The sequence below is a fragment of the Harmonia axyridis genome, chromosome 4 (assembly GCF_914767665.1).
Source record: "Harmonia axyridis chromosome 4, icHarAxyr1.1, whole genome shotgun sequence".
Taxonomy (NCBI): domain Eukaryota; kingdom Metazoa; phylum Arthropoda; class Insecta; order Coleoptera; family Coccinellidae; genus Harmonia; species Harmonia axyridis.
This window is the reverse complement of record NC_059504.1, coordinates 22,311,732-22,455,910: the sequence shown is the minus strand read 5'-3', so window position 1 is coordinate 22,455,910 and position 144,179 is coordinate 22,311,732. Positions and strand designations below refer to the sequence as shown.

The 144,179-nt window shown below is 33.6% G+C and overlaps 3 protein-coding genes across 5 annotated transcripts; 1 reads left to right on the top strand and 2 right to left on the bottom strand.

The window, feature by feature from the left end:
• Positions 1-47,058: 47,058 nt before the first annotated feature.
• LOC123678031 (zinc finger protein 64-like) lies at positions 47,059-59,912 on the bottom strand. 3 transcript variants are annotated; one of them, XM_045614802.1, is made up of 2 exons: positions 59,709-59,895; positions 47,059-47,959 (listed from the first exon to the last, which is right to left on the bottom strand). In XM_045614802.1, the coding sequence occupies exons 1-2, from the start codon at positions 59,774-59,776 to the stop codon at positions 47,101-47,103; spliced, it is 927 nt and encodes a 308-aa protein (XP_045470758.1). In that variant the 5' UTR covers positions 59,777-59,895; the 3' UTR covers positions 47,059-47,100. The 3 variants fall into 3 exon arrangements, with proteins under 3 accessions (XP_045470758.1, XP_045470757.1, XP_045470756.1); XM_045614801.1 differs by lacking the exon at positions 59,709-59,895 and adding an exon at positions 48,154-48,321; XM_045614800.1 differs by lacking the exon at positions 47,059-47,959 and adding an exon at positions 57,655-59,513 and having other exon boundaries at positions 59,709-59,912.
• A 29,051-nt stretch (positions 59,913-88,963) lies between these two features.
• On the top strand, positions 88,964-91,185 carry LOC123677567 (protein Cep78 homolog). Its single transcript, XM_045614165.1, has one exon. It carries the CDS (start codon positions 89,242-89,244, stop codon positions 91,087-91,089), a length of 1,848 nt encoding a protein of 615 aa, XP_045470121.1. The 5' UTR covers positions 88,964-89,241; the 3' UTR covers positions 91,090-91,185.
• Positions 91,186-92,606: 1,421 nt separating this feature from the next.
• On the bottom strand, positions 92,607-143,873 carry LOC123677956 (cAMP-dependent protein kinase catalytic subunit 3). The gene is made up of 6 exons (XM_045614709.1): positions 143,502-143,873; positions 108,355-108,523; positions 107,627-107,982; positions 103,035-103,216; positions 95,168-95,245; positions 92,607-93,183 (listed from the first exon to the last, which is right to left on the bottom strand). Exons 1-6 carry the CDS (start codon positions 143,629-143,631, stop codon positions 93,058-93,060), a joined length of 1,041 nt encoding a protein of 346 aa, XP_045470665.1. The 5' UTR covers positions 143,632-143,873; the 3' UTR covers positions 92,607-93,057.
• Positions 143,874-144,179: the final 306 nt, after the last annotated feature.

Genomic DNA, 144,179 nt, shown 5'->3' with positions numbered 1-144,179 from the left:
CGAATGGATTGAACGAAATGTCGAATCTGCTATTATACAGGGTGTTCCTAAATTGGACGTATAAACGAAAATGACAAATTCCTCGGATTATTTCAGGAGAAAAAGTCTCAGAAACATGGGCACGCAAACGCTTGTTTGCGAGGTACAGGGTGCTTAAGTTTCATTTTTTTCTAGTTTTTTTTCATAGCACCTATCCTTCACAAGATATTCAACTTAAATTAGGCATAGATATTCCGATTTGAAGTTTTCATCATGTGAAATGCTGATTTCGAATGCAAATCTAGAGCGTGATATTTTTTCTGGAACAGTGTCCGCTTCTTTCCTCCAGAACTTTTTTGGTGAACTAGTGGTAGTTTAGTAGAATTAAAAAAAAACTTTGGTACAGTGATACACTTTTGGGTTTCTTGTAGTTTTGTCGTATTTGCAGGGCCGTTGCTACAGGGAGGGAAGATAGGCGGTCTCTTAGATCGGCAAAATTCAAAGGCGGCATTTCAAGCTTGATCAGCACATGTGTGGAAATTCAAAGTACCGAATGAGATTTAATTCGGTCAGCAACAACAAGAAGGAATACCGACAATATATTTTTCTTTTCAATTCTCCGATCAGAATATTTATTCCTCAGAATGAAATGTAAAATATACGAGAAACGATTCCATTTCACTATTTCCCACTTATCCTTTCTAGGAAATATAAGAAGTTTTATTATTTCATACCACATAAGAGTCAGAGAAAAAAAATCTTTGAGGATCCGGATCTTCTGACGATTCTTTCTTATAGTTCTCGAGATGCTTTCAGTGAGCATCGAAATTGGACACCCTCTACATGTATCACTCTTGAAGTTGATCATGACTATGGATAAAGGAACTTAAAAGAAGTAATGATAATAAATTCATTTCAGAAATCTTGTACGTGGAATCTGGTACATAGAAAAGAAATACGTCAGTTAAAGTCAACAAAATCAAATATTCTTACAAAAAAATCGAATTCTCTCGTAGAATAGGGTTCACATTCAATAATAAGTGATTGAATCTCTTTTTTGAATAATTTAGGTTCCATATTATGAAATTTTCTAGGTAACCAATTAAACAATTTCAAACATATATAAGGTACCTACATTTGACCCCGTTATACTCAGATGATGAGAAGGGTATAGGAAATGTGAGTTTTGTCTAGTTCTATTGATGTTTTTTGAATTCACAAAATAACTTGGATTCTTACATACAAATAATAAACATCTATATATATATATATATATATATATATATATATATATATATATATATATATATATATATATATATATATATATGGATACCTCTAACAGTCATCATTTTGTTCAATCTGAAGACACCTCAACAAGATTCTCTGAAAGATAGGCTGAACATTATTCTTAAAGCTTTTTTCTGTAAAACAAATAATTCTTGAAGGCCATTGGTATCTCCCCAAATAATTATTCCATAATTTATTATGGATATGAAGTTCGAAAAATACACATTTTTTAATATAGAGATATCAACCTGAGATTTCAATGCTCTCAACGTGTAATTGACCATATTCACCGTCGCCATATTGTTGTGCCACAATACCAACTACCCAGTGTTCCCAACGGAGAAATATTGAGTTCACTAGAAAAATACCACTAATATCAAAAATACTATCAGCCATAGAGATTTTTCTTTCACTGACTATTTCCAAAAATGGAGCGAAGCCTTCATTTATAAACTCGGCCACAGTTAATTTGTTCATAAAACCACCTTTCACTAATGTTTTTATTTCCAAAAGGTGAAATTTTTGCGAAATATTGTCCCAAACAAGCCTATCTGGCGTAGCAGCGAGAAAAGGTACACATAAACTTCACTTATAAACTTTATATTGTGGAATTTTTCTAGTAAACTCAATATTTCTTCGTTGGGAACAATGGGTAGTTGGTATTGTCGCACAACAATATGGCGACGGTGAATATGGTCAATTAGCAGATCTTAGACGATATGAGTATTTTTACTGGTAAGGCCCGGGATTTATCGAGTGAAGTGTATGAGGTGAGTCTCTCTAGTCTTACTCTATAATGATGAGATATCATTTAGGATGTCCTTAGTCGAACATTCGAATCCATCAGTCCCGTAGGATATGCTATAACTTATTATCCCCTGCAGATCCCCATTCCACTTCCAAGTGCTTTACTCTAGCAATGCGCCAAGAAGCCCTCGTTTACATAACCAATATAGCACAACAGGACCATCGTCACACGCCATACATAGCTATAATTCCAATACGATGCGTACCTACCGGTTGTCATGGCTACCGGGAATACAACTGCAGCTGATTATTCCCTACTAAGTAATGATGACGGTGGAATCAGTGATGATTGAAATTTAAATCGAGAAATGTGATCTGCTCGAATGCGGTGTCACTGTGTAGTCGTACAGTTTGGACGGCCGGACCTTGAATAACGACATAGATGAAGAAGATTGATGGAAAATCGATTGTCGTTCGATGCATATTTTGTGAAGTTTGAAGTCTGTTGCATAATTGATATGACAGAATGCAACGAATTGATGCTATTTATACCTACATTTCGAAATGAATTGGATTTACCAATATGTTTCGAAATGTGATCAAATATACAGGGTGAATCTTCGACTTGTATTTATATTTCAACAGGGGATGTCTGTGATCAAAAGAAACCCTTTTTTCGACATTTTTTCTGATTCAGCCCGACTGAAAAGATACTGGCTGTTGAAAATCCACATAAAAATTTGTTTTATAGTTATTTCTCGCAAATTATTCTATCGAACAAAATCATTTTCGAAATATGGTTTTTCATTGATGCGGTGAATTTTCTCCGAACACAAAATTCCATCCACATCTTTCAGTCTCTTCATTATGACCATTACATTTCATTAAAATACCAGAAAATCGAAGAACTTAACTCTAAGAGTAAGTTGAACGATCATCGTTGAATTTTTGATGATTTTAAAAAATAAGAATATTCCTCTTATTCTCTCGCATAATGCGACGTCTTTAAGCTATTAGTTCTTGAAAAAAATTTTCTGTGGAATTAAAAAAATTAAGTACTTCGGTTGAATTCAACTAGGTTGAAAAAAACAATACAAATTAATAATTATTATATTGTCATGTTTCAAAATTGAGAATTGAAGCAAGAGCCGACTTAATTTGAAAACCTACCATTTGATTACAAATCACTGAGCATTGGTACAGCTCTGATAATATGAAAATACTTCATTAGAGTAAACATTCTATTTTGAAGAATTCAGATCACTCTCAAACCCCATTTTTCACAGTTTTCACATTGGAAGTAATCATGGATGATAAGTAGATACGACGCGACATCTGAGTGATCTTTGTCTCCTCATTTCTTGCCATAAACAATCTCATAGTTTCTCTCACCTTGTCTAAAGAGATTTTTCAATGCTCATATATTAACAAATAACATAACCTCTCTAACCTTCTCAAATGTGACGTGTTGAACCACTCTGATACACATCCAAAAAGAAGGCTTGCTAAGAAGAAGCCATTGGCAGAAATTAGGAATGATAAGTGAATGCGATGTCTGAGTGATCTATGTCTCAGAGTTTCTATCTCCTTGTCACTTGTCAGTAGAGATTTTTCAATACTCATATATCATCAAATGAAATAACAATATAAAATAACCTCTCTGACCTTCCTAAATATGGCATGTTGAGCAACAGTGATACACATCCTAAAAGAAGGCTTGCTAAGAAGAAGCCATTGGCAGAAATTAGGAATGATAAGTGAATGCGATGTCTGAGTGATCTATGTCTCAGAGTTTCTATCGCCTTGTCAGTAGAGATTTTTCAATACTCATATATTATCAAATGAAATAACAATATAAAATAACCTCTCTGACCTTCCTAAATATGGCATGTTGAACAACAGTGATACACATCCTAAAAGAAGGCTTGCTAAGAAGAATCCATTGACAGAAATAAGGGATGATAAGTGAATGCGACGTCTGAGTGATCTATGTCTCAGAGTTTCTATCGCCTTGTCAAAAGAGATTTTTCAATGCTCAGATATTAACAAATAACATAACCTCTCTAACCTTTCCAAATGTGACGTGTTGAACAACTCTGATACACATCCTAAAAGAAGGCTTGCTAAGAAGAAGCCATTGGCAGAAATTAGGAATGATAAGTGAATGCGATGTCTGAGTGATCTATGTCTCAGAGTTTCTTTCGCCTTGTCAAAAGAGATTTTTCAATACCCATCTATTGGCAGAAATTAAGGATGATAAGGAAAAGCGACGTCTGAGTGATCTTTGTCTCCTCACTTCTTGCCATAAACAATCTCAGAGTTTCTATCACCTTGTCAAAAGAGATTTTTCAATACCCATATATTGTCAAATAAAATAACCTCTCTGACCTTCCCAAATGTGACGTGTTGAACAACTGTGATACACATCCGAAAAGAAGGCTTGCTAAGAAGAAGCCATTGGCAGAAATTAGGGATGATAAGGAAATGCGTGACGTCTGGGGGATCGATGTCTCCTGCGATAACGCAGAAGGGCCACACACAGGTCGCTCATTCGAATTCTGGAGGCGTCGGTTGCGAGAGCGAGTCGCAGATGCGATGCCCAATAACAAGACGGAGACGCCAGCGTCGCTTTTCGTCATGCATTCTTATTCCCCCGAATGTTTTAAGAAGGAGTAAGGTATTAAGGAACCGGTCGACAAAGCTGAAAAGAATAATGATTCTTAATTTTCATTTCGTTCCTATACTCGGCTACGTGACTGGAAAGCGAAAGGAAATATGTCCCGGAATTTTTTCAGACAACTTTCCCAAGTTCGGCTATTTGTTAGAAAATTCAATAATGCTGTACCGAGTTGTCATCCGGGTGCACATCATCGTTCATTGTGAAATATGGCATTATTGGAACGGTTCTCGGCGCCCTTCCTATAAATTTGCTGTCCGTTCATGTCAAGTTATTCGCTTCTTTCGTGTGTGGAGATCACGTTGTGAGGAAATCGAGGCTTAAGCTGGGAAATATTGGTGTGGAGACACTTCGTTGATCGTTACTCAATCTTTTTCGTAGCAATTTGTTGGCTCTATATAGAAAATACAAATAAGTTCAACAAACACGATTAGATGTAACCTAAAAAAAAATCGAGGAAATACACTGACTTGATGTAATGAATTTTTCCTTGAGATGTAGTCTTTATATGAGATATGGTTTATGGTTTTTCGGTTGAATCTTATGTATCGATTTTTTTTCTTTATGAAGTAATTGCTGCAGAGAATAAGCGTACCATATATCATGAAAATGTTGGTTCGAAAGTAATGGGTAGTTGAATAAATTGACAAAATCAATAAAACACTCTGTATCTTTATTATATAGAGAGATAGCCCTTCAAATAAAGGTCATTCTGACTCGCCTCAGTATCCTCTCTCCACTTTGCTTTCGTCCATATAACAATAAATCCCCCTGTATAGAAGTAAAGTTGTTTAACCCTAATTTTAAAACATCCTATAGAATAATGTTCGTGGTCAAATTCTTTCAAATTACTCATTCTCATTAAGAATCAATCTTTTCCAACATTTTGTTTTTTGGTTTATGTCTTAAAGTTCATTTTTGAGAGAGAAATGAACTTTTCAAACACAATTCACTTCAAGCAATGTAATTTCTTTATTTAGAAGTCACGTACAGGCTCACGCCTCTATGATTATATGTTTATACCCTGTAGCTTACAGAATAAACCATTTTTAATGTAATTCTTTAAAGATGTGGCTTATATACTCGTTCTTGCCTTCATTTCAGTTCGACGTTGAGAGACCTAAAAGAACTCCAACCACGGTTTCAACGTGGTTTAACAAAGAGCATTTTTAAGGCTGTCTTAGCTATAATAGGATATATGGTATTAGCTTTTCTACATAATATGCTGAGATCATCATTTTCAAATATTATTCTTCATCTTCAATGATGTTCTCATCAGAAGTTTTTATTTTTTAGCTGGGTTTACTGTATTACTTCTAAAGGTTCTTCCTTGCCACCACTGAATAGCTTATATACCCTAATACCCCCATGAGGGTAATTATACTAAGGTTTGGTACCCAGGACCTAGATGAATGGTATAATGAATAATAATCTCATAAAATCCAATTTTGAAGTGTTGAGTATGATCAACTTCATAATGAATAATTTCATATTTAATATATACAGGGTGTTTCATTGGTAAATGTAGGTATATACGTTAACCTGAGGTAGAGCTGCCCTAGACGAGTCCAAAAAACCTATATATGATAGGATAACTTTTGACCCTCACAGTATATTTGATTGATATATGGAACGAACAATTTACCGCATTAGGTCCTTCGATTAATATTTCAACTAATTGAAAAAATCAGGTCCGTATTAGAAAAATATGGGACTTTTCACAAGCTTAGATTCAACATCCTGTATAGTGGAATATTGGAATTTAATGGAAATATTCGGAAAGAACAGATATTTTTCAATGGGGATAGATAGATTTCAATATGCCGCACGTAATTCAAGTCATAAAAAATTTCGACCAAAATTTAGTTCAATAGTGGAATTTCACTAACTTCTCAGAAAAATCGTACGTTGAGATTAAAATGGAAAATGTTCTTGTTCGCTGATTGAATACATAACTTCAGTTGTATATGCTGATATCCTGTCAATTATTTTTCATTAAATGATAAAATTTTCAGAAATTATTTTCTGTCAAATCGAGTAGGCTATAAAAATTATCGATTACTTTCGTGAAAATGGCCAGTTTCCAACATCAAAATTGAATGATTCTCAAGAAAGTAGGCACCTAAATATCAATGAAGACATTCTTGAAGTGATAAAGATATGTCCAGAAAATATGATAGCTCATGCTCTGAATGTACGGCATGTGACTGTATGGCGTAGATTGAAGAGAAATACCCTTTTCATCTCCAGAAAATACGATTGGAGTCGATGGATTTATAGAAATGAAAAAATAATGAATAGAATTTTATTTACTGATGAAGAGCCATTTTCACGAAGCATGGCGTCTTCAATCTGAAGAATTCGGATATGTGGGCTGAAGAAAATCCTCATGAAATCAGGTAAACCAAATACCAACACAAATTTTCAAAGTACGTATGGTGTGGAGTCTATAAGACCCAATTTATTGGTACACACATCCTACCAAGACGGCTTCAGGTGGTCATTATTTAGATTTCCTCCAAAATCATCTACCTTCATTACTCAAAGATATGGACATTGCAGGGATGTATTTTCAGCATGATGGGAATCCACTCGAACTTTCCAAATTATGTGAATAGGCAAAGGTGGACCCCATACATGGCCCGCTAGATCACCAGATTTCAATCCTGTCGATTATTCCGTTTGAGGATATTTGAAATTCCTAGTGTATTCGTTTGAAATATGAAGTGAGGAAATTCTCTTACAACGTATCGAAGTTGCATGCAATAAGATCCGTAATAATCCAGACATGATAAAAAAGGATATTGGCATTATTTAAAAAGGGCAAGAATGTGTATCGAGCAAAACAATTGGCCTTTCGAACAACATCTGTGATTCTTTCAAAAAGTTTTTGTTGTTCATTTTTTGCTAACTCGTCACCACACAAGTCATGATTTTCTGGAAAATACTTGTGAAAATTTGTCAGAATATCAAGAAATACAAATATTCAATCAGCGAAACAAGAAAATTTTCTAATTTAATCTCAATGTACGATTTTTCTGAGAAGTTAGTGAAATTCTACTAATGAACTAAATTTTTGTCCGAAATTTTCGATTACTTGAATGACGTGCAGGACATTAAAATCTACTGATCCCCATTGAAAAATTTCTGCTCTTCACGAATATTTCCATCAAATTCCAATATTTCACTATACAGGGTGTTGAATCTAAGCTTGTGAAAAGTCCCATATTTTCTCTGATACGGACCTCATTTTTTCAATTAGGTTAAAGATTAATGAAAGGACCTAATGGAGTAAATTGTCCGTTCCAAATATATTGGGTGGTTCAAAAGTTATAAGGAATTGAAAATATTGGTGAATTTATAAATCACCCTGTATCTCGACTATGGGGAAGATTAGACCAATCATATATCGGGTGTCCCAAGGTGAGTGGCCTATTAGATTATCATGGAAACTATTGATGGAAAAGATTTCAAATTTTGTGAATAGATATTTGGCCATGTAAGGTACATTTTTAAAATAATTTCACATTTCCAGTGTTGCCGGATGTACGACAATTTGGCAACAACTTTGTTATTTTGAATGGGACATCCGGTATTTCTATTTTTTTATGATACTCCATAAAATATTAAATCTATTCACTCTTACTCTTCCATCCCTATCTTTAACGGTTTTTGAGTTATTAATTATTTTTCGAAATTTTAGATCAAATTGGCGTATTACGAAAATGACTCTAGTTCGGTCAATATTTGTGATTTAAGTCAGAAATTTTGCAAGTCGTTAGATATTGGTCTGTTCTGTGTCACTGCTTTTGAATTATGGTCGTCAATAATACAGGACGGACCAAAAAAAATCATCATTTGCCAAGTTACAAAATTGTAAAAAAGTCTATTTTTTCAAATTAGACACCTAGTATATTTTTCAATTTTTGGAATCATTACAACACACTCTACAATTTTTCTATTCACGTCCCTATATCTATCTCAACTGGATTCCGAGTTATATGCGTTATATGTGTATATCTTTCTTGAGCCATTATTTATAGAAAAACCTCGGAACAAAACACCTGTTAGGCAATAATTATTTATTTTGACATTTATGGATTGAACTGATTCATTGATATATCGATCTATGAACGACATAGAGAAAATAACAATACAAAAGAAATTAACGCTTATTGAATCAATGTGAAATCTAATAAACGCATATAACTCGGAATCCAGTTGAGATAGGTATAGGGACGTAAGTAGAAAAATTGTAGAGTGTGTTGTACTGATTCCAAAAATTGAAAAATATACTAGGTGTCTAATTTGAAAAAATAGACTTTTTTACAATTTTGTAACTTGGTAAATGATGATTTTTTTTGGTCCGTCCTGTATTATTGACGACCATAATTCAAAAGCAGTGACACAGATCAGATCAATATCTAACGACTTGCAAAATTTCTGACTTAAATCACAAATATTGACCGAACTAGAGTCATTTTCGTAATACGCCAATTTGATCTAAAATTTCGAAAAATAATTAATAACTCAAAAACCGTTAAAGATAGGGATGGAAGAGTAAGAGTGAATAGATTTAATATTTTATGGAGTATCATAAAAAAATAGAAATACCGGATGTCCCATTCCAAATAACAAAGTTGTTGCCAAATTGTCGTACATCCGGCAACACTGGAAATGTGAAAATATTTTAAAAATGTACCTTACATGGCCAAATATCCATCCACAAAATTTGAAATCTTTACCATCAATAGTTTCCATAATAATCTAATAGGCCACTCACCTTGGGACACCCGATATAGGTTTTTTCGACTCGTCTAGGGCAGCTCTACCTCAGGTTAACCTATGTACATTTACCAATGAAACACCCTGTATAAGATTTATTCTGCGGAATATTGATGCCCCAATCGAAATGTAAACAAAATAAGTGCTAAGTAGTTAGATTATCCTCATAATGTCCAATGAAACCACTATAAATACCAACTAATCCCATCAACTTATTAGCAGAAACCAACAGCAGTTGACAAAGTCTAGAAAGATCGATTCGCCGTATCGTGGATGTCATTGGCAATTCCATTGTGCTCAAAATCTCTCCACGTCTCAGGAGAGGAGGCTCCAGAATCCAATCTGAGCATGTCGACATCATCGCCATATCTTAAATTAATTCATTCGCAGCATAGAGAGTTTGTAATTCCACAGAGAACTCCTTTTGTTGGTCGAGAAAGGAAAGATAACTTCTACTTATTAGGAAACTTCAATTTATAGTTCAAGTTTGCAGAAGTTCGGCACTTTATCGAAAGTTTTTACTTCTTAATGCCTTTTCGGGTGAAAAGGACATATATTGAAATGGAAGGTTCGCTTGAGGTATTTCTCGATTTTTTCAAATTCAACACTTTTTGACATTATTTCCTTCGTGGATTCGGAACAAAGTGGTTGTAGGGGGGTGAATACATTTTTTCAAGGAGAGAATAATACAGAGTCAATTGTAAAGTTTATTCATAACAATAAAATGGGGAGCATCAACTGAGAGGCTGTCAAATATCACTGAAAATATTTGAATTAGAATGGATCAGTCATCAGTCAATTCATTCACAAAATCGATTTCCAAAAGCCAACTGCAAAATCTCGATATTTTTATCAAAAATATTATAGCAATTAAAATAATATGGACCATCTCAAAGCAGATGTGAGAAAGTGTAGAAAATCGAGTACTCGGAAAACTCGATCTTTTGAAACTGGAAGATTGTATCGCATCAATAATACGAAAGTATTTTCCTATGAAAACTGTTTCATCTAATTTGTTTTTGCAAGTGTTTATGGTCAGAGATTAAATTAATTGAATATCCATTTGGTTATTATTTGAATTTTTCAGACTTCATCTATTATTAATAATAATACGCAAGTATTTTCCTATGAAAACTGTTTCATCTAATTTGTTTTTGCAAGTGTTTATGGTCAGAGATTAAATTAATTGAATATCCATTTGGTTATTATTTGAATTTTTCAGACTTCATCTATTATTAATCATTGACTTTTGAAACCCTTTACCTAATACAACTACGAGTATTACCTAATCTTGGTGAAATGCCAAGGGAAATGAGGTTGGCGTTACCAAGCTCAAAACAAATTTTAAACCCACTTACTTTATAATTGGAGTATTTCTTCGAGAATAGTAATTTACGTAACAAGTCCGGAAAATAGGGTTTTTTTGGACGAATAGACAAAATGGAAGTCTGTGAGTCCAAAAAAACCATTTTCGGGCGTGTTGCGTACAATATTTTTTCGGCAACCATGTAAAATAACACTATCGCTGCTGCTTTCCATATTTTATTGCGATTTCGATCAAAAAACATGCAAATTTTTGACAACTAATTTCATATGAACTGTCAGCCGTTATCTCGGTTGCTATGGATTCTATGATTCTATGGAAGTACGTACTTTCTGGACTAGGCCGGGAAATGCTACTTTCTCAGAGAAAAAGCGTCCAGGAAGTGAGCACTTTCCGGACGGTTGCCGAAAATAGTAATTTACGTAACAAGTCCGGAAAATAGGGTTTTTTTGGACGAATAGACAAAATTCCAGGACGAGCGTAAGCGAGTCCTGGAAGTCTGTGAGTCCAAAAAAACCATTTTCGGGCGTGTTGCGTACAATATTTTTTCGGCAACCATGTAAAATAATACTATCGCTGCTGCTTTCCATATTTTATTGCAATTGCGATAAAAAAACATGCATATGGATTCTATGATGCTTTTCCGGCCTAGTCCGGGAAGTACGTACTTTCCGGACTAGGCCGGGAAATGCTACTTTCTCAGAGAAAAAGCGTCCCGGAAGTGAGCACTTCCCGGACGGTTGCCGAAAAAATATTTTTCTGAATGAGTTGTGCTTGTGTTGAAGCTGACTACAAAGATTGTCACAAGAACTGATTGGTCTCTTCTCTAAAAACAAAATTCATAATTCTTTTATTTTTCAGTTTTCTCTGTAGGACTGTTCAGAAACTCAGAACGTTACTTATGTAAGTTTGTTCCGGTTATATTTCGTAACTGTATTACATCGCAAATTCAGTCACAGTAGGTACTGTTCATTGTATGATTGTTTCTCTAATTCTGTGGTTATTCCGTTCATTCTTCCACATCTTGTAGAACAAAATCGTGCGAGAATATATCAGAAACGCACAGTTTTCATGGTTATATTTTATTATTCTATGTTGGTTCTCTGAACTTTCCGCCACGGCTTTATCTGTCAATTCATCAATTTGCCTTAAAGAAATCAGTTCTGCCAACCAACATTTTTCAATACAAAAATCACTCAATTATATTTATGGAAATATTTCATTAATTTCAATGAAAATGCAATGAATTAGAGAAAATAATGTATAATACTGGTACAGAAGGCTCATTCTATCACTCGTTCATTCCAAAACTCGCCACTTCGTGGCTCGTTTTTGAATTTTGAACTCGTGGAAGAATATCAATGCCTTCTGCACTTGTATTATAAATAACTATTATCAAACAGGCAAATTATTGGAGGCTATGGAAGGACGTTGCATTACCAGAGTTGACGCTCGGGGGGTTTACCCCCACTTTGAAAAAGAAAAATCTTTCAATTTTTCATTTTTTTTATTATTACTTACAATTTTTTTATTTCTTTTAATAAATTGGGAGGTTATGTTCTTCTCTCGATACACCAATGATGGAAGGTAACAGTAATCCTACAATTGGAAGAATCAAAGGCGCAATCTACTTTGATATTGATGATGGTTCTACTCAACATAGAGTGAGTGAAGCTTTTACTACGCTAGAAAATACTGGATCAACCAATAGACCCTAATCTAGTAGTGTCAAGGCTGTCGAATTTCTTCTACAAACAGCAAAAGTACGAAACTAATGAAACAAAAATACTCACATCTAAAGAGCTTCATCAGCTTGTTCTTAAAGAGCTGTATCCAACAACTAGAGTTCAAAGAGAATACAGAATACTGAAAAAAAGTTGGAGAGGAGGAAGAAGGTAATTTTCCACAATATGTGAAACATTCACCAAATTTGTTATGTTAGGTACTTATTGTGATAAACGCTATTTTTAGTGTTTAATCTCTCAGTTCCACAACAACCTCTATTGCTACAACTGATCACTACACGACTGTCAGCTAGTAACTACACTTAAAATTATTGAAGATTGTCCTCTTTATTTTGAGTAAAAAGAAAACGTTTATGAATAACCAAATACTTTTCGTGACTTTTTATTCATTCTGAATACGAGATGGATTTCCTTCATTTTCTGATAGTATAGGCATACTTTTTTTATGAATATGGCTCACTATGAAAGCAAGATTGCAAGCTGAAGGATTTCTTTAATTTTCGGCAAGTATAAAAATAATCTTTTTTATTAAAACAGCTTATCGGATTATTTCGTGAGGACCAACCAATGACAAGATGTCCAACGAATAAAAATCTGAAGCGCCGTGTATTCAAGAGGAAAAATAATTAAGACACAAGTGATCTAACTGAATAATTCTTCACACGTTGTGAAATGAAACATTTTGCACTGCGTTCAAGAGAAAGAAACATTACTCCTTCAAATAAAAAGAAATCGTTCTGAATTATTTCCGTAATGTTATGATGGACGACTCATCTATCATCGAAATGAGAATTTACAGCGTGCCAAAAAAATAACGTAATAATTCCTGTACGGAGAATTATTAAGGAAAATCCTCGCACCCTTCGATTCTTCATTTCAAAAGCAAATAATCCTTAAAATTTTTGAATTTGATATTTATCACCGCCTACGCCTCGCACCCCTCTTTTTAATTTTTTAAAATTGGAATATACGGATTGTGACACATCAAATGGAAGGTAATTTGATTACCTATTCAGCGATGTGAGCAGAAAGTAGAATTGTTTGTGCCGTTTTTCATAAAAAAATTGGGAAATAATTTAAAATTGGTGATTGGAGAGTAACTGCAATCAGACCATTATTCTTTTACTAATTATTATTAAGGAAATCCACGAATCCATGGATATTTAATTTCAAAAGCAGGTCTCCCTATGCTTTTTTGAATTTACGCTCCACATCTCTCTGATTGTGATATAGAAATGAAAGGACATTCGATTGCACATTGAGCGGTGTGACTGAAAAAAGGATTTGTTGATCTATTTTTTTATTACAAAATTAACAATTTTTGATTGGTCTCAGGTTCTTATTCGTGAAATAATAAAAAATTGAAAATTGATTGATATTTTCGAAGTTTGAGAAATGCATGCAGTTTTAAATTTGGGGCCTTATACCCTCAACATTTTATTTTATTGCAAAAATAATGCATATGAATTGTGATATATAGCATCAAAGGTCATTCGAAAACCAATTCCGTTATGTGAACGAAAATGAAATTTTGCCTTAAAATTCTTGCAATAAAAATGTTACGATGAAAAGAAAAATTTATACACGAGTTAAAAACAGCTACGAATTAATGTATTAGATCGCAAATAAAACAATAAACAGATAAGCATTGTGGTGTCGGTCCCATATACATGTAGGTCTTCTCGAAACAAAGTTATCAACCGTAACCAATTCATTATTTCCTAATGTTTCAATGAAAAAAAAACGGCGCAACCAATCTTCCTTTCATTCGCACCATTGAATAGGTAATCAAATTACCTTCCATTTGATGTAGATATAACAATGCATATTCCCATTTGAAGGAATTAAGTAGAGGGCTGCGAGGCGTAGGTGAAAAATATCGGCGTAGGTGAAAAATATCAGCCTAGGTGAGAAATATCAAATTTAAAAAAGCATACGATAATTTGCTTTTGAAATTAAAAATTGACGGGTGCGAGGATTTTCCTTAATAATTCTTCGTACAAGAATTATTGACGAGTTAGGTTATTTTTTTGGCACCCTGTATATCTTGCTTTTACTCAATCAGATAATGTCTGGTTCATCAAAGATTGCAACAAGAGATTTCAAATTCCATTTGTCTTCGGCCTTCGCTACTGCAACCTCACAAGTCTGCTGATGTAACTTCCTAAAGGTACAACGAAGTAAGGACAAAGACACAAATAACAAAACAACAGCAACCACATCCTCATCAGGGAATCATCGAATCAAAACAATTCCACCTTGAGCAGAACAATCGGAGAGATTGAATTAGCCTGTTTGTGCAAGAGAATGCCCCCACAATATTGATACGGCTTACTTTTCCAGGGAATCGATTGTGTGACATCTTGTCTTTATGAGGCCCATAACGTGGTTTTGGGACAGAATCCCGGCCGTATCCTTGCAATATTGCAGATGTTTCCCTCATCTCAAAGACTCCTTTTATTTTTACTATCCATTTCTCTGAGTCCACCTTACGTCTTGATTAGGACGAGATTCTTGCGCTGGCCTCCGGTTCAAGGCAATTCGCCAGGCCAGATGTGTGACTTAATGCGGTTTATACGACCGCATGAAAAGTGCAATTTCCCTTGGTTTTGATGCGATTGGGTCGGCCCGAAGAACAAGCGTCATATCGTTCAAGGATGTGTCGTGATTTATTTACTGTATTGCACAAGGTTTTACAAGGTTTCATTGTTACTGTCGTTGGAGGTTGGAGGTTGAAGGCAAAGAGTTTATGAGGATGTGTCGATCCATGTTTTTTTGAAGAATGAAGGGGAAAACAACAAGTATTAGGCCATTTTAAAAGTCCCCGGTCTGATGCACAGATGGGGGAGCTCACAATTGATCAAAAGCAACAACGTGTTAATGATTCTGAGCAATGTTTGCTGTTCAAGTTCAAGTAAAATAAACCTGAATTTTGGCGTCGATATGTTACAATGGATGAAACATGGCTCCATAATTTCATTCCGGAGGCCAATCGGTAGTCGGCTGAGTGGACTGCACACGATGAACCGAATCCAAAGCGATGAAAAACACAATAGTCAGCTGGCAAGGTTATAGCATCAGTATTCAGGGATGCGCAAGGTATAATATAGATTGATTACTTTCAAAAGGGTCAGACCATCAACAGCTATTATTATATAGCGTTATTAGATCGTTTGAAAGATGAAATCGTTAAAAACGGCCCCATTTGAAGAGAAAATGGTGCTGTTTCTTCAAGAAAACGCGACGTGTCACAAATCAATGAAAAAAATGCCAAAATTGCATGAATTGGGCTTCGAATTGCTTTTGCGTCCACCGTATTCGCCAGATCTGGCCCTCAGTGACTTATTCCTGTTCTCAGACCTCGAAGAAATGCTCGCTGGAATGGAATTCAGCGCCAATGAAGAAGTAATCGCCGAAACTGAGGCCTATTCTGACTTAAGAAAATTGACAGATTTCGGAATTTGAATTTTAAATCATACGTTTCCAATTTTGATATAATTTATAATTACGCATTAAATTCGTGAATTATATCTGACGAAATCGATTTAACACCACCAGAATTAAAAAAAAATTGAGAATAATGTTGCAAATTATTTCACCATATCTGAATTATAGTATATTGACCATTGACGTGTTTTGAAATTTGATAGGATCGGAAGTCAGTGTAGACAACCACATATGAATAGTTATTTATAATACAAGTGCAGAAGGCATTGGTATTCTTCCACGAGTTCAAAATTCAAAAACGAGCCACGAAGTGGCGAGTTTTGGAATGAACGAGTGGTAGAATGAGCCTTCTGTACGAGTATTATACATTATTTTCTCTAATTCATTGCATTTTCATTGAAATTAATGAAATATTTCCATAAATATAATTTAGTGATTTTTGCATTGAAAAATGTTGGTTGGCAGAACTGATTTCTTTAAGGCAAATTGATGAATTGACAGATAAAGCCGTGGCGGAAAGTTCGGAGTACCAACATAGAATAATAAAATATAACCATGAAAACTGTGCGTTTCTGATATATTCTCGCACGATTTTGTTCTACAAGATGTGGAAGAATGAACGGAATAACCACAGAATTGGAGAAAAATATAACTGAAAACAATGCTGTAATGAGTTCATTACAGCACTGTTTTTTTAGTACGGTAATGATGTAATGCATGTTTATTTTTTCAACAGGACAGGTTTTATCATAGAGATTGAAAATAATATAATGTATAATTATTTAATATTAATGGATCTAATTTCTTTTCTCATAAACTTTTCAATGAGATACCTGATGAGGTGAAAAAACTGAGTCCCAAAAATTTTAGGCAAATTATTGGTGAATTTTTGCGGCAGTGTGCGTTCTGGAGTGTCCAAGAATTCCTGTCCAGTAATTTGAATTTTTAATCTCTTTTAAATTAATTTATTTTTTGTGTTTTAATGTTGTAATGAGGAATGGTATTTTATATCATTCATAGTCGTATTATTTTATTGAGTAATACATTTATTTTTATATTTCGACAATGATACTCTGTATCATTTAAAAATTGTATAATTTTATTGAGTATTATTTTTATATTCTGAAATTATGAGAAATGCTTTATACCATTTCAAAGTTGTTATATTTTTTATTGAATCCTGTGACGTGTGCAATACAATGCATTTTGTAAAGAAGCATCAATAAATTATCTCATCTTATCTTATCCTAATTTGAGTTATCGAAGATTTCGAGTTAACGAGGTTCGAGTTAATGAATTTCGAGTTCACGAGAGTCGACTGTATATAAAGGGTGTTTTTTTAGAGCTATAGAACTTCAAATAGCAATAAAACAACGATGGATTATTCGATTGACATGAATTTTATTAATCCGCAAGATAATCTTGTGACATTACATTTCAAATATGATTTCTGGCATATGACCGCCACGGTAGTAGTAGTCTAGCGGTGTTAAATCACAAGATCTTGGAGGCCAATTCACAGGTCCAAAACATGAAATTAGGCGGTCACCAAACGTGTCTTTCAATAAATCGATTGTGGCACGAGCTGTGTGATATGTTGCGCCGTCTTGTTGGAACCACAGCTCCTTGACATCATGGTTGCTCAATTCAGGAATGAAATGAATGGCTCTATACCGATCACCATTGACTGTAACGTTCTGGCCATCATCGTTTTTGAAGAAGTACGGACCAATGATTTCACCAGCCCATAAAGCGCACCAAACAGTCAGTTTTTCTGGATGTAACGGTGTTTCGACATACACTTGAGGATTAGCTTCACTCCAAATGCGGCAGTTTTGTTTGTTGACGTAGCCATTCAACCAGAAGTGCGCTTCATCGCTAATGGACGTAGTGGGCGATACGTATTCCGCACAGAACCATTATTTTCGAAATAAAATTGCACTATTTGCAAGCGTTGGTTAGGCGTAAGTTTATTCATGCTGAATTGCCAAACCAAACTGAGAATAAATCACTTGACTGCTGTTAAATCGGTCGTCATCTTGAACAGTAATGCCAACTTAAAGTTGTATACCTCTAAAAAAAACACCCTATACTTGTATGGTAGTACTGTCTTGCTGCGGTGTAACACGCCATTTATTCATACCAAGGTCTAAGGAAGAAGAGGAGCGAATAAGGAGAAAATGATTGTCCTTATCCAGATTCCAGATACCGACGCCTTCGTTATCGTGTTCAATTTGGAGCCAGAATGGCTCACTCTCCCTTCTTCCTCCTGTTTAAGACTCGACTCACCTGCATCGGCATATTCGGGAGGGAAATATGCTCCCGACGAGCCAAACCCGCGTTCGGGCGAAAGTAATATATTTAAGGGAGGAAGGCAGATAAAAATATGAAACTTGGGAATTCGTGTAGGTGAGCTCCGACCTGAACGCTTGTTGGGGTTCATTCAATTTGTTCAGAGGATATACAGGAATATTTTCGAGCTACCATATGAATACAAGAGAATTTCAGTGACACATATATAGTTTTTTCATATTTTGGAGCTTTACGATTCATGAAATATTTCTTCTTTTTCTGTAGCTCTATACTCCTGGGTGGGTTTTGGCTCACTACACTACCGCCTTCCACGGAAATATTTACGATTATTATTGTTTGAAATCTGTTCACTATGAATTGATTCGATACCGTTGAGCTTTTATTGGAAATTTTAAATACGAGCTATGCATGGAATCACTGTGAATTCAACTTGAATATGATAGCCAGGTTCAGAATCGATAGCATGGTATGGATTTTTTTTTAGGAAACGTGATATAGTGAGGAATAAGATGTTCGAAATTTATGAAACGGTGAATAACAATAGTTTAACCTAACCATAGGTAGATTACTAGCTCAACATTTTTAAATAATTCTGAATTTGATCTCAGATAGGTATGTTAAACATTATACATACAAGGAGAAGAGAATCATTATTATGTGTGAATTCCTTAACAAACCTTTCAAAAACTATAAAAATCAAGATTTTTCTGATGAAATATAATATCTCTGACAAAAAAAATTTGTTAGAATAAAAACTAAGGAAATGTGTTTATTCTAACAAAAAAAAAATGATTGTTGAATTCAATCACAATAAAAAAACAAAGAGATTAAAACATTTGAGATCATTTAATCCAGTCATCTTAGTCAAAATTATTATTTTAACATGCCTAAAGTCACAAATTTTTTGCATATGTTTTGCAAATATCTCGTTTCCTATGAGTTTTTGCTATTTGAATCGCTTATTAATATTGTACAGGATTCGATTCCCTAGAACTGTTACAGAAGTTTTTTTTTCGTTTAATCGTTTTTGAGATAGAAGGCGTAAAGCATGCGGCTAAGGCACCATTTTAGAGGAAACAGCACCACGTGGATGCTCAGTTCAAAACGAAATTAGAGATATTTCTCTTTGAAAATCACCCATTTTTATGGGCTTTTCACATAATCTCCGTAAACAATAACCTACATTGTGGAAAGTGAATATTTTCAATTTGCGAATAAAAAAAAATTTTGTAACTTCTCGTTTTTCTCAAAAGAATTGATGATGATGCTTTCTGAAAGCATCTCGATAGACTAGAGAAAAAATCTTCAATGACTCCGATCTCTTTTAACGAGATAATCAATCATATGGTTTTCGAGTTGTTTTCAGAGTAATCGAATTTGAGATACATTGTACAATGTGAAAAGCACTAATATATTTTCAAAATGTTCGTATCAAAATCTCAACAAATGAATAAACGACCATCGTACAGTGCTGCCCTCTACTTATTTGGTTCCAAAAGAAAAAGAAGATGAAGTTCATCACAGGAATTCTTTTTCATATTAATGTTTATATTGAAATTCGAGCATTTTCCAATTTTGATGGGATTCAATTTGCTTGAACTGCTTGGTATATTTGAGAGCTTTTTGTTAAAGACAACGAGATAAAGTTTCCGTTACATATTGATTGTTTTCATCTGATCATTTTTGAATAATTTTTGCAATTTTAATTTTTTTTGTGAGCGATTTGTCTACAAATCCTTCAATGACTTTGGAGAACTTCCAGCCATTATGTCCCTTCAAATTCACTTCAGATTACGGCAATAAAAGAGAAGTATACGGATAGAGTTATTACTGATTATCGGATCATTGCTGAGGAGTTTTCTGATCATTTTGCTCTATTTTTAATCCTTTCAAATTCGCTCAGAAATATCAAAATGTAGAATGTTATTGCATACCTCCTGAAGCTGTTTTGAACAAATTAAAGATCTGCCAAATAAACCTGCAGGAGCGGATAATCTGCCAACGTGCTTACTGAAGAATTGCGCTACTGCTTTCGTTGATCCTCTTCACAGGCTGTTCAATAAGTCTCTGAGTGAAGGTTGCTTTCCGACAATCTGGAAGACAGCTTTAATTGTACCAATTCATAAATCGGTAAATAAACAACTTTAAGAGAATTATAGGCCAATATCTGAATTGTGTATCATAGCTAAAATCTTCGAATCACTCATATGAGACCATCTATATAGCGAAGTTAAGAACATCATTAACGTCGAGCAGCAAGGGTTTTTGAGGGGACGTTCTGTTGAGACCAACTTATTTCTATACACAAATTTCCTTCTTGAACGGATGAACGCTGGTTTTCAGGTTGATGCTATCTATGCTGATTTCAGCAAGGCCTTTGACAAAATTGATCATGGCATTTTAATTAGAAGGCTTGCTGAGGTTGGTGTACATGGTAGTCTGCTGAGATGGATAACTTCTAATGTTAACAACAGACGTCAATCAGTGGTAATCGGTGATTATTACTCCTCTTACAGGAATCTTACTTCTGGAGTACCACAAGGGTCTCATTTGGGACCTTTGCTCTTCAATATTTATATCAACAATATTGTGCAGTGCTTCAAATTTACTAGGTTTCTAATGTATGCTGACGACCTGAAGATTTTTTGTGTCATATCTAGTCAGATGTCAGATGTCAGATTCTGCCAAGCTTCAGGAAGATTTGAATAGACTCTTCAAATATTGCCATGAAAACTCTCTTCTTCTCAATTTCAGTAAGTGCCATTTCATAACATTTTCACGCAAAAAAATATCATCAGTGCCCAGTATGAGATAAACCACAATAAGTTGAATAGAGTCTTTGTAATAAAAAATTTGGGCATTCTATATGACTCTAAGGTCATTTTCGATCACCACTTCAATTACATTTCCAAAAAAGCTCATAAGATGCTAGGCTTCATAATAAGAGTTTGTAAGAATTTTCGTCAATGCCAGTCTATCCGAGCTCTGTATATAGCATATGTGCAAAGTTTTCTAACCTTTGGATCAGTTATTCGGAACCTGTGCTATAATGTTTATATCAATTGGTTGGAAAATGTTCAGAATGAGCTCATTAGGTATAAAAATAAGAAATTTCATCAAAATAGCATTAATTACAAGGTAAAAATTATGAAGAATTTGAAATTGTTAAGCCTTACAGATCAACGAATGATAAGAGATGTGAAGTTCATATACAAAATTTTAGATGTAACTGACTGTAGCGAGCTTGTAGATATGCTCACCTTCAACGTCCCATCATATAACACGCGAAATGAATTTTTATTTCATATAAGTCAAATTTCCACAAATTATCACCTGAATTCACCTCTGATTAGATGCCTCAGGTCATTCAATTCGATATCCAGTCTTGTAAATGTGGATCCTTTTTCACAATCGTTCGGGGTTTTTTCTGAAATTTAGAAGCGATTCTTTATTGATGACATTTCTCTTTGTAATATGTAGAATTGTTTTTTTTTCTCCTTATGTATCGATGTATATTGCGAATGCATTGTTACAATTTTTCTTCTCTTTGTATTTTTCTTAATCTTTAAGCAGCACTGCAACTATTAGTGGGTACATATTTTTGGGTTTGTCCTGCCATGTACTCCATTTGAATAAATAAAAAATTGGTGATGATCATTATCAGCAAATATCATGGCTGAAGTTCGACGATTGGCCTTTATGATTTTTGGGTTGGGTAAATTTAAAATTCTGCGATTTTGAATCCGAGATTTCCAAAATTGTGGACCAGCAGGCCTAATCTAGCATCACCCTTTTTTATAATTCACAAATATAATATGTGGAGTATGGGATTGCCGTAAAGATAAAGATTGCATATACAAGGGCAGGTTTTCTTGCCCAATAATATCAAAAGTTCTCCCAATATGTGTTTTAGAATCCGATATTTTCACAACCAACATATCATCCTTATCGTTTATTAGATCAATTGATATTATTGTCAGTTCTTCCCGTCCACCGTACCGGCTATACCAATAATTGTTGCTACCTGAAAATAAAGCAAATTAAGTTGATATTTTAATATCCTGAAATAGTAATATTTGGTTGAAACTACGTTTGAAATTAAATATGTTTCATTATCTGCGTTTCTAATGAATTTGTTGATTTGGTCGTTGCTGAAGACACATTTCTTTACTCTATAACCAACAGTCCGTTTAAGAAATGCGATAACCTTTGGTAAGGTGGCTATGTTAACATTTTTCTTCACTAAAATGGCACTTTTTAATATACAAGGTGTGTCAAAAATGTGTACTGACCTTTTTGGGGGTGTTGATAGTACACAGTTGATAGTCAATTTTCACATGAAAAATTCTTGTCAAAGACTGAAAATGTGTTTTCACTAAAATTAAAAACAGAGACGTAAAAACGTATTTTGAATTCATGCATGTGGTAGAAAAGAATTGTAAATCAGAGGAACGTTTGAGATTGCTTCACTCATTCTGAAAAGTGAAGGAATCTCAAAAACGCTGAGGAGAGATTAGTAGTTTAACTTTAGCAGATCACTAGAATGTCAGGTGGTATAAACCCCTCTTAATTGTATTGTTTTCTAAGTAATTCGGAGCCTTCAAATCTTGCTCCCGGCTCTGTCGACCCAGAAATTCCAGCGTCCCTGAAGCGATACACCCAAAAAAAGTCACCTTTATTCCCGAATTCTATCTGTTTAAAATAAACTCCCAACATCTGACATGTCACATCACGGATTCTCGGGTGACGTTTCCCGCATATCAAACAGAAAATAAATCTTTCATCCCGTCCTTCGTACAAAGGGGCTCTTAACCCCTGATCCAATCCTGCTCTGGGGCGCCCTCAGCCCTCTGGATCCGCAGAGCGGAGAGACTCGATGGCATCCCCATAAATTCGGACTTTCTTACGGCCCTTCCAGCCTCTAATTTCTCCCATGTGACGCACATGGTGTGCTTTATGTGTTTGTGTGAGTGCCTCGCTCTGTATGTGTCCGCAATTGATTCCACCGCATTATGCGCCCTTCAAACCTTCAAAGATACCTTCATTCGACTCGTCCCGGAAACCGCATCTTGCTGATGGAGATTCCGCATTTCCTCCTCGCTCAGCGAAAGGAACAGTCGTTAGAGAAAGGTGTCTCCATGATGGCCTGTAGAGGCGATTTCGATATCGATATGATTCGATTGATATTCATACTGATGCGTATGCAAAAACCTGGTGTTTAGGTAGGATAACATCAGTTAGAAAGGGTACGACATCATAACGCAACCTCTTTTACAGAATGGATCCCATTTTTTGAAAGAAGTATACTAGTAAATTATGTAATCCGTGTTTCGAAGGTAGGCTACGCCATCCGTAAAATAAACAAACTTGTAAATGGGTTAAATCAGCTGATCTTCATATAAATACAGAATAATTCGTAAATAATATCGAAAAATAACGTGGATCATAACGAAACAAAATTTCATTATTTAAATCATTATTTCAAATATTTAAATTCTCATCCAAATAGAAAAAACTTATCAGAAGACAAGTTAAAATAAAACTCTAAATCTTTTCCATCAATTCCTAACATTCTAGGACAGGCAGTCTTCAACGCTGGTCACATAATCATGTATGGAAATTTATAAAAAAGTAAACATTTTTGAATTATTCAGTTAATGTCCGGAAACGTCGGACCTCACAGCAGATCCACATGAGATAAAGGAAAGGAATGAAAAATTTTAATAGATAAAATTCATTATAATAATATCATAATTATTTCAAAATAAAAGTACCTATACTTACTGAAAACTTATTTTTTTTTACATCACAGTTTATGCCTTAAGTGCAAATTACCTTAGGGGGAATATAGACATTTTCCTGATTTCTTTAGTTCTTTAGTTGATCCTGTAAGTCCAGTTCAGATAGGAAATGGAGAAATATTTGTAGTACTAAGAGTCAAACTCTACTAGGGTTAATGTTTCTGAACGATCATGAGATTTTCCCCTTTGATAAAAAGATTCAGGCAATATGTTTCTGAATTAATAATCCAAAAAAAAATGGAAAAATGCCAGTTGATCAAAATTATACTTTTATATATAAGATTATAAAATTATTGCTTCAAAGCATTTTAAAGATAATTATTCAAATTTTGAATCCTTAAATCATGTATATAAAATTTTTTTTTGTTCAATTTATTTGATAAATAGAATTGTTGTGTTACGTTCCGATGGTTATTTATCATAAATATTTCCTTAATGATTTAATTTATTATTGGTAGTATTAAGTTAACACTTCAATGATTTTAGAGGATTACAATTCAGTTAAGATGTAATGTAATATTTATTTATAATTAATATATTTGTCTACTATGGTCCTCGAACAAAACCAAAATTTTACATTCAGACACGATCTTTCAGCACAGAACAACAAACATAAGATCATAGTTATCAATAGATACAAGTGCTAAAGGCATTGATATTCTTCTACCAGTTCAAAATTCAAAAACTGGTCATATCGTGGCTCGTTTTTGAATGAAGGAGTGATATAATGAGAAAATATTATACTCCTTCTATCACTCCTTCACTAAATTTTATTGAATATTTCCTAAATATCGTGACTTTTACTTTGAAAAACGTTTTCTATATCACAAATTGAATACATAATAGAAAAATCCGAGTAGAGTTTCGAATACGAACAAATAATAATAAAATAAAACCATAAAGTCTGAGTGAATCTGAGATATTCTTGCACAATTTTGTTCTACAAGGTATGATAGAATGAATGGATTTAATACAGAATTAGAGAACAGTTTCTCCTACTTCAGGAACCAAACTCCATAAAAGAGTGTTAGAAAGAGTGTTACAAAGAATTTTAAAAGTTTGTATCATGCTATAAAACCTTAACTCATGCCCTAGCGGTTCTACTTCTTCCGCCTGGATTTTCTACTTCTCTGTGTTCTTGTTTTTTTTTCACATAAGTGTTAGACAAATGAATTATATTTCATTTCTAAAACATATCTCCTCGATCAAATAATCTTTGTTCATCAAGATAATCTTCTTTGCCTTCATGCTGAAAAGATTTGTCTGTCAGATGCTCGCTCCCTATAGACTTCACTGTAAAAGTTCATCAAACCTGCAGGTTATTTCTGCTGCAGAAGTCACTGCAATCATGAATTCTATTTTGTTATTCCCTTTATAGTGAGAAATTTTAGATGAGGTTTGTTGGAAATTTTATAATTCATATACTGAGAAATTTGGATGATGACTTGAATATCTGATATACTAATTGAAAATAATGAAAATTCCTATTTTTTTTTGTTAATTTATGAACAATGGCCATAGCTGATGACTAATGAATTCTTTAATGGAATGAAAAATATTTTCCATACCTCATAAACCTTCTGAAGATTGATGAAAGCTTTTTTTTTAATTTTTATAGCATGAAACATGAAGGTATGTGTTCTGCCTTTTCCCAAAGGGATTTATGGGAGTTATGATTTTATTTCTCGTTCTAGTGAACTGATCATGATTATTTGTGTGTTTTTGTAGTGATTCTTTCTTTCTGTAGATATAGCATGCAGCAGCATGCATTCAATCAGTCAATTAAGTTACCACTGATCTACATCCTGAGCAAGAAATACTTTTCAAATGATTGGCGCTTGGTTGTGAACATTAGCTTTCGAATCTTTCACGATTTATTTTCAAATTGTTATGGTTGAAGCATTAAATGACATCTTTGATGGATGCTACAGCCTTTTCGGAAAAAGTTCTTTATTTTGTGATATACTTAAAAAGTACGTTTCATCTCTAAATATTGTATTTCAAACACCGTAATGTTACTCACTATATCGTAGATATAAATCAAAAATAATATCGGACCAATTACAGAACCTTGAGATACACTAGTCGTAATTATTATTTATTTTTATTATTATTATTATTATATATGCAAATCTCAGAAGTTCTAATGCTGAGCTTCTGGTACCAATATAAGTCATGTTTGGAGAGTATCTTTTTATGGTTAACACAATCTAATGCATTCATGAAGTCTATGAAAGTAAGTATTGCCTCGTCTAATGACTGCAAAATAAACTCTGCAACAGTGCTGTAGTGGTAGACATACACCTATTGGAGCCATGACGATGTATACCTTCAGCAGCAAATTGCACTCCAAGAACGACACCAATCTAGAGGCTCAAAAATCTTAGATATGCGTGGTAGAACTTATATAGGTTTGTAGTTGTGGTACCCTTTTTTATACACTGGTGTAAATCTTGCCAGTTTCAACTCTGAAACTGGCAAGATTTACACCAGTGTATAAAAAATACACTTATACTACATTTATTAATACTGACAGTGGATCTACCAAAAAGTCAATAATTTCCTTGAGTAACCATAAATATCTCTTGATGATTGATTGTCTCCTCATGACCATGCTCGAGAATAGTCGGACTAAGACTAAACATTTCCTGATCTCATGTCAATGCTTTTTATATATACCTAACCTATGTAGTTTTTCTCAGGAATAACTTAGAGGCTTAGACTTAGACTTAGAGACCTAAGTTAATTTTGGGTGTAACTGTGAAAATGGCTATTTTTTTCTCATTCAAATATCCCCGCAAGAGATATTCGGCACCCAAGGCAATCCATTAGCACCCATCGAACGAACAGGGGCTGTGTTCCGGAGTGAAAAATTCAGCCGGCCATTAGGTCCATTTAAAATTCAGCGTGGCGAGTTTTATTCAGAACGCAGTTCCGAAACTCATTATTATATTACTTATCGCATTAAATGGAATGAAAACGTGTTTTGTATTTAAAGCACTCTTTCGGCGAATTGTCCCGGAATTACTGCAACACTTAGTTACAGATCGAGGCCGTTAAGCGAGATGGTGAAAACTTGTTAGCTGCCTGAAGATCCCAACGACTCACTCGGATTCTGTGGGTGGGGGTTGGCCAAGCCGAATTTCATGGCCGTCGGAACAATGAAATAATTGGTTTCCATTGGGGTGGGAGATGTTTGAAATTGTTGATTGCGTTTCTTTGTGTTCGACAAATCGAGTAGTTTTTGAAGAGAAGAGGAAAACTCGACTACTTGGATACTGGGTAAGTACCTACAGAATTCTCTTCAATTGAAGTAACTTCAGTTCAATCCAAGACTGCAGTAATGATCAATTACGAGTGCTATTCCTGATTTTTGAGATTCGCTGCATAATAACCCATCCGATAAAACTGATTTATGAATCGGTGAAATCCAAGGGCGTAGAAATGGGGAGGGGGTTCTTGGGGCAAGTTTGCAATATCTAAAGATACCAATTTCCTTGGAATTGTAATAGACCAAAAACTCAATTGGAAGGCACATAATAAAAGCCTCCAAGTAAAACTGGGGACATCAATTTATGCACTTTCAGTTAGGAATATCTGAGTCCAAAAATATTAAAAACCATCTAATACAGCATAATTAAATCAAAAATAAGATTTGGCATAACATTCTATGAGTCTGGAAACATAACAACAATATTCATCTTACAGAAGAAAATAATTCGAATCCTCAACCAACTGAAATGCGGACTGTCCAGCAGGGGGTTTCTCAGAAGAAATAGCATTTTAACAGTCTACAGTGGCGTACCCAGACATAAGCCTTGGTAGGGGATAAAGAAAAAAAATTTGAAATTTTCCTTCTTTTGAAGAAGTTTTCCAAAGTAGTTTGCTTACTCATAATGAGATTGTGATATATAAGGTAGTTACATATAATGGATATCCCTCCTGGGGGGGGGGATATATCCCCCTTAACACCACCCCCTTGGGTACGCCACTGACAGTCTATGCCATATATGTGCAGGAATGCTTGCTTTTCCTTCATAAAAATAAATATAAGTCGATCAATTATAAAGTTGTCATTCGTAAACTACAAGAAATCGAAACTACAATTATCCTAAATGCAACCTGGCAACAAATCAACAACAGCTAGAGTACCCCAAAGTATTACGAACATGACATACACGAGAATTTTTAAAAGGCACATATTATAAGAATGAAAGAACTTATTACATATATAGGGAACTACTGGATTTACAAACATATTCGATGGACGAAATTGAGAGGAACTTTTCTATCTTTTATTTTTGGACACTGTTTCATTTCATGTAACTATTTGTTAAACACACTGTAAGAAATGATTTGAAATAAGGTAAAGTAAAAGTAAAGTAATTACCCCCAAAGATTTCCAAAATATAAAATTTCAAAATTCTCTCAAAGACGACGAACGAAATTGTTTCCATAAAATTAACCAATAATCGTTTCACTTTTCTTTAAAATCGACACAGCACCAAAAAATCGGACCCTTTTACAGTTTATGAGTTTATTATCGCTTTCAAGATTATTACTTTTATTGCACTATGATCAGGTCTATGTCCGAGGTTAATTATTTTCCTTTAACCACCCGTTTTGTCGGCGTCCCCCTTGTTTTTCCATCTGTGATTTTTATATTCGTCATCGCCCATCGGTATACACTTACCGGTTGTTTTCGGTTTTTGTATAATTTTCGTTACGAAATTTTAAAACTGCAGTTATTAAAGAACTAACTGAATGATTCGCTTCGAAAAATTGTCAGTGCTGTGTTTTACAATTTAATATATTCCATTCAAAGTGTAATTTATTTGTGAAGACGTCAGTTTTGAATTGACAATATAGGATGTTCCTTAATTGGGGGTACAAATGAAAATTAGAGATTTCTCGGATCATTTTAAGGAATAAAGCCCTATAACATGGGTTCCGCCAACGATTTGTTTTCGAGATAGAGATTTTAAAGTTTATGTTTTTTTCTCATGGCACTTTGCTTCAACTTAAATTGGGCATAGATATTCCAATTTGAAGTTTTCATCATGTGATATGCTAGTTTTGAATACAAATCTACAGGGTGATTTTTTTTTTCTGGAAGAGTGTCCGCTTCTTTTAACCAGAACTTCTTTTTGCGAACCACTGGTAGTTAAAAAAATGTAAAAGGAAACTCTGGTCCAGTACTCCACTTTTTGCTTTCTTGTCGGATCTTGTCTAACAATTCTTCAGTAATTCTCAGGGAAATTCAAATTATTGATCCAGTAAGCTGTGATGAATATTTCAATTCTAAGTTTTGCTACTTATCTACCCAATCTGTAGAGAAGATTAATAAAGATTCGATAAACTGTTGTAAGCATCACAAAAAAGTAGGACTACAAAAAACACCCTGTATTTCGAAAACAAAGCGTTTGCAAGCGCTTGTATAGGACATACTATTCACGGAAATTCTCTTTTTTTTTCATACCAATTTAGGAACACCGTGTATAAAGTGAGAACTATCGAATAGGTAATCAAAAAGGGCTAAAATTTCGAGTAATTTTTGCTTCAAACTTCGTTATCAAACCTTTCTTCCTCACATTACAGATATGAGTAAACGTTGTCGTCTTTGGAGTTCCTCAGGGTTCAATCTTGGGACCCATATTGTTCATAATTTTGCTACTTTTTGGTAACATATTGAGTAACTGACATTAGGGACAGTTGTGACAGTGATTTTGGGACGAAATTTAAATTTCAAATATAGTAATAATGGAAACCGAAACATATACATTTATTAACATTGTGAAATGTTACTCTGAATAATTGATATATTGAAGAAGAAAATAGTAATAATACTGTAAGCAAACTTGAAAATAAAAATCGATATTATAACAGAAAATTGTCTTTTATTATAACGTAACCTCAAGAAGGACTCACAGAACCTATTGATGTCAAAAAAGGAGCAACCCATCTGGGAGAGAATACTATCGTTACCAAACTTATACCTATCAGTAGCGGAGCTACTCACGCTACCGATCTTTCTGCTGAACGCGCCCATTAATATATCTTTATGATACCTATATTTGGCTTATTTTTGTCTTGGAAAAAGGACAGACGTATGTTTCGGAATTTTTGTATTTAATAATACAATTTTTCCTTATAAGTGCCTCATAGTTTTACCAACACTTCACTTGTGTATCTACTTAACAAAAATTGCAATTGGGGAACTTCAAACTAACTAAACGTAACTGTTTCTCTAGTAAGGATTCACAGAGAAAGCAATTACTTCAGGTAGTCATAGATTTCTTTCTTGTTATTCTCATGAAATACATATACAAATCGACATTCACAATTGGAAAAACAATTTTAGAAATTTCAAATTTAGCCTTTGGTTGGTAATGAATCTTAATCAATAAATCATTACTTCAAATTATGAAGGTTTAATGGATCCACTTGATGAAGTATATTCAATATAAATATCAAAAAATTGACACAATAATATATCTGTATGACATATTTGATTTATTTTTGTCTTGAAATATAATTCCAATTCTAAAAATAACAAAATTAATAACCAACCAAAAGAAAATTCAAAATAACTAAAACTGTTGAAATTTAGTAAACGGTTAACAAATTGAATAACTAAATCAACATAAAGACAAAATAAACTGAATATATCATAAAGATTTATTATTATGGAGGAATAGACACAAAGTTGTCAATTTTTTGATATTTATATTGAATATCCTTCATCAAGTAGACTCATGAAACCCAAGGGCGTAGATCTTTTTTATTTCTTGGGGGGGGGTAATCGAAAAAAAAAATTTGACGACATTGTTTACTCATATCTATAATGTGAGAAAAAGAGGTTTGTTAACGAAATTTGAAAAATTATTTCGAGTATTAACTCGAAATAGTTTTATTACCAATTCGATAGTTCTCTTCTTATAATGGGTGATTCTGAATTGGAGTTCCGAAGAAAAATGAGAGATTCCTTGGATAATTTTAAAAATAATATGGTCCATAAACATGAGCTCGCAAATGCTTTGTTTTTGATATACAGGGTGTTTCTTGTAGTCCTACTTTTTTGTGATGCTTAACCAGTTTAACGAATCTTTATTAATCTTCGCTACAGAGTTGGTAAATAAGTACCAAAACTTGGATTTGGATTTTCCTGAGGATTACTATAGAGAGCTGTTTGAATTTTTATTCGAAATCGATAACAGATACGACAAAACTTCAACAAACCAAAAAGTGGGGTACTGAACCAGAGTTTCTTTGGAATATGTATACAAATTTGAGTTAAACATCTTGTGAAGGGAAGGTGCCATGAGAGAAAGACATTGCAGACTCATGTTTTAGGACTTCTTTTCTTCAAATGATCCTAGAAATCTGTCATTTTCATTTATATCTCTAATTTAGGAACTCCCTGCAGATAAAGTCAATTCAAATCTTATGTCCTTACGAATAAATTGCAATTTGAATGAAACACAATAAATTGTACAACATAGCCCAGACAATTTTTCGATGCGAATTACTCAGTTCGGTTCTTTGATGAGTACAGTATTGAAATTTTGTGACGGGAATGATACAAAAAACCGAAAACAACGGGTAAGTATATATCGATGACGAATACAAAATTCACAGAAGGCAATAAGGGGCGATGCCAAAAAGCGGATAGATAAAGGAAAATAATAAACCTCAGACAAAGACGAGCTCATAGTGCAATAAAAGTAATCATCTTGAAAGCGATAATAAACTCATAAACTGTAAAGGGGTCCGATTTTTTACTGACTTGTCGCTTTCAAAGGAAAGTAAAATGATTATTATTAGTTCATTTTATGGAGAAATTTTCGTTCTTCGTCTTTGCGAGATTTATAAAATTTATATCTCGAAAATCTTGGGGGGTAATTACCCCCAGTCATTTCTACTCCCTTGATTAAACCTTTTTTGTTGTCCCTTCAATATCTCAATTATGCAATAATAGATTTGAATAGAAAATATAATTAACCAATATGATATCCTCAATCCTCATTAGTTTTCAGTTCAACCACCGGTCTATATTCAATCTTCACGGTATCGACAACTTCAGTAATCCTTTGAAAATTAATCAGTAGGCAAACCTTGTCGATACCGAAACCCCATCTGAAGTCGGTCCGATGAACTTCAATCGGATCTGATCCGAGTTTCTGTGCATAAATATTCGAGGATGCTACATCAAGAAACCGATGAGAAAATATCAGAACTGACGCTGTGGCTGTGAGAGGCTGATCTAAGATTTCCTACACAGCATCCATTTAGTATGCATAAGACATTCCCCCCGCCTCAATCATCAGTATGCATAGCGAGAATGTCCCTACATTCGCGCCTTTTCCATTATGTAACGTTATCAAACTAAAAAAGCTCAAATAATTTTTCTCTGGAAATTCCCGTTGATCTCTGATATTTATGGTATCTTACGATGTACTTATTCCACCCGGCTGGGAGATTTTTTCTCCTCTGATATTCACGGGATGAACTTTAAGCAGAGTTGGAATATATTTCAAGGAAAGATCTTCACAGAACATTTCGAAATCTTGGCTGTGAAATCATCGTTTGGAATTCAAATATACAAGGTTATTTCAGTATCGTAATGAGTTCATTACAGTTCTAAAAACAGTGCTGTAATGAACTCATTACGGCATTGTTTTCAATAATATTTTTCGTTTTGTGGTTGTCTACACAGACTTCCAATCCTATCAAAATTCAACACACGTCAAGTGTCAATGAAATATAATTTGGATTTAGTGAAATGAATTGCGACATTATTCGCAATTTCTCTTAATTCTTTTAATGTTAAATCGATTTCGTCAGACATAATTCACGAATTTAATGCGTAATTATAAATTATTCTGAAATTCCAAACGTATGATTCAAATTCAAATTAGGTAATCTGTTAATTTTCGTAACAGTCACACCAACTGCCAAGATACAATACAAATGTCACTAGGATGTATAATCTGAATTTTTCATTGAATTTTGACAATATTTCACAAAACTCGACTGAAATAGAAAAATTATCGTCTAATAGGTGCTCGTTGCAGAAGGCAAATCCAACACTCATGCGTTCGGAAACTCGCTCGTTTTCGAATTTCGCATTCGTGTTGGAAAACTAATCAAAATTTTCAGCTGAAAATTTGCATATTGGGGTTTGAGACAATGATCTTTCCCCTAAAATATTTTCAGATCTCTGCAACTTACGGTTATACCGGAAATAGACTACTACTTATTTATTCCAAATGGCACAACCAGTAGGTATATTATTGCATCATTAGATAGCTTTTTTACCAATATGCTATCCTTGTGTAAAAACCCAACAGTTCATGAGTTAATGGTATTCTTATAAAAAAAATGGTGGCGTCGGGGTTTCACATTTTTTTGAATATTTCTGAAGATAAATTTTTTTCGAAAAAAACTTTTTCATTTTCGATAATATTATAAAACTGTTTGCGGTATATACCAAAAATGTAAAGGGTGCTTATAGGATGATCATGAACTTGGACAACTCAAATTCATCAAAACTCAAGATTTTCAAAGCAGAACCTATAATTTTTATTATTTCAGTCGATTCTACGTACAAAAATAGTGGGGGTTACAAAGGCAATCCCTTTACCTAAAATGAATACTCTATGAGTTATCGAGGAAGAACTTTAAATGAGGAAAAACCACAATTTATAGCTGTGTGGGGTTGCCTGTGACTTCCGGAAAACACAGAAAGAAACTAAAACTTTTTTCGGAAAAAGCTTTTTCTGCCGAAAAATTCAAAAAATCTCAATCCTCATCGTCACCATTTTTTTCATAAGAATCCCATCAAGTTTCTACTCAAGGTATGGCATATTTCCAAAATTGTAGTCAAAAAAGCTATCTAATGATGCAATACTTTACTGGGTGTTCTATTTGAAATGAGAAAGTAGTCCGTTTCCGGTATAACCGAAAATTGTAGAGTTCTGAAAATATTTCAGGAAGAAAGATCATCGTCTCAAACCCCAATATGCAAATTTTCAGCTCAAAATTATGATTAGTTTTCCATAAAGGCATTACAGGCCATCTCGGTGAATCACCATGTATATTCTCGATGGTTGTCGCCCCAAAATTGTAATTTACGTAACAAGTCCAAAAAAATAGTATTTTTTTGGACGAATAGAGCAAATTCTAGGACGTAGCGTACTGGAAGTCTGCATGTAAAAAAAAAAGTTTTTGGTCAGACTGAGAGAAATATTTATTTTATATTATCGAAAATGCATTATAATTAATGAATCAATTATTGGACATACGGACAAATAAATAATGATTTAATGGAAATAAATAATGTATGTGAATTTCCATCAATAATCATCATTCAAGATAACACTATATTTATTTTCAAATAATTTCATTCAATAATTCTGATTATACAGGGTGTAACATGAGTGACTGGCCTTAGCCTAGTGGTGAATTAAGGACATTCACGCCTTTCAGAAGTGTAGCTTGTTTAGTATCCTAAGACTGTTAGTTTCAGAGATACAGGGTGACATGCAAATTGGCCTAAATTTCTGATCTCCATAATTTGGGAATCAGCAGTCCGATTTTGTTCAAATTTTGTGGGTTTATTAACTTCATGCGGCCCTTTGAAATCATTGATGTAATTTCAATATTTTCAGGGCAGTACTCAAATTATTGATTTTTTTCCTTCAGACTTCGAAATCTATATGTTTTACAAGTTTTAGAGAAATATCGTTATTGGCATGAAAAAAAAAATACATAATACGAGTATAATTTTTGGTAAAATATAATCGTGAAGGTGAGCAGATTTCCATCTAGAGTTCTCTCTTTTTTTTATTCCATTTTTGTAGAATTCGGAACCGATTATCGCTTCCGCTGGAGATTTCCAAATTTTCGCAAGTAAACATAACGAATTATCGGCGAATTGAATATGTTGTTTATTCTTCGTTGGTGAGTTGATTTCCATTTCACAAAATCAGATAACAAACATCTGAATTCTTGCGATTTTAATCGACCTGAAAACAAAAGGAGACCACACATTTCGCGATATTATGGCTTCAACAGGAAATTGCCCTATCTGTTATGACAACTTCATCGTCAATAACAAATCCATACAGTGTAATTTGTGTTCACTCCACATTCATGTACAGGGTGGGCAAATTTTGATGTTTTAGCACTACAACTTTTAAACCAGAGGAGATAGACAAAATCTGATACCCCATTCTCGGTCTCTTTTTCTGAGAAACTAACAAGGGTAGTATTCATTTTTGGCCACCTTCTTTTGTTTTCGAGTTATAAACGAAAATTGGAAAAATATCGATATCGAAAAACATTTATATCTCCGCTAATACTGATGATAGAGCTCTGAAATTAGAACATTATACAGGCACTTTTTTACGTAGAATCCAGTAGCGTGCTCGTATTTTCGAAAGGGTTTTTAATTACGAAGCTATGACCCAAAATTATGTTTTTTTAAATGGGAATACTAAATTTCTGTGCCATTTTCTGAAAGCTTAATTTTTCCTGATTTCAAAAATATATAACATCGTATGGTTTGTATTGAAATAAATAATAGAAAATGGCCATAAACTTTTTTTTACCTAAGAGTCCCAATATTTCTATGGTTCCAACTGTTGATGAGCACAGAAAAAGTGAGCTTTCTATAACAAGAGCAGTGTCCTTCCGTCAATCTGATTATTTCTATGCTTTTCACTAATTTCTACAATATCCGAATCAAGATATGTTTTATGAATTTCTCTTCTAAAAATTGATTTGGAAATAACGAGAAGATCCACAAGGTCGAATGTTTCGATCGGAAGTGTTGTATTGGGATCGATGTATCAGGAGATTATTTACATAGGTCTCCAGAATGAATACGCACAAGTACCAATCCATTCTGAATAGCATATAAAACAACGCATATACGATTGAACTCAACAATTTAATTACGAAGGGAACAAACAAGAAATAATATTCAACCTAATAATGACAACAATTTCACAATGCACAGTCGACACTTCTTCTCGATATTTCGCACCGAATTCAATGGATGAATATTTGAAACTGTGTTCATGGTACCCAGGAAATTTTTTCCGAGATCATTTATATTTTTCGAAACTATTTTTATAAAATGAATCTAGATTCGAATTTTGTTGGAATTAGTAAAAAGCATATAAATAATCAGATTAATGGAAGGACAATACTCTTGTTATAGAAAGCTCAATTTTTCTGTGCTCATCAATAGTTGAAACCATAGAAATATTGAGACTCTTAGGTGTAAAAAGGTTTTTGACCATTTTCTGTTATTTATTTCAATACAAACCATACGATGTTATATATTTTTGAAATCAGGAAAAATTAAGCTTTCAGAAAATGGCACAGAAATCTAGTGTTCCCATTTGGAAAAACATAACTTTGGTTCATAGCGTCGTAATTGAAAACCCTTTTGAAAATACGAGCACGCCACTGGATTTGACGTAAAAAAGTGCCTGTATAATGTTTTAATTTCAGAGCTCTATCATCAATATTAGCGGAGATATAAATGTTTTTCGATATCGCCATTTTTCCAATTTTCGCTTATAACTCGAAAACAAGAGAGGGTGGCCAAAAATGAATACTACCCTTGTTAGTTTCTCAGAAAAAGAGACCGAGAATGGGGTATCAGATTTTGTCTATCTCCTCTGGTTTGAAAGTTGTAGTGCTAAAACATCGAAATTTGCCCACCCTGTACAGTGTCTACGAATGAGAGATCTCAGTATGAAAGCGTTGATTGAATCAAAAAATCTTCGATTCTACTGTGATAAATTCATTCCGGCTGTAGACTTAAAGCTAACAAATTTGCCAATTTCTGATCCAGTAGCAAATAGCGATCAGATTAAATCATCGGATTTCATCGAACAGATAGTATTTAAAAAAACGGAGCAAGTCATATGTGAGATGGTGGAAAAATTCTCTGAATTTAGAACGGAAACTGTAGCGTTTATATTCTGAAAGAAAGTAACGTCGATTTAGTTAAGTTGCTTACTTCGCACGAGGAGTATCCAACATCAGATTCAACTAAGAAAATCGCGAGTCCATATAATTCGAAGGTTTGGTCTGTGAAGACGGTGAGGCAGAACAGCTCCAAATCAGTTCGCGTTGGTTCCTCAGTTAAAAAAGACACCCACAGAAATACGAAGCCTCAACAAAGGTCCGAAGATAGTGCTCCAAAACCACTTAGGGAAGCTACAACTGAAGTGGGAGGCTCATCAAGAACTATTAGATGACAGATGAATCAAATGCATTGATTCAGCTGACTCCCAAAGGTAGAAATTGGATTTGGTTGGGGGGACTTGCTAAAACAGTTGAAAATATTGTGTCATATACCAAGGAAATGTGGCCACAGAACGACATATTATGTTTTTACCTCAAATCAAAACGCTCAAAAATGTCATTCGAGATGGGAAGTAAAGATTTAAGCCAGGAAGAACTGCTTCAAGCCGAGCACTGGCCGGAGGAAATGCTTCTTAGACCATTTCGGACCGAAGGACCGGAATTTTCCTCCTAGACTGCGATTCCATACTAGCCATTTGGATAAACCCAAGTTCAATTGTTACTATTAAAATGTATGGGCTTTGAGAACAAAACTAGTTGAACTCGCTAACTCAATCTTAGGCGTAAATTTTTATGTTATTTTGCTTACAGAAACTTCTGATTTTAATAATGCTGAATAAGGTCTCACAAGTTATTGTATCATATATATAGAAAAAAATTGAGATTCCACTACCAGTGATAAACAGAGAGGTGGAGGAGTTTTAATAGCTGTTAAAAAATGTTTATCATCCCGTCTATCATTTATTGTTTTTTTTCATGTCCTGGTTTCCACGAAAGGATATATCCTGTAATGTTCAGAGAACATCGTGAGAACCAAGGGAAAGAAGGTAGGAATTGGTGTTCTTTTTGAATTTATGAAGGTTATATGCCTCGGGGAACACCTCCCTAGGCAATGTGTTCCAGAGCCTTGCTGTTCGTTGGATGAACGAGTCTTTGAAAATAGATGTTCTGCAAGTCTCCAACGCGACCACAAAGGAGTGTGAAGACTGAACTTGACGGGTTAACCTCGAAGAGACTGTCAAAGGAGGAACGATTGTTAATATTTCAGAAGAGCATCGCCCATGAAAATATCTATAAAATAGAGACAGATCGCTAACTTTTCTACGGTGTTTCAAAGTGGTGAGCGAGTTTGTAAGCGAGGCATCACCGACGAGACGAATTGCCTTTTTTTGGACAGAATCCAGCAGTTTCAGAATATGCTTAGGTGCCGCACTCCAAACATGGGAACAGTATTCCAGGACAGGTCGGATCTGTGCCTTATAAATCATAAGTAGCTGACTGGAAGTGAAATAGCTCCTAGCACGAAACAGAAAACCAAGTTTTTGGGAAGCATTTTTGGCAATTGATCTCACGTGATTTTCCTAAGAAAGGTTATTGCTGATAGTAATACTGGATGACTTCAAAGATATAGTTACTCCTGACAAGCTTATGTTGGGCATACTGAGATCGGCCTTTCTAGAGAAAATTCATGCTTGTGTTTTGTCTACATTGGAATCCACCAAGTTTTTGGATCCCCATTCAAGAATTATTGCTCCAACATCGAACGATTGTTTGTCACGGTTAGTGTGGGGTCAAAAACTTTATTATTTTCAAACGTTTATATCCCACCGAACTCCACATCAGTAAGGTATGAGACTCACTGTGATGATCTTGAAAATATAATGGATCAGTATTCTTCCGCAGAGCTCTGTTGCGGAGATTATAATATACCTGGAGTAAGTTGGGGAAACGATGCATCATTAAGCATGGGTAAGAATAAAGGCAATCATTCTCTCATAGCTGCCATAATGTCAACATTGTGTTTAGATCAGCTGAATCGGATAAAAATTTGTAATGACGTCACGTTGGATCTTATTTTCGCTCAACATTCTAAGTTAAAAGTTGAATTGGCTCATGAGTTTCTTTTGACATGTGACTTACATCATCCACCTTTATATTTCTCTGTTTTTAGTGAAGAGATTCCAGTTCTTGAAAAATTTATTCGTTCCATGACTTCAAAAACGCTGATTTTGACGGACTAATGATATATTTGGATGGTATCGACTGGTCACCAATACTGAGTGGTAAAGTAGTGGAAAGCTGTACCGATGTCTTTTATGATGTTATTTTGAACGGTATAAAGTTATTTGTTCCCGAAAAGGTTGAAAAAAATACAATTTTTCATGTTGGATTTCGAACGAGCTGAAGAAAATGATAAACGAGAAAAAAAGGTTCATAAAACAGGGTGGTGATGCCGAAGACTATTTGTTGTTCAAAAGCTCATAGATAGATGCAGAGTAGAGACTGATTCATGCTATAGAAAATACATAGAATCAGACGAAGTTGAAATCTTTAGGAACCCTAAGTATTTTTAGAAGTTCATTGATGACCGTAAGACAGAAGAACTACCGAAAACCACGTTCTTCAAAGAGAAAACTGCAAACAATAACATCAGTACTGCAGAACTTTTCAGAGAATATTTTTCAGGTATATTCAAGTAACCGAATGGTAAACTATGATCAAACAATTGATATTCCTTGAAATTCTGCAGTCATTACCTGATAAAAGAGATTTTGACTTGACAAGGTTTTATTATAGAAAAGGTGCAGTTCAATTTTGTCGAAACCCTTATGTTTCCTAATTGTTGTCTTCCTAGAACACCTCAATAACATAGAGGAATCCATAAAATTCACGGTGGAAATTGAGGAAAATAACCAACTCCCATTCCTGGATGTGCTCGTACACAAACAGGAAGGAATTCCTCGAACCACGATTTACAGGAAGCCAACAAACACAGGTCAGTATCTCCACTTCGAGTCTAACCATAACCTCAATACCAAATTGGGAGTAGCCAGATGCCTCTATGACAGAGCAACTCAAGTATGCTCTAGTCTGAACGATAAGAAAGAAGAATTCGATAAGATCACAGAAATTCTTGAGAAGAACGGCTACCCCAAGATGATATTAGAAATCGCAAGAACACCAAGGGATGACACAGAACCTCGACCAGAAACACGAACCGAATCAATAGAAACCATAACCACAGTTATTCCATATTTGAAAGGGTTATCAGAAAAACTGAGAAGAATTGGTAATGGATACGGCGTGAGAACTGCATTCCAAACTAAGAACACTGTCAGGGCGAACCTAACCAAGGTGAAACCTAACAACGAAAATCAAAGAACCAAAAATTGCATATACGAAATACTATGCGAGTGCGGTAGAACTTAAATTGGAGAGACCAAACGCCCCCTGGACACAAGAGTCAAAGAGCACCAAAAACTAGCTCGACTGGGAGAAACAAAAATCCAGGCTAGTCCAACATGCTTGGGATGAGGAACATAGGATCAAATGGGATGAAGCTTCCATAATATCAACGGAAGAAAGATCGAAACGGAGGAAACTCAAAGAAGCAGCCTTCATGGCCATCACTCCGAATCCCATAAGCATGCCGTTTCTGGAGATCAAGGGAGTCTGGGCACCAATCATAAGATCTGATCTGAGGAAATTGAACCCGGTCTAGGTCGGAAGCATATCGAAACCACCAAATTAAAAAAATGAATCGGAATTCGGACGGATAACTGCGCACACCATCTGCGCAACCCGAATATTCGACTACTGTGCATCCCAACTACGCATACATGTGTAACTTATATTAAGCTTAATGCGTATATATTACTACCTGCTTCTGTAGACTAGTGGTGAGAGTGAAAGGATTGCAACCGATACGACTAAGGTTCAAACCCCGATACCTTCATACGAAATCGAAAAAAGTATGGTTCCAGACAGACCAAGTTTGGCAAACGGCTATTCTCAGAACCAACCAATCGGTCCTTCTCAGGACCACCACCCTGAAGACGACAGGCGAATGCTTGTCGAAACGTCGGAAACAACCAACCGCACAGATGATGGAAACAGACCAAATAACTATATAACCTTATGTTTCCTGTTTAAATTATCTGTAGCACGAGTAAATACCAAAATCGTTAGGCCCAGTTTCACCAAACAGCACTTGATCCCAGATTGATTAAACTCCGCTTGTTACTAAAGCAGGCTTAACAGTGTTTTCTGTTTCACCATGCATCAACCCGTCCGAAGATGATCGCGATTAACCAAATCGCGATTAAATAGTCAAACCATTTGGCAACGTTGTGAACAAAGAGTTATATAGTGTTCTGTATTCGTATTAGCAGTGATGACCACCATTGACGCTAGGTGTCAGGTGTCATTCATTCATAACTCATAACATTTGTCATCTTGTAAACAAAAAACAAAGTTAATTTTTGCCGAAAATGTCGAGTGATGTGCTTCGAAATGTCGGATACTTGCAGAAGTTAAAAAGAAATTATCCCATTTCACAAAACCACACATTCTGGAAAAAAAACTATATAAGTAATTTTATTAACTTATTTATTTTTATTAACAAGTTTAACTGCTTCTTAAATAATATTTCAATCAAACATATCAATAAATTATTCTTTGCAATAAATTTCATAAAACACAAAAACAAAGTTTACGTGCATTTTAAATGGGAAATATTGAGCCTATACATATAGTCATATATTTTGATAAAATTGACCCAAAAATTAGAAATTTCCGGAAAAATAATTACATAGACAAGAGTTCCATACTGATAAATAATTATTAATCTCAACTTGAAAGGTTGTAATCCTCCAAAAATGGCCGATTAGTGCTAAATCGCGATTGGTCGATTAAATGGCGCTTTGGAGTGTGGTGAAACGCTACATTACATTAATCGTGATCTAAGGCCTCACTTAAGAGCTAAGTCAAGATTAAAGCATTTGGTGAAACTGGGCCTTAGAAATCTAGCTATATCGCTTCAGCAAAGAGATCTTATAAACCAAAAATTCTCGATACAATCATCACGAATAAGATAACACCCATTCTCAGACGAATTTTTATAAAAGAACAACATGGATTTATTGCTGGTAGATCAGTGTCAACGAATCTATTATGCTATAAATATATAATTCTATCTGCAATGGAAGACAAATTACAGATTGATGCGAATTACACTGACTTCTCGAAGGCCTTAGATAGGGTTCCTCACTGGCTGCTGATCATCAGGCTCAGGGCACTGGGCATTGGATCACCACTGCTGGATTGGATCACGATCGTCTGAGAGGAGTGCAATACGTTCGAATTTTGGACGTTTGTTCTAAAGGTATTGATATAAGTTCGGGAATTCCACACGGTTCACCGATATCACCGCTTTTATTTTTATGTTTTATTAATTATATCAGAGCTGTCATAATAACTGTTTTTTTTTATTATTCGCGGATTATCTTAAGTTGTTTAGTGTTATCGTATCCTTGCAGGATTGTCTGTTATTACAGAAGAATCTAATCTTAATTTGAACTTCATTGAACATGTAGGGGAGAGAGGGGCTGGAAGTTCTCGGGGTAGTCATTCCGATGGAAATAACTTTTTAAGGAAAAAAGGTAGCAAGACATGCAAAATATGCTTCTAAGGCACCAAGAGGAGCGCCAATTTGGCAGTAATTTTTATTACTGGTAGTCTGGTGACGGTGGTTGAGTGGCTGTGTGCACGTGCTCTCGAAACGTCACGTAAGTGTAAGTTTTAATGTTTGAACTATTTGGTCTATCTTTGTCAATTATAAACCTATTTATTCGTAAATTTCCCACATTGTAGTTACATAAGTGAGGAATCGTATTGCTTGAGTATTGTTTCAATTGATTTTATTAGTTTGCCGTTATGTCAGTCTTCGCATATAAAACTAATTTGGGGTCATAAGTTCCTTTCTGGAGGGGCTGGTTGTTCCTCGAAACAACTAACCCCAATTGACTTTAAATCGTATCTAAAATTCTTATGACATAGGTATTTTTATTTTAAGGATCTGAAACTACAAGCGAAAGACAGAGAGGTAAGATCTCCGAGAAAATTGTTACATAAAGCTGCTTCTGATGTTATCAACGACGGAAAACCTGTTAAAACTGTCGCAAGAGAAATTGAAATTTCCGCATGACCTTACATCAACTTCTAGAAAACGACGATTACGAAAAACTGCTATTTCACGAGATTCTCCAGAAAAAATTTATTGGCTGAAAAATAGGCAAAAAAAACGACAAAACAGATTAAGACATTACAAGGACTGGAACAGAAAAAACCAAGCAAACGAAAGAATTCATGTGTTATGCAACTTTTTTGAAATAAGGTCCTATTTTTATTCCTTTTGTGATAATATTCGATGTGATCCGATAATTATTCAGATTTTATAGCTTTCTGTTCAATTCTCGTTCATTGTTAGCCCTCAGCTCCTACTGATTGTTGTTCTATGCATCTTAGTTTCATTAAACGTACACGTTCGAAAACGTGTGCTCCCAAAAGCCGGCACCATTTTAAAATTTCACATATGAGATGAAATGTCATCAATTCACGTTCCGTCAATCAAAATTGAAGTAAAAAATTCCGAAGAGAAATTAGAACGCCTCTGATATGGGGGTAATTACCCCCGCTGGGGTAAATCAGCTATGCTGAGAGGTTATTATTATTATTATTAACTGGGGTCGTTGTGGCTCCGTAAGCCATCCGGGAACTGCGACCTTGTAGATCTTTTGTTCTCTACGCTACTCATTCATGGAAACCCAAGGAGGTCGTCAAAGGCGTTGGTAAAATTGACAACCTCCTCAAGGGCCTCGGCCTTTACCTCTCGGGTATCCAGGACCGGAACCATATCAATGGTTTTTAGGCCAGCCAGCTCTGGACACTTGCTTCTGATCCACACAGCCTGCAAATCTCATCTGCTGACTTTCCTATAATTTCCACTTCAGCAGTCCCACCATCACCCGAAGCTCTGCTCGTGACAGCTTCAAGAGCTTTCTGACGTTTGTCCAGTGGGTTATTCTGTTATTCAACTCCCATTGCTGGACCGCTGCCTTATATTTCCTAGCCCACAGAGAGCGTCAGGTCCAGCAAATGTTAACCTTGATGCACTTTTTGCAAGTTCATCGGCTTTTTCGTTTCCTTCAACACCACAGTGCCGTGGTACCCAAAGTAGAGTCACTTTATTGCCTCTGGTCAGTTGCCTTATGGTGTTACGGCACTCCCAGGTCAACAGGGACCCCTGGCAGTACGATTCCAGGAATCTCAGCCTGGACGTCTGTGGTGATGTAGACATGCCCCCCTTGAGGTTCATGTTAAGACTCTCCTGAGCGCATACGTAAACAGCCAGTATCTCGGTCTGTAAAATAGAGGGCTCACTAGCCAGGGATTTAGGTCCATATACCCCAATGCCAGTACCTCTCTCTGATTTTGATCCATCGATGAACCATTTGGATGACTTGTTATCCAAATGATTTACGAAACTTATTGCACTAGGACGGTCAGTTTCAAAATCGGAGTTGGTTGGCATAACATCTAATGGTTTTGCCAAGAGGTTTGAATCTAGTTGATTAAATATCCTCATATGTCCAACCCAGTTTCCAGGTAGGAGCTTTCCATTGAGGGAAATTCTTCTTGCTTCCAGCAGGCTACATTTCCTCACATGTATGTTGAGAGGGTAACGAACAACCTCATAAGTAGTATCTAATCGAATGATAAACCCAGCTAAAAAATAAAAATTACCGATGAGAACATCATTGAGGGAAGACCTAAGTAGAATTTTTTGGACTTAGCGAGAATACTACCTACTCACAAAGTAAAATTTCAAAATTATGATCTGAACACATTTTGGCGGAAAGCTAGTGCCGAATATCCTGTTTCAACTGACAGAGTTTTGAAAATACTCTTTCTCTAATTCTGTGGCTAATCCGTACGTTCCATTCTGCCATATCTTGTAGAACAAAATCGTGCGAGAATATCTCAGATTCGCACAGATTTCATGGTTATATTTTATTATTTTATGTTTGTACTATGAACTGCCCTGCTCTATATTATCTGTCAAATTTATGATATAAAAAACTGTTCTGCCAACCCAATGCAAAAATCACTAAACGATATTTATGAAAATATTGTATTAATCTCAATAGAAATTCAGTGAATTGAAGAAAATAATATACAGTGCTCGTCAAAATTATGGAACAAATTAATTTTCTCAGAATAAAAATATTTGGCAACAAAATTCTGAAACAGGTCAATTTTTGTTTCACTTTTACCGAATTTTTATGCATTTTTGTTGCACCTTGTGCTATCTCAACCCTCTAAATTTTTTTAATAGAGAAAGTGGGTCATGTGGTACTTTTTTGGCAAGGTTTTTTCATCTTTTATATACGAGTGCAGAAATTTTTAAGAAAAAAATTTTTGTTCGCAAAATAATTTAGTTCAAAGAGGTTTTTAGTATGTGCGCTTTGTCATGGCTCATTTACTTTGAGACGATGGTACCTGATGAAATTTGTCACCGAATGAAAGTCGACCATTACAGTTTTGTTCATGCACAAATTTCAACGCCCTCACGTGAAAAATTAGAATGTGTGAAACACTGCGCTTCATTCATGATCTTAAGTAGGTAAGTTATTAGTTTGATTCAACTTATCTTGTAATGCACAATGATTCTCCGGGTGGTACTTCAATGCCGAAATGAATTTTCAATGTCACTCCATTTTTTTTCTCCATTGAAGGGTTCGTAGGGGTTGAAAGTTGTGCATGAACAAAACTGTAATGGTCGACTTTCATTCGGTGACAAATTTCATCAGGTACCATCGTCTCAAAGTAAATGATAAAGTGCACATACTGAAAGCCTCTTGAACTAACTAATTTTTCAAAAACAAAATTTTTTCTTGAAAAATTCTGAACGTCTCTAAAAAAGATTCAAAGACCTTGTCAAAAATGTACAACATGACCCTCTTTCCCAATTAAAAAAATTTGAAGGATTGATGGGGACGGCACAGGGTGCAACAAAAATCCTTCAAAAATGCATAAAAATTTTGTAAAAGTGAAACACTAATTGACCTGTTTCAGGATTTTGTTGGCAAATATTGTTCTTCTGAGAAAATAAAATTGTTCCATAATTTTTACGCGCACTGTATAATACTCGTATAGAAGGCTCATTTTATCACTCGTTACCTACTTCGTGGCTCGTTTTTGTATTTTGAACTCATAGATGAATATCAGCCTTTAATCAAACAGTTTAAAAAAAGTACTGAAAATTTCATACATGTGTTTGTTATTTTCCTTTTTATCATAAAATATTGAAGTACATATAGAAAAAACATGAAATAAATATCAATATAAAAAATTATGATAAACATCTGACGGAGGGATTCGAATCCGGGCTCATTAGTTTCGAAACATGAATAAAATGGTCAAAAATTCGTAACTCCGGATCTATGAAGGGTAAGAATTTGCAGCATAGTATTATTATCATTATAGTAACCAATGATCTCAATATCATAATATTATGGCTCCTTTCATCAAAGCTTTCGTTCGATAAAGCGATAAATCTCTTCATGCTTACCTACCTATGACATTTCTCCCGACACTTTTTTGGATCTAAAAATACAATTACAAGCTGCACACGAAGCAGTCATATTTAAAAAATTTTATTAGTTCCTGAATAAGCACAGGAATTACAACAAACACTTAGTAATCGGTAAACACCACAAGAAAACACACACAATCAATTCACGAAACCTTTGCTTTGCCATTACCTATTCTATCATTGCCACAATACACCGAAATCAATGTCTGTAACATCCCATCCATATTATTATACATATATGTCTATAAACAAGGATTGTATAAAAAATAGCCAATACCATCGGTTTTACAAAACAAATTTTAGGTTAGGGTATCCTTTCTAGATAGTCTTTATACAACGCTAATACTGGGCTCTAAAATAAAATATTTCATGAGTTCTTATTACATATTACTTAATGAAACAAAAAATTTGTTACAATGTGAATTTATTAGAACTTTAAAATTCATTTAATGTTATTCAACTTCCGAATGAACAGATTTCAAATGAGATTTTAAATTTATCTTCCGACTACAATTGTACTCGCATAAGTGACATTTGTGTTTCTTCATATTTAAATGAATTGATTCTATATGTCGTTTAAGGTGTTCTTTTCGAACTGCTGCATAGTCACAAAAGTGGCATTTGTATTTTTTTATGTTTAAATGAATAGAGTCTATATGATTTTGAAGGTGTGTTTTTTGAATATATGCATGGTCACATAAGTGGCACTTATGTTTCTTTATATTTAAATGCATTGATTCTATATGCTCTTGGAGATGTCTCTTTTGTACTGATCTATAATCACATAGGTGACATTTATGTTTTTTTAAGTTTAAATGAGCTGAATTCATATGTTGACTTATGTATCCTTTGTATGCTGTGGCATAATCACATTTTTCACATTTATACTTCCTCAAATTCAAATGGACCGCATCTATATGCTTTTTAAGGTTCATATTTTGAGCAGAAGCAAAATTGCACAAGTGACACTTATGTTTCTTCAAATTTAAATGAATAGATTCCACATGAGTTTTTAGAGTGCTCTTTCGAGCTGCTGCGTAATCACATAGATGACACTGATATTGCTTTATGTTCAAGTGAATTGAATCTATATGCTCTTTAAGGTTTTCATTTCTGGCTGAGGCAAAATCACAAAAGTCACAGTTATATATCTTTGGATTGATATCCTTGGGAGATTCATTTAATTTCAAATTTTCACATTTTTGTGGAGTTCTTATTGTCTCAGCAGATTCCTCATTTCCTTCAACAAATTGTTCAACAGCTTCAATATTTGGTTTATAAGTTAATCTTTCATCATCTATGTACTGAGCACTGAAACAAATCAACAAAGTGTAATAACATAATTTCTGATCTCATCATGTTATCAACTTCAATGAAACAAGTAGAAAATCTTTCAAATACCCAAATATCCAGTTTTTAATCTGAAGATTATTTGTAAGTAGTAGGGTGAATATTTTCATATAACTATCTATATTTTCAGAAAATAAAGTGAATAAAATACTTACTTGTAGCTGAATAATGATTCTTTGATCTCATCTTGATCAACTTCTACTTTAAATATTTCCATCTCCATCTTGATCTTAAAGTTTTTCAAGTTAAATGTGAAATTTTTTGAAAATTGCTTGCAATTTGTTGATATGTTTGACTTTGACAGCACAGCAGAGAAGTTTTGAGGATCATAGACAAACTACGGAGTCAGAGAGTAGAGTAATTCATATTTTTATGACAGATATTTCCTTAGAATATTAATAAGTAACCAATCTGGGTACATGCTAAATGCGAACCCATTAAATCACCAATAAGTGATTTGAGAAGAAGAAGAAGAATTAATAATTTCTAAGGATATTTCTATGCTATGAAATATCAATGCTGCTGCCCTTAGCGGAAGAATCATGAACTATTATATGATAGAGCAAACCATAAAATATTTAATCAGTTTTTATTATTGAGGAAACAAAAGCAAACAATTCATCACAATGTGGCTTCATCAAATTTCACATTCCATTTAACATATGTAACCTCAAATATTATGTCGTGCTCATGTTGGCAACCCAGAGGTCCTTGCGAATAACTTTAATCTCTATGTCGCCAGCGTGCATTCGGAATATTCACATAATTCAAATAATATACAGGATGTTTCATGAATGATGTACATGCCTTCAAGACAGATGCAGGACGTTTTGGTGATTCTGAAACATGTCCTAACTATATTAGTTTGAGAGATACAGGCTTTATATATTTTATTAAAAACTCTTTATGTATTTTATCAAAAACTTTCAATCGACATAACTTTTGAACGCCTGCTTGGATCTTCATGAAAATTCGAGGTAATGAGTACAGGCCAATGCCTAATACCTATTTGAGGGAAGTCTGATCAACATTGTCTGGAACAACAAATATTTGTCAAATATACAAGACCTGTGTTAGAACTGTTCCCAAATAGTCAAATATGCATCAGAAACCCGAGCCGAAACATATTCAACAAAAAAACTGATGAGAAGTACCGAAATGAATACGAGGGATACTATTTATGTATTGAGAATTTGCAACACTTATATTGCAAGGTGAAATCTGATATTGACATCGTAAAATTTGACATTTTTTGTGTTATAAGTTTTCATAACGTTTTGACGTACGAGCACAATTTTTGTTGTTTACAGTAAATTCAAAATTTCATCTCCGCCAAAATATGGATTTAACTCGTGAAAATTTTCGAGCTTTGAAATTAAGACTTTCGACGTGGTTTATAACTTAAGAAAAAGGCATCTATTAACTAAATTCAACTTTTTTGGCGATGAAGCCACTGTGTATATCGGTGTAACACTGAATTCAAACGTGGGCGTAGTTCGCTAACAGAGATGTTAAAGAAGGTCGTCAAAAATCAGTCGTTTTGCCGGAAAATATTGAAGCTGTGCGAAAACTAATCGGAAAAGATCGTCATATAACAGATCAGGACATCGAGAGATGTTTTTGCATTAGTAAATATGACTAGCATACATAAGATTTTGCATGAACATTTGTGAGTTCGATAGCTCTGTGCAAGTTGGATTCCACATTTGTTGAATGATGCTCAAAAAATTGCTGCCGGTTGGTGCCGTAAAATGATTTCGAAATACAACTTTGGTGCATCCAAAGCGGTATACAACATCGTCACCTGGTGACGAGTCGTGAATTTATGCATACGACTCAGAAAGAAAAGTCCAGTCGGCATTTTGGGTGTTTAAATGTGAAGCAAGGCCAACAAAAGTTGTTCGTTCTCGAAGCGTTAAGAAACAAATGGTGGCGTCTTTCTTCACGAAAACTGGTCCTGTGGCAATTGTGGCTCATGAAAATCCAAAGATCCCAATTCAGAGTTTTATGAAACCAGGGCCCCCGCAACCGCGCGTGCACCGCACGTGGACGCCACTCTGAAAGGGCGCAAAAACCTCTTATAGACCGAATAAAGAACCGATGGACCAAAGGTTTTCGAAAAAGATTCTTTCAAATTTTTCAACAATTTTTTGTTCCAAACTTCTTTCTTGCAATTTATACAAGTTTCCGAACGTCGCAATCGGCATGAAATAGCCAGATATTGGTTTACAAAAACGCATACTCGATGCTAATCCTAGGGCTTTTTTTGCGCTATTTAAAGCTTAAATTTAACTGAAAATGATGCTGCTAAGGTTTCAAATAAAACAGTGGACCCTTTTGATATTGTAAAAGAACTTTATATATATTTCTCTTCATCCACAAAAAGATTGGAATGTTATAAAAAAGCATGATCCTCAGTTACGTCTAAAATCCCTAAGTGATACTAGATGCTCAAGTAGAATTGATGCTAAAGTTTCATTTTATTCAAATATGTGATAGCCTTTTAGAAATAGCAGAGAAGGATACTTTTAACATGGAAACCAGACATAAAGCAAGTTCTCTTTTATTAAATATTCATTCTTTCAAATTTATTTGAAGTATCATAATTTCTTATGATGTTTCATTCCAGATTAATATTGTAAGCAGCATGATGCAAAGTGTAGCGATTGACATTAAAGTGTGCCAAACCCATTTGAAGAATTTAGTTGATCATTTCAAAATTATAGGGATGATAATGTTCTCGATGAAAAACTTGCGGGAGCTGAAAAACTAGCGGCTGTTCTTGAGATAGATCAAGGTTTTTCTCCATTATATACTGTAAGACGAAAGTATAAACCAAAATTGTTCGATTATGAAAATAATTGATCAAGCACTAAGTTCCTTAAATAGTAGATAACGTTAACGTTTTTTGTTTTATTTGTGATATTCTTAAATTGAATGACAAATATCTATTGAAATGCTGTCATGCTCTTCAACAAAAGCTAACTGATGACAGAAAAAAAAGAGACTGACGTGAAAGAAAATGATTTATTCAACGAGATAAAAGCCCTAAGATTGTTTTCATTATCTGAAGCGAAAATCCTCTTGAAATTCTACAATATATTTTTGAAAATAATCTAACTTCTTCTCTACCGAATCTTAGTATTGCCTCAAGAATCCTTCTCACTTTACCTGTGTCCTGTGTCTGTTGCTTCTGGTGAGAGATCATTTACTGAATTAAAATTTTTAAAAACTATTTGAAGTCTACCATGTCTTAAGAAAGATTTTCTGGATTGGCAATCTTAGATATAGAGCAAGAGATACTCGCTAAAATTGATTGATTGATAATATAAAAGAATTTGCAGCAGCCAAATCTAGAAAAACATCCATTCAATTTCTGGATTGATCCTAATTAAATGTTTATGCCTTTATGAATAATTTATAGAAGAATACAGCTTAAGTTTTGAAACACATTTGAAATGTATTATGTTACAAATAACACCATAAAGTTCTTAAGGCAATGAAGGTTGCTGATAGGTTTTCAACCATTCTACACTAAATTCTCATCAAAACTTCAAAAAAAAAATTTCCGATTATACAGTAGTACTTTTCTCCACCTCCCCCCTTTAAGGGGCGCCAAAATATGTTCCGCACGAGGGCGTTGATGTCCCTTGCGGGGGCCCTGTATGAAACCATTAGTTTGCATGAAGTTTTCGGTAAATTGAGAGAAACAAACCCAAAACGACGAATCATCTTGCTTAATGACAATGCGAGCTCACACACATCAAATGCAATGAATGGACATATAATGGACACACAAAAAATCAAATTGATGGGTCATCCGCTTTACATCCCCGAATGACTTTCTTCCCAGAGATTAAAAATAAACTAAATAAATTTTATTATTTTTTATTATTATTATTACTAGCTGACCCGGCGAACTTCGTACCGCCCTATATAATCAAGAAATACCTGTTACCTTTTTATCTTAATTAAGTTAATTTCTTTATTAAGTATTGCTGTTGGTATATTAATAAATCAAAATTATTCCAAAAACAAAGTGTTTATTATTCTAATGCTTTATGATACACAATATTCTTAGTTTTATTTTCTGGCGTTTAACTTGACCGTTCGAGCAACACAATGCAGGGGCTTCATTTTTAAACTTAAATGCCTTGCAATATTGACAATCAACTTCCATTGGTCCACTAGCAACGATATGCAGTGTACTGTAGTCAATTTCTTTGTTATAATTAAATGCAGCTCTATAGGGGTTAAACGCAACACTTCTATTTTGTTGGTTCCGGTTCTATCGATTCCGTTCAACTTCATTCCGCGTTTCACGTTGCTCATCAGTTTGACTTGCTCTTGTATTTCTTTGACTTGCAGCATTACGGGTTCTGCGACTTAAGTTTGTACGTATAATTGCCGGCATTTTTAGAAACAAAAATTCAACTGAAAATAAAAAAAAACTATAGTCCCTATTCTTTTGTAAAAGTATGAAAATGGTCTATCAAAACTTTCCAACACTATATTAATTTGACTAACCTTGTTGAACAAACACTTCAGAAAAAAACACACACTACAAATTATCCTGTAGAAACCAATGTGAAAAATACACTAAGAAATGGTAAATGAATTATGTAGGTACTTTGTTATTATAACTCCGACCACAGACCAACTCCGACCGATATATTTGCAAAGAGCTTGTAAACTACGTTTCTTTGTTTTAATGTCAACTACGTGAATATTACTGCCAGTGACACATTATTTTATTGAAAAAGTTTACAAAAAGCATGTAATTTACACTTCTTCGTTTTAATATCAACTACGTGAATATTATTATTACTGCCAGTGACACATTATTTTATTAAAAAAGTGAAATGTTCTAGTTTCCTGTGCAACTTTAGTATTATTTTCTTACATAAGAACCTTCTCCTAATAATAACAAATACAACAAAAAAAGAATTAGTGAAATCGGTCCAGCCATTCACGCGTGATGCCGTGACCAAGGGAATAAGGGATTCATTTTTATAAATATAGATAGATAACTACGTGGACAACGATTTTCATCACCCGAAGATGCGGTTGAGGCCTTCAAAATGCATGTTTTAGAACTACCATCCTCTTACTGAAAAAAATGTTTCGAATGATGGTTCAATCGTATGCAAAAGTGTATAGATCTTGAAGGCAATTATTTTGAAAAGCAGTAAAAATATTTTTCATCAAAATCGCTTGTTTATTTTTTGTATACTCAATACATAAACAGCAACCCTCTTATGCAGCGAACAATGAAATGGGTAACACTGAGGGACCAGATAAGGAGCAGCCGAACAAAGAGAAACTACAGGTGGACGATGTAGTCAGGTGGATAAGATCTAGAAGAAGAGAATGGAGAGATCAAGTAGAGAGGATGTCAGTGGCGTACCCAAGGGAGCATAAGGGGGATATATCCCCCCCAGAAGGAATATTCATTATATGTAACAACCTTATATATATATCACAATCTTATTATGAGTAAGCAAAATTCTTTGGAAAACTTCTTCAAAAGAAGGAAAAATTGAAAATTTTTTTCTTTATCCCCCCCCAAGGCTTATGTCTGGGTACGCCACTGGAGGATGGGCGATATCAGAATTGTAAATTGGGCGGAAGATCACGTGCCACAATGGAAAAGACATCCAGGTCGGCCACCCAAGAGGAGGTATGAGAGTGGACGTCAGGATCAACTGAGACGGACAGCAGAAATAACAGGACTAGTCCTAACTAAAGTAGTAGAAGAATAAGTTTCTACCGTACTACAACACTGCTTACGGAAACTGGAGTTGGCCATATGCGGAACCTTTCCAGTCTTCAATTTCTGATCTTATGTCCCCTCCTGTTATTATGTACCCTAAGACCGATATCGATGGTCTCTCTAACACCCAGTCCATATTATTCTATGTTTTTGATTGGGGCTAACTAAAAATTATATGGATTTACTACTAGTTACTACTCGTAGCAGACACATATCAATCAGCAAAGTATTACTTTTCCTGCCTAGGCTTCAAAATGATTATTCTCAATTCGAATAAAACATTTTTCATATTTTGACAATAAATATTTTTGCCACCTTCCTTATTTCTGGAGGAGTAAGTACTTCTAATTCACTATCACTGTCCATAATTTGAATATTTATCCGATATTTTTCCAAAAAACTGCCAGTTTTCAATCTATAATTATCATGGACATATACATTTCCATAGCTATGAACTATCAGCCGCGGCAGTCAATCTACTAGTTGCCTAGTAAAACAAATAACTATTATTCATGACATGTTTTTTATACAAGAACCAAAAATATCTACTCAATATGTTTCAATAACAGTAGAAGGTCAAGAATATATGTCGGAAATATCCAAGATCATTGAGGGTGTTCCCCAAGGCAGCCACCTCGGACCCATACTGTTTTTACATCAATGAACGTTTGGTGTGAGTCACACAATTGAAATTGAATACTGAGAAAACCGAGCTTATACTTTTCTCACATAAGCCTCAATTACCTGAGGGCTTACAATTTTTGGACAAAGAGATACAACTAAAACATTGTAACAAATTTTTGGGAGTTACTGTGTACCAACACTAATTGGTTTGAACATATTCAACAACTTTGTAAATCGCTAAATAAAGTTTTATATACCTTGTGCGTCCTCAAATCTGAATTCGAAGTAGATTTTTTGAAAAACCTAACCTATATTATTATGTATGTATTATTCAAACTTTCAGGCTCTCATGAGTTATGGATTGGTGATCTGGGGCAGTAGTCAAGAATCCAATTGTGTGTTCCGAATTCAAAAACTCGCCATGAGGTATATTTTCAACTTGAAGTTTGGGGAAACTTGTTGAGGCATTTTCAGAGAAAATAACATTCTCACTTTACCAGATTTGTACATCTACAAGTGTTTAATTTCTTATTTAAGCAACCGGAATATTTCAGTAAGTTCAACAAGACAAGTTGCCATAACACAAGACATAATATTTTTTTTATCCTCGTCATTATCTAGCATATACTGAAAAATCTTCAGCATATAGTATAAAACTGTTAAATTCACTACCAGTAGGTACAGAGAAATAGGTGATTTCAAATTGTTTCGGAAAGAGATTCACAGTTTATTGCTTCATCAAGAACCTTATAACATTTCAGAGTTCCTCTCAGGATTGACTTGATTAATTTTTTTTCAAATTTATTATTTCATTTGTATTTTGGTTGTTTTACATTTCTCAATTATATTGTATTGAAATGTAATGATTTTTGGATAATAAATTATTATTATCGTTCAATTTTGGTGGCAATTTCGTTAGTGAGTAATGATATGTCCTACATATAGGCCATAATGATTCTTTTTTATATGGGAACATTATACTTTTCATATTTAATAGGCATGCAGAAAGAGAATTAAATATGATTATATCCTTAAAATGCAGGGAATATATCTTTTATGGAGGCACAATAATAGGTTTTTACCAATCCTAGGTAATTATGAAAAGAAGATAATTACTAGTACAAAATTTGATTGGGATACTACAAACCAACACGCGCATGTAAATTCGGCTCCAAAGAACAGATGTGCACCGATACAGTGGCGAACCCAAGGGGATGAGGGAGATATATCCTCTCCCAGGAGCAATATCCATAATAAGTCACAACCTTATATATCAAAATATTATTATCAGTGTGCAAACCTTTTAAAAAAACTTTGTCAAAAGAAGAAAAATTAATGCAGGCGAATCTTCAAGTTTTTTCGTTTGAATATAGCAGCTTACACTTTGAAAGGTGAAAATCAATCTCAAAAAGTATCTGTGAATGAATAATCAATTTTTTTTTATCAATTTTTTGCAAGTTCATCGGCTTTTTCGTTTCCTTCAACACCACATTGCCCTGGTACCCAAAGTAGAGTCACTTTATTGCCTCTGGCCAGTTGCCTTAAGGTGTTACGGAACTCCCAGGTCAACAGAGACTCCTGGCAGTGCCAGTACGATTCCAGGGATCTCAGCGTGGTCTGGCTGTCCGTGGTGATGTAGACATGCGCCCCCTTGAGGTTCATTTCAAAACACTCCAGAGTGCATACGTAAATAGCCAGTAAAATCGGTCTGTAAAATAAAGGGCTCACTTCCCAGGGCTTTAGGTGCATATACCCAAATGCCAGTACCTCTCTCTAATTTTGATCTATCGATGAACCATATGGATGACTTTCTGTCCAAACGATTCACAAAACCTATTACACTAGGACAGCCTGTTTCAAAATCGGAGATGGTTGGCATAACATCTAATGGTTTTGCCAAGAGGTTTGAATCTAGTTGATTAAATATCCTCATATGTCCAACCCAGTTTCCAGGTAGGAGCTTTCCATTGAGGGAAATTCTTCTTGCTTCCAGCAGGCTACATTTCCTCACATGTATGTTGAGAGGGTAACGAACAACCTTATAAGTAGTATCTAATCGAATGATGAAGAATTTCTCAGATTCGCACAGATTTCATGGTTATATTATTATTAAAAAAACTGTTCTGCCAACCCAATGGAAAAATCACCAAACGATATATATGAAAATATTGCATTAATTCAAAAAAAAAATTCAATAAATTGAAGAAAATAATATATAATACTCTTATAGAAGACTCATTTCATCACTTGTTCATTCAAAAACTAGTTACCTACTTCGTGGAATTTTAAACTTGTGGAAGAATATTTGCCTTCACCTGACGGTGTAAAAAAGTACTGCAAATTTTATACAAGAGTTTTATTTTCCTTTTTATCATAAAAAAAATGGAACAAACATAAAACAGATATCAATATAAAACATTATGATAAACATCTAACGGAGGGATTCGAATCTGGGCTTATTAGTTTCGAAACATGAATAAAATAGTCAAAAACTCATAACTCCGGATCTATAAAGGGTAGGAATTTGCTGCCTAGTATTCATTATCATTAATTATAAGTAATTCCTGGGCACAGAACATCAAAATACAAACAATCTCCCAACTGTCAGGGGATTATTCTATTCAATCATTTACCAGTCTCTATAAGAAGTAGAAATATGTACTATTTCAAAAAATTAGTTAAGAATCTGTTACTGAATAAATGTTACTACTCTGTAAGAGAATATTTAGAGGACAATGACTCAAAACTATACGAGTAACAGTCAATTGCAAATTTTGTTTAGTTTAATCTTTTTGAATTTTCTTTCTTTTGCTTTATTATAACCTGTCCTATACTTGTTTGTCTTAAAGGATCAATAAATGTTATTATTATTATAGTAACCAATGATCTCAATATCATAATATTATGGCTTCTTCCATCAAAGCTTTCGTTCCATAAAGCGATAAATCTCTTCATGCTTACCTACCTTTGACATTTAACTCCCGACACTTTTTTGGATCCAAAAATACTATTACAGGCTGCACACGAAGCAGTCCTATTTAAAAATTTTTATTATTTTCTGAATAAGCACAAGAATTACAACGAATACTTTATAATCCGTAAACACCACAAGAAAACACACACAATCAATTCACAAAACATATGCTTTGCCATTAACTATTCTATCATTGTCACAATACACCGATATCAATGTCTGTAACATCCCATCCATATTATTATACATATAAGTCTATGAACGAGGATTGTATAAGAAATAGCCAAATGCTGCATAGTCACACAAGTTGCATTTGTGTTTTTTTATATTCAAATGGATTGAGTCTATATGATTTTGAAGGTGTGTTTTATGAACAGATGCATAGTCACATAAGTGGCATTTATGTTTTTTTTATATTTAAATGCTTCGATTTTATATGTTTTTGAAGACTTCTCTTTTCCACTGATCTATAATCACATAGGTGACATTCATGTTTTTTTAAGTTTAAATGAACCACTTCTATATGCCTTTTAAGGTTATCATTTCGAACACAAACAAAATCGCATAAGTGACATTTACGTCTCTTTAAATTTAAATGAATTGATTCTATATGATTTCTAAGGTCTACTTTTCGAAGTGCTGCATAGTCACACAAGTGGCATTTGTGTTTTTCTATTTTTAAATGGATTGAATCTATATGACTTTGAAGTAGTTGTTTTTTAACATATGCATGGTCACATAAGTGGCACTTATGTTTCTTTAAATTTAAATGAATTGATTCTACATGACCTTTAAGGTTATGTTTTCGAACTGCTGCATAGTCACACAAGTGGCATTTGTATTTTCTTATGTTCAAATGGTTTGAGTCTATATGACTTTGAAGGTTTATTTTCTGAATAGATGCATAGTCACAGAAGTGGCACTTAAATTTCTTTATATTTAAATGCATTGATTCTATATGCTCTCGGAGATTTCTCTTTTGAACTGATCTATAATCACATAGGTGACATTCATATTTTTTTAAGTTCAAATGGGCTGAATTCATATGTTGACTTAAGTATCCTTTGTATGCTGTGGCATAATCACATTTTTCACATTTATACTTCCTCAAATTCAAATGGACCGCATCTATATGCTTTTTAAGGTGATCATTTCGAACAGAAGCAAAATTGCATAAGTGACACTTATGTTTCTTCAAATTTAAATGAATTGATTTCACATGATTTCTAAGGTCTACTTTTCGAACTGCTGCATAGTCACACAAGTGGCATTTGTGTTTTTCTATTTTTAAATGGATTGAATCTATATGACTTTGAAGTAGTGCTTTTTTAAGATATGCATGGTCACATAAGTGGCACTTATGTTTCTTTAAATTTAAATGAATTGATTCTATATGATCTTTAAGGTTATGTTTTCGAACTGCTGCATAGTCACACAAGTGGCATTTGTATTTTTTTATGTTCAAATGTTTTGAGTCTATATGACTTTGAAGGTTTATTTTCTGAATAGATGCATAGTCACAGAAGTGGCACTTAAATTTCTTTATATTTGAATGCATTGATTCTATATGCTCCTGGAGATGTCTCTTTTGAACTGATCTATAATCACATAGGTGACATTCATATTTTTTTAAGTTCAAATGGGCTGAATTCATATGTTGACTTAAGTATCCTTTGTATGCTGTGGCATAATCACATTTTTCACATTTATACTTTCTCAAATTCAAATGGACCGCATCTATATGCTTTTTAAGGTAATCATTTCGAACAGAAGCAAAATTGCATAAGTGACACTTATGTTTCTTCAAATTTAAATGAATTGATTTTACATGAGTTTTTAGAGTGCTCTTTCGAGCTGTGATGTAATCACATAGTTGACACTTATATTGCTTTATATTCAAGTGAATTGAATCTACATGCTCTTTGAGGTTTACATTTCGGGCTGAAGCAAAATCACAAAAGTCGCAGTTATATTTCTTTGGATTGGTCTCCTTGGGAGACTCATTCAATTTCAAATTGGATAATATCTCATTTTCATATTTTTGTGGAGTTTCTATTGCAGATTCCTCATTTCCTTCTACAAATTGTTCAACAGCTTCAATATTTGGTTTATAAGTTAATCTTCCATCATCCATGTACTGAGCACTGAAACAAATCAACAAATTGTAACAACATAATTCTGATCACATTATATTATCGACTTGAATGAAACAAGTAGAAAATCTTTGAAATACCCAAATATCTAGTTTTTAATATGAAGATTTTTTTGTAAGAAGTAGGCTGAATATTTCCATAGATACTTTCTATATTTTCAGAAAATGAAGTGAATGAAATACTCACTTGTAGCTGAAATATGATTCTTTGATCTCATCTTGATCAACTTCTACTTTTAACATTTCGATCTCCATCTTGATCTTAAAATTTTTCAATGTAAATATGAAATTATTTGAAAATTCCTTGCAATTTTTGAAGCAATATGATGTACGTTTGACAGCAAAGAAGTTCTGCTGATCAGCTGATCATAGACATAGACAAACTACTGTGTCAGAGAGTAATTCTAATTTTTATGACAGATATTTCTATGCTATGAAATATCATAGGGCGAATTCGGAAAGTCAGCGCTGACGAATGCGTATTAAGCGCTGTGTCAACAACGCGTACTTGAATTACCGATGGTTCAGCGGACGATGGATCCCTCAGGTTAGGTTCTTAAATATTTCTTCACTGTGAAGTTAAGTTTGGTTAGGTTTAATATTAATATTATTTGATTATTGATTATTCTACATTTAACGGCTGTGAATTTGAATAATATTGAATTGTGGTGAAAGCTTTTTTACTCGAATTAAATAAATGAATATATACCTATATGTTTATTCCCAAATAAATCATCAATTACATGAATAATTTAATAAATAAATGAATGAACATCCTAAAACTCACAAAAGTCCATGGAAGTAATTGATAAAAGAAATGATTAAATGAACAGAATTGTTTAATTATTAATTAATAATGATGTATATTAATTATTGTTAATAGTTATTAAAAAAATATTTCCCGAACAAAAATTGTTGTATGAAAAGATTCTTCAAGGAAATTGTTTTCACAAAACAATAAAAAAATATATTTTTCAAATAATTATGTATTTGCTTTTCGAGGCAATAAATAAACATACTTTTATGTGAGGAAATGAAATAGATTAACTTTATTATCATTATTATTATTATTCATTTGAACTGTCGTTGAAATAGCATAAGAAAATAACATCACGGCATGCAGACAATTAGTTTTCTTATATTAATTCACAGACATTAAAACCATTATTTCGTTGAAAAAGCGTTAGTAAACTCAACGAAAATCTATACTTCAGCATAGAATGCAGCGCTCTTTCTCCAGCATTTTGCTGGTATAGCGCTGTTCATTCCTTTCAGCTACAGTGACTATATTACCACAGTGGCGATAACTGGCCATAAAACTGTCAAAAGTCCGCCATGTTTCGTCAAGACGTTTTTGGCGGTATTTTTGAATTGTATATCGGTAATTTACGGCAATATTTCATATTATGGGTCTCAATTTCTTTAGAAAGTAACATTATGTTTCATGAATTCGATCCAAGGTACGACATTGCAAATGAACTGAATCGTGCTATCTATTTTTACAAAGATACAGATCGAAAATATTGGTTATCTTTAACTTCTAACTTAAATAATTATTAAGAAAAAACTCAACAACTACATGCATAAGTAAAGATTATTATTTTCCAATAATAAATTCACCTGGAATGACCAGCCATGGGCTTACTGGCCATAATTCGTGTTTTTCGACTTCATTCTTAATCTGTAGACAACAAAACGTCTTATTATTTTGAATTCGATCTTCGATCCAATGTATAACATCTCAAATGAACTGGTAATCATGCTATCTATTATTCCGAAGATACAGATCGAAGAAAATATTGGTTATCTTTAACTTCTAACTTAAATTATTATTAAGAAAAACTCAAGAACTAGGTACATACAAATGTAAAGATTATTATTTTCCAATAATAAATTCACCTTGAATGATCAGCCATGGGCTTAATAGTCATAACATAACTCTCTATAGTTTTTTTCGACCTTTTTCTCAATCTGTAGGCAACAAAACGTCTTATTATTTTGAATTCGATCTTCGATTCAATGTATCACGTCTGAAATGAACTGAATCGTGCTATCTATTTTTCCGAAGATACAGATCAAAAATATTAGATATCTTCAAGTTCTAACTGAAATTATTATCAAGAAAAAACTCAACATCTGCATGCACAAGTAAAGATTATTATTTTCCAATAATAAATTCACCTGGAATGACCAGCTTATGTTGTGGCTTACTGGCCATAACTCGTGTTTTTCGACTTCATTCTTAATCTGTAGACAACAAAACGTCTTATTATTTTGAATTCTATCTTCGATCCAATGTTATAACATCTCAAATAATATAATAATAATAATAAGTTTATTCACCAAAAAAATGTTTTACATAGATAACAAAAGAATGAAATGAACTAGTAATCATGCTATCTATTATTCCGAAGATACAGATCGAAGAAAATATTGGTTATCTTTAATTTCTAACTTAAATTATAACTAAGAAATAACTCAAGAACTACAGACAAGTAGGAATTATAATTTTTTATTAATAAATTTACCTGGAATGACCACCCATGGGCTTACTGGCCATAACTCGTGTTTTTCGACTTCATTCTTAATCTATAGACAACAGAACGTCTTATTATTTTGAATTCGATCTTCGATCCAATGTATAACATCTCAAATGAACTGGTTATCATGCTATCTAGTATTTCGAAGGTACAGATCGAAGAAAATATTCGTTATCTTTAATTTCTAACTTAAATTATAACTAAGAAATAACTCAAGAACTACACAGAAGTAGGAATTATAATTTTTTATTAATAAATTTAACTGGAATGACCAGCCATAGACTTACTGGCCATAACTCTGGAAAGAAGTTTTTTTTTTTTATCTTATTCGCAATCTGTACACAACAAAACGTATTATAATTTTATGTTTCAAATTATGACAATGGTTTACAATTTCTGACCGAACAGCAATCATTTTATCAATATAAAACTTCTTTAGGTCTACATTTTGATTTTCAATAACATTTATATATTGAACAAAAATAGATTTTAATTTAATGAAAAAATTTAAGGTTGTTTCATTGCAGAAGAACAAAGAATGAGGCCTGAATCTTTTCAATTGTGTGAAATTTGAATATTTATTATTTGTAGGACTTTTTGATCTAACAGAGGAAATGCAAGTGTTACACACTCTCGAGGTTCTTTTGATGCTTGTTATCAGGTATCCACATATGTTATAAAAGGAATTGAGTTCAACACTTTTCGGAATTTTAACTGCATCATATTTATAGATATTTGGGGTAATAGTGTCTAAAAATCCTGAAAGAAACTCTCTATCATCATTGTCGTAACTACTATTACTTGGGTTTTTCAAATATTGTGCAACAGATATCAGCTTCAGGTTGTTTTTTACTTGCAGAGCATTGGGTACTATCTGCTTGCTTCTCAGTATTGTATAGGAAATGAAATATTGTAGGAACAGCATTGTTTCAACTCCCCATCAACTCTCACCTTCTCCCACATATCAGGAGCGAAGTGTGCCTGAAATATTTTATGTTTAATAATACGTATAACCATTTCTGGGTACCCTTAGAGCCCATATTAATTGCATAGAAATTATATTTCTTAGAAATTTAGTTTTTTTATTTGAAGATTAACTAGTAAAATGAATGGACTTACTTCACACAAATAAGAATTATTAGTGGGGAACCAGTTAGCTCGTCTTGTTCTTAATGCCCAATCATTTCGTCTGACAGGATCCCTTGGAAAGCATTTCATAATGAAACCCTTCTCTGTAGAATTTGAACATCCAACAGCTGCATTTTGAAATATGAAAAATTCGGATAATCGAAAGTCGAAGCCGGTAATTTCCACAAACTTGACAACTCAACTGCTGAACACGTTTTGACAAATAAACATAAACAAACTAAATCTGAAATCTGCGCAACTCCGACGAAACATGGCGGCCAACCAATAGAAAATGAGACACGAGTTGTCGCCACTGTGGTAATAATGTCACTGTACTTTCAGCGCATTCAACTTCGCTGACTTTCCGAAATCGCCCAATGATGCTGCCCTTAGCGGAAGAATCATGAAGAATCAACTATTATATGATAGAGCAAACCATAAAGTATTTAATGAGTTTTTCTCATTAATGAAAAAAATAATAATTCGTCACAATGTGGTTTCATCAAATTTCACATTCCATTTTTTAACATATGTAACCTAAAATATTATGTCGTGATCATGTTGGCAACCCAGAGGTCCTTGCGAATAACTTTAATCCCTATGTCACCAGCGTGTATTCGGAATATTCACATAATTCAACTAATATACAGGGTGTTTCACGAATGATTGTACAGGCCTTCAGGGCAGATGCAGGACATTCAGGGCAGATGCAGGACATTTTGGTGAGCCTGAATCAGTGCTCGAAACATGTCCTAACTATATTAGTAAGAGATACAGGCTTTATGTATTTTATCAAAAATCAGATAATTTGTTTTGTAGATATTCATTCAATCCCAATTTATCTTTCAGTGTATGGGAACGTGATTATGTTTATGCACAACAAGAATTAATATTTCAGTTGAACTGGTAGTTAATTATAGGGGAATACTGAAGTTCAGTACTACGATATTATTATTGTTTATTTTGCACATAGTGTGCATGCACAATACGTGATGGAACGTGAAATTTCTGGTATGTATGTACCTATCTTGTAAAAAATAGGTAAATTATCTATCGATTCCTGATTATTACAAGAGACCAGGAACTTTTAAAGGATCATTATCCTTTCGTAATGAAATTCTTTCACACCTTCTGAGGGACAAGGCCTAATTTTGTCAAAATCAAGACTAAATCTGCTGCGAAAAATTCACCCAAGAAGAAGAAACAAGAAGTTACTAAAATATTATTCAGTGACAATAAAACCCAGTGGTAAAGAAAACAAGAGCGTTGAAAAATAAAAGAGTCCATGACCACGAAGAGTCCGACACTAAATCGTTCATAAATTAATAAAAAAAATGAGGATGACGCTTTTTCCGTTCCAAACCTGGTGAACAGTGGCTACGTTGCATTCAATGTTTTCACTGGGCTCATACATCGTTTGCTACTGTTTCGAATAGAACCAAAACGTTTATTTGCGAACTCTGCATTTAAATATTATGTATGTCATTATGTCCATTACTATAGTGTGTCATTTTGTCCTTAGTATACGGACAAAATGGATTTTGTTAGAAGTCAAAATAACTTCTTATATCTTTTATTTTTGCAGTTCAATTCGATTTTCAGCTCATAATACTTGAAAACAATTAACCAAAGTTAGTATATAGTGCCAAAATGGGAGTATTATTGCAATACTTAAAAATATACAATACTAGCTTTGTTCTACCAAAAAAAAAATTAAAATTTTAACAGCTCCATCTGGGTGTTGCAGTTTCATGTGAATTCAAGTCAAGCAACAAATATCTCGAATCAAGTTAAGTTTAAGTATGTAATTTCTCACGATCTTGATTTTCAAGTCGAGTAGTTGGTTCAAATATCAAGCTACTTGACTTGATGAATCCCTAATCTCCATGTATACCTATAGACAGTTGATTGTCCCACATCAACCGAACATTCACCAATTCATTCCCTAAATGGATTCATCGCATGAAAAGTCATTCATTACATTCCTATACGAAGATAATCACTTCGTGAAAACAGGCTAATTTATGTCGGAAACTTTTCCGTTTTCCATCCGTTAGACATGATTCACAATGTTTACGCCGAATTTCATTGCAACCATATTTTTCCGGGCTTGGGTTATTTCCTCAGGTCATGCCATGACACAACCAGCAATCTCTCGTCTAACTACTGAATTAATATGGAAGATTCATGTCGGATGGTTTATTTCTTGGGTCGTGGAAAGACGTGAAACAGCCGTTGAATTACTTAGTTCACGGACATTGTTGACGGAAACTAAATTTTCATGTGAGGAGGGACTAATGCCGAGACCGTGGAGAATGATATTAGCCACCTCCACTGTGAAATATCGGACATGTAATTTTAAACTCTTATGTTGAAATTGTCCCGACTGCTTTGGGTCAAAAGATTATTTGTTTATTTATTTACTAATATCAATACTTACAATTCATATTTCTTTGCAATTGTCAAGAATTTCATAAAATAAAATTTATATAATATTTGCTTAAAATCCAAATATACAATAAAACGTAAAAAAAAACCAGCTAACAGCGGGACCAAACTGCTCTTACGTCACAATTTAAAAACTCATCGATACTATAAAAAGCACATTGAAGCAGCAGACTCTGAATTCTTTGCTTGAACTTATCTGTGCGCAAGTCATGAATAGTCGAAGGGATTCTATTAAGAAGCTTCATACCCACATAGAAAACACCACTTTGTGTTTTACTTAAGCGACATCTTTCAGTTCTAAATTGATATCTTCCTCGCGTATAATGATCATGATTAGACCCGATAATATCAAAGTTACCCCCATTCTTGTGCACAAATATCAACACTTCCAGAATATATAAAGAGGGGAATTTTAGAATTTTCCTATCTTTTTAGGAAGGCAGTTGGTCCGGACCGAGGTTCCGATGGAGATACTGAAGTTGATTGAGGAAGACAGCATAGATGTAATTGTCAAGTTTTTTAACAACATATACACATCTGGTATCCTCCCCAATGATTGGTTCGAATCCACATTTATCCCAATCCCAAAAATGAGTCAACCGCAAAAATGTAGCGACTATCGACCATAAAGCATCATGAGCCACATGCTGAAAACATTCTTACGGATAATACATTCACGGATTAGAAGGAATTGCGAGGAGGACATGGACGATTCCCAATTTGGTTTCAGAGGAAGGGCCTCGGAACTCGGGAAGCATTGTTCGGTTTCAATATCTTGTTACAAAAATGTACTCCGGTCAGGTGTAAATGCGGTCAGCACCGACTTCGGCCTAAGTATCAACGTACAAAAGACGAAAGTGATGGTTTTTAGCAGAAACGAACACGTGAATGTTAAATTAAATCTTAATAATCAGACGATTTCACTTGTCGAAAATTAGACTTACCTTGAATGTCAGATAACGGAAGACATGACAATGCCGCATTGAAAATGCCCGATCCACCTTCAACAACATGAGACCTCTACTATTGTAACGAAGTGAAATTCGTTACTAGAATCACCCGGTATAATTTAGCCCAGGTTAAGAATTCAATAATTATTTTATTAGAATCACCTGGTATAATTTACCCAGGTTTAGAATTCAATAATTGTTTTATTAGAATCACCCAGTATAATTTGCCCCAGGTTTAGAATTCCATCATTATTCTGCCAGTCATCTGAGTAGGTGAAAATAATATTTTAATTGAGAGCAGTGAAGGTATTTTTTTCGTCCAATTCAAAAATTTTCATTTGGAATAATTTCTGATTTATTTATTTCATGAAAATATAACGATGCAATTTAAAATATCAGCCTATGTATAAAAACTTTCGAGCGACAACGCGATAGACGTTATCTCTTCAATATGTTCTTTTTTACATGTTGTCGTTCGTTTTTCATAGGTACACCGCCGATTTCGAGACTCGAAATTTTCCCCTTCCAACCGAGAGTACAAGTGAAATATTTCGGAAAAGGAGGATTAGTCTCGCCGGTGTCTTCGAAGTATCAAGATATTTTCCGATTTACTCCTGTCGGCGTCTTCGAACTATATATTTTCATAGTTATTGAGCGGATTTTCTTGAGTAACAATTTAGAGTTTAATTTTTAGTTTGCAATTTTTCTTTTGAACGTTGGACGTTTTAGTGCCGTATTTTATATTCGTGAATTTGACACTTAGCCCGTACACGAAAAGAATTTGAGTTCGTGTAGTGAAGTGGGAAATTCTTAGGATTGGTAAGAACCGTTTTATTCCTGTCTGTATTATCGGTGACTTTCCTGTGTTCCATCGATACTTTCCGAGTGTGATTTATTTGTAATTTATTTTATTTCTTAGATCTTTCTTTCTCAAGTGGAGTTTGTCTGTTCGGTTCCTTATTGCGAGCAACTCTTATTTGGAACTACCAGGCAAAACTCCTTATCTTGGGGAGAGGGGTCGTTTATTTCCGATCTCCGGATCACTGCGGTCTTTAAGGTTAATTACCCTGTCCGGTCTGACTCGAGTCGTGAATTGGTGGATGCGCCGAAGTATACCCTGAGCGAAATTCATTTCTTAGATCTTTCTTTCTCAAGTGGAGTTTGTCTGTCCGGTTCCTTATTGCGAGCAACTCTTATTTGGAACTACTAGGCGGATATCCTTATCTTGAGGAGAGGGGTCGCTAATTTCCGATCTCCGGATCACGGCAGTGTTTTGGGCTAATTACCCTGTCCGGTCTGACTCGAGTCTAGAATTGGTGGATGCGCCAGAGTATACCCTGAACGAAATTTATTTCTTAGATCTTTCTTTCTCAAGTGGAGTTTGTCTGTCCGGTTCCTTATTGCGAGCAACTCTTATTTGGAACTACCAGGCATAACTCCTTATCTTGGGGAGAGGGGTCGCTTAATTCCGATCTCCGGATCACAGCAGCCTTTTCGGCGAATTACTCTGTCCGGTCTGACTCGAGTCTAGAATTGGTGGATGCGCCAAAGTATACCCCGAACGAAATTTATTTCTTAGATTTATTTTGGTGGATGCGCCGACAAATACCCTGATTGAAATCTGTTTCTAAGACCCAACTTACTCAGGTGGAATCTGTGTGTCGGGTCCCTCATTGCGAGCAACTCTTATTTGGGACCACCAGACAGAATTCCTTATCTTGTGGAGCGGGGTCGCTTATTTCCGATTCACGGATCACCGTGGTCATTTCGGTGAGTCACCCTGCCCAGTCCGACCTGAGATTTATTTTGGTGGATGCGCCGACAAATAACCTGATTGAAATCTGTTTCTAAGACCCAACTTTCTCAAGTGGAATCCGTGTGTCGGGTCCCTTATTGCGAGCAACTCTTATTTGGGAACACCAGACGGAATTCCTTATCTTGTGGAGAGGGGTCGCGTATTTCCGATTCACTGATCACCGTGGTCATTTCGGTGAGTCACCCTGCCCAGTCTGACTTAATATCAATTTTTGGTGGATGCGCCGATACAAGACCTGATTCGAAGATATTGTTCAGGCTTGCTGTTTCTAATAAAGAGGTATCGAACCGGACCGTACGGAACACAGGATAGGTAGTCACATCTGACTTATTAGACTGCATTTCACACGCCAATCTGCATGCTTTCCACGCTTGTCCGCACTTAACCGTTTTTATCATCGCTCAATTTGCTTGCTCACTGCTTACTCATTTCTGCTGCTTGATATACACCACCTGCTCACCTCGCTTTTTTCTCGTTCCGTACCGTGTTGCATTGTAAATATTTGCTTTTGGTGTTTAGTAGCCTTTTTCATTATTGTATATATAGGATAGTATTGTATATAATTTGGTGTTGTAATTAAGGGAACGAATATTGTTAAATATAGTGTGTTTCGTCAGGGTGTCTTTTATTGATCTCATAGACATTTACTGCCATTTAGTGAAAGAAATCACCACTGGTCAATCGCTCTTATCTTAGATTGAATCGAACCCTTCTCCAACTGTTTAAAAGCTACCCAGGGTCGATAATAGTGAGCGACGTAAGGAATTGCGACCTTATAAAACCTATCGCAATTGGCGCCCGAGGTAATATAGAAGGGAAATAGTAAACAATCAACAATCCGAAGAAAGTCGCCGTCACACTATGTAATGACAATTTAAACCTAAAAATCTGCCAAAGAATGGTAAAGTGCTACATTTGGTCTGTTTTACTTTATGAAACAGAAGCATGGACTATCAAGGTCAACACCATTAACAAACTTGAAGCATTCGAGATGTGGATATATCGGCGGATGCTAAGAATCCCTTGGACAGATAGAGTAACCAACACTGAGGTCCTAAGGAGGGCCAAGAAAGAGAGGGAACTGTTGACTGAATAGGTTAACTTTGACAGATGCGCGGAAACGCACGTGGTACCATTCCGTCTTAAGCTGAAAAAAATTTCCTATCTCGGTTACGTTCTAAGAGGACGCCAATACTCTATGCTGCAACTTATTATGAAAGGCAAAATAGAGGGGCGACGAGTAGTTTGTCGCAGACAAATATCGTGGCTGAGAAATATTCGCGATTGGACCGGCATCAGGAGCGCCGAACAACTTTTCAGAGTAGCTGTGGATCGACAGGCACTCCCCGAAGTGATCTCCAACGTTAGGGGGACCTGACACGGCACGTTAAAGAAGAAGAATGAAAATGGGCTTACAATCATTACGATAACCTGTAGCAGAAACTATCCTGAAGTCTCTCCTCTGCAATGCGAAAATTCTGTGGCGGGAGGAGCAGTTACCGCACGCCAATATACCATATTTTAAATGTGATTCTATAAGTGCAAAATAGGCTACCCTCAGAATACCCGCCGACAAGCGATGCGACATACCTCTCAACAAAAAATCTCCCTTACACAGCTACTTAGCAAGCTGATCAACGTGGACATCCCAGCGTAACGACGAGTCAAGTACGACCGCCAAAAATCTTACAACCCCCAATAGATTCTCAAAACTCACGTGACGTAGCGTGAAAAGCCTCTTAACCATTTTTTGCTCATTTACAACGAGTCCTTTGGAGGTGAACCAATCGAGGGCACCCGACTGCGCCACCTCATCATCCTCCAAGAGGGAAGGAATACTCCCTGATGCCAAGGAGACAGTTGTGTCATCTGCAAATAGAGTGACCTTAAAGGCGTTGAGATAAGGTGGAAGATCATTGATGAAAATTAAAAAGAGGAGAGGTCCCAGAACTGAATATTGCGGGACGCCAAGTTCCACCCTCCTCCAACTTGACCATTTCTCATTAAAACATAAACAGCCTGATATCTATCAGACAAATAAGCACATATCAAATCACAATTGTCACCCGAGTATCCGTAAGCCCCCAACTTCCCCAAAAGGATCAAGCGAGCCATACAGTCGAAAGCCCTCGACAGATAAAGTTAATTTCTTCTTCACTTAAATTCCATTTCTGAACTACCGTTCCAATTAGGGATTCATCAAGCCAATAAGCTTGACATTTTAACCAACTACTTGATTTGAAAATCAAGCTCGTGAAAAACTAATACTTGAGCTTGACTTGACTTGATTTTAGATATTTATGGATTGACTTGATATCAAACTACTTGATATTAATTGAGCTTGAAATGCACGAGTCGCACAGCATATATTTCTGCAATCTTTTGCGCGTTTAGACTAAATAAGGGGTTTCTTCGAGCGCCGAGAGACTGAAGCATTTGTCAGTGTGACTTTATTAGTAGTTTTTTCACATTTCTATGAAATCTATTGGTAGATTTCGGTAGTTTCAGAAATATCTTTCTATACTTGGCCAAAATGGCCAAGGATTTTTTATCAACACCAGTATCTTCAACTTCTGTTGAAAGAAAATTTTCAAGAGCTGCTTTCACAGTTACAAAACCCGGAATAGGTTAGGCGACAAACCTATAAGATGCCTCAAATGTCTTCGATACTGAATGGAGAATTTTGCAATCAAACAAAGCCTGGATATTTCTCAATATTAAGAAACTTCATTTTTTATTTTGTTATGATTTATAGTGATTTAATTTATGTTTCTATTCCAAAAAAAGTTAATATTTTCGGTTTTTTTATAAAATAAGTTTAATAAATAAAAGTGTTTTTTGTGAGGTTTCTTCTCATTTCATCATTTTTTTATTGATGTGACACTACACAATAAAACTGCTAAAAATCAAGTAGTTTGATATGTTTAAAGTACCTTATAAATAAATACTTGACTAGAGATTGAAAAACTACTAGGTACTTGACTTGAGCTTGACTTGATTTCAAGTCAAGTAGCTCGAAAATCAAGCCAAGCCGTGAATCCCTAGTTCCAATGAAAAGGTCTCGAACGGTTAACGATGAAGAATTTGTAGGCGAATTCTATTCTTTCAATTCGGAAATAAAATAACTTCCAGAAAAAGTTTACACCAAAATGCATCCAATACTAATTGAAAGAGTTATGTGAAATCAAAAAGGTGTGATGTTATATTATATTACATGAAATCATGATTGTATGCCTCCCTCTGAGTTTGGGCGTTTTGGGATACAAAAATGACGAAAACAATATTTACCAGTTATTTCGATGATAAAACTAGAGCAGTTTTTAGTAATTCGTTGTAACCGGAAATAAAGCCCCATAGGACGTTCAGGCCCATTCGATATCAATAATTCCTGAATGGACTATATGCTATGTGTGGCAAGGATGGAGGATCACTAATTATAGAATTTGAATGAGTAGTATAAAGAACAGGAAACTTCAGTATTCAGTATTTTAGAAGATGTTTATATGAAAAATGTTGTGTTTTTATCCCAAACTATGAATAATTTAATAATTCTTGAATTTTCTATTTCATTCCTATTAATCTGAAAAAGATTTCTCTCGCCAGGAGATATATTCCATATCAAATTCTCTGAATTACCCGATTTGTATAAATCAAAGATGATGTTCTTTAAAGTAAACAACTGCCGGAAGGGTAATTGTCACGCCACTGGCATCTCGAATTTACAGATAGCACGAGCTCGAATCTCAGGGTTTACCCTCGAAATGTGGCTATCATCTTCTAATTTCGTAGGTTATGGCAGTTTAGACGATATTTCTTGACCAACTAAATTCACGGTGCTGTAAGAGATGGCATGTAATGTAGAAGAGCAGTATATAGGTATCACTGGGTGAACCTCCTGGGAATACGAAAGAAGGGTGCTACGAAGCATGGCACGTCCCCGGAGGATTTTCTTTTATAGAACAACTAACAGGCCCCGCTGTGAAGCAGGCACTCTTACCGAATACTGAACACTTTCTTTAATGGAAATATACATGAGGACATGGAACTTGAGTAGAGGTCACGTCAATTTACAAATCACCCTCCGAAATTAGATCAAGGGACTATTTCATCAACTTTAACTTGTAAATTAAGGGAGGGATCTCAAGAAAGCACTCGGCCTAGATGGCATTTATATTCAGACGGGATAAGATCAGCGAAGAAATCTTTTCTCTGGCATATTTTGATAGAAGGGTTGCACGTTCTAAAAGCTGGTCGCCATTAGGTTAGATCGGGAAGTTCTCTCGCGAGATAGGAATTCCGATTTGCGAAATTCAAATGAGTGAGTTCAATCCGAGTAGAAGATACTCGTCATTTCAGGATTTGATTTCGTGCAATTTGCATGGCTCGTCAGAGCTTTATGGAGGGTTGTGTAAACCAAAATGTTCCTCTTCTGGCACATGAAGGGAAATATGTCTCATAGTCACTCGGAATTTGGTACAAAAATCAGATTTCATATTATAAAATATATTGTAGTATATGTTATTTTTTGAGAAAGAGAAATACCATAATATATTCTTAAACCACTTGTAGAATGGGCTCCTATTCCAACATGTATGCGAAATTCGAAAACAAGCGACGAAGGAGTGAACGCATCAGTGTTGGAATTGCGTTCTACAACGGGTATTAGACAATCTTTTCCCTATTTCAGTCAAGTTTTATGAAATATTGTCGAAATTCAATGAAAAATTTAGATTTTACCTACTAGTGACTTTTATATTATATCTTGGCAGTTGGTGTGACTGTAACGAAAATTGCCAGATTACGGAATGTGAATTTGAATCGTACATTTCGAATTTTGAAATAATTTATAATTACGCATTAAATTCGTGAATTTTGTCTGACGAAATCGATTTAACATCCCCAGAATTAAGAGGAATTGCAAATAATGTTACAAATCATTTCACTAAATCCAAATTATATTATATTGGCATATTGGCAATTAACGTGTGTTGAAATTTGATAGGATTGCAATCCTATCAAATTTCAATGAAATTTGCAATTTCTCTTAATTCTGGGGATGTTAAATCGATTTCGTCAGACAAAATTCACGAACTCAATGTGTAATTATAAATTATTTCAAAATTCGAAACGTACGATTCAAATTCACATTCCGCAATCTGGCAATTTTCTTCACAGATATGTCAGTGTAGACAACCACTAAACGAAAAATATAACTGAAAACAATGCTGTAATGAATTCATTACAGCACTGTTTTAAATACTATAATGAACTCAATGCGATACTGAAATAGGGAAAAATTTTTAACTTAAAAGCATGTGTAAAAAAATATCAGTATAAGCAAAGAAAATGTGAACGAGGCATCATACACATTTCAACGTATGATACAAGAGCCTAGCAAAAACTCTGTCTCCCCGTACAGGTGTAGTGATTGGTTTGTATATTTGATCACAGAATAAGCTAATATATTTATGTACGAATATCGTATATTGAAAGGCTTCTATTTCATCCAATCATAATTTTTTCCATCCTTAACGTTGACCACGCAAATATTATAATTAAATCTGAAAATAAAAAAGAAAAGAATCAGATCAGAAGGGAGTATTAAATGGTATAGTTTCCATTATATGGATTTAAAATTAGCAACCCATTCTAAAGAAGAATGAAATTTATACATTGGACAACTTTGCTTCAAGATTGATAACACTGGATGCACTCACAGAGTGTGCTTTCAATAAAATGCCATTTGAAGAGCATACTATTGCAATGAGCATGACCAGTCCTAAGTACACCAAATTTTCCTAGGATCATTGAAACCTGGAACTTTCTATGAAGGATCAACTATGTCACTTTCATTGGAGTGAAGGAAAGTATCAATCCGTAAGGATTTACGTGACTGATATGGCAGTATCAGTTTCTGGGAAGTAAGATACAATTGGAAATAAGTTCGAGTAGAAATGAAATTCATCACAGGTTTTCTCGATTGCAACCTGTCTACTAATAGGTATGTGACGGGCGGAAGTATATGTGATAGTAGGTACTGGTAAACATTGTTAATATATAGATCTAATAGTTTACTTTTTCATCCTTTTATAAACATGAGCACTATTAAACCAAACAGAATAACAGTATTCAGCACCAGAAAAAACCAAGGTCAAAGCTGCCGTACGAAGAAGAATGCTGGCATCAGCAGTATACTGGTATTAACCTCGTTCCTTCTGTCTATCAATTAATACTGAAATCGTTCCTCAAATACTCTTATTCATGAAAATAAGCTGATTCCTTCAACGACACCGTACTAATTTGAATGACAATTTATTTGTTTGGATTCCGAACACTGACAGAAGAACCAAACATGGCGGTGTGTGACGTCACACTAATAGAGCGTACTGGCGACGTAATTGGATCTGGTTCGATCTTACACGTCTGCAGTTTGCATTAGGTATTCAGATGTTACAAAAGTGATATAAACAATGGAGAATATAGTGACAGAAGGTTATGAATACAATTATTTAGATCAAAGCAGTTTTAGAACCAAATTACAATCTAAAGAAGAAGTAGAGGTTAGGTTAGTACCACACAAATTGCAACTTTGTGTAGAAAATAACATTGGTCTAGGTGACAATAAATTTAGGAAATAGTGATTTTTTGCGGATTTTAATTTGTCATTATGTTAACTTAAATATAATAGCAATTAAAAAAGTTGGTTTTATACTGCGCCTTATTTACATTCTATAAACTGGCATATAGACGTTCTAACATAAACTACGTCTGGCCCTTGCCTATGCTTGACCAACCTTAGAAAACCTTAGACGTATAATTGTTATTGGTCGGATAAATGTTGAAAAGCCGAATCGTTCAGCTATGCCTTATGCGTCTGCAGTATACGTATATGCAACCGTGGACTTCTCAATTGGCCTAATACGTAGGGTAAAACAGGGAGAGATAACTCAATCCGATAATTCGCGTTTTTGCTACACGCATCACCGGTTGCCCAAGACAGGTACAAACAGACGGTTTACTCTTGCTGTTCGAAACAAATCATGTTGAAAGTGAGATATACTTACAAGATATTTGATGATATATAGTTGATAAGTACCTAAAAAGATTGCAAGGTGTTTAGTTTGATCCACTATTAATTAGAAATAATAATAATAATAATAATAATATATATTTATCCTTTAGACCATTATTACATCATATACACAATATCAATTATATATACAACAGCAACAACTATAGGTATAGGATATGTCAAATACAAAAAATAACCTAAATTAAGCTAATTTATCTTCCGCATATATTCATCAACACTATAAACACATTTAGACAACAATAATTCAGAGAGTGAGGTCTTGAATATTTTCTCATCCTTCAAATTTTTCAGTGAAGCTGGCAAAGCATTGAACAATTTGACCCCCATGTATTTGGGACTTTTACTTTTTTTAATACGCTAAAAGTCAACGTTCTGACGAATTTAGTTTAAAGTTGAGTTATTATAAAAGCTTTATTCACTAAGCTAACTCTATCTTTCGAAATTTTTTGTAACATAAACAGATGCGGGTTTGGGATTATAGTTATTCATTTTCTGATCCAAAATACCGATTTTTTACACTATTTTCAAAAAGAAATCCCACTCTGAGCATTCGAAAGGCCAATGATTTATCCATGTGTGGCGGCTTCTCATAAAGCTCCACATAGCAACAATAAACACAGCACTCGGTGGCCTAGAGGTTAAGAGTGTAGACTCACTCACCGAGATGCGACAAGGTGCCGGGTTCGAGTCCCGGCGGCTCCCGATAATAATAAATTCCCCAAGCGTCTGTGACACGGCAAACACAAATATACCAAAATCATACTGATGAGTCCGGTGTGTGTGTCAGGGACGAAACGTATAAGTAGGCATATGTGAAATCCTACACCGAGCTGAAGGTATGAACAAAGAAGGGCACATAAATATTCTGAGCTTTTGTCTGCACAAAGCTTGACATATTGCAGATTAAAAAAGATTGGAGAGGGAAAAGTAGGAAAGTAAGAAGAATAAATGTCAGAAAAAATTATTAGAAAAACATCACAAAAGACATCAGAAAAAACATACTCAAGAACCTTGCTAGAATAAAACGTGTAAAACAACGTTTAGTAAGTTCTTGCTCTGAAGAAAATGGTGCGCTGGAAAATGGATTCAGTACGTGGAGTGACGCAGGTGGCTTTATGACACGTGCAAATCTTTTATAAACTAGTGTATGCCCTGTGGGAATAAAACAATCGCCAAAAAGTAAGCATGTTATGTAAGCCGCTTGAGCAATTTTTCCCAAACCCAATGGATGCAGGAGAGATTGCCAAAATCAAAATTTTGTATTTTATTTAATTTTAGAAAAATGTTTGAGTTTTTTTTTCATGTTGATGTTATAATATAAAAGATTAATAACCAAAGAATTATTTATGATTTTAGGACCACGATCAGTTCAAAACAATAGATTTCCGGCGCATTTTCCAAAAGGTGCGTCATCTCTCCCTGTTTTCCTAAATGATTTACAGAATCTATTTAGTAATTTATTTGGTGAGGCACTGCCTCATAGGACAAGCCGACCCGCCTTTTGGAACTCCAACGTCCATCATTCTCTCTCGAAACAGACTGAGCGAATACTATTTTTGTTCTATTCGAAATATAATACCAGGATCCCACAAATAAAAAATGGACGCGTAAAGCCTCCGGCTTCCGTTGTAGCCAAGCCGGACACCAACCCCTCCCCCCTCAAATCTAGGATATAACGCGTCAAATTCTCCATCCGGAAACGAACGGAAAGCAGTTTTCCCCGACGCGTCGACGTTAAAATTTTATAATGTCATTCCGGAATAAGCACTCGAATTACCATGAATATGGCGGCCGAACGGCAGCCGTCGTGGCGCCGTACCTGGCGTCGGCCTGCTTCGCGTGAAATAAAATCACTCGTTGCAAGTTTTTATTGCATGTTTATTGTGGCATGCTGGGGGGGCCACATTAGTCTCATAGATTTATGAATAATTATCAAGATGTCCCAGTATTTTGCCGTCGGTACTCAAGGGCGTAGAAATGGGGGGGTACTGGGGGTAATTAACCCCCCCTCCGCAATAATTTTGAAATATAAAATTTCAGGAATCTCGCAAAAATGAAAAACGAAAATTTCTCCATAAAATGAACCAATAACAATCATTTCAGTTTCCTTTGAAATCAGTCAAAAATTGGAACCCTTTACGGTTTATTAGTTTATAATCCCTTTCAATATGAGTACTTTTATTGCACTACGAAACTCGTTTTTGTCCGAGGTTTATTATTTCCCTTTATCTATCCGCTTTCTCGGCATCGCCCCTTATTTGTCATCTGTAATTTTTGCATGCGTCATCGGTATACACTTACCCGTAGTTTTCGTTTTTTGTTCATTCTCGTCACAAAATTTCAATACTGTAGTTATCAAAGAACTAAACTGAGTTATTCGCATTGAAAAATTGGCTGGGCTGTATTGTACAATTTATTGTGTTTCATTCAAATTGCAATTCATTTTTGAAGACATCAGTTTTGATTTGACTATATCAATAGGGTCTTCCTAAATTGGAGGTACAAATGAAAATGATAGATTTCTCGGATTATTTCGAGAAAAAAAGTCCGATAACATGAGTCCGCAAACGCTTTATTTTTAGGATAAAGGCGTTAAAGTTCAATTTTTCATCTCATAGCACCTTTCCTTCGCACATTCAACTTGAATTGGCATAGATATTCCAATTTATAGTTTTCTTCATGTGATATCCTAATTTTGAATGCAAATCTACAGGGTGATTTTTTTCTGGAAGGGTGCCCTCTTCTTTCTCCAGAATTATTATTTTGTGAACGACTGGTAGTTTAGAAAATATTTATAATAAACTCTGGTTCAGTACTATACTTTTTGATTTGTTGTAGTTTTGTCGTATTTGCAATCGATTTCGACAGAAAAATTCAAGCAGCTCTCTATAGTAATTCTCAGGAAAATGAAAATTATTATAAAGATCCAGTTAGGTAGCTTTGATAAATAAATCAATTATAAGTTTTGGTACTTATTTACCAACTATGTAGAGAAGATTAATGAAGATTCGATAAACTGGTTAAGCATCACAAAAAAGTAAGACTACAAGAAACACCCTATATCTTGAAAACAAAGCGTTTGCGGGTTCATGTTTTTTTTTATATCCTTTATTGAAATTTACAATCTACTATACACAAGTATTAAGTAAATATGATGAATTTAAAATGACATGTAGAAGTTATCAAACATTTTGAAACTTCTTATTCACAGAACTTCAATTGAAGTCAATTGGCCAAGTTTTCTGTAGTCTCCTTCTGTTAAATGGGTTTTCTGCTAGTTGGTCTATTATGCTGTTTTCATGCCCTTCCAGATTTTGTTTATATTTTATTGATCGTTTTTTGATTTCCTCATTAATAAATTGGATTTTCAAATCATTATGTATCGTCAAATTGGAAACGTACCAAGGTGCATCTGTTAACGATCGAAGTATTTTGGATTGCAATCTCTGTATTATTTGGATATTTGAGTCCTTGGAACATCCCCAGAATTGAATACCGTATGTCCATATTGGTTTAATTATGGCTTTGTAAATGAGTACCTTGTTTTGGAGGGATAACTTGGATTTTCTGCCTATTAGCCAGTACATTTGCCGGAATTTAATATTTATTTGCGCCTTTTTAGCTTGGATGTGTTGAGGCGTGGATTCCTAGGTATTTGGCTTCTGTTTTAACTGGGATTTGATTTCCATTTATTTTAACGGGTGGACATATGTTTCTTTTGTTGGTGAAAGTTACTTGGACTGATTTAGTTTCATTGATGGTTAGACGCCATTGTCGATACCATTTCTCCAGTTCATTCAGATGTTCTTGGAACCTTTCAGAAGCTGTAGCTGCATTTTCATGGGTTGTGAGTGTTGTTGTAGTGTTCTGATTCTCTGGAATGTCGTATGTATATATGAGATAAAGCAGTGGTCCTAGTATACTTCCTTGTGGTACTCCTGCTTTTATTTCAATTGGTTCAGATAGAGGATCACCCTGTTTCACAGCAAAATATCGATTGGTGAGATATGATTTTAGAATTAAATAGTATGGCCGACGAAGAAGATTTTTCAATTTATACAGTAGGCCATTATGTCAAACCTTGTCGAACGCCTGCGATGAATCCTGCGGGTTCATGTTAATGGGCCATTTCATTTTTGAAATCATCCAAGGAATATCTCATTTTCCTTCGTATCTCCAATTCAGGAACACCCAGTATAAGACAAGAACAATCGAATTAGTAATAAAAAAAATATTTCGGGTAATTTGGTTCAAACTTCGTTATCAAACCTCTTTTTCTAACATTATAGATAAGGGTGAACAATGTCGTCAAAAATTTTTTTTCGATAACCTCCCCCCAAGAAAAAAAGATCTACGCCCTTGTAATTATCAAGATGTCCCAGTATTTCGCCGTCGGTACTTTTCGTTTTATTCCAATCGGAATCGAATAACCTTCGAACGTTTCATTTGTCGATTAAGTGGCGCGATAAGGGCTCGAAATTCCGGGGTTCATGAGCAAAAAGTGGTAGTTACACGGTATGAATAGGTGGTTCTTATGGGGTTCCGTACATGTCGGTTTTGTGATTTACCTCCGCTTACATGTTCTTTGCGGATGTATCGATTTTGTCTGCTCGTTGTTTTGAAACGAAAGGGGTTGGTGGTGAAACTGTTGCTTAGAACCATTGAAAGATTTAGGTAATTTATTCTGCCCCATAAGTAACCAGCTAGCTCCCTGTCTGCTTCGAGCTTTTTCGAGTCGATAATGTTTAGATTACCGAGAGAGGAAATAAAATCCTGAGAAGTTTCGAACGGAATTCCACAACTTGCAGAGTTTCTATGAGTTTATTCTGATCTGTAATTTTATATTTTCCTTTCAATTTTTTTTTTAACCTTATTATTTTTTTTTCAATATTGTAGTTAATTCAGTCGATTCTTGGATATATTTTCACTTGTTATTAATAAGCGCAAACTTGCTATTCAGTTCACACTTAATTCTTTAGCAATAGTTTTATTGCCCCAATAGGCACACGAACGATGATACAACGTTTTGTATCGTTGAAATTTACGTTATTGGTTGAATTTTCAACGTTATCATATTGGTTTTAAAATCTAAAGTGATTATAATGATATATTCAACGTATTTTTTGAACGGTTAATTTTGATGAGTATAATATGTTTCTAATAAGTATAATACGTTATTTTGTATTTATTATTAATATGCTGATATTAGACGTTATTTGAACATGAAAGCTCATGTTCAAATGAAGTTCAAATGAGGAAAAAAGTCAGGTCAGAAATTCTCTCTAATCCATTTAATTCTGAAAACCGGTCGAATTAGCAAAAAAAAATTTTTGGGGAAACGGGTTTTCCTTCAAAACTTTCCATGCTTGTGTTTGATAGTTTTCCGATAACATGTTTGGATAGCCCATGACAAATACTATAATACTGATGGGTCACTTTTCAAGTACTGCTCAAAGAATTAATCACAAAATCCAGTGACCACCTTACGTGAACTACCTTGTACAAAATATAAATTTCTGTTATGTTTGTTATGAATAAAACGATATAATATAATACAGAGAGCTATTTTGAGTAACATGGAAGTACACAAATTACATTTACTATATCATTTATACACTTGTAGTGACTAATTTGCTACTCCAGCAAAGTCACCCATAACACGCTGAAATTGTCAGTTCACGTTAGAATAGTGAAGCCAAGCTGTGCCGAGCGCGGTGGGGACCAAGGCCGTAACTAGAAAAAAAAAATTGGTGGAAGGGGGGTTTGTCCGCTATCTTGGGCTCTAGAACAATATTGCAGAGTTTGCGATCTATAAATTTAAAATAATATAATTTATATACAGGGTGTTCTACTACTGACGTGACGCTCTTTTAGGTTCAAGCGCTGAAATTTTTAAATTATTTTTCTACAGGGTTATTACGCTTCATTAAAGCTATTCTCCTTCTACTTCATTAGAGCTACATTCTCAAATTATTTGGAAATACACAAGATATTCCAAGAAAGTGTGAATGATTTTTTTCTGTATGCAGGCAGTACATAAAAAAATATGTAATCTGAATTAAAAAAAGAACGTTTCTTCAGTTCATCCACATTATAGTTAAATTGATTTGATTTCATTTTTCACTTGAATTCAATAAGTTTGCTTGAATAAATTTTGAACTGGTTCCAAAGGTGATACCACGAGTGCTTCAAATATCATCGATAATTTTTTCTTTTCCACGAAAACTTGTGTATTTGACAAAAATATAAAAACAAATCGATTGATAAAATCACGAGTCAGTTGAGACGAGTGATTTGTTCGAATGTTTTTGCCTAAAATAAATAAGTGAGAGTGATGAAAATGAACTATTTTTTTCAATAGTTTAAATGAACAATATTCTTTTGGGTGACTTTCACTAATGCATTTTAAGCTGTCAATATTGACGAATTCAAAGTAAAATTTTTACGTTTCAAAGTAACAAGGTATTATCGATGAGGAAGTATTATTAAAGGTAACACCACGAGTGCTTCAATAGAATAGAAGAATATTCTTGCCTCAAATAAACAAGTTTTAGAGATGAAAATAAAAAATTATCTGATAAAATTTGAAGAATTGGGGAAGATTATTATTACACTTCAAATGTTCAATATTTTTTTGGGTGATGGCATTGAATCCAATTGTGTTCATTTTTCAATGAACCATAAAGCATTTTAACCTTTCAATAATAACAAATTCATAATAAAATTGTTTGACTTTTATTTTTTGGCGAACGTCCGAGAATGTTACTATGGAAATGATCACAATATGGCAGGAGGTGAGAACTAACTTCTGATTGACCCTGTTTAATGACTAATGAGCGAATATTTAACAAAATATTGAATATGCAAGTGGAAAATATTACTTTTATCTATTGTTCACTTCACTGAAAGAATTTTAAAAATTCAGCTAAAAATTAGAAAGCTACGAGACTTCGAATTTTACCAAATATAAACTTGTTGCGTTTTTTTGCACCTGAGTGTAATTGAAATTTGTGCCGAAACTTTTGAGATATACGTATATATTAAAACAAAGTCACAAGATTTCGGGCTTGTATAAGTATTGCTCAACATTTTTTCACATCAATAATCGATTTTCTTGACATGTGAAAACGCTTTAATTTTCAACCTAACAAGAGCAATATCATTTATAACAGAAAGAATTCTCTCTTCCTCAAAAGAAGATGGGGAAAGTAATTTCCTAGATTTCGCAATCGTGTTTTACCCACCCCCTTGAATCAACTTTGGCTATGATAAAATTTATGGATGTATCTCTCTTTGGAGTTCTACATCAAGTCATGTATCCGCGATAATAAATAACTCATGGCGTTTTATGGACGAAAAGAGTTCGGAGGACCAAATAAAAATAATGCAATAGCCATGTCAGAAAGGAAAACGTACTGCCGCCCTATTACACATTGAGACGTGTCCCTCTTATATTTTTTATGTTTTGCCGTTAGAGGGAATAAAGTTCTCCTTTGCTTCTTTATTAGCCCGGTCTACAAATTATTCAGGAGGAGGAATTGAAACTCCTCCTGCAATTTTAGAGGTCGACCGGTATATGACCATTTTAAGGGGAATAAAACACAGGCGCTATGCCGTTATGGCGCTGTGTTGGGGAGATAGGTTTTCTCGGGAAATATCAAACTGGTATCTCATAATAGGGGCCACTGCTCGACCTTAGACACCCTGAAATTGGAAAATAAATGTCTCTAGAAGGGTGCTGAAATTCGCATTCATCTCTACTTTCCGACTTAGCAATCTTAAAATTTTAATGCTGGTCGTTTTGTCAGCGAATATTGAAATTAATTTCATCTCGTTTTCCATACAGCGTGCTCCTGAAATGGAGGTACAAATGAAAATAAGACATTCCCGGATTCTTTTAAGAAAAAAAGTCATAAATATGGGCCCGGAAACGCTTTGTTTTCGAGATACAGGGGGTTAAAGTTTGATTTTTTCAAATATTATTCTCGTAGCATCTGCATTTCACAAGATATTCGACTGAAATTTGGCAAATACAGGGTGAGTCAGAAATGTGGTCCGAGATATCTGGGGTGATAGTACATTGAAAAATAAGTAAAGTTTGATTAATAACTTATGGCCCAAAATGCATATTAAGGGAGATATATCCTTCTAACTTTCATTTTTATCCAAACCTTTTTGGGGTAGACCTATTTCTATATACTTATTGTTTATCTACGGCACAGAAAAGTTATATCATTTATAAAATTAAAAACAAAATTGTTTATGGCCTGCTAAAATATCGTTATCGATGAATCTCGCCATGAATGAATCTTCTGACATCATGTGACTACAAAAACTCAAATATTTCGAAAACGTTTAAATTTTTTATTTGAATATGAGTATCTTTTTTATGTAATTTGCTTCGCTCCATCGAATGCAATTTTTTCACCAAAACGAATACAACGAAATGAAACACCCTTTATAACAATATCAGAAATGTAGAAGTACAATAAAAAAAGTTATTTCAACAATATACATTCATGCGTTCACCTTTAAGAAGTTATGCGGAGAATTTTTTAAAATTTTCTCAACTTTGGAAGAATATGTCTCCCTCAATTTGCATTTTGCGCCATAAGTTTATTCATCAAACTATACTTAGAATTCCATTTACATTCCTGGAATGTACTATCACCTCCAGAAAACTCGGTTCAAATTTTTGAATCACCCCGTATATCTTTTCATTCTAGGCTGTTCATCACGTATCAATTTTGATTGCAAATCCACAAGGCGTTATTTTTTCTGGAACAGTGCCTGCCTTTTCCTCCAGAACTTTTTTTAATTGTCCCTTGTTATTTTAAAAAATGTAAAAAAAAACTTCATTCTAATACTGAAATTTTTGGTTTCTTGTAGACCTTCTAGTTTTTTGATACCCATATGCTACAAATGCCGAGAAAAATATTTCACACAATGTTACAGCAATTCGCAGGAAAATTCATATTAAAATAAAATCCACTAAGTAAGCTGTGATGAATGAATTAACTATTAGTTTTAGTGGTTATTTTTCTGATATGTAGAAACGATTCATGAATATTCGATCAAGTAAAAAAAAAGTAGGACTACAAGAAACATCCTGTATCTCGAAAACTAAACATTTTCGGGCCCATGTATACAGAACTTTTTTTTAAATAAGCCAAGGAATCTCTCAATTTGGTTTGTATATTTAATTCATGTATGTATTTACAGGTAATTTCAGAAACATATGTGCGATGTTGCTTATAAATTATCATAAATATTATTAAACTTATTTGAATCTAGGAATTTGGCACAGTGATTTTTAATAATATGATCTGATTTCAAATAATGAATTGATTCGGTCTTCACTTGATGGAAATTAATTTCAAAAGAAATGAAATGACAGTTATTCTATTTCCACTTTTAATTATTTAATATAACAATTGTTTCGTTACACAGAAGCTTCTTCAGGTATTTTACAGTTTTTTACAGTTATTCAAAAATGTAAAATATCTGAAGAACCTACTGTGTAGCGGAACCATTGTTATATTAAATAATTAAAAGTGGAAATAGAATAATTGTCATTCAATTTCTAATAAGGTCTGAATTGTTTATTTTTCTTTTTTGGTTTTTTTCTCTCGATATTGTTGTCTGAGGTGTTCACAGAGACGCCAGCTAAATGAGTGTTTTCTTACTGTTCCCAATTTAAACCAAATAGGTCGAAGAATGTTTATGACATTTTGTAAATACCACCCTGTATCTAAAAAACTAAGCAACTTCGGGCATATATTATGTTCATAGAATCTCTTTTCCAACACAACCTAACGAATCATTCTGAAGTTTCGTAGCGTAGGTAGTTGGGAAACACCCTGTATATTTTTTATGACTTTCAAATCTCGAAATACTGGAAATAAACCTATTTAAATCTCTTAAATCCAATACACATCGCAGATAAAAAATAAATGACATTTTGATCAGATATTCAAATATGAAGGTTCCTGGTAGTAGACTGATTAATAGGAAATAAATCATAATTTTTATGTACCGGTATGTTGAAAAACATTTTAAACTACGTTCTTAACTGTCAATAAAAAGGCACCAATCGTCTGGTGTGTATTCTATCAAACCCAAGTTTGCTAAGGGTAGTAAGAGTCTTTTATGTTGTTACAGAATATAAGGTTATTTTTCTTAGCGAGAAAAGGCAGCAGATCCTTATCTCTTCAGTAGGTATATAATCAGTTATAATTCCAGGTATCTATCTGGTTGATAAGATTCTAATTTTGAATGAGAAATTTGGCTGTTGAAGTCATATTCATTTCTTCATTTTGGGCTTGTAGCAGGACTAACATCAATTAAACTGTATCTCGAAATCCAGAGCTGATAGGAAACAATAAAATCTGTTTGCGTTTTTCAAATCAGCACATTAGAAATGTTTAAAATTAGTTGTTGGATTTCCAGGGCATATGATAATACCTACAATAAACTGGCTCATTCTTTCTACTTATAAAAATATAAAATTTTTTCAAATTTAAAATCAAATACGAATTCGAATAATTTTTGCATGGAATCCAGGAAATTCTCTAGAAGGCATTTCTTTATAACCAAAATTTGGAAAATTTAGCAGAAATCCCCATTCCCTACACCATTTCTCTCATATTCAAATCTCAAGTAATCTGAAATGTAGGAAATTCTGCATGCCCTCGAACTTACACCCTTCCTGAACGATATCACCCTGAGAGAAAAGCAAAGAAATAATCCATATCCTCAAGAGAAGCCGCTGCGACTAAAGAAAGTGAGCAGATATTCATAGGTCTGGAGGAAGGCCTGCAATGTACCTCTTGGGAGAGCCACCTCATTCGATTGAATCCCCTACAGACAGAACCCGGGTTCTTTGCAAGCTATTGCACTATGTAAATGCTGATGGTATTGCTGTTTCTTCGATAGATATTGGGAAAAATCTCCAATATCAAAGGCTCATAGGTAATGAGACTGGATGATATACGATTGAACGTCTAGGGAATGGAGGCGGTGAAAATGAACGTATTCGTTATTTTATAATCGGGAAAACTTGATCTAGATGCCGGGTAATCCAGTGCCGGTTCAGGCACATTTTAAAATATGCGACCTATATCGAAAAATAAATTATTTATTCGTCAATAATGATTTTTCGGAATTATTCAAAGTGTAGAGGATATAAGAGCCGAGTTGAAATTAACGATCTAGAAACCTATGGAGCTGCCTACCTTATATGAAAAATTGATTAGATCACCGGAATAAACCTGAATACAGCGATATTGGCGATATTTGACAGTTTCTACAAATTTCATTATATCAAACAGATTGATTTTTCTCTAATTCTGTGGTTATTCCGTTCATTCTTCCACATCTTGTAGAACAAAATCGTGCGAGAATATATCAGAAACGCACAGTTTTCATGGTTATATTTTATTATTATACGTTGGTACTCCGAACTTTCCGCCACGACTTTAGCTGTAAATTCATCAATTTGCCTTAAAGAAATCAGTAGTGCCAACCAACATTTTTCAATGCAAAAATCACTAAATGATATTTATGGAAATATTTCGTTAATTTCAATAAAAATGCAATGAATTAGAGAAAATAATGTATAATACTCGTACAGAACTCTCATTCTACCACTCGTTCATTCCAAAACTCGCCACTTCGTGGCTCGTTTTTGAATTTTGAACTCGTGGAAGAATATCAATGCCTTCTGCACTTGTATTATAAATAACTATTCTGGTTTCGGTTTTTTTGGTCTTGAAAATGAAAAGGCTGGATGTATTGGATGAAAGTATAAGAATTGGTAAAGATAAATCTCGATACGATATACAGGGTTTGAACTATTTAGAGGAGCACTACAGGGATATCTTAAGCCGTTGGAAATACAGGGTGGCTTGAATTACAAGAAACTTGCGTTATTTAGGGATGAGTGTGTTGGTGTGAACATATCTGAAATATCTCCAATGGTTCCCGAGATATATCGAAAAAACTTAAAATCGATATTTTTTTGTCTGTATAACTCATTTATTTCTGGAGATACCTTCACGAAATTCAGTTTGTAGATATTATCCAACATTGAGATTCTAATGGTGTCGTCAGATTTTTTTTGTTTTCCATTGTTTCAGAGACGCGATAGTCAATTTTTCTTCTTATGGATGCCATATTGGTTCTCCTTATGAGGTGAACAAATTACGAATTCGAAAATGATCCAAAATTATCGAGTCCAGCTACGCAAATTTGAACTATCAAAAAACTTGTTACTTCGTTCAGTTGTTATTGTTGTTAAGTGAAACCATCACTTAATTTTTGTGAAATCTTCGATTATGTTAGATAATTAACATCCTAATTACATAATCATGCTGATACTAACACTCTACATAGTGTACAACTGGCAATGTCTGTAAATTGTTCTACATAATTTGAAAAATTCAAGTGATGGTATCACTGGCGCCAGAACATGATAAGTAATTTACGTAGCAACGTAAATTATTTATCATGTTGATATAGTCATTTTCATAACCATTCCATTCGAAGAGACAAAATAATAAAAAAAAATGAATAAAAAAGAAAATCTAATTTGCGCAGCTAAACTCGATATTTTTATAGAGTGTGATACATTGTTGAATTCGTAATATTTTTTCTTCATCACCTCATAAGGAGAACCAATATAACGCCCATAAGAAAAAAAATTGACTATCGCGTCTATGAAACAATGAAATACAGAAAAAATTTGACGACACAATTAAAATCTCTATTTTGGCTGAAGGTACAAACCTAATTTTGTGGAATTATCTCCAGAAACAAATGAGTTATACAGAAAAAAGAAAATTTCGATTTTCAGTTTTTTCGAGATATCTCAGGAAACTTCAGACATATTTTAGATCTGTTCACACCAACACAATTGGAAACGGAAATTTTTTGTATTTTTAAGGGTTTTTGATATCCCCATAGTGCCTCTCTAAATAGCTCTTGTTCTGACCCTGTATGATAAAATATCTGCGATTATAATCCATTTAAAACTTGTTTGGCGAGCCATATGGGTAAATTAATATCTCGGGATATGATATGATATGTATCCCGTAATGAAAAGTCACTTGTAGAATTCTCAAAATAGAAGTATTAAGAGCTTTGGAATAACTTAAGCAAATTTTGTCTATGCTTGGAATTTAGCACAGAAAATGAAATCATTGAATTGTCACAAATTTCAGCTTACTACAGTGACATGAATGTCATCCGTTGAAATTGAATTAAGTGATACAAAATTTGATTATTCATCGCCAAATATTGTGATCGATTTTTACCGAGATGTATTTATGAATATTGTGATCTAATTCAAAATGAGTCCTCAGTTGCAAATTTTTTTTTACCTCGACAAGAAAGTTTCTTCTACTGTCATAATGAAACCATTAGATATACGTATATTCGATGTTCTGAGACATTTTTGAAGTTTGAAAGATTTTGATGTATATTATTCTTTACCTACGTTGGCATTATCAGAATTGAGTAGAGTAGTTATCTTGAAACTGAAAATTCATTACCTAAAATCTGAAATTATCGCAAGCTTGTTGGTTCAACAACTGCAACAACTGAAAACAAGAAAATCGGTTGGCATAGACCGATTGTCAAAGTTGTGTCAACCCCAAGTTTTGCTTTTGTCAAAAAAAAACGTATTAGTTATTTTGTGCTTATGTTTGTTTAATTAATTGATAGTGATTAACTCCAAATCCAAACGGATGATGCCGGAGACTCCAAAATCATCGGTTATGACAGCAAATACAAAACCGAATAATGTGTTCCATATTTGGTACCCTGAACTGTGTCGAAGACTGAACAGCAGTTCTCCAGCCGTAGTACGACCCTTGAATCCTAAATGTACCACAGTGTTGGATTTTGTGGCCGACAGGTTGAAAATGGAAGATTGGAGTCCACTTCTGAATGCACTTCGACATGATACAAGTTTACATGTTATAAATATTAGAAGTAGGATGAGCAACTGTCAGTTTTTGCACGAGGTTGACACGGAAGATAAGGCCCGTCGCATGAGGCGCAAGTACGGTGCCCTTTGGACCGATTATATCCTAAATTCCCTGGTGAGAGCCCTATCGTTTTCGATGAAAAAAACGCAGGTACTCACCTGCCTAGAGTTAGATGGCTTACCGATGTTCAGTCACTATTTAGATGGATTACTTAAAGCACTGGTGGAAAACAGAACCCTGAAAAATTTTTCTTTGACGAATTGTTCGATAGAGGACGCTGGTTGTCGTTCCGTGTGTTTGTGTCTCCAGTTGTTACCGAACGTGGAATGGCTCAATTTGACCAGATGTGATTTGTCTTCAGTCAGTGGAATGTATATAGCTAAACTAATAAAATTTCAACAGCTCAATCGATACACAACGAGTTGGCATAAATCTCTACGTTACTCCGAGCCGGATTCTGATAAAATGTGTGGTATTAGACGAGTTACTCTGAATGCTAACCTCAAACTGGGGGACGCAGGTCTTAGCTACATTCTGAACGAATTGGAGGATGATCTGTGGATCAAAGCGTTAGATGTTCAGAAGTGTGGCATCACCGAAGAAATTTCCAACAGAATACTAGATATCCTTCAGTACAACCGATCGTTAAAAATCGCTGATTTCAGACAAAACGAAGAACTCCATCCCTGCACTCTCGAAAAGATCTTGGAAATACTCAAGGAGAAAGAACAGGATGACGATGGTGAAAATTCATTTCAGTGGTGTAATTCAGTATTATCATTGTGTCCATCGACCCTTAATACTACTTCAAGAACGTCCTGTTATGAGAGGAATAAAACCGTGATTTTACCATCGAAGAAATGTAATGTCGCTGGTAAAACAGTGAACAGATCTAAAACTTCAATAGATATTGTACGGAATGGAAAGAACGGTTACTGTGACAGCACAATACCCAGAAAAAAATTGATAGAAGTGAAAATTATGGAAACGTTCAATATTGATAAAGCAGATTCTGAATATAGCGGTGTGAATGTAAAGAAAACGGAAGTTGAGGTTTGCAACAGTGTACCAAGGACGAAGAATTCAAAGATTCATAGACAGAATAAGATAAATCATACCAGCATAACAAATAGTATAGTTAAAACCTTCGGAAAGCTGCAAATTTCCAAAGATCACAAAGATGCCCCCAACAACTCACCGGCTGATTCGCCCATTCGAAAAAAAGACAACCTAATACATTTGAATGGCATCAAGATCAACGGTTTGATAAACGGCCTCAAGAAGGAGGAACCTAAAGAGGAACCCGAAGACGAAGCTCAACCATTGAAAAGTGCTAGTTGCCTTTTCGAAGAAATGATGGTGAAAGCACCGACTGAAGAAGTATCAGAAGATGCAGCATGTTTATTGAGTCCTTACTTGAGTGCTGAGGAAAAATGCGTTTTGGAAAAAAGTGACGTATCCGAGAGCCAGGTGTCCTTGTTCGACTTTATGCAGGATTTGAAAGGAGGTGAGGAAGAACAGCCTGTAGAGCAAGTAGAACAAGTAGATCAAAAGAAATTCAAATCGAAACACCGTTACAAGGGAAAGAAAAATGGGATCAAGTGAAATCTGTCAACCGCTTGCTACTGTGATTTTTGAATACCCTATCAGTTATAAATATATTTATTTGGATCCTTCTTCAGAATAAAAGAAGTTTCAATATTTTGGTAATATTTACTGAATAAAAACATCGTATAAAGCTAAGACAATACCATCAGCCAGGACCCAGAAAAAATTGATACTAGTATAATTTCTAGGTTGAACTTTTTACTATTCTCGTTTTATTCGCTTTATACATGTCATAGTTTTTTTTGCTATGATGTCTTATGATGTAATATTTTAGTAATTAAATGTGCATTATGTACTTTGGAAACTTCGTTTTAGTTGAGTATTCATGAATAAATCAGTCATCAAATGAACTGAATAATATGATGATGAAAATTAGAGCAGACATAAAATTGAAGATTTGAAATTCTTAAATATATTTATTGCAGTCAGATTGTGTCTTTTGTGGCATTGTTTGGAGATCATTTATTGGGAAAAATTCCAAAAGTTGGGGTGGGACTCGTTGTGTTAAAACCAAGATCTCTTTTGAAGCTTGGGGATTCTTGTAAGGATGGTGCTCAAAAAATATGCATATCGTAACGTAGCGTATCGCTTCGCATTGACAGACGACTTCAACATAATTAAGTATTACTTTCGGTTATACTGAATATATGTAGGTAGTCAAACTATAGTCTGACTGTGGATACTATTATGTCTCTTTTCAAGAAATCCTTCATTTTTTTCCATATACAGAATACAGATAGATATATTTTATTCCGAAATAAGGTCGAGGACTAGTTTACAGACTTCACTGTCAGTTATATATTTAGCTGATTTTGTTTTTGTTTTTTGTGAGTAACTGAATGTTGTGAGGAGGCTTATGTTCAGCAGTGGACGTGATTATGAAATGTTTTTGGGTTATGTTATTGATTGTTATTTTTTTAATTCTTATGATAGACGAATATTTCTTGTGGTAAATAAATTTTTCACACATAATATTCAATCAGATCTTGAATGGAAGATAAGATTGTGCTTTGTCTGCGTCTGAACTCCACCCTGTTATTGTAAATTCAATTTATCTGTTGTAATGATTATCTCGAAATGAATATCTAAGAAAAATGAAACTTTACAATTTTCATGTTTTGATATGGTTACTGAACCTCAATGCACAATAATTGTTTTATTTATGTAATTTAAAGTTTTTTGAGTAAGTTTGATATTTTAAACAGCTTTCAATATATATTTTTTTTTCGATATCCTTTGGAGACATTTCAAGTAAGTTTCACATCAGCCTACGAATATATTTCAGGAATTGAAAGAAAATATAGCTATGCTAAGGAATACCAAGCATTTCAGCAGCAATTAGTAGGATGTTCATGAAAAAGTCCATATACCATAATATGAACAAGAATCACAGAGGAGTGATGATATATTTGATGAAAACAACTGGTTCTTATTTCAACTGATAATATTATTCTTGATTGATGCAATAGATTTATAATATTGCATACTGAAATTCAATCTGAAAAATGAAACTATTTTTCCTTATTGTAGTTTATTATATAAAAAAATTCTTTACAAAAGAACAATACCTAATATACAAACATTCATTTGGCAGTTTGGAGGACAACATCAATTCTACATATCATTAGTTCTAAATCATTATACATCTTATACGCATTAGCCATCTACTCCTTCAACACAACCATGAAAAACGATTCCTAACTAACAACAAATCTCTACATCCATTATTATTATATCACAGTATTTTAAGACTTCGAAATGTTAATATACAATACAAACTCTTGAAAGCTTCGAATTATGTTAAACGAACTAATCGCCATTCCTGTCAAAATATCCTTAAGGCACTTGTATGGCTCTCAACACTTAGTATCTAAATTGTGGAAGAATCTGAAGCACCCTCCAGAAAAATCATCTGTTGAGCTTAGTTGCCAAGACAACAGAAATAAGTATCCCATTATTACTCTCTCAGAAATCCTCGAACTGTTTTAGTTCGCCGTCTTCAAGGGCTCTTGCCGATTTCCAATCCCCTTCAGGATAATCATCAAAATTACTGGTGTCGCCATCTGATGAGACTTTTGGCAGAATCGGAGGCTGAAATATTTTGTCATTAAAAATTTTGGAATAATACTCGTCATGAGCTAGCTATATTATTTCATATAATTTCTGAAAAATTTGTAGGGTGTTTCGGAATAATATTCTATGAACTATGCAGAGCAAAGGCTCCTTTCTGAGACATGTGTCTCAGAAAGGAGCCTTTGCTCCGCATAGTTAGGAGGAAGGAGTATACTCAGTTGATGCTGGAGGCAATATCTGATTTGACAATGATCTGATTTTTATTTTTGCTTTCGTTTCTGATCACTATTATTCTTTGTGTAGGTATAAGGTATTTCTCTTTTAAATTGATTAATTACAAATATTAGATTTTCTTGTGAAAACACAGTTCCCCCAAGTGGGGAAAAAAACCGATAAAATCATTTTATTATAATTAGATAACAGTACAGGGTAGTTCAAATTCGATGTCTATAAAGGACACATTTTCGAGGAACGGAAAAAACCACAATTCGATATTTCATTTCAGTTTCGAGATATGAGTTTTCCATTCTAACATTCTTGATACTGCTATTGCTATGAAGCGAAAACATTATTGAACAGAAATTTTCCATAGAATCTGATAGTAAATCTCAAACTACAACCATACAGAGTGTTCCTGAATTGAAGGTACCTACAAACGAAAATGTTTCTTCGGATCATTTAAAAAAAGTCCTATAAACATGTTCCCGCAAACGCTTTGTTTTCAAGATACACGATGTTACATTTTTTTTTCAGAAATTTTTTTTCTCATAGACCTAAGTATATTAAATTTTTTGAAAACCGGCATATATATTCCAAATCAAAGTTTTCATCATGTGATATGCTCATTTTTAATGCAAATCTTCAGGGTGATATTTTTTTGGAACAGTACCCGCTTCATTCCCCCAGAACTTTTTTCTGTTGACAACAGGTACTTTAGAAAAAAAAATTATCTATACTTTTTGGTTTTTTTGTTGTTTTGTCGCACCTGCTGACGATTTCAAGGAAAAGAATTTCAGACAATTCTCTAGTAATCCACTGAAAAATGCAAAATATTATAAGATCCATTCAGTAAGCTGTGATGAATAAATTAATCATAAGTTTTGATACTTATTTACCCAATCTGTAGTAGAGGTTAATGAACATTCGATTAACTGGTATAATCATCACAAAAAAGTAGGACAACAAGAAAAACCCTTTATCACGAAAACACTCCTATCTATAGATAGGAGGACTTTTTCTTCTTGAAATTATCCAAAGGATAATTAATGAGAAACAAATTTTTTTCAGCGTAACCATCGGATTCCATGGAAAATTTTATTCGATGAACTGGTTTAATCATCACGAAAAAGTAGGACCATAAGAAAAACCTTGTATCTGGAAAACAAAACGTTTGCGAGCCCATTTATAGATGAGAGGAGTTTTTCTTCTTGAAATTATCCCAGGAATCTCTCATTAATGAGAAACTGATTTTTTTCAGCGCAATCGTCGGATTCTATGGAAAATTTTATTCCAATAATATTTGTATTTCACAACGATAGCATCAAGAATGAGAAAGTTATGATGGTTTGAGTAAAATGGAAAATTTCAATTTTCGTTGTTCATATCTCGAAGATAAATGGAAATATCGATATATGGTTTTCAGTTTGTTTCGTTAAAGCTCTCAAATGTGTCATCATTTTTTTTTCAACAGCTGTGGTTCTGGATTTGTCATTATGTACATCAAAATTGAACCGCCTGTATACATTTTCTTAAGAACATAATCTAGTGGACAATTAACGAAAGAAGCCTCTCTCAATTTCTCTGTGTATTAATATTTCTCTTGACCTAACCCATTAAACAACCTAGCCAAGAATTCTCTATTCTAGTCTCATATCTGAGTCAGGAATTTCTGGAGAAGTTTTTCATTTTTGTCAGTATGAAAAATTGTTCAATTTAAGTTGTAATCTTAATTTAAATGAATATTTTTTCGAATAACTGAATGTTTCGAAACTCATTCACTCACCTCTAATTTTCTATTGAGGACTTCGTGCCAGTTTAGTCCCTTGTACCATCTGTGTCTTTTTATATCATCAGCTCCACTCTGAAACATATGTCAAAAATATGATTTAACTGGACGAAATCTGCATAAAAATATGTCTATGTCATATATGTAGATTCGTTTCAGAATAAATGAAGTAGGTCGCGTTTGGAAGATATTATAATATGCTTTAATATTATGCTTTATTTATCCCCACATGAAAGAATACGATAGTAAGTAAGTAGTAGTAATACTATAGTGACCTTATAAAACACAGTGGCAAAACGAGTGGTCTCGTTTTTGATTGGCTGCTGATTTCTGAGCCTAAATATGGCGGTTTTTTATTTACATTCCCCGATTACCTGATTTTTGAAAGTTCTTCGAAATGAAGGCCCAATTTTAAGAATAAATTTGTTCTATATACAAATCTATCAAACTCTATAATTTTAATTTTGACGAAGCGTCAGTTCAGTTCAGTCAATCGTATTCTTAAATTCTATGGTTAAGCCCGTTCCATTCCACCGTTTTTAGGCTCAATTTGAACGTATTTTCGTCACTGTGTTTGTTCTTCTTCTTCTTCTTCTCAAATCACTTATTGGTGATTTAATGGGTTCGCATTTAGCATGTACCCAGATTGGTAGCTTACTCTGTGTTTGATTGATTTCTTATTTTCTCTGACTTTCCCACCCTCAAAAATCCAGAGAGAATAAAGGATAAGGTTGGGTTATTTTCATATGAGGAATCAAACATCCAATGTTAGTAGGTATCTACTGTATAAACAAGATTCTTTTATATCTTTCATTAATCTGTTGAATCCATTTTAAATTTCTATTTTACCTATTTTACAAATATTGCTTATATTTTAATATCTGAACATTCCAAAAATTCATTCAATATTTGAACTATATCAATGCTATCTGTAAAGATTACTTCATAAATATTAATGGGCCTTTGAATCTCAAACTTTTCGAGTTTTGTGTATAGTGTATTAATATTGTGTACATTCAGGTTACATTCAAAAAATACATGCACCAACGATCCAACTTTACCGCATTCACAATTGGGTGAGGAATTGATTTTGATCTTATATAAATGTTCTGGTGTCAAACAATGTCCTGATCGTAATCTCATCATAGTTGTAATGTGTTTTCTTATCAAATTATTTTTTAATAGTTTATATGGCTTATCAATTGTACATTTTTTATCCCGATTACGCATGTGAGTGTATATTCTTCCCTTATTTCTACCCCACTTTTGTAGTGTTCTGATCCAATTTTCCCTTATTTTATCCTTGATAATATTGTACATAAATTGTGGACCTCCCTTGTAGTTTAATAATTCACCGTATCTACCTTTATTTGCAAGATGATCTGCTTTATCGTTTCCTATTATTTCTGAATGACTCGGTATCCAAACTCCCTTTATGATCTTGTTATCATTACTTAAATCTGCCCATATCTGCTTAACCGTTGCTGTGATGGTATCTATTGATGAGTCTAACTTCCAATTTTTTAAAGTTAATAATGCACTTAATGAATCCGAGAAAATGACTGCTTTGGTAATATTTTGATTTTGAATTATTTCTAACGCTTTTCCAATTGCTAATAATTCCGCTGAATAAATTGACCAGTATGAAGGTAGTTTTCTGCTATATTCTAAAGGTAGAGACGGTGAGTATATTCCTATTCCTACACTTATGTTACCGTTAATATTTTTTAATGAGGCATCAGTATAAAAACTCTGAAAATTTTCAAATTTATTCTCGCAATAATTTTTAAAATTAATCTTTGTATCAGGTTCTTTTTTTCCAAAATCTGGAATATCTATATCACATTGGGCCGAATGTTGTATATAATCCAAGGAATAAAACGGAATTTGTTCTGCTTTGTAAATGTTGTTTTTAAATTCTCTAACGTTTTGAAGGGCTGTTAAATATGCTGGTTTGTATTTTTTATTCCAGAAATGTTGATGTGAATTTAATTTATTAATTTGATCTATTATAATATTATTTTTAACTTGTAAATTTTTTAAAATATATTTTGAGGCTAATAATTCTCTTCTTTTTTCAAGTGTTGTTTCTCCGCTTTCCGCTAAAATAATGTTAATTGGGGTTGATCTCATGTATCCCATTGCTGTTCTAATTCCTTGATAATGTATCGAGTTCATTTTGTTGATAGTTGTTTTAGATCCACCGTATATCATAGAGCAGTAATCCAAATGTACTCTGGATATCGCTTTGTATAAATTTAGTAAACTTTGTGGTTGGGCACCCCACCAAGTCTTACACAGGCACTTTACTATATCAATTCCCCTTTTCGCTTTACAATTTGCCTGCTCAATTTGCAATGACCATTCCAATTTTGAATCGAGGATAACCCCCAAATATTTTACTTGATTTTTCCACATAATATTTTGATTACCAATTGTTAAACATGGAAGTATATTTGGTGTTTTTTTCCGTGCAAACAACATCGCGTACGTTTTTTCAACTGAGATTATTAAATTTCTTGATGAGAGGAAAGAATCAATGTTATCCAGAGTTTTAGTGATCTTTTCATAAATATCGCCTATATCTGATCCGGTACAAATTATATACTTATCATCTGCATATTGACCTATTTCGACCCCTTTAACTTTACATTTTATTACATTTTTTACATATAGGTTGAAAAGAAACGTGCTTAATTTAGACCCTTGCAATATTCCTTTACTATTGAAATAAGGACCCATAATTCTGTTCTCCCTTGTGCATTGAATATACATTTCTTTGTTATTTAGTAGATGATCTATAATGCCTATGATATCCGATGGTATATTAATTTCACGTAAATCTTCCAATAATATATCTATATTTACACTGTCATATGCCCCTTTTATGTCCAGGAATACTACTACTGTGAATTTTTTTTCGGCAAACCCTGTATAAATCCGTGAAGTCAAATATACCAAACTATCGTTAACCGATTTCATTCTTCTGAATCCGAACATTAACTTATTTTGATTAAGACTTTTTTCAATTATATTTTCTATTCTATTTTTTATTAAGCTTTCTAATATTTTGATGCTACATAATGATAAAGCAATTGGACGAATACTATCCATATTTAACAGCGGCTTATTGGGTTTATTGAATGGTAATACTAAAATTTTGTTTTGACCTTTAATGTTAACTGGGTTTTTTAATATTTCATTCATTATGTTCAAAAATTTTATTTTTAATTTTTTACTTAAGTTAGTATACATATCATATGTTAATGCATCTAAACCCGGGCTTGAGATCTTCCTATTTTTGAGAGCCAATTCTAATTCAAAAAAACTGAAGGGGTTGGATTGATTTTGTTCCGAAATGTTTTCTTTTCTTATTTGTGATATTTTTGTGTTGATAGGTTTGGATAGATTGATCATTAATTGATCTAATATTTCTCCTGTAGGTAGGTTTTTAACATTGATGTTCGATTCATGATTTTTGAATTTTTTAATAGATTTCCATGCAGATGTGAGAGGTAAAAAATTTATATTTTCACAGAACTTTGTAAATGAATCTTTCTTTTTTTTTTTCATTATTAATTTTACTTTAGCTCTTGTATTATTTGCTTTAATATATAGTTCTTGAGTAGGGTTGTTACTATATTCTCTAATTATATCCCGTCGCAATTCTATCATATTTGATAGTTCTTTATCCCACCAGATAACTCTATATTTATTATTATAAGATATTTTTTTTGTTGGAAATTTTTCTTCTGCACTGTGAATTAATAATTTGTTAAATTCATCTAAATTGTGACAATCTGAGTATTCTAATTCATTTTCTATCTTAGTATTATACCCTTCCCAATCAGCCTTCTCCGTTTTAAATTTTTTTGTGGTAAAATAAAGATTTGTAGCTATCGATTTATTACCTACATTTATCTCTATTAAAATGGGGTAGTGATCACTTTGCGCTGGATCGAATAATACCGTCCATGAACATTTATTTGCCAAATTTAAGGAAACAATACTTAGGTCTGGGGCGCTATTTCCTATTTGGGGTGGTGTACACCTGGTTACTGTACCATCATTCAAAACAATTAATTCTTTTTCATCTAGCATTTCATCAATGACCTTACCATTAAAGTTTCTAGTGTGGGATCCCCATCTGGGACTTTGTGCATTGAAATCACCTATTAGCATATATTTGGTTCCGATCTGTTTTATTATTTCGTTAAGATTACTTGCTTTTAGCTTGATATTTGGTGGATTATATAAATTTACTATTACAATACCATTTATTCTTACTGCTTGGTATTGAAAATTGGGAGAACATACACTCACATGTATTGTAATTTCCTCATACATTATATTACTCTTAATTAGGAAGGCTATACCTCCCTTACCGTCATCTCTATCTTTCCTTAGAATATTGTAATTTGAGATTTTAAGCTTTTTACTTTCCCGCAGAAATGTCTCTGATAAAGCGACAACTTCCGGATTATACTGCTGAAGTTTTCCCGTGAGATCCAAAAAATTTGTATTAATCGACCTAATATTCCACTGTAGTATTTTCAAAGTCTTCCTATTCATGTTTTTGATTTATTTATTAGATGTTTTATTTACTGTTATAATATTTAAAATTTAAAATTGATGAGGATACTTAAGTATTTGATTTTTTATGTATTAACGCTTGCGTATGAATTTCATTACTGTATTCTTCAAATTCTACATTATTTTCTTGAGTTGCATTATAGTTTGATGAGGAACTATTTTGAGAAAATTCCGAATAACATTCTAAAACTTCCATATCTACTGAATTATTATCATCTTCATTTACTTTTGATTTAGGTTGTGACCAATCTGATAATTTATTTTTTTTATAATTTGGGGTATATTGGACAAGACAATCTTCAATCTCCTTTTTATTATAACCTGGCTTACTTTTCTGTGGTCTATTTTTGATTTTAACTGTTGTAATTTTTTTTTGTTTAAGATCGTTTTGATTTTTCAACCCTTGTTTTATGTAAGTATTACCATTTGAACTTGTTTTTTGCGCATATGTAACTTGTGAAACCGTAGGGGGTAATTTTTCATTTAATTTTAATGTTTCTATTTTATTAATTTGTGGGAAGTTAGTTAAATCGTTTTTGATATCACCGCTATTAATATTTTTTTTCTTAGAAATTAGGTTTGCCTCAAAATAAGTATATTTATACACCGCCATCATATTTTTAATTTGTTTTTGTCTATCATATTCAGTACATTTTTTATATGTGGCTGCATGCGGACCTTTGCAATGATAACATGTAAAATTCTCACTGTCGCAGGTATTAGTCTCATGTTCATTTCCACATTTATTACATTTCTTTTTACCTTTACATAATTTTGAAGTATGTCCATATAATAGACAGTTATAGCATTGAACAACTGGGCTTACATATTGTGTTACCTCTAATATATTATGATATAATGCTATGTTATTCGGTATATTTCTATTTCTGAATGTTACTACACATGATTTTGAATCTATGTATTCTACTTTATTTTCAACTATCGATCTCCTTTTTAACCTTCTTACGTTCAATATTTCATATTTTGATTCTGCACCCTCTTTAATTTCTTCCTCCGTAATACTAACATCGATGTCTGAAATAACTCCCATACTGATAATGTTAATAGGTGGGATATAAACATTACAATTCTCGAATTTGATATGTTTGACAAATAAATTGGCATGTCCAGCACTAGCAAATTCAATTCCAACCCTATTTTTCCCTTTCCTTTTTATATTTCTAATATCAAGGTTAAGGTTATTATTTTCATAAAGATGTTTTCCAAGTTTTAAAGGATGAACATAACCAATGCTACCATTTGTACCCTCAATGTACACAACATATGGACCTAAATCCGTTAATCTATATTCATAAACAGTTTTTTGTTTATTTTCATTAATTTTTATGTTGTTTTTTACAGTTTCAATATTCTGCGATAGTGATTCTATTTGATTTAACATTTCAAAATCTTTATTTACTTTAGCCTGTTCTCTCAATTGTGATAATTCTAATCCCAATTCAGCTAAATCTGCCCAAGACAATGTATTTTTATGCAAATTTTCAATTGTTTTATTTGCTTTAGGTGTTAGGTATAATGAAGACCGGGATCCACTGGATCCCGGGCTATTATTATTCATCTTGTTTATTCAGTAAAAAAAAATTAAACTCACCACAAAGGATAACCCCAGTATTAGATGAAAACTTAGGATTTTCGATAACAACACTAGAATAATTTAGGATTTCTCTCAACGACCCGACCCTCTAATCTCTCTAGATTTGTTCTAATATCTGAAAATACGTCTTTGTTTTTCAAACACAGTTTATCAAACACACACGAGTAATATCGTACTAAACTTTTCTACTCAAAACTTATTCGAAGAAATTTAAACCAACTTGACAGTTCAAACTCTCAAAATTCCCACTGTGTTTGTATTAATTCACTGTATTAGCCAAATTCGATTCAGAGCTATGGTTTTGGCATCGAAATATACTAAACATCGAAATATACTATATAGAAACAATGCACTGAGGATGCTATTGCTTTTGATTATTCTATTTTTATCGTCAAATCTGACCTTAACTACCTGAATCAAATGTTGTGTTGAAGTTAATTACTGCCTTTTTGAATTATTCTTATACAGAATGACTGGTGAATCGAAGGACAACGGCTCAGTGAAGATAGAGGACCTCAAACTGAATGAAGATTGGGGATTGATATGTTCAATAAAGATATTGGTTTCAGAGATACAGGGTGATTAATGAAAACATTATAAAGCTATTAACTCCCATATCTTCGTTTAAATGGCAAATTTTCGCTAAGATTTTGAAGGATTATACTTACGCATTTTCCATCATATCACAAAAAAAAAATAAAAAAATTGCAGGCCATTATAAAAATTTCAATTCACGTGTTATGTGAAAAATAACACTTGGTATATGAGATGAAAAAATTTGAATAGAAATTTGAGGAGAGCGAGAATTATTGAGTGAATATCAGGTTTTTGTTTGAATAATGCAAATTTTGTATTATTCATTTATTATTTCACAACAGTTTCATATCCACTTGATGACATCTTTTTTTCCTGGGCGTTCAAACTTGGGAAAAGATCATTATTTCATTCCAACAAAAATTTTTCCATAATGAAAAATATTGGAGAAATTTTTGTGGAATAAAATAATGTTCTTTTTTCAAGTTTGAATGCCCAGAAAAACAAGAGCTCATGTCAGAGCCCTAGTACCCTCACAAGAAAAATATGTCCCGATAATTTTTACATTATTTTGTTGAAGACTATAATTTGCTGAAAACATATCAGGAGGATGATTTTTGAGTTCAGTAGAATAAACAAGAGTTCTGGGAGTCATTGAAATGAGTCGAGTTTCAATACCTCGAAATCAATGTTATTGCTCTATCAAAAATATCATTTTATCTAGTACTTATATGAAAATTTTGTAATATTTTGCTTTCAACATTTTATGAGTACCCTACAAAATTTGCGCCATTCAAGCAAAACCTGAACTTCACTCATTTTTTTTCGCCCTTATCAAATTTCTATTTTATTTTCTTATCGAATATACCGAGTGATATTTTTCACCTGAAATTGAAAATTTTCGATACGGGTCTGCAATTTTTTCAATTTTTTTTGTGGAGCTGATGGATAATGCATATGGTAAGAATCCTGCAAAATATGAGCGAAAAAGTTGCCATTTTAACAAGATATGCGAGTTAACAGTTTCAGAGTTTCTTCATAAATAACCTTTGTCCCTTACGTCACCAGTCACCCTGTATATTACATATTTACTAAATCAGTTTTTTTCTGCTCCAAACCTACCTTCATACTTCCCAACCTCTTCGTTCTATCTTGCACCAAGAGTTTTTTTATGAGATCCTTGGCCACAGGATCCAAATGCTTCGGCCATTCTATACGTCCTCCCAGTATTTTTTCATATATACCGAAGGGGTTGTCGTCATAAAATGGAGGATAGCCGGCTAGCATCTCGTATATTAGAACGCCTAAAAAAATAAATGGCTCGTATTCACTTCAGGCTCCACAAAGGATCGTGTTGTCGATTATTTTTTTATACGATGCATGTTCTTTTGGATAACATGAAATCTAATAACTGGACTGGGATATGAATTTTGTTGAACACAAATTCGAAAAAGTTAAATTTGACATTTGTAATTTGACGGGTTATCCAATATACTATCAGTGACCACAGATACCAATCATAAGGAAAATTCATAGAGTAATAAACATAGATAGAGGAAGTATACGCAATTTTTACACGTCTCCAACATGATCAGATTGTTGTTGAATTGTGTTATATTTTCAAATCCACAAATTTACTATATCGTTATCAATGTATATTATATTGAATGAAATATATTTATTCGAGTGATTCGCGATTAAATATGCAAATTTGAATACATATTTGAAATCCAATATTTTTCCTAATTGTCGAATTCATGATAAGCAGAAATATTCATTATTTTCTGTATCTACTTGCTGAAATCCAAGGTTTGGCAACTTTTACTTTCCTAGTGTCATCGGTTGTTTCACGTCGTTTAGCGCGCTTGAAGTTTGTTTTCAGAATTTCTGAGATATTTAGGTATTTATTCTAATATATTTTGAGTTAATATAAATCGTTGATTCACTATGGGATATAAAAAGTGCGTTCTTTGTGGAGAAATTCGCGAACTGAGTGAAATATCACTGATATGTTTTAATTTCTGCGAGCTTCATATCAAATTTGATAGTTCATGTTGAGGACAAAATTTGCATATTGAAAGTGACATATGCTTCCTTTATCTATGTTTATTTTTCTGAGGAAAAATTATTTGAGAAGATTTTTGCTTCAAATTGTTTTGAGAAGGCAAAAACATTGTCTTTTGTTTTCATTCAGTTTCATTACAATATTATAGTAACATGTAGGTGAGAAAACAGCAATTCTGCTTTGTCTAGATCCACTCTTATTTTTTTCTGGTTATCAATAATGATCTACCAAATCATATTTGATCCAAGCATCCTAACTATATTTGCTGATGACACATCGATAATAATCTCAGCTAATAGTCCTAAAATACTGGTGTGTTCACTGATTAGAGTTTAGTTAATCATTTATCATCATTTTAAAATTTTTATTTATTCTGTCCAAAGCTGATTTTCATTATCGTCAAAACGATATTGACAGAAAGACGATGTTAGCGCCATAAGAAAAGATTCAAAATCAAGTGAAAAGGGACCAATATCATTTGAACCTAAGAAAGCTGGTCTCTTTAAAAGTCGCCACTTTAATCTGAAAGGTTTTTCAAAAGTAACTTAACATCAGTCACACCAGCGATATCTACTGTTGAATTTTCAAAATGCACTTGGACTATTCGTTGAGATGGGATCACCAAGTCAAAGCAGTTAGTAAAAAATTAGCTGCTATCGACAGGGTTAAGGACTCGTTATCTGTTGTTAAGTTTATAGCTTTTTTGATTATAATGTGATGTCATGGGATGATTTAACTGATTTGGGTAGCTCAAAGGTGGATATTAAGTTTGATTTTCAACTCGAATTCACGTAATTCATGTAGGTTTTGTGACTCTTCCTAAATAAATATTTATATAACAGGATTAACAGGTGTTGTTTTTCGAGGTATATAACTTTAAGTTACTGTTCAAGATGGTGACATTACTGTTCAAGATGGTGACCGATTTAACAGCTGTCAAGTGATTCATTCTCAGTTTGGATTGGCAATTCATCATGAATAGACTCACGCCTGAACAACGCTTGCAAATAGTGCAATTTTATTTAGAAAATAATGGTTCTGTGCGGAATACGTATCGAATTTTATTTTGTTCAGCGATGAAGCGCACTTCTGGTTGAATGGCTACGTCAATAAACAAAACTGCCGCATTTGGAGTGAAGCTAATCCTCAAGTGTATGTCGAAACACCGTTACATCCGGAAAACCTGACTGTTTGGTGCGCTTTATGGGCTGGTGGAATCATTGGTCCGTACTTCTTCAAAAACGATGATGGCCAGAACGTTACAGTCAATGGTGATCGGTATAGAGCGATGCTTACTAACTTTTTCATTCCTGAATTGAACAACCATGATGTCCAGAAGCTGTGGTTCCAACAAGTCGGCGCAACATGTCACAAAGCTCGTGCCACAATCGATTTATTGAAAGACACGTTTGGTGGCCGCCTAATTTCACGTTTTGGACCTGTGAATTGGCCTCCAAGATCTTGTGATTTAACACCGCTAGACTACTTTCTGTAGGGCTATGTAAAGTCATTGGTCTATGCGGATAAGCCACAAACCCTTGACCATTTGGAAGTCAACATTCGCCGTGTTATTGCCGATATACGGCCACAAATGTTGGAAAAAGTCATCGAAAATTGGACGTCCAGATTGGACTACATCCGAGCAAGCCGTGGCGTGGCGGTCATATGCCAGAAATCATATTTAAAATGTAATGCCACAAGATTATCTTGCGGATAAATAAAATTCATGTCAATCGAATAATCCACCGTTGCTTTATTGCAATTTAAAGTTCTATAGCTCTAAAAAAAAACACCCTTTACATAATATACACTCACCGTCAAAAAAAAACTAGGCCACCTAAATTTTTGCTGAAGTTCGTTTTTACGCTAAATTGAAGATAAAATCTTTGGTATTAAAACAAACAAAATGTTGATAGCAAAATTTTATAACGGATGAAAAAAAAACATATATTTGGGGTCCAATTTATCAACACCCTGTGGAACAGTTCGGGAAATTTGTAGAGTTTACGCTCGGTTCATTACAAAGACCATCCTTCTTGCCATCTCTCAGTTTTATTTCACTTTGATATCTACCGTACCGAATTATCATTTAAAATGGGGCTCTAAATGCTCAACGTTACATAGAAGGCGTTCTTCTGAAAGCTGTAGTTCCCTATGCTCCATTTGTTGGAGATGACTTTATTTCACTACACGACAATGCAAGACCGAATGTAGCAAATATTGTTATTTGGATTTGGATTTTTGTTTAGATTTTGATTAGAATGGTCTGCAAGTAGCCCGGATCTAAATCCGATAGAACATCTCTGGGATGAAATTCAAAGAAACATTAGTTTCGTCCTATACTACCCAATATACTTGACGAACTACGTTTTACGTCGCAATCTGGATATGACGCAATTCCTCATCAATATCGCATTATTTTTTATCAATGTTATCAATTCGATGTCTCGGCGATGGCGAGCAGTTATTTTTGCTAAAGATTGCATCCAAAATATTGAAAAAATGCCAATTATTCATTTTTGTTTCACATTTCTGTTGAATATTCAAACATCATTAAATTTTTTCCCTAAAACAATTCTAGGCTTTTTTTGAATACGTGTATCTTCAAAAGACATCAAGAAATAAGGCTAAATAAAAACTGAAAGATGTCGAAAAGGATAGTTTTTGTAATGAACTTTATAGAGTTTACTCTCAGTAAACTCTACCAATTTCCCGAACTGTTCCACAGGGTGTTAAGAAATTGGACTACAAATATATGATTCTTTTTCACCCTAAATAAGCTAGTCTGTTATATATCAAGTGTATATGTTTAATTCATATCAAGGAACATGATGAATTATTGATCAAATGATCATATTCGCATCAGTATTCTACCAGGAATGTTGCTACTCTGTGCATTTTTGAATGTTGTTCTATTTATCAGGCCATTATTTTGTATGACTTTTCATCTCTTCCTATTCAACTTGAGAGTGAAATAGGGTTCAAAAAATTGGTAAAATGTGAATTCCTCAAAATAGTATGTTCTAAAACAAGTTGCAGAATGGGCTCCTATTCCAACACTAATGCGAAATTCGAAAACGAGCAAGGAAGGAGCGAGTTTTGGAACGCATGAGTGTTGGAATTGCCTTCTGCAACGCGTATTAGACGATATTTTCTCTATTTCAGTCAAGTTTTGTGAATTATTGTCGAAATTCAATGAAAAATTCAAATTATATATCCTAGTGACTTTTGTATTGCATCTTGGCAATTGGTGTGACTGTTACGAAAATTGACAGATTACGGAATTTGAATCGTACGAAGTCAGTATAGGTATGGACAACCACAAAAGGAAAAATATAACTGAAAACGATGCTGTAATGAGTTCATTACAGCACTGTTTTTAGAACTGTAATGAACTCATTACGATACTGAAATAGAGAAAAACTATTATACTATCAGAGAGTATCTATCTGGTGAAAGTGTAGTAGTGATTTAGATATGGAATGTATGTTGATTTTTTCTATTTGCTTCTCGTATACATACACATACGTGGGATCAGTAGAGGTTATCATATCATTATTATGAATTGCAGATGCGGAAACTTATTTTGCCTGAAGTGGTTGGAAGCAGTATATAACTTGAATCAATTGAAATATGTGGATATCCTTACCTAATGCCCACCAATCAACTGCCTTATTGTGTCCCTTGCTCTGAATTATCTCTGGTGCCAAGTACTCAGGTGTCCCACAGAGTGTCCATGTCCGATCTGTCAACTTTTTCGCGAAACCAAAGTCAGTAATCTTCAAGTGGCCTTCCCTATCTAATAGTAAATTTTCTGGTTTCAAGTCCCTATATACTATACTTTTACTATGTAAATACTCTAAAGCTAGAATTATCTCGGAACTATAAAATATTGACGTGTTTACTCCAAAACGACCAGCGTTTCTTAGATAAGAGAATAGTTCCCCGCCACAAACATATTCAAATAGCATGTATATACAGATGTCGTCCCTGTCACACCATAACCTGCAAAGAAACAAGTTTGTCAGACTTATACATAGATCCCAATTTTTGGATTGAGAATGTTTTCGACTGAGTTCTGCTTCTCATGAAAATACTACAATATCAGGAATATCCTCTTTTTTGTGAAATATCTCACTATACCGATACAAGTTCCCTACTGAAAATTATAATTTAAGAATCAAGACTTCCGTTATATAAAATTTCAGAATTCTTAAAGAATACAAATTTTTTCATGAAAGTGAAAATTTTTTTCGAATTTCAGAACATAACATAACAGAAAGGATTTAGATGTTGTGTTAACCACTCTAATTTCGAATCAAGTAAACGATAAAGTGTCTTAACGTAGCCAAGAGATTAGAATAGAAAACAACTTACATGTTAACGATGAAAGGATGCTTGATTTCCTCTAGTATGTGCTTCTCGTTTTTCACATGTTCCACCTGCTTCAGTCTGATGACATCAGATAAACATAATATTTTCATGGCACCAAAACCGTCGGTCAGTTTGTTTCGACATAAGAGGACTCTGCCAAACGTGCCAGTTCCTGGAATCAAAGAAAAAGCTCGATTCATATACAAAATAATAAATCCTGAATGTTTTTCCAAAACAAAACACACGGATATTATTTTTAATACCGCATCTATTATCTGGTCTTCAAAATATAGTATGTATCATCAAGAATGATAGGCTCTCTCAAAAGAAATATGCAGATGTGAGAAGTAGGTATTGTTGAAAATTCTGATGTAATAAGGTCACCTCACCTCAAGGATTTTTGAAATGGATAAGAGTCAGGAGTAATTAAACTTTTGGTTAAGATTTCTCTTATGTATACAGGGTGGCCACTTTTTCAATGGGATTGTATTGGTAACTTTTAAACCATAAGAGTTAGAAGGTCGGTCAAAAGGAGAAAAAGTTGCATGCATAGAAGCATTATCAAGCAGTTCAAACAAATCGAGATTATCAGGGCCGGTTATTGAGTTATCATAAAAAAAGTAAATTCTGTCATTTTGATTTTTCTTTTTTTCCCACTTTATTTCAAATATTATCAAAAAATGTTTCAGGAATTTTTTATTCGACAGTAAATTGTTCTCAATTTGACGTAATCAGATTTCGTATCCAACGTTTCGTGCTCTCTGGGCCACTCTCAACCTCATTTTTTTCAATACGGACCTGTATATTTTATGGCACTTTTCGAAATAACTTTTAACGATGAATTCAATGATATATCATACAATGTCATTCATAGTTGATTTTCAAGTGATTTTGACCCTTATCCAAATTTCTTTGGGTCGGATCTGTAGTGAATGCAATTTATCAAAAACTGCTGTTAATAAAATAGTCAAGAGACGCGAATACAATGATTTTTAATTTGAATACCAAGCCTTCAAAACTTATATCGTAATGATATCAAAATAAAGTTCGATTCTGGAACAAATGACAAATCCAACAATAGTGATTTCTCGCGAGAAGATTGAGAATGTATTGGAAGGTATTCAAGAAGACGAAATAAGCAAATGTATAAGAAGTATGGGTTCCAGAACCGTTAAGTGCATTTTACAAAATGGTGGACATTTCGAACACTTACTTCATTCATTTTCATTTACTTTCGAATAATCATTCGATTTTTCTTTCATTAAATGATAATTCCTTTAATTATTATGAATTGAAATATGTAAATAATTATTACTTGTTTCTTGATTTGATTCTGATATGTTCCATTTAGTTCAAGATGAGTTAGTTGATTTTCTCATCGAAATGTATTGCTTGTTGTTAATTAAACTAAAGGTTCCGAAATGTAATACAGATCCGATCCAAAGAAATTTGGATAAGGGTCAAAATCACCTGAAAATCAACTTTGAATGACATTGTATGATATATCGTTGAATTCAGCGTTAAAAGTTATTTCGAAAAGTGTCATAAAATATACAGGTCCGTATTGAAAAAAATGAGGTTGAGGGTGGCCCAGAGAGCACGAAACGTTGGATACGAAATCTGATTACGTCAAATAGAGAACAATTTACTGTCGAATAAAAAATTCCTGTAACATTTTTTGATATTTGAAATAAAGTGGGAAAAAAAGAAAAATCAAAATGACAGAATTTACTTTTTTTATGATATCTCAATAACCGGCCCTGATAATCTCGATTTGTTTGAACTGCTTGACAATGCTCCTATGAATGCAACTATTTCTCCATTTGACCGACCTTCTAACTCTTATGGTTTAAAAGTTACCAATACAATCACATTGAAAAAGTGGCCACCCTGTATAGAACTTGAAAAATTCAAATTGTTACAATATTAAGTTGTAGACTTGTAAGGGTTGGCTGGAAGACATCACTTTGCAATTTACTCGCCTATTGCATTTTGTTAACAAACTGTTGTTCAATTACTAATCACCTGAATTATTAATTAGATAGTTTAACTAGCTAATTAATAATTCAACTGATTAGAATTCAAGATTCAGATATTCGATGCCATTGTGCAAAATTATTCAGTGTTTCCATCATGATGATGGAAACAGACCAATAAACTATGTAATACCTCAGAAAATGTTACATAATTCCTCGGGAAAGACAAAACTTGTCGAAGAAAAATGATTGATTTTGCTCAAGAGCAAGGAATTTCTTAATCTTGATTTACCAAGCAACTGTTTACAGTCAATGGAAAATCAATCTCTGTTACTTTTTTGACATACTGATATAACACCTAACTACAAAATATACGACGTTTTACTCGATCGAAAAAATAAAAAAATTACCTACAGAATATAATCCCCAAACAAACGCATCTGTTGGTTTTATTATTTGTATAAGAAAATTAATTGTGTATATTTTTAGACTTGAAACGGGTATTTTCTCGATTCGGATTCACATAATGCAGCGAAATCTCACATCTCGAAATCTTGTAGCATCTGTTCGCAAATATTGGCAAACAAGTACGAAGGCATAATCATAAATAAACCTCGAGTGGTTCAATAAATCTCAACATAACAAAAAACTCTTCATTACGTAAAAAAGTACATGGTGTATATTCTTAGTGAATTATTCGTTGAACCCAAATTTCTGACAGTTGGGTTTGTTCATACGCAACCATAAATCTAAATTTATCAATATTTCGTATGAAGTACTTACTACCTCCTTCACGTCAGGTTAACATTTGGCAAGAAGTCGGAATTATAGTTGTATTTTCGTTGGAAATATAACAAGATGCACTGACATATATCTCAAGTGATGAAACGCTCTCAAAACAAGAATTCATTCCAGATTTTGTGTGATGTTATGCACCGATTCATCAATTGGTGTAATTAAAGTGTCTGCATTTCGATGGTCTGGTCATAAGGAAGTTCATAAAATGAGAATTTTATGTATGGAACATACAAATTTGTGGAGGCGAAATAAGTTTGTTCTGAAATAATATATTTTGACACTAGAGAAATTTTGAATATCAAATATTCTATTCAGATTCTACAAGCGTCATCAATGGTTCAGTTTTTTTACAAGTTACAGGAATGAATTTCCAGATTTTCAAATACTCGTATTATTACATTCATTGTTTTAATTTTTAGGTATTGAAGTCTAGATAATGCAATGTTTCGAATAAGGTTGTGTATCTTGCCAAAATTATCCAGAGGCGTATATATAGGCGTGTGATGATCCCTATCCTTTTGAAAATCTACACCACTGTCTTCTTTTCGAGAAAATTGTTTCATTTCTGAAAGTTTCAATTGAGAAAATAATCTCGAATATTCTTCAGAGAATGTACCATTCTTGAGATAATCGAGTACCTAGCAAACACTATCCACAAAAATCTACAGAAATTAATCTTTCACATTTTCCCATTTGTGACGAATGAAAGTACAAAATTAGCATAGTGAATTATTATGCTTTTAAATGAAATTCAATTGAACATTTCAGAAAGAAAATTTATCGGACACTCAAAATATTCACAAAATTTGTTTATTGTTAGAGTGTCTTTCTGAAATGTTCAATTAAATGCCATACGAGAGCGTTTTAATACACTTCGAAAGTTTTTTAATTTCATTTATCACTAAAAGAAAAATTCGAAAAATTGATTATTGTAGATTTTTGTGAATAGTGTTTGCTAGATGTACTCGATTATTCAGGAGACCTATTCTTTCAGTGAAGCTCTATTGATTTCAGAAATGAAATGATTTTTCCGAAAAAAAGGCTGTGGTGTAGATTTTCAAAAGGAAAAGAATCATTGCATCCCTATATCTACGCCAGTGGATAATTTTGGCAACAGACATTTACCTGATTCAAAACATAATATTATCTATACTTCAATTCATAAAAACTAAAATAATGAATGTAATAATACCTGAGTTATAAGTAAAAAACTGATTAGTTTTTTCAACATCAATACTCTTTATCTCGAAAACGAAGCTTGTTAGGATATATGTTTAAAGGATTTTTTTCCATGAAAAAAGTTGTTCCATCCGAAGCCAAAGCTATAGAACTAATATCTGGACCACACTGTATAATAACAATTCGTACAAAATGTCATGTTGATCGCCCAACCAGGGACCGTATTCTCGACAAGTGATCTTGCAAAACGTATACGCACATTCAATGTTCAGAGCACTGAATGAACGTATACGTTTTGAAAGATCACTTGTGGAGAATACGGTCCCAGAACTATAGTAGGTAAATATATCGACTATAGCGAAAAAAATTCATTATATCTCTGGACCAAATTCTAGATAATTTCTTCAATGAGAAGTTTTCATAGCCGACATTAATTAACTATTAATTATTATCATACTTGGATGGTTTTGTTCTATGAACTAAAATGCGTTCGAAATCTTAAGGTCAAGGTATCTACGTGCATTTTCATGATTTTTTGAAGAGTTTGTAGTCTCATTCTCAATATACAACTGAAAATTCAACGTTCTCGTTGGAGAACGTACGTTGGTACGTCCACATTCTATTATTTTGACGGTGATTTTATAAGAAAAATTATTTCAGTCAAATGCAATATAGGTTGTCCGTAAAGTATGGAACAAATTCATTTTTAGCTAATCAGACCATTTTAAGGAGTAATCCTGAAAAACGTCGATTTTTTATTTTAATTTACCGTATTGCAAATAATAATATAATATACAGGGTGAAATACTTTCGAGTAATTTTTTTTATAGCACCCCCATTTTGTCTCAATTTTCCGATTACTCTAGTTGAGCTGATTCCAAAAATGAATCGCATGTTGATTCCATTTGGTACAGGGTGGACAAAAATACAATAGTTGTGCTCATAAAGTAACGCGTAAAATTCTTTATTAGTTAAATTAACAATATCATCAAAAATACTTATTGCCTTGATTGATTGGCAATTGGTTTGAATGTAACACCATGTAGTTTGTTATATTTTTAGATTAACAAAAATGAGCTGTTTCCTAACATGTTTGCTAGTTGTGGTCTAGCAGACAGAATATGAAAGAAATTATTTCTTATCAATTTAAAGAAAAACATAGTCGTCTAGTTTTTTGTGAAATGTCATTTTTTGTTCAGTAATTTATTGGTGTTCAATGACAGTTTAGTACTACAATATTTTTGGTATGCGTGAATGTTACAATTATTGCTAAGATTTAATTTATTATTTTTGTCCACCCTGTACCAATTGGAATCAACATGTGATACATTTTTGGAATTAGCTCAGCTAGAGTAATCGTAAAATTGAGACAAAATAGGGGTGAAAAAAATTACAATGACGTCATTACTTGAAAGTAATTCACCATGTATATTAGATTATTATTTTAAAATACGGTAAATTAAAATAAAAAATCGACGTGTTTCAGGATTATTTCTTAAAACGGTTTAAAAATGAATTTATTCCATACTTTACGGACACAGTGTATACCTACCTGCTAGGTAAAACCAAAATAAATATTGGGTTTTCAAAGTATATAACATAACATATATTATACAACGAAATAAATATACAAAGAAAAGAAAAATATCGTAGTCGGGGACAATAATATTAACATAGTTTTTTTTTTTACTTTGAATGATGGCATCGACTGCTATGGTCACTAGCCTGAACATAGTTATTATACCTAAATTAGGAGTCTTCTGATTTAGTCTTACCAAAATCGTTCAGAATTGACATACAGAATGACAGCAATTGCCCTATGAATTAACAATCGTGCAGAAAAAATCGTATAAATACCTATAGATGAACTAGGAGTGTAATAAGTTTCATAAAAATCGGTGTAAATTAGATTGATATATGTTGTGCATCATCCCTATATTTGAACAACATTATTCTTCACTTTTTTGCAACCCGAGAATTGTTTTCATTCTTTTCGAAAATTATTCATTGAAAATCATATGTTTATAGACTCAACTCTCCCTATCACCTACCTAATCATTCAAAGATATTAGTAAACCACAAAAATAGACAAAACATACAGCTGTCTGGAATATAGGAACAATCACAGAGGATGAAAATATAATCGATAGAACTAATGCAAAAATTGTACATGAGAGTATCATGTATGTCAATATATTCCAGAAACCACTTTTCAATAACTCCATATTCTCGAAAGTAAACATCAATGATGCTGCGAGATGTCCCGCATCTATGGCAAGCCACTACTTCCGATAGACTACATTTATGGCATAAGCGAATCTGTGTCATAGTTCTCTAATCGAATTAGAGAGAGTTGAAAGAAATTCGTTCTTGCTGATGAGTTTGAACACTTTCGTTCGATTACAGATCCAAGAGAGGTAAGTTGCCTCACGTCCGAAATAAATTGCCCAATAACATTTATTCCATTGAAACGAAAAATTTGGAACCTCGTACTGAAATTCAGGAAATGGTTGATCTAATAAAAATTGATTGCAGTGAATTTTGATGGTCGGCTTCGACTGTTGACCTGAATTCATCCGATATTTCTAAGTTTTCTTATATCATTCTGTTTTATTGTTTCCAATAATAAATCTTTTGATCGAGGAGAAAATTTCAGAACCAATGAACAGAAAGCGTTATTGCCATTAATATCTCGAAATATACAAACTCTTGAAAATTTAGAGGAGGAAAATCATAAGGCGGTTATATTCTCGGATTCAATCTTCATTACATAGTTGATTTAATTTTCGAAACTACTCAACTTGACGATAATTTTGGATCTAAAATTCTAATCAGAAGATCAATTAGATCGTTTTGCAATTGTAAATCATATGCAAATGTTACCTAATACCTAATTGTAAGTAATATACTCCACGTCTTCAATTAATTTCTAAAAAATTTGTTGAAGTTATGAACAAATGGAAAAAGCACTGACATTAAGTCAGCGCCTATTGCAACCTTGTAGAACAAAGAACTGTTTACCTATACAGGGTATTCCTAAATTGTAAGAAACAAACAAAGAGGACTAATTCCACGGATCATCGAAAAAAATTAAAGTTCCTTGAATTATGGTCCCGCAAACGCTTTGTTTTCGAGATACATCTCATGGTTCTTTCCCTTCACAAGATATTCAACTCAAATTTGGCATAAATATTCCAAATGAGGTTTTTATCATGTGATATGCTCATTTTGAATGCAAATCTTTAGGGTGATATTTCTTCTTGAACTGTGCCTGCTTCTGTCTTCCAGAACTTTTTTTGTTGAACCACTCGTAGTTTAGAACAACAGTTTTTGTTTTTTTGTATTTTTTTCGTATCTGCTACCGATTTCGAGAAAAAAGTTCAAACAATTCTCTAGTAATCTAGGGACATCCAAATCATTATAAAAAACCAGTTAGTTAGCTGTGATGAATAAATTGATTGAAAGTTCTGGTATTTATTTACCCAATCATCAGCGAAGATTAATGAAGATTCGATAAACTGGTATAATCATCACAAAAGAGTAGAACTATATGAAACACTGTGTATACCGAAAAAAAAGCATTTATGTTAATTTAACTTTTATTTTTAAATTATTCAAGGATTTTGTCATTTTCCTTTGTACCTCCAATTTAATAACACTCCGTATATGATATATGGTTTACCCTCATTACCTCATTATTAACAGTTAACCTAGGCGAAGGGTTTTGTTGAAACGATTGTCCTAAAATGAGGCATGAAAATCCGATTAATAATTAAACATACACACTAAATTTCAACCTAATAATATGTTATTACACAAGCAATGGGTGATTTTTTTCAATATTCTGATTGGAGTTTGTATGGTTTTGGTGAAGCAGTTATCATGAAATTTTGCATCAAGCTTGAAATTGCTATTATTTATACATCTATACGCAAATTTCGATAGTATTTCAAAGTAAAATTACTATTTAATGTCTTTTTCAAAATTTCATGTTCATCGCGTAACCAAAAAAAGAAAATCCAAGTAACTAAAAGACCGACGAACTCGAGGTTACTAGTGTTTATATAAAATAAGCTCTGTACAAAATTTTTAGCTCATCAAATCGTTAGAACAATAAAAAATTCAAGAATAATATTGCAAAAGAAGTACCGAATATTTCGCTGACAAATCCGATCGGTTTGAGATTTTGCGTACATAAACAGGAAATTTTGCACGGTGCTTGCAATTGTTTATCATATACAGGGTGAGTCAAAAATATGTACCGACCTTTCTGGGGGTGTGATTACAAAAACTCAAATATCTCGAACACGATTCAATTTTTTGTATTCGGATAATAATAATAATAATGACGTTTATTCATGGTAAAAAATATTAATACAGTAATATAAACAATGTATTCGGATAAGAGTACCTTTTTCATGTAATTTTTTCGCTCCATCGAATGCTTCTATTTTTTCACCGAAACGAATACAACGAAATAAGTTGTCTAAAAAAAATCATGATTCACCCTCTAAAACCACCCTTTATAACAATGTCAAAAATGTAGAATTATAATAAAAAGATATTTTAAAAACATAGATTTATGCACGCAATTTCAATCTTGTGGCATCCACCGTTTAGATGTCATGCGGAGAATTTTTTAAAATTTTATCAACTTTGGAAGGATATCTCTCTTAATATACATTTTGAGCCATAAGTTTATGCATCAAACCATACTTATTTTTCAATGAATTATCACCCCATTAGAAAGCTCGGTACACTTTTTTAACCATGTATACAAGCAAAATCTCCACCTGTTTGAATCTGTTATTATTGAAATTTCTTTTCCAATATTTCCGAAGACCGATCGAATAGAATCGAGTTTGGGGACGGAGAACCTTATGATTTTAGACCATTTCTGGCACAAAATAATAATACACGGAAAAAAATCTATTCTCAAATCAAGAAACATGATATTCTTGAAATATCAAACTTGATCCAAGTATATATCGGATCGGAAAAAGTAAAGTAAGAAATTTGGTTTACTTGGAATGATTAAATAGAATACCGAATACATATACTTCATAGAAACATATAATACTCCATACTAGTAAATGATGTATTCAAAATGAAAGAATGAATTCATTGATTCAAGAATACTTCTACATTTTGTTTGAACATACGATATTGCGACTTCGAAGATATCATTTAATCATTATGAAAATTGAAATATACTCATTCCATATTATATTTTTGAAGAATTGGTTTACACATTATAATTATTTCGAGTGATACATTTTAGTTGTGATTAGACTATGCCCAAGTCACAAAGATGAATTGGAGACCTATTTGCTCATTTTTCATGTTCAAGACTAATCATAATAAATGAAAATATGAAATTTTGTGGACATAATTTCGTCATAGTGAGACATATTTCATTTTAATATTTGAATATTATAGAACGATTTGTTTGGGAGCTAGTGCTCAGATGGCAATTGCTATAAGTATGTTTATATGCTTTTAAGGCACCTTTCTATATGCCTTCAAACTCACTGCACGTGCACACTAATTGGTATCGAGAAATATAGGAGGAAATAAACCTTTGTGTAAAATTTGCTGTGTTTCTGATAACAAAAACCGATTATGAAAATCATGTTCTACATCATTCAAGAGTTATCGCGATCTCATTCATCTACAAAAATTATTAATTCCCGATTGGAGAATTCCCTGATGGAATGTTTTCAAACAATCATTCCTAATTATAGCCTTATACGTAAAAAATCAATTCCTTATTTATTAACTAGAAGCATATTGTTGTGAATTGGCGTCGATACCAATTTATCGAAAACACCGTACGCAATGGAGCATCACAAATCTTTCACGATTTTATCTGGAAACAGAGGTTTTTCCGTAAAGGCTGGAACATCGGGAAGTACGGCTTAACGTCATTGTCACTGGTTAAAACTGTAATCATGGCGCTCAAGGACCGTGAAGGTCGTTTCGAGATATCTCGCGGTAAGAGACGTGTGAAATTCTGTGGTCTGTTACAAGGAAACTTGAGGATTTTACCTTTTCCATTATTGTGGATGGGAAAACTTCGAGGAAAGATCCTAATGACGATATTCAATCGAATGTAAAATTAACTATTTATTTAATGCGATAAAATGTTGGTATTGTTTGTTTTTATATCCGTCGATTGGCGCTAATCATAATCATAATAATTAAGGAATTAATTCAACAAAAGAATCTATAAATGACTCAGTTTCGTGTCCAACTAATTCTTAAACTGTTAAATTGAAAAGCATTATCCGTTAAATCAAAACCAAGATTTGTTATTGTGATACAAATAGCTACTATCAAAAACGTCACTCTAGGGCTACTTATAAACTGAAACACCAATGGAATAAACAAGAGATAGATTGTGAAATGAAGGTACAATGAATTCATTATTAAAGGAACCAATCCCTGAAGGTATTGTCAAAAATACTTTTGTGACAACAACACAGTATTTGGCAATTCATTCCAAATGCCTTATGATTTTTTTTAATTTTGGATAGAATTATCGAACAAAGAATCTGTGTGAAATTATCCACTACGAATGGAATTTAATGTTCCAAAGAGATACAGTACAAATCATAAATAATTCGTAAAAGAGTTTATAGTAAAAAATCTCATGGACGAAATTTCTGACCAAAAACTCAACAACGTGGTCCCCTGATACGATCCCGGCTGTCTTTTTCCTCATTTCAAAACTCAAAATACAATTCGTCGGTTTACTGCCAAAACAAGTACATTTTTTATCATTTTTGCGTTGAGTGCATTTTCGGAAACAATAGTAATTTACGTAACAAGTCCGGAAAATAGAGTTTTTTTGGACGAATAGACAAAATTCCAGGACGAGCGTAAGCGAGTCCTGGAAGTCTGTAAGTCCAAATAAACCATTTTCGGGCGTGTTGCGTACAATATTTTTTCGGCAACCATGTAGAATAACACTATCGCTGCTGCTTTCCATATTTTATTGCGATTGCGATCAAAAAACATGCAAATTTTTGACAACTAATTTCATATGAACTGTCAGCCGTTATCCCGGTTGCTATGGATTCTATGATTCTTTTCCGGCCTAGTCCGGGAAGTACGTACTTTCCGGACTAGGCCGGGAAATGCTTCTTTCTCAGAGAAAAAGAGTCCGGGAAGTGAACTTGGATAATAATTTTGTGCTTCATTCACCATACATGGTTTATATGCCACGGCTAAACAATAATTTGAAAAGGAGTTCTAGACCGTGGTGATTATAAGAAATAGCTTAAATTCATATGTAAGCATCTACGGTAGCCATCTGATAGCCACAACACCAAATTTCGAAAAAATTGAAGGGAATAATAATAATAATTCATTGATCCTTTCAGGACAATGTCTAATAAGATAGACAGGGAAATATTACAAGTTAATCATTACTATTCTATTATTTACAACAATTATTATTTTATTGAAAAATTAACGAATCAGAAAGAAATTTCAGTTTATTTACTCTTTACTGTGCCAAACTCTAGAGAAGGAACTACAGTCTTCCCAGAGCAAAATATTATAAGAGATATGACAATAAACAAGGTAAGATTAAAAATCAATAAGAGAACTAGTTGATAAAGAAGTTTTAAGTCTACGCATAAGGAAATGAGCATTATTGATTTTTTTGCATAGGACATCAACGTGGATTGACCAATTAAGACTTCGATTCATGTGGATCCCAAAGAATTTAGTACAATCTGCTGAAATTATAGTAGTACCCAGACAATCTATTTCCAACAGACCTTTTTCATAGATTCTTAATCCGAAATACAAACAAGCTGTCTTACCTATATTGAGGATTAACTATCAAATTGTTTCGGCGTTCATGATATGAACTAAGCCATAATTTATTTCACAAGCTCTCTGAAGTTCATCACAACTTCGAGCCGGGATTATGACAGATATATCATCAGCAGATAATATAAGTACATGATAAGCAGGCTAAATGAGGGGATAAGTTATTAATAAACAGCTAGAATAATAGAGGTCCCAGTACAGAACCCTGAGGAACACCCATATCTATATTATATTCTCTGGAATAATTAATCGGAAATAAACCTATAAAGCCAAGATTATAACATTTAACTATAATAAACTTGAAGGATGGAGTATTAAAGGCGTAAAAAAGATCGAAAAAAATTTATATATTAGAGAAAAAATAATAGAAGATTAGACATTAAGAATTAAGATTGTTTCAAGGGTGTTCAAACCGACAGGCAGACAAGAAAATATGGTTGTTAAAAAGGTCTTTAATGGAATTTGCGAGTGAAAATTCGAATTCCTAGACCACAAATATATTTATCCCTAAAGTGACCACAAAACTTTCCCTTCCTTCGATGATCTGTGATGCAGATAATATCTCCTATTGAAATCGAAAAGAAAATCCGTTGACCTCCTCTAATTATGTCGTAAGACGCATGCGAGGAGACCATGGATACAGGAGTCCTCAATAATGCATCGTGCTCAGCGGAGAATTCAAGACAATTCAAGTTTAACGATCCTATTAATTGAGACTGCAGCAGTTTCTGTAAATGAATGACCTGTTACTTTGTTCTGTTGATTTATTTGTTGCTTCTCTGGATTAGGGAAAGCCATCTCCACCTTTTATGAGCTTGAAATTCCGGGAAACAGTTTCTTTCCTTGTTTAATTAGTTTCAATTACCTGCCAACCTGCCAGCTGGACTGAACAGATCCAGCAGAAATATTTCGTCCGAATGTAGTGTCAGTACTCAGTGATTTTTTTGAACAGATTATTTCAGCTAGGTGTCTGTTCAGTTAATAGAGAATTCTCATTCGTATAATAATGGCATATTTGTGAGCACTCTTCACAGAACAGATTGCTCTTTTATTTCGTCACAATGTCTGTGTTTTTCCAATTTTGTGATTGTAAAAACTTGAAATTTTTAAGGTGGGATCGACTAGGGGTTCCGTAAACATGGTTACTAATTTCAAAACTGCATGATAAAAAAATTTTCGTTGTGAAATTTTCGTTGACTTGAAATTGAGTGGATTTCAAGTCAAGCTCAAGCTACTTGAGCTTGAGCTTAAGTCAAGTAGCTTGAATATCAAGCCAAGCCGTGAATTTCTATTCCTATTGATCGCATAATCAGAATCATAAAAAATTCAGAAGAATATCTGAAATATAATACCCAATTAGAGATTCATGGTTTGACTTGATATTGAAGCCACTTCACTTGACTTGAAATCAAGTTAAGTTGAAGTCAAGTAATAATGTTCCAATGTCAAATCAAGTTTTTATTCATCAAGTACTTGAAAAATCACTTACAAGCTATCAAGCTAATTGATATTCAGCAATTTCATTGTGTAGTGTGCACATGAACAAAAAAGATTATGTAAAGATTATGTAAATTATGTAATTATATCATTTATGCGCACTTGGAGACCATATAACACTGAACATAGGTATATCTGGCTTCAAAACCAAAGAAAAATCGAGCAGAAAATAAAAAAAATTCAAGACAACTGTAACGTGAAGTCAGGAGCTTTTGAGCGCTCCAAGGATTCGGGTCCAAGGTCCTAGTCTCCAAGGGTGCGATTGGCGCATTAGTTGTCCAAGATTTTTTCTATTATCTGTTCAATTTTTCTTTGGATCTCAATCCACATATACCTATGTGTAGTGTTATGTGGTCTCCAAGGGCGCATAAATTAATGAACGCTCAAAAACTACTGACTTCTTGTCAGTTGTTTTTTGTATGGTCTATCTACTTAGAACAGAAAAAATATGGAGATTTTGATTGCTTTCCTGTTCACAATTTACAATTTTGCAATATCAACTACGCATACTTCAAAGAACAAATTAGACTGAATGAAATAAAAAATTGTTCGTTATGAAGTAGTGACGTTGGAGTTGACGTTCTTAATTGAAAAATTCTGTATTTACATTTGTTTTTACTGAAAACAAATTTTATTCATGAAAATTTTCAGAAATAATATCATCAATTCAATTCTGTGAAATTCTTCTTATCAACCTTTATTTTCGTCCAAAATATCTCATTGAATTGTTTCATCGATCCGACAATTGCATAAGTTATCGTTTCTACGTATTCAGAATAATGATAATTACGTACATATATGTACTTATACTTATTTGTGCAAGGATTGAAATCACGTCATGTCAGCAAGAGCAATGTCGTCAAAACACAATTTGAAATTGTACCTACATTTAACATTTTTGGAACAGTAGCACAGTTGAATTGCGTGACATCATTATGATGTAAACACCTGAAATTGTCTGGGGAGATTATAAAACGTTTTAGAATATTCTCTAATAATAATATAGTTTGATAGTTATGCCAAGAATAATCCTATAATTTTGCTGTCAGCTGAAATGAATAAACGCATTTCTATTTTCAGCGAGCTGACTTCAAATTACTTCTGCTTTTGAATAATTTTGAAATTTGTTTGAAGGAAATGGACACGACAGAAATTTGAAGGTCATTTCAATTTCTTATCGGTATATGTGTAATATCTAAAAACCTATGCACTAAATTAAAAAATCAGTGAATGAAACTAAAACTTATTTGAATTTTCGCTGTTGCTTGTAACAAATAAAATCTTCATTATATTATGCACTCTTAATTTTGATTCTGTTATCCAATCGTATATTATATCTCGTCATATTTGATAAATCAAAACGAACTATCAGGTGTGTGAATAAGTCTTTTCCGTTTTTTTTTCAAATTTTGAGCCTTTATTGTGAAAAAATGGTTACAAATGAATTATTGAAAGTATTGGCCATCGCTAGCTACAACTTTTCCCTATCTTTCTGGCAACATACGAATCCCGTTGCGAAAAAATTCGACCGGTTTGGCCTCTATCCAGTCATCCACCCATTTTTTGGCTTCCTCGTAGGAATGGAAGTGCTGGTCAGCCAGGCCATGCGTCATCGATCTGAAGAGATGGTAATCAGACGGAGCAATGTCTGGACTATACGGCGGGTGGGGTAGGACTTCCCATTTGAGCGTTTCTAAGTATGTTTTCACCGGCTGTGCAACATGTGGGCGAGCATTGTCATGTTGCAAAATAACTTTGTCGTGCCTGTCGGAGTATTGTGGCCGTTTTTCTCGCAGTGCGCGGCTCAAACGCATCAATTGTCGTCGATAGACCTCGCCTGTGATCCTTCCATTCGGTTTCAGAAGCTCATAGTAAACCACGCTCCTTGTCTTCCACGTCGAAATCGCCACTTTTGAAGCGTCGAAACCATCCGCGAACACTTGAATCATCGACACAACCTTCTCCATAAGCTTCCTGAAGCAACCGATGCGCCTCGGCAGCAGATTTCTTCAAATTGAACCAATAAAGTGAAACTTCCCGCAAATGACGTCGACTCGGCTCAAATTTCGTCATTTTCACGATTTCAAAAATTTATGATGCGAAAAAATTTCAACTAATGTGTTAGTGTGGAATTGTTGACAGATGAATAAGCTTTGATTATGACATATGTAACCATTAAATACTAGCACAGTATTGGTGGCGCCATCTCTTACAAAAAACGGGAAAGACTTATTCACACACCGATATAAAGCTGAAAGAAATATTGAAGTAAATCATCAAATATACTCGTGCAAGTTAAAATTGTACAGTGTCACTCCCATCGTAATTGAGTAGGTATGCTAGATCCAGATATTGTGAAAGATGCAGAGAATAGCAGCACTCCAAACAGGTGTTGCATTTTCTATAACACTTTCTACATATCTGCAAATGCAAATCGGACATTTGTTATCAAAAATCACATAGCAATGTAGTGAATGAAAACAAAAGTCTATTGTTTCAGTTTACAAGTTGACAGTTATTAGTCAGCATTGCAAATGAAATGATTTATTCAACAAGGCATTCACTCCCATTTTCTTCGGTGCTACTTCTCATATCATAACCAGGTATAAATACATCTCATAATGATTGATAACCTGAAAATTCAAATATCACCACCAACGACGTACATCCTCCTCTTAACTCTCTTATTCATCAACTGCTGTCGTTTTGATTGACAGAAGTGTTACTGTGGGAAGACACTCACATATTTCACGCGTAGCCTTCGCAAAAAAAAAGTCGACCCACACAAAAATGGTGAATCATGAAAAAATTGTGGGTTCTGTATTTTATTCTTTACTGATATGCTGATATACATATGTGTGGTCGAAATGATTCAAACGTTGAATTTATTCTTGGAATCCCAAAATCGGAACCCAGGTGGTTTTTTAGCGTCATTTGCACCAAACTCTTTATAATGAGAGATAGATACGGACGGGAAAGATACAGATACAGATGCGTAGGTTCAACCACCTGCTTGTTCTAATAAAAGTCAAATTTATTGACTCTGTCTGTTGAAAGTTTTAGTCCGTGGAGGTTAGACGGCAGACGATTTTTCTAGAGAAAAACACGTCTGAGCAGGTCGATAACCTCTACCTATTGTAACGAAAAAACAGAAACATTCGAATATCGTCTATTTGTTAAATTTGGAAATCATTAATCAGATTTGCGAATCAAACAAAACATGGGACAAAGTTCCTCAAATAAACTTTTGAGTTTTTCTAGGACACAATGGTCAGTTCTTGAAAATCTATCTGATGTATGTAAAACCCAAATTTCAATAAATTATTATTGAAAGAATAATTCAAATATAATTAAATGTTCCCCACTACAATTAGGCTTCCACGTTCTTCATCAATTGAGTTATAGTTGGGAATCGATATGAAATAGTTTTCATAAGTAAAAGTATTCACAAAAAAAAATTTGGAATAGATTCGAAAGTAGATACCAGAATTAATTCAATTAATTTTGTAAAATGAATTTAATTGATTGATATCCAGAAACTTTTCATATTGAACACAAAAAAATATGTCAAATTATCTCAAGAATATTTATTTATCAATGACATTCTATACATTTTTATTATATTCTTAAATCTATACAGTTATGTTGGCAGTAATTGAACAAATCTTCCTCACTTCGCAAAAAAATCAGGCCATATCAAATGACATATACAGGGTGATTCACCGCGATGGCCTATTAGAATTTTATGGAAAACTAATCGAAATTTTGTGCTGTAGATTTGCATGTTAGGGTTTGAGACAATGATCTCTCTCCCTAAAATATGTCCTGATCTCTACAACTTCCGGTTATACCGGAAACAGACTCCAACTTTCTTATTTCAAATGGCACACCCAGTTTATTATTCCATCATTAAATAGCTTTTTTGATGACAATTTCAGCAATATGCCATATCTTGGGTAAAAACCCAATCGTTCATGAGTTAACGGGATTCTTATGAAGAAAATGTGGCGACGAGGATTCAAATTTTTTCGAATATTTCTGTAGAAAAAAAATATTTATTCACGATTCTGCAAATACGTATTATTATAAGACTGTTTGCGGTTTGGACTGAAAATGTATAGGGTGTTTATCAAAAGATCATAAACTTGGACAACTCAAATTCATCAAAACTCAAGATTTTCAAATTGAAACTTATATTTTTTATTATTTCAGTCAATTCTACGTATAAAAAGAGAGGGGGTTACTCAAACAAACTCCAAACCTGGATTGAATACTTAAGTTATCGATGAAGAACTCTAAAAAAGCACACCCTCAATTTCTAACTGTGTGGATTAGTCTGGACTTCCGGAAATCACAGAAAAAAACTAAAAGCGATGTTTCGATAACTAAATCGACATTTCTTGAATTATAATCAATCATTTGCAATTGAAAATTTTATTGGTATATGGTTTTCTCAACAATCCCAACGAACAATTAATTACACTTCATTAAATTTCAAATTTAGTTATAAATATACAGGGTTTCCTAATTGAATGTCAATATTTGTGGGGGTGATTTTTGGGTCCATTTTATGAAAAAAACTTCATATGAACATATGTCCTAAATGTCTTACCTTTTAAGATACAGGGTGGTAAAATTTTCAAAAATAAAAAAAATTTAAATCTATATTCTATTATGGGCAAATTTGAACTCTTGATTTTTTTTAGTCCAAAGCAGGGGTTTCATCTAAAAAAATTAAATCTACGTATGTCTCTGCAAGGTGATATTGTCATATGTATGTGTTGACGATATTGCAATGATCATGCAGATAAACAGTTTTTAATTTTTTAAGCAAAAATCGTGCATCGGATTGAAAAAAGTCAAGTGATCAACTTTGGTAAGGAATGATTGGGAATTTCAAAAATAGTTTTTATTTCAGGAAAAATCTGTGGCGTACCATCAATCTCTACCAAAATAGGTAGGTCAAATTACGTACGAACGCCACTGGTGGAAATAAAAAAAAGTGATACATTCAAAATTCCTCTTAATTCATAGTACATGTATGAGAAATTTCGTTGAAATATCTGAAGTGGTATTGTAAATATTAATAATAAATTATTTATTCTTGAAAACCCTGTATCTCAAAAGGTAAGATGTTTGGGACGTTTTTCATCAAAATAGGCCCAAAAATCACCCCCATAAATATGGACATTCAATTAGGAAACACGCTGTATAGCATAATTGAATTTGAACAATTCCCAGATTGTCGTTTCAGCAATATCAAACAGTGTGTGCATCATTTTTAAATCCATCGAGATCGTAAAACTCTATTTTCTACAAGTTTCGCAAAATAAACTACACACGACCATTAAATGGCACAAATGATCGTTAAAAACAATTGGACAGTAGCCGAAGTATAATAATAAAAGAGGATTGTTAAATATGGCGAAGGTCACGAACATAAAATGATAGTTTCCAAGTTGAATTTCAATGGCGATTTTATACCTCATTCAGGAGATTGTATCAAGGATAAAAGGTCATTCGTGCCACCCACTAGATTCCAAAAACAGAAAAATTAAGTGAAAATGTATAGTAATATTGATTTCAATCGATTGATACTTGTTATTTGGTAGTCGAAAACTGCTGAATAACTCAATCCAGAATGACCAGTATGATATTCTGGTTTTTGGGACAACATGACTAAGAATTGAATTGTCACCGTATGAATAAAATTCAATAATTGAGGTCATATTCGTTGATATGCAAAAATTACTTGTTTTTATTGAGCGCTTTTGCATTTTCTTATATATAGCTCTAGTCAAGTTCGAATAATCGATAATTCAAATTTGAATTACTTCGACTTTTCGATAATTGAATCTTATAACTCTGATAGTCCTGTCAAATTCGGAGTTTTCAAAAATGTGTATGTGACTGTGTGTGACACAAATATAAATTAATAATTCTGCCATTATTTCAAATTTTTCACTTCAATTTGTTTGTGAAACAGTCTAATAAAATTCCACTCGTTATTGAATTCATCTTATAAATCTGTGTTTCATTCAATTAGCCCCTGAGATGCTTGAAGAAAACAATATTTGCCACTTGTTAGTTGATGAAGAATATGTTAGATAATTCGTTGAATATGACTAAATTTGTAGAAAAAACTTAGAGTGTTATAAGCAGTGGCGACGCTAGGGGGGGTGTGGGGGGCCTGGGCTCCCCCTAAAATTTTGCTGCCACCCCTAAAATATGATACTAAGGCTAAAAGGTTAGCAGAACTCTAATTTCACTTTACATTGGCCCCCCAAAAAAATCCGGCCCCCTCTTGACCACCCCTGTTTTTGAAAGCTGGCGTTGCCACTGGTTATAAAAGCTATAGGCTGAAAATGAATTTGGTTTTCATTCCGTATTATGTACTGAGATACAGAGATTACTTTGATTGAAAGTCAAAAAAGTGAGTTAACTATACCAAGTATTAATCGTATTAAATTTAAATTTAAATACGATTAATATTTGGTATAGTTAACTCACTTTTTCAAATCTTGAAAATAATTATAGGTATACTTGCTTCATGGAAAGAGGGAGATATAAGGGGATCAAAGAATGTGTATTTCAACTTCAAATCGATTAAACTTTTACAGGGTGGCCCAAATTCGATGCTCACTGAAAGCATCTCGGGAACTATTAGGCCATTTGAAAAGTCTCCGGTCTGATGCACAGATGGCGGTGCTAGTATTAAATCGATATGATTTTTAGTTAGTACCAACCTTCAAACGATAAGTGTCAAAATTTGACAGCAGTCCGACTTTGTCCGATTTTGTGAGATATTGCGTTGTGATTGTAGCTACTTTTGTTATTTGAAAAAAGATGGAAAAAAAATTTCGTGTGCTGATAAAATATTGCTTTTTGTAAGCTGGCGAGGTTATGGCATCTGTATTCTGGGATGCGCAAAGTATAATATTCATTGATTTCCTTCCAAAAAGGCCAGACCATTAACAGCAATTATTATATAGCGTTATTGAATCGTTTAAAGGATGAAACGGCTCCATTTGAAAAAAAAAATTTCTGTTTCATCAAGACAATGCGCTGTGTCACTAATCAATGAAAACAATGGCAAAATTGCATGAATTGGGCTTCGAATTGCTTCTGCATCCACCGTATTCACCAGATCTGACCCCCAGCTAATTTTTCCTATTCTCAGACCTCAAAAGAATACTCGCTGGAATGATATTTAGCGCCAATGAAGAAGTATTCGCCAAAACTGAGGCCTATTTTCAAACGAAAGACAAATCGTACTACAAAAATGATATCGAAAAGTTGGAAGATGTTTATAATTGCTGTATCGCCCTCGAAGGCAACTATATTGAATAATAGAAGCGAATTTTTGCAAAAAAAAATGTGTTCTACTATAGTAAACCGGGACTTTTCATGATGTTATTGAACAGCGTTTCAAGGTTTCTCAATAATAAGAAAATATATTCTTTTTTATATTTTGTTATGTTTTATAGTGATTTTAACAGTGTTTTCATTTTGAATAGTTGGTTCTTTTATTTAATGAGTTAGAAGTATTTTTAGCTAGGTTCCTTTTCATTTCATTCTTTCTTTATTGTTGTGCACACTATACAATAAAACTGCTAAAAATCAAATAGATTGATAGAAAGTACTTGATTTTTCAAGTATGTAGGTACTTGATAAATAAATTCTTGACTCGACTTGATTTCAAGTCAAGCCAAGTCTAGTAGCTTGAAAGTCAAGTCAAGCCATGAATCTCTTACACAATGTTCTTACTAATGTATGTATCAAACAAATATCGATGTAAGAGTTTTTAGAGAACTGTATAATTTCCAATGTTTCTCAATTGCAATATTTTTGAGGGTGTGTAGTCTTGAATATCAGCTCTACCTATGAACAGTGAATTAATGCAAATTTTAAAGCGTTTTCATCAATAGAAGCCATAATCGGAATATGGGCCATTGTGAACCGAAACCAAAGCCAAATCAGATTTCATGATGGACAAAATGTAACAAAAATAGCCGACGCTCTCAATGCGTCGTTCATTTAAGCTATTTAATGTGATGTTCAACCTGCCTGCTTAATTTTCAAAACTGATATTTTATCTACAAACGATGGGATGTTCTGACTTTGCGTAAATATTATCTGCAATGTTTGTTTGCTCAATGTCAATATTTTGATTTAGAGAGAGTGCGCCCGCTTTCTATCAATTCTCTTGTTTGCGATTATTTTCGAACAGGTTCGTCACTTTGAAGTGGCTTATTATCATCATCTGCGAAAGAAATGACTCTTTGAGGTCGACTTGAAGTGGAAATAACACTCACGCCTCTCAGGGCAGGACTGCCTACAGAAATCTCAGTCATTGACAGAAATGTGTTCAACCCATACAGAAAGTAATTAAGTAGATGACTTCAGTCGGAAATGTTGAAAAGAGTGAATTATGATTAGGTTTAATGTCCTGTAACTGATGGACGTTTTATGTATACATATTTATAAGTTGGGATCTATAAATAAACAATTAACTAATATAGAATCGTGAATTATGAAATATTAATAAAAAAACGTGCCTTGCCTTCATATACGAAGTGGCCAAGTACTCATGAACTTAATCAATATTATTCATATGTACAGGGTGTCCCAAATTCGATGCTCGCTGAAATGATCTCAAGAAATTAAGATTTCAAGAAAAACTATTCAAGGGCATTCAATAACAAGATATCAGAAAGCAGATCATAGATATCGTAATTCGTTCCCGAGTTACAGGACGTTCTGAATAACTGTTTCAAATATTTCGATATATGTTGGTTTCTATTCGAGATATTCGATAAATTCTAAAACGTTTTTTTCAGTCATTTTTATGGTATATATTACTCCTAACAGATAATAGAAATGAATTACCGTTTAAGAGATATAGGTAGAAGAGGGTTAGTGTTTCTCAAATGGGAAACCCTATATTTTTCAACCCAGTTTTTTTAGCCATAGATTTGTCGAAATGCCTACTATTATTGATTTTTCAAAATTGTCATGCACTTATTTTGAGTTTTTTGACTTCATTGTTTAGATGCGACATCTTACATATTAATATTTTTCATTTAATTTGATATGTAATTTATTTTCTGTACATTGAATTATAATTCAAGTCATATATAGAGTGTCGCATTTGAAAGACACCAACTTTCCTCCATATATCTCCAAAACGATAATTAATTATCTACTAATTAAATGGGACACCCTGTATACGACTCGAATACAGTTATGGATTTTGCACAAAATGAATTGAATTATGAAATAAATGAAAAATAATGTATAAGATATCTCATCAAAAAAATGGAGTCGAAAAACAAAATATCTTTGAAACGGATGGCATTTTTGGAAAACCGATAACAAACGATGCTTTTCGATGTCCCATTTAAAAAACACTGACACTCCTCTATATCTCAATAACGGTAATTGATTTCGATGATCTATTATGAGTATCATATAAACCATAACAAATTCTGTAAAAACGTATTAGAAATATTTGGAATAGTAATTTTTCCAAAGCGCTCTGTAACTGGAGAATGAATCACGATATCTATATGATCTGCTTTCTGATATCTTATTTCGAAAAAATAGATCGGGAATCCTTTCTCCAAGACTTATAGTTCTCGAGATGTTTTTAGTGAGCATCGAATTTGGGACACCCTGTGCATATGTGAGCATAAGAATATAAAAGCATATAAAGCGCATACAACCAATTGACATCAGAACTGATTGAATATCACGTCCATAGATGAAAAATACTGTAAGTGTTCCCATTTGATTGAGCTCAAAGTCCAGACCGGACTGTCTTCGTAATGGAAAAAATGATAAAAAAGTTTTTCCACTCGAGTACCAGCTATAAACACACATTATATCATCCGGCCGCAGTGTTCCTCGATTTCTGTAACCTATTTATCAAGCGCGATAAAAATAAATCCCTTGGAGGACGAAAATGCAAAGGCGTCAGCATGTCTAGATACAACGCGTAATTTTGGATCTTTTATATAGAGTTTTGAGACAGCAGGCAGAGGGCCAAATCATATTTTTGATTTTTTATTGAAGTTGTATTTCGCACAACTGGATAACGCGATCAATGATGCGGCTTAAAGAAGACAATACAGGGTGTATAACTAAAACAATAGTTCGGATGTCCCTGAATCTTTCGTAATTATTTTACTGAAAATATTGGAAAATTTCTTTTTTGCCTGAAACGGTGAAAAATCAATTGAATTGATATCCTTCCTTTAGTTTCGTGATATAAATATGTATATAAATAACGACTTCACCGTTCGTAATACAAATCTAAACACATTCAAACAATTTTAATTATAGTGTATCCTAAACCTGGTAATTTTGCTGTAAAATTTTATCGAATCAAACTTCTTGATAACACTTCAAAAGTTATTTTGTATGATATGAATTTGATCTGACCAATTACAAACCGAAGATTACTGGTATTATCATAAAAGCACAAACTTCACATTATAACGGGTGTTTTTTTCGAGGTATATAACTTTAAGTTGGCATAACTGTTCAAGATGGTGACCGATTCAACAGCTGTCAAGTGATTTATTCTCAGTTTGGTTTGGCAATTCATCATGAATAGACTGACGCCTGAACAACGCTTGCAAAAATTACTACGTCCATTAGCGATGAAGCGCACTTCTGGTTGAATGGCTACGTCAACAAACAAAACTGCCGCATTTGGAGTGAAGCTAATCCTCAAGTGTATGTCGAAACGCCGTTACATCCAGAAAAACTGACTGTTTGGTGCGCTTTATGGGCTGGTGGAATCATTGGTCCGTACTTCTTCAAAAACGATGATGGCCAGAACGTTACAGTCAATGGTGATCGGTATAGAGCCATGATTACTAACTTTTTCATTCCTGAATTGAGCAACCATGATGTCAAGGAGCTGTGGTTCCAACAAGACGGCTCAACGTATCACACAGCTCGTGCCACAATCGATTTATTGAAAGACACGTTTGGTGACCGCCTAATTTCATGTTTTGGACCTGTGAATTGACCTCCAAGATCTTGTGATTTAACACCGCTAGACTACTTTAAGTGGGGCTATGTAAAGTCATTGGTCTATGCGGATAAGCCACAAACCCTTGACCATTTGGAAGGCAGCATTCGCCATGTTATTGCCGATATACAGGCACAAATGTTGGAAAAAGTCATCGAAAATTGGACGTCCAGATTGGAGTACATCCAAGCCAGTCGTGGCGGTCATATGCCAGAAATCATATTCAAAATGTAATGCCACAAGATTATCTTGCGGATAAATAAAATTCATGTCAATCGAATAATCCATCGTTGTTTTATTGCAATTTAAAGTTCTATAGCTCTAAAAAAACACCCTTTAATTGATGATTAGTGATTACAAGCAGAGTGTTATTAAAACCATATCGTCGGCTAAGAGTGTAAATCTGCTATGTCCATAATGAACATCTTTACAGGAGACCAAAAAAACCGTACAGTACAGTGTTATAATAATAATAATAACAGAGTTTATTCATGAACATACATTCAATAAACTCTATTGAATGCATTAGAAGTGCATTATTAGAATAACATTTGGAATATGTTTTTTGCAGGTAGAATATCTTCTTTTCTGTTGTTGAGTTATTTAGTTGACTTTTTTCTGAATTTCATTTTTGTGATTCATAGCAATTTTGAAAATAAATATCCATCTATCTATCTAACCCAATATTCTACAAAACCCGCCAAGGTGTCAATAAAAACTGTGGAGATACTCAATCGTTTACCCAAAATTTGAAAAATCCTGAAATGTGTCATGTGGAATTATTCCAAAAACTGATATCGAAAAGGGGTGTTATGACTAATGACAGCATTTTTCTGACGGTGGATAGCAAATGGAATAAATAATAATGGTAACTGGTACAAACATTTTCCGACGTGCATGGAAACGATATCAAAAAGGACAAGGCTATCTGCAGGAAAGATAGGATTAGATACAAAAAAGTGAAAACAACAAATCACTCTAATCGTGCCAGAGCAGACAGTTATTAAAATCTGGTTTAGTGAACAACAAGCCATGAAAATTACTGGCCATGGAAGTTCGAGCTCTATAAAACCGTATTTATAAGGAAAATTTTGAAAACATGGTATTTATGTAAATACTTGCTGAAGTAGGTAATCAGACTTCTTCAAGCAAAAATAAAAACGATTGTACTCAAAATGTTCATAATTGCACAATTTATAATATTTTTCGTAGAGAATATGGTATTTTGTTCGTGTTAAAACAAAAATTGTTTATTGTAATAGGTAGCAAATAATGATTATAACAAATAACTGTTACCTATACGTATAATAAATTAAGTAAGTATATGTACTTGGTAAACAAGCACATTTGGGGTACTGAATTGAATTTATTATCATCACATGTCTCTCGAATATGAAGCTTTTGACCTTTCACTTTTTTCGGGAATAGTCTAATAAAATAATACTCGTAATTGAATTCATGCCAGAAGTTTGACTTTTATTTCATAATTCAACTGAGTTTCTTGAAAAAAAGACCAAACAACTCGGTTACGCATAGTAAGTCTGAATACAGAGTGTTAGCAAACGTGCTCATGTTTTGAGGTGATGAATCCTTGTCGAAAATTAGAGAGTTTTTTCATGTCAAGATCTAAGGCCTCTCCTTGGAAATATATACGCTTCAAAAATGAGAAAACATTTTTATTTTTTTAGTGATTACGAGAGGATTAGTGGAAGGAATAATATTTTTGCTACAACGGCTATGAAAAGAGGTGTACTTTTCATAGCTCACTGAATTTCAAAACTATGTATTGCTCATACTGTGAGAATTTCTTCTTTCAACGTCATACTCTAATTGACAAGATCGTCGAAAAGTTCTACTTTTCCTCTGCCGAAGAGAAAAGTGTGTTTTTGTCAACGAATAAATACTTAAGCAAGACTGGCAAATTTTCCATTGATCAATCAATTATATCGATCGTTAATATAAATCTTATTTGAAGTTAGCTCTTCAATTTGTATGAAATACAAATCGTATTTTTGTGGCCTTGATCTACCAAAAATAAAAGATACTAGTTATCTCGATTCCATTTGCAGAATATGCGATCATGCACAATCTGGTATTTTATATTTTATCAGAAAACTATAGATTCCACGGAGAAAACACATCGATAACAAAATTTTTGGGTTTAAGTTTATTTTCAACACATAAGTATTTTGAATTTTAGAAATTCTGTTTCTTTGTTCTGATAAAAAATTAAATAGGGGTTGCATGATTCACCACTTAAGAGGATCACAAAAAATCAAAAAATATTCATAGGTATTCCATTCATTGGTAAAATATGTCCACAGAACGACATTCTTTATACTCCTCAACTATTTCGAGAAAAAATTATTTTGTATCCCTATTTTGTATTTCTGTTTACATAAAGGATTCCCTCTGATTGTTGACAATGATTTGTCCCCTAAAATATCCGCTTTTATTTGGTAACACCCCGTATTTATATTTTGCAGAATTGCATACGTAACCTCAAAGAAATAAATTTATACTCTGGTAATGAAAAAACTCCAATGGAGTTATTTTGTCACACTTATAAATGCATGAGAAAAACATTAATTTATTTTAGGCATATAATTACTGAGCACAATTAAAACAATATCTGCTCAAATCGAATTAGCTTATCCACGAGTTCAAATGAACGATGATAAATACCTATATAGTAAGAAGATCCAATTGAGATTCATGGCCTGACATGGTTGCAAGGTCTGATCTAATTTGATTTGAAGTCATCATTAACAAGTAATTTACGGCCTTTTTATTGTGGTTTACGGTAATGTGCGATTGTTTGAGGTTGGTAATTTGATTTCTCTGCTTATTTGTTTTTCCAACTGTGAATGTGTTGATCGCGTTCATTTTAGACATTTCACGTGTAGCAAAATGTTCTGATGGATTTTTTCAACTGTTACCGTCAACAAATCAACATTATAAAACTATCGCATTCACAACCTACATAAACTCGTAATTACAGGTTCCAAAACATTGAGGGAAAATTCTATTGATAGATATCTTAAAACTTTCGTGAAAGAAAATTCGAGAAAAGGACTGATTTGGAATGAAGAGTTTTCGAGTGCTCAATATTATGACTATATTTTGTACGGTTCTGATGATGCCTTCAATAAAAAATTTTTCATCAAGCCTGAAACTGTTATTCTATATCTGCTCCCAAAATTTCATTTCAAACGGATTTGTTATCACTGAAATATTGAGTATTTTTTCCGATGCTCTCCTAGAATTTTCTTTAGTTCTGGTTATGCAATCTATATTGAAGGTCGCAAGATGCTTTAAACTGTCTATCTAATATTTAGTTTTGAAATTTTCACGAGAATAAAATTTTACATAGCCATATTTACGGAACCCCAAGTGGGATTTTGTCCATTAACAAACTTAACCGCGGCATTCATGTTCTGAACCTACCTTGAAAATTTCAAATTTCTACGTCACTCTGATGAAAATTCTTTCATCACGATGACAGTTAGTATTCTTCACTAACAGCGATCTGGACGCTCAAAAATACATTAAACCTGCTGAGGTTTTTTCTCATCATATTGATCGCATCTAAGAAAAAATTCGGGAAGAATATCAAAAAAATAATGACCAATATTTCCTCAATGATAGATTCGATCGAGTTGGTAGTGGCATTGGGAAAATTGGAATAGAATATATTCATAAATAATGCTCAATGAAAAAATTTTGCGCCCATTTTTTCTCAAATAAATATGTAGGTATATCTCCTTCATTTTTGGTCGGATCATACAATACAATGTGGTGAAGCAAAGGTCATTGACGTACCTCGCTCTGGCAGGCCTGTCGTCGAAAATGTCGAAAAAAACATGGAAAATATCGACAAATACCATCATACTAACAATCGAAGCCTCTTCCAGGAGCTGAACATCGATCATAAAGCCGTTTTGAACCATTTGTAGAAGGCTGTATTAATAAAATCATTGTTTGGGTTTCACACCTTATGAACCAAATTTCATCTGCGAATCGCTACTGAATCACAACAAAGTCAACCCATTTCTGAAGCAGATGAAATAAAAAATGGCCACTTACGATAATGTTAGCGACAAGGACCACGGTTCTCTTATGGTCAAATGCTCAATTTTACCCTTTCTTATGATCAGCTCGACCATTTGAAGCTGACAATCGAAAAGAAGCAGCCAGCATTGATGAATAGGAGATTAATCATTAATATCTTCAGGACAAAGCCATCTTTATTGAAGCTCCAGAAGCTTCGGGAGCTCGGATGGGAAGTTCTTATGCACCACTGTAGTCCAGACCGGGCACCAAGTGAATATCACCACTTCCTTTCTTTAGTCAACGGGATGCATATTTGACCTCAATAGAGGCCTGTGAAAATTGTTTGTCAGTGTTTTTTTCCGAAGACGAACGAAATCGAAGACGTCATTGTCAGGATTGCCAAACTGAAGTGCGCTGGACGAACATGTAGCCAGAGATCAAGGAAATAAGTGGACTAAAAGTCTGTTGGAATGGACATTAAGAGAACAAAAATAGAATAGAAGTAAACCACAGAGACGTTGGGTAGATGATATAAAATAAGTTGGAAAGAAGTGGATGAGAGAAGGTTAGAACCTCGGTTAGAACAGAAGACTGAGGAAGACAAAAGGGGAGGCTGCTGATGATGATGATATTTTTTCCAATAAAGGACAAAGGCTTCTATAGGTGGAGCATAATAAAATTGGATTTCAGTTGGCAAAAAGTTAATGAATGAAATGGCGCATATTTGAATAAAATTGGATAATTATAACACTTTTTACAAACAGTGAAATCAAACGAAAAGTACGAAATTACTTGTTTCGCAATTTCCTCAATACAAATAATGAATAGAATAGAATTAATTTACTCTTCAACATCACAAATAAATCAAATTAAACTTCATTAGTTTACAAGGTGCGTCAAAGTTAAATATTTAAAAAAAAAATAAAAAAAAATATATAAAATGATTACTCGAATAGTAGGTATGCCAAATTTCATGAAGAACATCAGAACCCCTCATATACTTGGATATTACAAATAGAAATATTAGTTAAGTTTCTTTATGCTATTGGAGCATTGGTATTTCGTAGGTTGTGAATCAGATATCTTCCCACTCAATTTCAATTCAATGAAAGATTGAATGCCATTCATCGATCCAATCGGTTAAATTGAAGATAGTTATAAATTTTTTTGAGGCTTCTGAGTTAATTGCTCTGCATTCTTGCTATAAAAAGAATGGATCGAAATAAATCAAGAATATACACTTCTGGATTGACGTATTCAAGTGAATCTCATTGAGGGATTCATTCCCAAAAAAAAATAACTACAGCAAAGTGTAAGAGGTTTTCAAAAATAGTCTTATAATAATAATAGAATCAACTCAAATTTTTTTTCAATTCAATTGTTGCATTATCATCAATTAATTACTGTTTATTGGAAGTGTAGATGATATCTTCATTTAATTCGAATAGTTTAGTATCATCAGATTACCAAAGAAGATGAGTTCAACCATATTTCATTTGACTTATAGATGTTCACAGAGATATCTATTTCTAATAGTTGCCTAATTGATAGGTATAATTGGTTGCTTTTATGTACTCGAATACGAGGTTTCATATTATATACATGTTTTCGCAGTTCTCTCATTCTATAATTGTAAACTCACCATTGTTATAATTGGTGTTATGAATGTAGTTGATTGGAATTTAAGAGTTCTACTCCCATTTGCCATCACAAAGGTGAATTAACGTAGATATAAACGAAATGCTGATTCGGATGTTACTTGTTAATTTCCTAATGGATCTCAATAATAAGACATTAAAATTGTACCATTACGCATGAGTTTCATATTATCTGACTATTATACGACAACTTCGAAACGATCACGTTACATGATAACGTCAATATCCTTTAGCTGCAAATTGGAAGGTAATTGAATAATTACTGTTTGTAAAATTCCTGGATATTTTCAAGATATTGTATAGTCAACGTTAGGTTATATCTCATATCAATATCAAATCAAATATAACGAATATTATATCAAAACAAAAGGATAAATGACTTAAATAGACTGTCCCATATACTCACGGAGAGCACCATTTCGATCGTCTTTTGGTTTTTACTACATAATATGAAATATCTCAAAAAGTTTGTATTTTATTCATAGATTTTGCCTGATAACATGTAATTAATGAATTTTTAGAGTAAAATTTTTAATGACGAAATCCCGTTAACTACTAAAATGAATTATGTTGAAATCTCTTGTCAAATCCCGGATTATTCTATTGACTGCATTCGCACAAAAAGCGTAATTTCTCCTTTTATTAACTCTAATTACAACTTCCATTAAACTTTTTTGAACCCATAAAAGAGTTCTGAAGTAGATAGTTTAAAATGAATTCAAAATTACAATTCCGATTATTGCATGACGCACTAGTAGTTCCTATTACATGATTTAAAAAAAAAGCCTACTCCAAAGGTCATTCAATAATTTTTCAAAATATATCATTTCTGTTTCACGTTCCAAATAAATAATATTTTGCGAAATATTCAATTTCAATTGTAGTTATTTTGTTCTGGCGACTAGTAGGGAAGTATTAGAAGCGAATCTACCCTGATGAAAATGTAGTCCTGCAGGTTGTTCGAAAATAATTCAAGAAAATTCTAGAGTTTAATCTGATTTTTTTTCAAAAATTCATATTTTTTTTTCGATTCTTTATCGTCTACTGGATTTTCCGCCTTTCAAACCAGACTACCCTGTATTTGAAAATCCTCTGTAATCTTCATTTAAATATCGATCCTGATATTCATTAGACTCAATACTCATTGTGATAAATAAATAATAGTTGTCTTGTTAGAATTGCATAGTTTTTTGTTTTCTTAAGTAATTGCACAAGTGCATCAAAATGACCGGATAATTTCGCATTCCAGCGTGTTTTCTTTGAAAAACTGCATTCGGTCATTTCCATTTTTGGAGAAAGGAAAGGAGAAATTATCAGGTCATTTTGATGCACGAGTGTAATTCGGGGGAATATTTCCCGAATAAACTGTTACGTCAGTTGTCAAACTGATGTAGAATGGAATTTCCATAGATTCGAACTGTGTAAGATGCATAGAAACTATGCATCTATGAACAGAACAATTATCGCAGTGCAGTTGCGCTTCCTACAATGCAATTATCGCTGTAATTTTCGATAATTGTTCTCCATATACATAGAATTTTTGACAGGAGGGAAATATTCGCTGTAATTTTCGATAATTGTTCTCCATATACATAGAATTTTTGACAGGAGGGAAATATTCGCTGTAATTTTCTATAATTGTTCTCCATATACATAGAACTTTTGACAGGAGGGAAATATTCAGTATAATATGCCAATAAAGTCTAAAATATAGTTTAAGAAATAAATTTCTTGCGGAAATGTCATGATTCTTGTGCTTCTCATATTATACAGAAAATTCTGTATTTTAATGTGAAAATGAAGATATTTGATTACAAGGATCAGTACCTTGATATGAAAGGAAATTCATATCGAAAGTTCTCCATTGAGAAGAAGATATTTGTATTCCACTATTAATCCACTGATTAAGTGATGACCGGAGTTGATCCGTGATATGTGGACCATTAACTTATCCTTATAACTCATTGCTCAAACGATAACATATATGAGTATTCACATTTCTATGTACTTATTCTGAATACTTGACTATCGGGCTGAAGCCTTAAGGTCAAATGAATTTCTCTGTTTCCCTATTTCAGTTTCAGAAAGAATTACATATTAAAATTCAGTGACTAATTGGAATAATCCTCCGCTACAGAACATTGATCTTTTATCTTGTTTTTGAACCATAAAACTCAGGTTCTAATTTGGAAAATTTATTTTCAAAATATTATCCGATGCGAAATAATTAAATCGCGATTTATGTTCTCACCAATAATTTCCATTTTTATTATCATTGTTAATGTCATTATCACATAAATGAAGGAAACAATGATACCTATTACATGATTTATAATTATCAATTATATCATTTGAATGTTTATCCAATTATTTCATTCAATGGAAAATATTATTTCAATAATTCAATCTATTCTCAGAAGGATTTGTTCTAAAAACACATATAAACATATTTTTTTTAATGATTTTTTCTTCAGGGCATCACCCTAGATCCAAAATTCAATAATTAGTACATACTTAATGAAATTGTATTAACCTCAATTTTAACACTATAACATGTCAATTATAATGATGACCATCCATTATCAAGTTCTAAAATTAAATAATACATTTAATCAAATAGTGCTTTCACTTCAAACGACGGCAATACAGTTTGGCAAGTTATCAAGAAACTATTTTTTTATCTGAAATATAATTTTTTGGCACGTGTCATTATCTATGTTTTGTAAAACTAGTCGATACAAATAGAACAATAAATATTTACTACTTGCTTCGAAGATGAACGAAAAATGATGATCAATTAGATACTCTTTTTGAGCGTCACAATGTCTGTAATTTTCTAATTTTCAACCGGAAATGGCCTTAAACGATGAGGTTCTACTCCCTGATTTGGTAAAGCAACCTAATTTTTTGGTTGTTTAACCGCATTAATTATTGAATTTGAGAAATATATCAGAGCGTTTCGAAGGCTGAATTTCAAGCAATCATATTCCTTTCTTATTCTATACTAGTGCAGACTTCTTCCTGCTACTAATTGAGTTTTGATTTCGGTATCACTGAATTCGAAAACATAAAAATTTTGTTCGTACATAATTATCACAAGTTTAATTTCAAGAAACTCCTATAATAAGATTTTTATTTTCGTATAGATACAAATATACATCAATTCAATTTCAATTGAAATCTAAACTATCTAATTTTGACACAAACGACTTTTTTTTTTGTTCCTCTTCTAAATACGTCTGAATACGTCGATTAACTGAATAATATCTTCCATGAATTCTTCTTGAATAGATTTGATATTCGCAAATGAAAGCAGATTTTGATAAAATAAGTATGTATATACATATAGTGAGGAAAAGCCAAATGGACAAATGCATAATCTTGGTTACTAAACATATTTATGAAAAATCTCGATACACGTCAAATTTAAAATTTAAATTGTCACTCTTCTTCGTGAATATGCGTACATTACCATCAACCCTTTTCACATAGGAAGTATACGCTTGAGACACATCGTTTCAAAGATCTCTTCATTATCTATTCAGAGATATTATTGCTTTCAAGATTATTGCAAAAATTAAATTGGGTGGATCACTCCTGAGATGTTAAATAATGTTGGAAGAATTTCTTGTTTGAGGTGAGGATGCTGCCGAGGCGTTCGCGATGATCACTTTGAACATCTACTTCATCAATATTCATGATTTTTTTCTACATTTTGTTTTACTTCTGTGTTTTTGATATTATACCAAATTTCTCTAATCACTTGATTCAATTTTTTTTCTATTTTGATGTTTGCAATAAACATGAAAATGGTTTCTGAATAGAGAATGACGCGATCTATCAATCGATGTATCCATCATCATAAGCCCATACTTCCGATTTAAAAAATTTGGGGAATATTAAAGAATAGAATACAGAGAAATTTAATATAAAAAAACCATCAATGGTTCCGCATTATCCATTATACTCATAAATTTCTGAGATGACGCGTAATCAGTTATTAACGCTAAAATTTATGAACTCAACAGGTTTGTTTCAGGAATAATTTTGATTTTCAATTATCCAATAAGAAGGTTGATCTCTCTGAAAAGAGCAGTGTATTATAGAAACGATTCAATTCCTACATTTCCATCTTATCATCAAGAAATATAAGAAGTGTTTTCATTTCTTACCGGTCACTATCAATTATAATATTTTTTTAATCGTTTAATGTAGGTATGTATTACGTATATTCAAAGTAAGACTTTCATTGATTTAATTTGAAGTCTTCAAACCCAAAGGTACTTTGAAAAAGTAAAATATGATAGCACTCACTTTGCATATACATAATACATACATTGAACGGTTAAAAAATATTATAATTTTTTGAAAAAATTATAGAGCTTATAAACTCTATAATTTTTTCAATAAATGCCAATTGTAGATAAACCGATGTGTTACACTAATACTAATAGTGTTGTGAATAATGTCGAAAAAGGAATTATGATAATCACATAGTATTCTTTAGGATTTATTCCTTTAGAAAAAAGGGCTGGAGGTGGTTTTAAAAAAGTAATAGTCAGCGAATTAGAAAAGAGCCACTCAAAAATATCAGAGTAGATACAGAGATACGATTACAATGCGAATAATTCCTATGAAGGGAAAGGACAAAGGTTTTTCACTTAGCAATACTAAAATGAGTATAATTTTTTGTACAGGTTTGCAATTATTTGTTTTTTGCATTATTAGCAATATTTTTCAGAAGAAATGCCTTCAAGTTTTTCATTCTGCTGAGTTGACTTCTGTTAGGGTGGCAAACAGGGTACCTGCCTAGGGTGGCAGTTTGGCTAGCAAAGGCTCTGGGGGTGTACCTGTCTTTCGAAGAGGGTTGAAGGTAGGGTTTTCATTTTTACGAAGGATGACAATTTAAAATTTCAATTTGACGTGTTTAGAGATTTTCAATAAATGTGTACAGTGACTGAGATAATGAATGAATTTATTCCATTTGGCTTTTCCACACTGAATAAGAATAATACTAAACCTAGAGTAACTCTTCTTCACCTGCAAATCACAATTCGCACCCCAAACATCTCATTCCAAAAAAATCTAACAAAATCAATCACTCACCAATCGTCTTCAGAATAGAAAAATCATCAATATCGTATTCCCTATCAGGGAAACAAAGATGACTTGGTGAGGAAGATCTCATGCTTTCCATGCTCTCCTGTCTGCCGCGATACTCATAAGTTGTCGCCATCGTCCAAAAGAAAGGTGAAAGAAGCACGGCGAAGATTTCAGGTCATAACAGACGTACTCGGTCGTATTGACTTGTCGCTTTCTAGCCGGTCTTAAGTCACTTCTGCGCGTCGTTTACTAAAGAACCCGTGTTGTACTGGTAGCAATCGACTTGCGACTGTAATTCGCGCGTTCAAACGAGAGAAACTCAAAGTTTGAAAGGCGTGCGCCTGCTCTATTAATATAATGCACGTCTAGTTGTTTATGAATTCTGACCTACAAGTGCGATATCGTTTTTAGAACCAACACAGAATGGAAATTTGGGGGGATTTCGGTTTCCTATCAGCAGGGCCTGCTCTAGAGGCCAGCAAACCGGCAATTTGCCGGGGCGGCAAATATTGGAGGGAAGTATCTTCTACTTTCCCCGAAAAATCAGAATTCCTGGAAGAATGTATCAAATGATAATAATAATTTCAAATGATTTCACTGATGATTTGTTAATCAATTTTACTAATCATAAACATCTTCGCATCAAGAATGTCTGCAACATCTATTCGTTTGTTGTTATAC

Coding starts and splice junctions, on each gene's coding strand:
- LOC123678031 (XM_045614800.1), bottom strand. CDS start 59,776: ATGGAGATCGAAATGTTAAAAGTAGAAGTTGATCAAGATGAGATCAAA. Junction 59,514..59,708: donor GAATCATATTTCAGCTACAA/GTGAGTATTTCA, acceptor GATTTGTTTCAG/TGCTCAGTACATGGATGATG.
- LOC123677567 (XM_045614165.1), top strand. CDS start 89,242: ATGATGCCGGAGACTCCAAAATCATCGGTTATGACAGCAAATACAAAA.
- LOC123677956 (XM_045614709.1), bottom strand. CDS start 143,631: ATGGCGACAACTTATGAGTATCGCGGCAGACAGGAGAGCATGGAAAGC. Junction 107,983..108,354: donor CATCCTTTCATCGTTAACAT/GTAAGTTGTTTT, acceptor GTTTCTTTGCAG/GTTATGGTGTGACAGGGACG. Junction 95,246..103,034: donor AGAGGTTGGGAAGTATGAAG/GTAGGTTTGGAG, acceptor CATATGTTTCAG/AGTGGAGCTGATGATATAAA.